This window comes from Lagopus leucura, unplaced genomic scaffold (genome assembly GCF_019238085.1).
Source record: "Lagopus leucura isolate 7727_CA_CO unplaced genomic scaffold, USGS_WTPT01 Super-Scaffold_100051, whole genome shotgun sequence".
Taxonomy (NCBI): domain Eukaryota; kingdom Metazoa; phylum Chordata; class Aves; order Galliformes; family Phasianidae; genus Lagopus; species Lagopus leucura.
In genome coordinates, this window is record NW_024962297.1 from 1,359,114 (window position 1) to 1,498,253 (window position 139,140).

General features: G+C 45.8%; 9 protein-coding genes and 1 long non-coding RNA gene across 18 annotated transcripts in view; 6 read left to right on the plus strand and 4 right to left on the minus strand.

Annotated features, from left to right (window-relative positions):
* The first annotated feature begins 9,558 nt into the window (after positions 1 to 9,558).
* Positions 9,559 to 14,113, plus strand: THEMIS2 (thymocyte selection associated family member 2). 2 transcript variants are annotated; one of them, XM_042885591.1, is made up of 5 exons: positions 9,559 to 9,719; positions 10,990 to 11,130; positions 11,246 to 11,446; positions 11,607 to 12,818; positions 13,354 to 14,113. In XM_042885591.1, the coding sequence occupies exons 1-5, from the start codon at positions 9,626 to 9,628 to the stop codon at positions 13,446 to 13,448; spliced, it is 1,743 nt and encodes a 580-aa protein (XP_042741525.1). In that variant the 5' UTR covers positions 9,559 to 9,625; the 3' UTR covers positions 13,449 to 14,113. The 2 variants fall into 2 exon arrangements, with proteins under 2 accessions (XP_042741525.1, XP_042741526.1); XM_042885592.1 differs by lacking the exon at positions 13,354 to 14,113 and adding an exon at positions 12,986 to 13,344.
* Positions 14,114 to 15,575: 1,462 nt separating this feature from the next.
* On the minus strand, positions 15,576 to 19,391 carry RPA2 (replication protein A2). The gene is made up of 9 exons (XM_042885585.1): positions 19,307 to 19,391; positions 19,124 to 19,218; positions 18,896 to 18,997; positions 18,695 to 18,808; positions 17,783 to 17,857; positions 17,303 to 17,416; positions 16,880 to 16,987; positions 16,604 to 16,698; positions 15,576 to 16,180 (listed from the first exon to the last, which is right to left on the minus strand). Exons 1-9 carry the CDS (start codon positions 19,320 to 19,322, stop codon positions 16,096 to 16,098), a joined length of 804 nt encoding a protein of 267 aa, XP_042741519.1. The 5' UTR covers positions 19,323 to 19,391; the 3' UTR covers positions 15,576 to 16,095.
* Positions 19,392 to 19,647: 256 nt separating this feature from the next.
* Positions 19,648 to 24,628, plus strand: SMPDL3B (sphingomyelin phosphodiesterase acid like 3B). The gene is made up of 7 exons (XM_042885558.1): positions 19,648 to 19,934; positions 21,048 to 21,145; positions 21,700 to 21,843; positions 22,433 to 22,605; positions 22,748 to 22,928; positions 23,416 to 23,549; positions 24,115 to 24,628. The coding sequence occupies exons 1-7, from the start codon at positions 19,672 to 19,674 to the stop codon at positions 24,484 to 24,486; spliced, it is 1,365 nt and encodes a 454-aa protein (XP_042741492.1). The 5' UTR covers positions 19,648 to 19,671; the 3' UTR covers positions 24,487 to 24,628.
* A 1,023-nt stretch (positions 24,629 to 25,651) lies between these two features.
* Positions 25,652 to 27,739, plus strand: XKR8 (XK related 8). Its single transcript, XM_042885559.1, has 3 exons — positions 25,652 to 25,944; positions 26,081 to 26,274; positions 26,694 to 27,739. Exons 1-3 carry the CDS (start codon positions 25,652 to 25,654, stop codon positions 27,449 to 27,451), a joined length of 1,245 nt encoding a protein of 414 aa, XP_042741493.1. The 3' UTR covers positions 27,452 to 27,739.
* A 681-nt stretch (positions 27,740 to 28,420) lies between these two features.
* Positions 28,421 to 73,174, minus strand: EYA3 (EYA transcriptional coactivator and phosphatase 3). 5 transcript variants are annotated; one of them, XM_042885554.1, is made up of 19 exons: positions 73,092 to 73,174; positions 64,024 to 64,115; positions 57,990 to 58,084; positions 55,851 to 55,894; positions 53,940 to 54,019; positions 52,475 to 52,541; positions 51,688 to 51,830; positions 46,903 to 47,040; positions 41,365 to 41,447; positions 39,777 to 39,960; positions 37,825 to 37,964; positions 36,494 to 36,577; positions 36,220 to 36,309; positions 35,045 to 35,103; positions 34,078 to 34,238; positions 32,863 to 32,977; positions 32,361 to 32,482; positions 31,988 to 32,088; positions 28,421 to 31,166 (listed from the first exon to the last, which is right to left on the minus strand). In XM_042885554.1, exons 3-19 carry the CDS (start codon positions 58,020 to 58,022, stop codon positions 31,086 to 31,088), a joined length of 1,725 nt encoding a protein of 574 aa, XP_042741488.1. In that variant the 5' UTR covers positions 58,023 to 58,084; positions 64,024 to 64,115; positions 73,092 to 73,174; the 3' UTR covers positions 28,421 to 31,085. The 5 variants fall into 5 exon arrangements, with proteins under 5 accessions (XP_042741488.1, XP_042741487.1, XP_042741491.1 ...); XM_042885553.1 differs by having other exon boundaries at positions 53,940 to 54,022; XM_042885557.1 differs by lacking the exon at positions 46,903 to 47,040.
* A 506-nt stretch (positions 73,175 to 73,680) lies between these two features.
* Positions 73,681 to 82,438, minus strand: PTAFR (platelet activating factor receptor). The gene is made up of 3 exons (XM_042885567.1): positions 82,066 to 82,438; positions 79,586 to 79,762; positions 73,681 to 77,258 (listed from the first exon to the last, which is right to left on the minus strand). The coding sequence occupies exon 3, from the start codon at positions 77,198 to 77,200 to the stop codon at positions 76,154 to 76,156; it is 1,047 nt and encodes a 348-aa protein (XP_042741501.1). The 5' UTR covers positions 77,201 to 77,258; positions 79,586 to 79,762; positions 82,066 to 82,438; the 3' UTR covers positions 73,681 to 76,153.
* Positions 82,439 to 87,313: 4,875 nt separating this feature from the next.
* Positions 87,314 to 102,212, minus strand: DNAJC8 (DnaJ heat shock protein family (Hsp40) member C8). Its single transcript, XM_042885612.1, has 9 exons — positions 102,113 to 102,212; positions 100,779 to 100,880; positions 97,675 to 97,731; positions 95,888 to 95,954; positions 95,188 to 95,282; positions 94,302 to 94,373; positions 93,195 to 93,286; positions 92,260 to 92,335; positions 87,314 to 88,094 (listed from the first exon to the last, which is right to left on the minus strand). Exons 1-9 carry the CDS (start codon positions 102,179 to 102,181, stop codon positions 87,972 to 87,974), a joined length of 753 nt encoding a protein of 250 aa, XP_042741546.1. The 5' UTR covers positions 102,182 to 102,212; the 3' UTR covers positions 87,314 to 87,971.
* Positions 102,213 to 102,277: 65 nt separating this feature from the next.
* Positions 102,278 to 103,005, plus strand: ATP5IF1 (ATP synthase inhibitory factor subunit 1; the record flags this gene model as incomplete). Its single annotated transcript, XM_042885562.1, is given in 4 exon segments — positions 102,278 to 102,347; positions 102,350 to 102,465; positions 102,536 to 102,648; positions 102,728 to 103,005. Coding segments are annotated over 4 exon segments (441 nt in total), but the record flags the coding sequence as incomplete, so codon positions are not given.
* Positions 103,006 to 107,293: 4,288 nt separating this feature from the next.
* Positions 107,294 to 130,694, plus strand: HNRNPR (heterogeneous nuclear ribonucleoprotein R). 4 transcript variants are annotated; one of them, XM_042885526.1, is made up of 11 exons: positions 107,294 to 107,411; positions 113,365 to 113,533; positions 115,762 to 115,880; positions 116,270 to 116,377; positions 116,918 to 117,031; positions 122,713 to 122,889; positions 124,646 to 124,781; positions 126,478 to 126,683; positions 127,423 to 127,572; positions 129,089 to 129,210; positions 129,399 to 130,694. In XM_042885526.1, exons 1-11 carry the CDS (start codon positions 107,337 to 107,339, stop codon positions 130,009 to 130,011), a joined length of 1,989 nt encoding a protein of 662 aa, XP_042741460.1. In that variant the 5' UTR covers positions 107,294 to 107,336; the 3' UTR covers positions 130,012 to 130,694. The 4 variants fall into 4 exon arrangements, with proteins under 4 accessions (XP_042741460.1, XP_042741461.1, XP_042741463.1 ...); XM_042885527.1 differs by having other exon boundaries at positions 113,368 to 113,533; XM_042885529.1 differs by lacking the exon at positions 113,365 to 113,533 and having other exon boundaries at positions 107,295 to 107,411.
* A 3,671-nt stretch (positions 130,695 to 134,365) lies between these two features.
* LOC122187747 overlaps positions 134,366 to 139,140 on the plus strand; it is a 12,323-nt gene continuing 7,548 nt past the window's right edge. The window contains exons 1-2 of the long non-coding RNA XR_006181408.1: positions 134,366 to 135,203; positions 135,548 to 135,631. This is a non-coding gene — a long non-coding RNA (uncharacterized LOC122187747). The remainder of the gene's footprint in view (positions 135,204 to 135,547; positions 135,632 to 139,140) is intronic.

Below are 139,140 nucleotides of genomic sequence, written 5' to 3' on the forward strand. Positions count from 1 at the left end.
GTGGCTACCCCACCCATAGGAGTGATGCCTTTAGAGACTGGTTTGTTCCCCTCCATGCCTTCATGTCCAGCTCAGACTATTCCTCTGATGAACACGGTAACTTCTCCATGATATAGTTGTGCCACTCTGTGCTTAGTTGCTATTGAACATGAGACATTCTTCTTTCAGACACTTCCTACCCTTCCTAAAAATCTCACACTTCATTTTTGCTTATTTCCAGGATGTAGAGTTTTCTGTTTCCAGCCAGTCTGTTTTACGAAGGCAACTCTTTACAGTAAGACTAGTTAGAGCAAGTAAGCATTGAACAGGTCATCTTTTATTTTATTTTATTTTTTCTTTTTAATTTTTCATTGTTTGGTTTTGCCAGTGGCTCTTTGCAAGATCTTTCTTGAAAAGGGAAGCTTTACTGCTTATTGGTTTTTAAAGCTCTTCTCCTCCCTGGGTTTGTACAAGCTCTCATTATTTCAGAGCTTAGCGGCCATAGCTGGCCAGTACAGGAGGGGACAGTGTAACATCCAGGGGCTTTGTACAGAAGTTTGTACACTTGTGTAATATGTAATAGGCCTTTTCACACTTTCTGTTGAGCTTTTTACCTGTAACCTTTACTATGTTGTAAATTAAATGCAGATTTTGCCAGTATGGAGAGTGTAGTGTGTTCGTTCCCAGTCTACGCTTCTTCTGCAGTTGAGATTGTACATTTTTTGTGGCCTATTAAAGGAGTTGTGCCACTGCAGCCATCACTGCAGGCTTGTTCTTAGTGGCTGGCTCAGGCTGCAGCTTTTAAAGGAAGCTAGGGAAGTAGGATTGTGCCCAGCTGAGAGCAGCCAGACGTGGTTTGGGTCCTTTTCTTTGAAATTAGCCTTCCTGGAAGTCCTGTAGCCCACAGGTGATACCTGACTCACATCAGGCCAGTGCATATGACTGGAACTCCCACTGTCTCTGTTTTCTTTTTGCTGCCTTTCTCAAAACACCCTGCACCTTCCACTGAGTTCTGATGGTTGCCTTGGTGTTGTGTTTTGCTTCCAAGAAATGCCTTCTTTTTCAGGGAATCTTTAAGAAGAGGAGAAGCTGCTGAAGAGCCCACATCCACACGACCACCTTCTTGTGTATAACTGTCTGCCATCTGGTATCATCTGGCACATCCTGGCAAATTCAGACACATTTGCAGAAGGTGGTTGAGAAGGAGGTCTTCAATAGCAAATGTCCTCCTAGTACCACTTAGCTTATTCTGATTCATGGTCCAAGTTATTGCCATCTTGCAAAGACACCCAGATGGAAAGCTGCTAGTCTTTGTGCTGACTTTTGAGGAACTGGCCAGTAGAACTGAGTTAACACTGTATGTGTTAATTCTGGTCATGGCCACATACAGAGGTTTCCCGATTAATTTCTGGACTTTGCTGTGTGAGTTCCTGCCTGAGGTTCCTCATCTACTTCTAGATATGTCTAAGACGAGTGAGAGTTGAAAACAGCAGCATTCCTTCTGGTGGGTAAGTGATCGCTGTGTCATGGCAGGGCGAGTCCTTTCCGAAGGGAGGCACAACCAGCAGTTCATCCTTTTATGATTTTTGCTTTTATGATTCCAAAAGCTTGCAGAACCTTGTTCCCAGTTAACCTTTCTTCTGTAGGCACAGCAGAGTATCGAGTTACTTTGATAGCAATTCCACTGTTCAGCAAAGATGAGGAAAAAAGCCTGGAAATGGCCTTTTGAAACAGTAATCCCCATGTCTGCTTCAGTAGTGCTGCTGGTTCAGTTCCGATTTTGCAAGTTATTCTGATACTGCTTGCTTGTTAACAGGTCAGAAGCATTATCAGCTGTGAGGATGCTTCATGCTGAGCCCACTGTTGCTTGGATCCTAGCAGCTGACTTCACCTTTCACCTGGGCTGGTCTGGCTGGGATCCTGCTTGTTGATTTCTGCTTCTTGTCTGAGGAGCTCTGGCCTCTTGTAACATCAGCTACAACATCAGTAGTCAAAGCTTAGGACTTTGAACGACAAGCAGGTCATGATGACTCAAGGAGTGCCTAAAATCTGTTGTGCCTAAAATCAGTTGTGTGTCTACCCTGAAAGGTAATTCTTCAGGCAATTTTTATGTTTCCCCAGTTAGAGTGGACACCAGAGGAGCAGGTGGACAGCTGTGCTACCTGGAGGTGTTTATGACAAGGTGTGACTTCCTCCCATTGCCTGAAGCTGAACAGTTCAAGCCTTGCTCCTGACTTCTTACAGCACAGACATCATGTGCCCCTGTGACTGCCACTGCTTCTGTGTCTGCTTCACTTTGCTTTCTTCCAGCCAAGCCACATGAAGATAAAAGGAGAAGAAATCCTGAGGGCAGGAGCCCTGGCACAATGAAAAGTGCTGGTACCTAAATGTCTTCTCTGCCTGAGCCTGTAAATGCTGTTTGAAGGCAAGGTAATGGCTGAGATGGGCAAAGGAAGAAAATGAGATCCACAAGCCCAGGTGGGCAGAAAATAACTGGTAATACCTGATGTGGCTTGAATGGTGCTCTGCAGATAAGAAAACCAGCACTGTTTTCCAAGTAGCTCTATCTACCAACTGTCACCTGAGCAGAAAGGACACAACAGAATGACATTTTAATGTCTCTGTGAATTACTGCAGGGACACAGAAAGCAGCTGGCAGCCCTACGTGCAGGGGTGGAGGGTGTCCTGAGCCTGCAGGGCCTGACCGTGAGCATGGATATGGCCTTTTGGTTCAACGTAGATCTCAAGTGTTGTTTAGGATGTGGCACAGCTGAGGGGTTTGCCAAGGGCCCAGTGAGGTACCAGTCCATCTGAGGGATGGCAGAGAGCAATTCACAGACTCACAGAATCATAGGGCCTGGAAGGGACCTCTGGAGGTTCCCAGACCAGCCCCTTCCCCAAAAACAGGTTCCCTAGAGCAGGTTGCACAGGAAAGCATATGGGCAGGATCACCTTCCTTGCCCTGCTGGCCTTGTTTTAAATGCAGCCCGAGGTGTGGTTGCCTTTCTGTGCTGTGAGGGCACATGGCTGGATCATGCCTAGCTGAGCAGCACCCCTAAGTTCTTTTTGGTGGGGCTGTGCTCAGTCCTTCTGTCCCCTAGCTTGGAATACCCAGCTGCAAGACTTCGCACTTGGCTTTGTTGTGGGCCGGAGCTGCTGGGCAGTGGTGCCTCTATGCTCACTGTCCTATTCTGACCTGGTCTTGCTACGCCCTGGTGATGGCCTGGGGATCCTCTTTGTCGCCCTGTCACCTCCATGTGATGCTGAGTACCACAGGGCAAGCAGCAGAGAAGCCATTTATTGAGTGCTCTGAATTTTTTCAAGATAAATGCAAGACTTTGCATACAAACAGCCCATCCTAACCAGGGAAGATGGAGCCAAAGTTCTGGTGGCTCTTATCAAGCCTGTTTATCTCTGCTAGCACCAAAAAAATCTCTTTACACTGCAGTGACTGGCTGGGAATGCTTCTATGAGATGCTACACATGACATCTACCAGCGAGTACAGTGGAAGTGGAAATGACACAGAGGAATGTGTCTTGAGCAGCCTTTTCTCTGCCAGGAGACAGCAAGCTTGAATCACAGAATCATAGGATGGCGTGGGTTGGAAGGGACCTCAAGGATCATCAAGTTCCAACCCTCCTGCCCATGAATGCTTCAGTTGAGCTGTGCTGTGGAAATTGCTCTCCTTTACATGCAGCACTGCAGCTGATAGACCTTGGCCAACTGGCTGGTGCCCACCAAGCTCCTCCTTCACTCCTCAGCAGGAGAGAATCCTGTGAGTTCAGGACAGTGAGTTCACTCACAAATAATTGTCATGAGGTAAATGGACTCAGCTTGGGGAAGGCACTTTCTCTCTTCTGGTTGCTTTCTGGCTTGGATTTGTGCCACTTTCTCAAGGTTGTCAGTTCTTTATGAAAGTCATGAAGAGGAACACCCAGTATGTTTATTACAGAGAAGTGGGATATCTGGAATTTAAAGCAGAACTTCAACCTTGAGCAAATATCTGAACCAGAAAGTCATTTTGAGACTTCACTTTTCCCCTTTGGAAGTTTCAAATCCCTTACCTGAGACTTCCATAACCTTTAGGTAGCATCAGGTAAAGCACATCTGCATTAGTGCAGCTTCCATACATCCCAATAATCATAACTGTTAACCACTGTTAGAACAGTGTTGGACAACCTGCAAAAGGTGAGCAAGCCATTCTGTCAATGACCAGCCTCCAATTTCCTTCAAAATCTCATTTATTCCACTGTTGTCCACTGGTTTTCTACTCCCTACTTCCATGAGCTGTGTTAGCCATATGATCAATACAGAAGTATTTCACTATTGGCCTGGACTTGAATGCAGTGGTTCTGTTGGGGGTTAAAATTCCACCCAGAATTGGCTCTTTGCTCGATTCTGGTATTGGTAGGCAAGTGGAGATACTGGTGAGGTGCTGCAACTTCCTGAATCCAAACTAAATTGTCTTCGGACCCACTGACCCTTAACATACAAAGCAACATGATGAAAATGTTGACCTCCCAAAATATTATTAAGGAGAAAAGCCTTGGGATCTCTCCAGTTCAGTTTCTCAGATTAGTTTAAACCTCCAAAACCCCCTTCTGCCCCAGTTTCTTCTATTTTCTACTTACCTTTATTATTATTATTTTTTAGTTACATATAATGAATCCAGGGTCCCATTCATTTGAACTTCACTGCGGTGCTTGTAGCAAGCAGAGGACACCTCTGCTGACCCCACAGCCCTGTCAGGACCTTGCCACATACAAGTGTGTGTTTCCTTTTGCTCGCTGTGCTCAGTCCCAACGTAGGGGCTCAGAAGTTCCACATGATTTATGAGAAATGCCGTCTGCTCACCGCTTCCTCTTTGGTTATGTGGTGTTTATGGTTGGTTGGGGTTGGGGGAAAGCCAATTCCACGAAAAAGCAACCCAAAAAAACAACTTTACGGAATGGTTGGAGTCAGAAGGGACTGCTGGAAATGAAGCAAGGTTCTGATAGAGCACGTAGCCCAGGGCAGCATCCATACAGCTTTGGGACCTGTCTGGGCAGCCTGCTGCAGTGCTCCTCATTGGCACAGCAACACCATGTTCAGATGGAGCTTCCTTCACCATTTCTTATAAAAGGGCTCCTTCTGTCCACCCTGTCTTTTGCAGCTGTGTGGGACTGATGGAAGCGCTCTGACTGCTGGCATTGTGAGCCAACAGCAATTCCTCGGCTGATATCACTGGGCCGTTCTATCTGATGATAGGCTCCACACCTTTCTCTTTTGACCATTTTGTTTTGGCTGCTCCACATGCAGAAGGCAACTCATGGTTGGTGGTGTTGGTGTTGTTGGTGCTGGTGTCAGCTGCTTCTTGCTGACTGAAATCCAAGTCGAGACCAACACAAACCCGGTTCAGCCTTTGAATTTATATAAACCATTTCCAGCATCTTTTTTCCTCCGTATGTCAGTGATGACAACAAAAGGTGCTTTTTTCCTCTGGAGGAAAAGAGCAATTGCATTCACCTTCCTGTCAGCAATCTGAGCCCAGCGGATTGTGGCAACTTCCTCTGATGCAAGTCCTCTGCTCTGCCCACTGCCATTTGCACCTTTGGAGCTTCAGGGGGATAAAAACTGCAACGTGGGCCCTGGTTGCCCACACTGTGCTGTTCCCCATACTGGCACAGTGGGATCTGCTGGTGAGGAGCTCCCATCTCCATGTCCTGTGGCTCCATAGCTGCCCTCCTGTCTGCACAGCAAGGCGCTGCTGGGCAGGACCCCTCCGTGCTGAGATCAGAGGGGACACCCAGTGAGGTCTGTGTGCCTCAGAGCCGCGGTGGTGTCATGTCCTTCACGGTGAAGTGAGGGCTGAGCACGGATGGGAATGAGGCAGTTTCGGTGTGTGCGGAAGCAGTGGTTCCCAGGGCTGTTGGCCTTGTCCTCCTACAGGCAGTGCTGGCAGGAGGAAGTGAAAACACTGGGTCATTCATTCCGCTCGTTTATTCAGTCCAGGGCTTTGGGGCTGACGAAGCCCTGACAGCTGTTTTTTTCCTCCTGCAGCTGCTCTGTGGCTTCCTACAGGCATCCCAGCCCTCCTGGGCCCACTGCATGTGCCAACCTCTTCCCCTCTCCTGAGCCCCATTGGATGAAATCAGGCTGAAGCTGCCAGGAGAGCGTAGCAGATGTCGCTGCCCCAAAGCAGAGCCGCTTACCCCACGGCCTATCATCAGCTGGCCTGGATGTGTCTTGCCCTCTCCTCGCTCCCCACACAGAGCTCAAGAGATGCTCCTGGCCCAGCTCCTTCCTCCTTGACTCCAATTTGCCATTGCAGTCAGGCCTGGCTCCTCACTGCAGCTCAGCAGCCTGCAGGCCGGCTCACAGAGGCTTCTTTCAGGCAAGATCCAGTGTGGTTTTGAGCTGAGCGTGGAGCCACCACTTCCACCACGCTTACTGTCTCCATGTCCAGGGCTGGACACCTCCATGACCATTTCTATTTTCTTAAACTTTCCAGAGAGACTGGGACACTGGATCCCAAACGTCCTGGGACAGACGCACTCACCAGCATCCCTCTGGAGCATGTTGCCATGTGTTGCTCAAATGCCGTGAGGATCAGGGGCAGCTGGACCAGCAACTCACAACAGCATCCCAAAAAGCACCCATGAGCAGAGCTATGCAAGTGCTGGGTTTCCTCTATGCTCTCTGCTTCATTGTTTTTCACACGTGAATGGCAGCCTCAACAAAGAGCAAGAACAGCCTTCAGTATCTTCTCCAACCGTGTTCACTGCTCCTGAGCTTGGAAGCAGCTCTGTGGCCTTGGTTTTGCTGGCTTTACTAATTATCACTGTTCCCTTTAGGCCACTGTACATTTTCCTGTATGACCTTATATATTTAAACATGTTTTTCTCCCTTCTGACCTTTGACCTAATTCTTTCTGTTTCCAGCCTCCCTTCCATTTTTCCCCAGGCTGGCAGCGCAGTACAGGTCTGCAGAGGATGAACAACATCTTCAGTGGCTCTAACCATCCCTGACTCTGACTATCTAAGTCTGACACAGAACCATACGATCCTGTGATGACCTGCTCTCACCAAAGCTCTGCAGATGCTTTGCACCTGTTACCTGGAGGCATTTTGGCCTCTGACTCACTTGCAAGCTCCTGATGTCCCACCTGCCTTTCTTTACCCAGGGGCTGTGAGGCGCTGCCTGCAGCACCCCATTCCTGGAGGTGCCCGAGCCCAATGATAGAGACCTGGGCATCCCAACCTGGTGCAGGGCCCCCAGCCCACAGCAGGGTTAGGGCTGGGTGGGCTTTGAGGTCCCCTCCAACTGAATCCATTCTGTGATTGCACGATTCTGTGAACACAGCATACTGAGTGCTGTTCTAACACCAGGTCACTGCTGGCTGATCAAGGGAGGCTGCTCCTGCTGCCTGGCTGCACTGCACTGCACTGAACGCAGTGTTGAACCCTGAGTTCAAGAGGAATATATAGAGAAGGTCCAACAAAGGGCGACTAATATGGACAGGAGGCTGGGCTTGCAACACAACAGGAGCATTTTTGGAATGGGCCAATGGCCACATTTGTAGCTTGGGATATGCAAGGCTGAGCATTAGGGAAGCATTTTGTATGGGAGAAGGAACGCAGAAGGACAGGAGGTCTTCACCTTCGTAGGCTGTCCTGGTCTTGACACAGCCGACCTGCTCTGGTGCCAAGGGCAGCCCAGCTCCAAGTGGAAGATCTCCGGATGCTGTGACATTTAAGGCATACTGAAGTTGCCCATGTACAGGACTCACAGTGCTGCAGCACGCTCTTTCCATCAGATTGCTTCTTCCTGTTCCAATAGAAAACACAAGTGCAGCTGATTTCTGTAGCTGGAATCGGAGCAGAGAGGGAGGCATGATTTTCACAGAATCACAGGATCACAGAATTGTAGGGGTTGGAAGGGAGCTCCTGAGATCATCGAGTCCAACCCCCCTGCCAAAGCAGGTTCCCTACAGTAGGTCGCACAGGTCGGCATCCAGGCAGGTCTTGAACATCTCCAGAGAAGGAGACTCCACCACCTCCCTGGGCAGCCTGTTCCAGTGCTCCGTCACCTCACTGTACAGAAGTTCCTTCGCACATTGGTGCAGAACTTCCTATGCTGCAGTTTCCGGCCGTTTCCCCTTGTCCTGTCTCCACTCACCACTGAAAAGAGTCCGGCCTCGCCATTCTGCCCCCCACACCTCAGATACTTATAGATCTGGATCAGGTCCCCTCTCAGTCTTCTTTTCTCAAGGCTGAACAGACCCAGTTCACTCAGCCTTTCCTCATAGCAGAGATGCTCCAGGCCCCTCACCATCTTTGTGGCCCTCCGTTGGACTCTTTCCAAGAGATCCCTGTCTTTTTTGTACTGGGGAGCCCAGAACTGGACGCAGTGCTCCAGATGAGGTCTTACCAGGGCAGAGTAGAGGGGGAGGATCACCTCCCTCGACCTGCTGGCCACGCTCTTTTTAATGCACCTCAGGATGCCATTGGCCCTCTTGGCCACAAGGGCACACTGCTGGCTCATGGCCAACCTGTCGTCCACCAGGACACCCAGGTCCCTTTCCGCAGAGCTCCCCTCCAGCAGCTCATCCCCCAACCTGTACTGGTGCATGGAATTATTCCTCCCCAGATGCAAGACTCTACACTTGCTTTTGTTAAACCTCATCCGGTTTTTTTCCATCATCTTGTCCATCATTGGATCCATTGTCCATCATCTCTTCACAAAACTTCTCTTCAAGTTTTATTTCCACATGCAGGCCCATCTTCCTGCTGTTCCTAGCTTGCAGTTTCAGTTTTATTCATCAGCCAAGTTGGAGGAAAACTGTAATAAAAAGCTGCAGATCTGGATCAGGTCTGGAGATCTGGAGTTGCAGATCTCCAAAATGCTGTTTCCATCTCAGCAGCCTACTGGGGTCGGTGTGTGGGGCCAGTGGCCCTGGGGACCAATGCTCAAAGGCTTTGGTGAAGGATGGGGTCTGTCTCAAGGGGAGAATGAGCCGGATGTTGCTGCCCATCCTGGAGGCGTGTGGCTCTGGCTCCTGCCTTGCCCATGGCTGAGGCTGCTGCACCCACACGTGGCGTGGTGCACCATCAGTGTAGTGGATCCCTTGCACAGTGCAGGGGACATTTGTGCTGGGGGCAAATGGGATCTAAACGCCTGGAGGTGAGCAGGCTAAAGGTGCCTGTGTGGGTTGAGGGCAGCCTGGGCACAGCCTTTTTTTTGGCTCAGAGGTGCTCTGTACAGACCCAACCTCTGCCCCACAGCACTGTCTGCCTGCCTGACCTCAGCCACAGAGCTGTGTATGGGACACATGAAGCGGGGACAGCCTGGGCAGGACAAGCTGGAGCATCAGCACATCCAGGGAAACACCATAGCAAAGCTGGGGGCTGGTGCCTTCAGCCACTGCCAGCACCGGCAGAGCAGGGCTGGGAAGCACCGGGTTGTGGTGGGTGCCAGGGTGTGGGTGTAAGGAGGATGTCAGCACAGAGCTGAGCGCTGCGGGAGGAGAGGGGTTGTGGCCAGAAAGGGAACTACTCCTGTGAGAAGCAGAAGTGAAAAGCACACAGAAGTCAAAGCAGAGCGCAGAGCTGTTTCCTACATCGTTCACTCCCCGCAGAGTGACCCACAGCACCCAGCAGTGCGGGCATGGAGCCCCTCTCCTTCCAGGAATACATCTGCTCCCTGGACCCCGCCACCCTTCCCCGCATCCTCAGGATATGCTCTGGTGTCTACTTCCAAGGTGAGTACCGAGTGCCCACATCCTCCCAGGCTCTGCCACCTCCCCACATCCACTCCCAATATCACCGCAGCCTGAGCTCTCCCCTCCTGCCTTGAAGATGCCTGATTCCTTGTCAGCAGGTGCTGGGGGATGGCACACATCTTCGTGCTGCTGCCAGCTGCTTGTGCCTGAGGCAAACCTTTCTCCTTTACAGCCAGCACCCATTCAGCTGAGTGCCCCAGTGCTGCCAGGAAGGCGGTGGGGCGACAGAGGCCATCTGAACTCTCACCCGGGCAGTGAATCCCCTGTGGGTGGTGGCTCTGGCAGGGTTGGTGGCTCGGTGGCTGGAGAGAGGTGGGATAGCATTGCTCCTGGCCCCAATGCAAGGAGTGGAGCAAGAGAGCAGCCTCACAGTCTGATCTGAGCTCTCTGCTTCCTCCTAGGCCGTGGCCATGGAGACATCTTAGGTAAAGGTGAAGTCCTGATGCTCCTTCAGCTGATAGCAATGTTGTGGGTGAAATGGAGTCAGAAATAAGCAAATGCTCTGGCTAGATTTCTGGGCCTCTCAAAAATGCTGGAAATGCACTCTGGGTTCTTGCCTGCTGTGCTATCAGCAATGTGGCATTTACCAGCTGGACTTGTGGAATTTGTAGCATTTCTTGATGTCACACTGACTTGTAAAGAGAAAGCAGTTGCTGTGGGATAACACTGCTCAGTTGGGGTGGATGTTTAACTTCCCCAAAGACTTCCCTCTTCAGGAGCTTTGCTTTTCCAATCTTCCTGATTTGCCCAGCACCTCTCTAATATAACTGAGAGCCTTCTCACCATGTCAACACTCGTGGGTGCAGCCCAAGTGATGCTGGCTGCCCACCCCACACAGCTGTGCTGAGCTCCATCATATTCAGCCCTCAAGGTGCCCTGTCCCAGCTCCACTCATCCAGATCTCCAGCAGCAGCAACAGATTGTGTGGTCTTGTGTGAACAATAACAATCTCTACCCACTGGTAATCAAAGCATCTGGGCCCAGAATGAGTCAGCCGGGCAGAAATAACCCCATTTCTGACCAGCTTACAGCTGGAGGTAGGTTTGGTGCTGGCAGCTTCCTGCACCACTCCTGGGGTTCCCACGCTGCTGGGTGAGAGCTCTGCATCCCCGTGCTCTGCTGGGAGGCAGTGGAGCAGTGGAGCTGGCACACCTCCACCCCCCAGCTCACAAACAGGAGGTGCAAGGGCCACACGGGCTGCAGATCCAGTTGCTGCCAAGTTTGTGATGGGTCCCTCCTCACCCCGCAGGGTCCGTATATGAGATCTCTGGCAACGAGTGCTGCCTGTCAACTGGGGATCTGCTGAAAGTCACAGCCATCACACTGCAGAAGGTTATCTGTGAGAACGTGCAGACGGGGCAGAAGACAGAGCTGCTACCGACGTTTAAGGGTGAGCAGGGCTGTTCTGATCTGGCCCACTACCCCCAAGCTCCACTTCTCCCCATGGGACCCTCCTCCCCAGGAGACCTTTATGGCCACAGGGGCTCAGATTTGCCATCCCACAGGTCTTTTCCAGCTCTCTTCATCTCCGTCGCCATGTCCTACACCACAGGGACCCTCCCGGCCAGGCAGCAGGCAGAAGGGCCTGACCCTGCACCAGGCTGTGGGGCAGAGTGGTGGGCAGACACAACCCCTGCTGTGCCCCAGCATCAGCCCACATGCCTTGCTGCTGAGCCCTGTGTACGAGGTGCAGGCCACCATGCACTGTGAGTCCAGTTGCAGAGTTGGGAAGGGTGCTGAGGGTGGAGGTGCCAGGTTTGGTGCTGGGATACAGGCAGCGTGTGAGGCTGCAGGGGGGGTGGTTGTGGGGAGGGCTTCTCTACGGTGTGGAGCGAGCACAAAACCAGGGCGGCTCTGCTTCTGCAGTGCGCAGGGACCAGGTGAAAATCCCCTCCACACTGGAGGTGGACGTGGAAGACGTGACAGAGGAGTCCCAAGACGTGCACTTCGCCCGGCCGCTGCTGCTCAGCGAGCTGCTGGGGATGGAGGAGGTGCTGCCGGCCCAGGCCGAGATCCTGGAGGGGCCCCACAGCGCCGCCATCTTCGAGAGCTCCTGGGCCTCCCGCCTGCAGAAGGGGCAGCGGCTGCAGATCCACAGCTTCTCCCACTCCTGGAGGGTGTTGGCCTCGGCCCGCAGCAGCGCCCGCCGCTTCCTCCTCTCCGGTGCCTACCAGGGCCAGTTCCGCCGGCGGCCTCGGCAATTTGCCGGGGTGCAGGAGCTGGCGGCCGGCCTGCAGCCAGGCCAGCAGCTGCACGTGGTGGTGACGCAGGACTGCGAGGGCTGCGGGGACGACGTGCCTCCGCTCAGCGTGGGCGACCGGCTGGAGGCCCGGCAGCTGCTGCAGAACGCTGGCAGCACCAGGCTCTTGTGCCGGCGCCACAGCGAGGAGGAGGACGGAGAGGATGAGGAGGGCGAGGAGCTCCTGCTGCCACTGGACCTGGGGGGCAGCTTCGTGGAGGAGGTGTGCGACAGCAAGAAGTACGGGCTGGCCGAGCTGCTGGAACGGCTGACGCTGCCGTGCGATGTGCGGGTGGTGGCCACGGATCCGGTGCTGGAGCGGGACGTGTTGGGTTCCTTCTCCTCCCTGCGCTTGGAGGCCCGCATCTCCCAGACCTTCTTGCTCGGCAGCTTCTGCGAGGAGCCGGATGAGGGCTTTGAGATCCCACCCCAGTGGTTGGACCTCTCCCTCGTCCTCACCGGGGAGCCCATCAGCACTCAGACGCCGTCTGTGCACCGCTCCCACGTGGAGGAGCTGAGCGAGGCCTTCTACTACCAACTGCTGGCACAGCTGCCGGGCGGTTCGGCCCCACCGCCCCCACGGCCCCCCAAGCCGAAGGCGGCCGGTGGGAAGGCACAGCCACGCACAGGCCGTGCCCAGGGCCAGAAGAACCAGGCACACCCCAGAGGAAGCTGCCCCCCGGCCCCTCAGCACCCCACCAGCCCCCAGGCCCACCCGGCTCCTTTGTCACCCCTGAAGGCGAAAAGCCTCCCCGTCCAGCAGAGCACCCCCAACAAGTACAGCCCGTGCCCCTACAGGCTGGCAGCCCCACAGCTCCACGATGCTCCTGGAGACACAGGTGAGGGGATGCAAACCTCACTGGGGGGTGGGGGATGTTTTCCACTGGGGGCACTGATGTACGCGCAGCTGTTCCCGGTTGGATGTGGGGTAGGGATGAACTGCTGGGGGACTTGCAACCGGGCACCAGGTTACCCCCAGGGTGATTTCTCCATTGCCTTGTCCCAGACATGGACCACAGCGTGAGGGGAAACAAGGCCTGGCCTCCTCCCACGAGGAGATGAACATGGAAAACAGTTCACCTTGATCTGCCATCAAATGGGAAACATTCCTGCCCCACAGACTGCAGGGACCCATGGCACTGGAAACTGGTGTCTGCTGGGGCAGAGCAGCTGCCACCCCACTGCAAGAAGCCCTCTTCCTTCCAGGCCTTTGGCCGCAGCTCACTGGGACTATTGCTGTGTCCTGGTGTGAGCACTCCTGTGGGCACATCACCAAGCCAGGGAGGAGGGGGGAGCAGTCTGGGCACCCACTTGTAGGATTTCTGCCATAGTCCAGCTCCAATTACACACACTGACCGTGCTGTTCTCCTCCAGATGTGAAGAGAAACAGTGATGAACACGATTATGAAATCATTGAAGGCGGCATTCAGAAGACGATTCGCAAAGTGCAGGCTATTCTTCCTTTTTAATCCTGTTTTCTGAAGCTTTCCAGACTCCAACTATTCTTAAACCTTATGTTAAATTAATGCTATTAAACAAAGGCTGAAACAACCTCAGGGATCCTCAGATCCACAGCACAGCCTCTATTTGCCTCAATATGTGCCCACTTTGCTCAAATGCAAGCAGCTCACACACCTGAGGAACAGCCAGAGGTGCAGAATAAATCCTCCCTGCTCTGCTATGGGGGACTGTCATGCTGTGGATCATGTCCTCAGATGTTGCCTATGGGACTCTCCAATTGCACCAGAGCAGCATGCAGTGGGGCAACCATCCTGGGAGCTGAGCAACCACCAACATGGCACTGAGACGCCAGCCAAGGCTTGGGGACATTTATCTCACCCAGCTCCTTCTGCATTAACATCACCCACACGCTGGTAGAATAGCATGGCTGGATCCCACGGCTGCGCTGTGCTCATCAGCGTTTCAGACTGAGAAGTTCTAAGACAAATTCCTTTCTTGTGGTCACTTTGTTGGAATCTACCAGAGGCCACTGATGGCTTCCCCTACACATCCCATCCCTATCAGAGAAGGCACCACCAGTCACCAGGAGCACCAGTACAGGGAAATTTCCAGTCCCAGCTGCTTTAAACTAGAAGCAGGTACAAATCAGAGCTGGAAAATAAACTTTGAATTTCATTTATTAGCAAACTGCTGTTTGGGCTTTTTTCCTCTCCCTTTGTGTAGCTTTGGGTTCAGATTTGTTGCATTGTTCCTCATCTGGGAATCTAAGGCAGATTTACAAGGCTGCAGAAATGATCTCAAGCCCTTACTAGGACATGGGCTGGTTTCCTGCTTGCTTTCTTGCTCTGTTTCTACTCCTGGGATTTACACTCACTGTCAGTGCTTTCACAGCATGGTCAGATGCTCTTGAATGATTTAAAGAAACAGCAAAGGGTAGAGTAGTGAAAGAATTGAACTCCTTCCCAAGTTGAAGGCATTATGATTCATTCTATGACACCTCTCTTGTCAGATCACATTTCTGGAGTCCTACAGCTCCTCTCTATACTGCAAGCAATTCCGTGCATCTGCACCTCCAAAAATCATCAGGGATTTGTTTCCTAACCTACACGCCTTCTACAAGAAAAACTACACTACTGTTGGCTTCTAGGTCTGCTAGACCCCCTGTCATAGAAGCTGACCTGTTACACATCCATGCCACAATTTAGCTCCACAAGTACCAAGGGCTACAGCTGTGCCACTGCCTAAAATTCAGCAGGATCCACAGAGCTTGTTAGAGCATTATTAACAGAAACGGAGGCACTTGGTAGGGAAGCCAGTCTCACAAGGTGCTTTGTGGAAAGAGCTACTTTTCCAAAGCTATCTTATCTGAGAGAGGTAAAGTAAGCTAAAAATCTGCACTGAAACCCACAGTTTGCAGCTCCTGCAGAAAGCCAGACTCACACAGCTGATGAGCAGGGAGCACCAGCTTCTCTGGCAGATCCTGTGCTAGGGAGAAAATAGAAAGCAGCTCTCAAAGAGCAGCAAACAAAGCTCTCATCAGACGGGCAGCAAACGCCTTCAGCAGTCAGCTTGAACAATCCCAGGCCCTGCCTGTTAGCAGTGCTAAGCATGCTTCCCACAGGAAGCACTCTCACTATGGGAGAACTGCTGTGTTCCTTACAGGGTCATTAAGTGGTTCTAAACATTTATGAACTGCACTCCACTCCTACCAACCGATGGGAGGCAGCTTTCAGTTCTGCATTTTCTGCTACAGGAAATTAAGAGAACAGATATGGAGCAGGAGCTCCTACCTGAGCAAAGCAGTGCCACACACAGAAAGAGATGTGAACTCATCATCTCCTCACTGCTGCACCCCCAATGTCCATAATGCTCTTTCCTAACTTCGCCTTTGTCCTGTTAGCAGCAATGATCCTGGCTCCAGATGGGTCACTGCTACAACCTGCAGCTTCTTTCATGTTTTCACACCCAGGTGTTTGTTCATAAAGCAATTCGCTTCAAAAGCTTCAGAAAATAATAAGCACAGAAAACCAAACCCTAGGAAAGCAGGGGCTGTGTTTGTACCCACATGTCTGAGTTCCAGTGACAAATGTTTTTCTTCTTTAGGGAAGAACAAAAACCTCCAGAGCCACAGAAGCTCAGGACCCAAGTTTAAATTTTATTGAAAATAATTTCAAAAGCCATAGTAACAAGATTACTTCATAGTACAAATATAGATTTAAGTGCACAAACTAATTACAAATCTAGTCATGATTACTGTACATTAGTAGAATGTTTCTCTTGGCTACCCCTCTTGTGAATGAAATGGAATGAAAGCATTAGGAAGAAACAACAAAAGAATCTGCACACAAGATGTGAAAGGGGCTCTTTGTAACATAGTTGTTCTAACAGGCAAAAACAAACGGCAGGACTAGAAGCTTTGAGAAGTTTGGTTCTCCCATATCTGCTTACACTTCCATCATGTGGTCGTGGCATATTAACCAAGCCCAGATACCAGAACCCTCCCAAATGTTCTGCTTGTCCTTAAATTCCGAGGTGCAGGGACTCACAGAATAGCTGGTTAGAAAGCAAAGATCACTTCCAGGTTGCAAAGCCCAGCGGGTTGACTTGAGACATCAACAAGCACTTGGATAGAAGCAAATCCAGGTGGAAAGAACCTCAATCAGCATCCGTGGACTTATAGTGATCATCATCCACAGTAGAGTAGATGTGTCCCTCACTGCTAAGGAATTCAACTGCTTGCCTTTGAAGAAAAAAAGGCAATTAGTACCAATTAGTACCTAGTTCACATTGATGCCCTTCTCTCAACCATTTCCCACCCACAGCCTGATGTCCCCACCGTTCCTTTCTGGCATCTGCCAAAAGATGCACCCAGAGATGCATCCCATCAGCATTTAAACAAGTGCTGCTCCATTGTCAACACAAACATAAAAGTGTTTCCAAGGCTTTATCATTTCAACAAACTCATTCTAAGCTGTTTCACTAAAGAATTCAAGAACTCAGGTTGACCATTGCATCCTGTGGGGACACATTGAATCACCAAACACTGTTAAAAAAATAAGCCAGCATCCGGCCTTGCCCACTTCTTTCCTCTTTGTCTACTTTCAGCAGATTCCAGAAAGGACTGTGTAGACTGGAAGCAAATCCTTCATTTCTACACACTTACTTGATTGTTGGTATGCTGACATTGTGGAGCTGAAGTTTCAGCTCTTGAAGACTCATACCTTCTGGAGAATGGCAGTTTTTAATCAGGTTCAGCACCTGGAAGAACATCAACCAGCATCAGCAACAGCAAGGCTCTATCAACACTGAACAGGCCAAAAAAAAAAACAATTACCAGCCTTCTGAGAATAACCAAGCTTTTATTTCTTTGTCCCAACTCACACTGCAGCAGCACCCACTGGGACACCCGTGCTCCTGGCTTGAAGATGCTGGCACCCACCTGACTCTGATGTGCTGTGAGTCCATTCACAGGCAGGCTGCCTCCACCGTAGCTCCCCACGTCACTCATTCCAGCAGAGGTAAATGACTGAGGTGCTCTTGATGCTGACTGCAATTGCAAGGGTAAAAGAACTGCAGCTGCACAGGCTGCTGCAAACCCAAGGCATGAAAGGCTCTGCCTAATTACTCCCATACAGTAATTAAAGACAGATTTCCAAGAGAAATCAAGTAGAACTGGCTACAACAGAATGTCTCTCGAAGGAATTCAAGACTCACAGCACGCCCCCACTGCAGCCCTTCAAACTCCAGGCTTTGCAGACCCACAACTTACACACAATTTCCCACTGAACCCAGAGATCTCCTTGGGAGATGACCAGTAACACCCAGCAACAGCTGTGATGGAACCACACCCCCAGCTACATACCAGCAGGTTTTTTCTGAGGATCATATGTGCATTGACAGTCTCAAGTATGTGCGTGGTGAACTCGTTCATGTTTTCCAAAGGCATGATCTTAAATGCCACCAAACTTTTCTTATTCTTCCAGAGAAAAGAAAAAAATACAGTTAACAGGGTAGCAACACCAATATGCTTGACATACAACTTAAATGCTCCAGCTAGGAACAGGAGCAGTAGCAGGTGGGGAGTTTGTCTGCCTTTAATTAGCAAAGTTTTTGAACTCAAAAGCTTTTCTGTGGAATCATGCAGGACAGCATCTGGGCAACTTGTTTCTATCCAGCTGGTAACTGCACTTTGCTTTACCACATGCAGCATGATGGATGAGTGCTACGAGGCAACTCTTACCATACAATACGCTGTGGGTTTTCTTACAACACTTTGCCAGATCACCAACCCTTCGTGCCACTGCTCCAGCCTCACTTCTTGAGGAGTCACAGATGATCTTACCTGAAAGGAGCGAAGATGACCAGCGACTTTTACGTAAGTTCCTGGGGGTACCACGATATTCTCACTACCTGCCTCCTTACAGAGAAGGAAAGGAGAAAGTGAGGTTTTGCTGATTCATCCCTCCATTTCTCAATTATCACAATGACCAACTTAAGGACTCTAATCTCAAGCAAACACAAACGACACACGTTCAGACAATCAGTAAGAGCAGTTAGGTAAATGTAACTGCAGATGAAAGATGTTTATTTGAATGCACTGTATGCTTGGCAGCAGTCAATGCCAGTTGTACGTTCTGCTGCTGCTCTGTTCACTGCTGAGGGATTCTCACAGAAGGAGAAGAACCCAAAGCATTTTAAAAACAAACCACACCCACGTCAAGCATTCAAACACTGAACACAGTTGGAGGGGTTCAAGCAGTCACAGAATCTTATGGCAAACCTGTAGATAAGCCAACTGAGAATCTCTTTAATTACTCCTAGAGTTGTTCAGCTGAATGCAGCTGTTCACCTCCAGACACATTTACCAGCAACACAGGCTGTGTGTAACCAGTAGCTCTGTCAACAGGAGAGCACAGTGGAGACCAGCAGCACCACAGGAGCCAGGCACCAGGCAACAAGACAACACACAAACCTCTTCCACTCTCTGGTTTTACATTTCTCACACAAAAGAACAGAGTGCACACCTCTAAGTAACAACTGAGATTAGGCAGCTAGACTGTAAGAAATTGTTTGTTATTTGATGTATGAACTACAGAGTAGAAGATCACAAAAGCACAGAACCACTGATCTTTGCTACTGCAGCATCCAGCCTGGCTCTCACAGGCACAGCACTGCCCCAGCTCTCAGACTGACTGTTTTACATCTCGCAGTGCCTCTCCTCGTAGAAGCACCTCGGAATGGTTTCATTGCTTACATCGGTGTCAACCCACTGCCGCACATCCATGGGCGCTGCTGTCATGTCGTCCACCTTGTACAAGATGTTGGTGGGCGCCTTCTCTGCGTGCCTTACGATGCCAACCACGGTGACCTGCGGCAGGAAGGGCCGTCAGGGGGCGGGGAGAAGCACCCGCAGCCCCTCAGAGCCGCCCCAGTAGGGATGGCAGCGGGTGCCCACCTGTGAGATCTCCACATCGTGGATGCGGAATGCCTCATCCACCTGCTCGGCCGCCAGCAGCTGTGACACGGTGCAGGGCACGATGCTCTGCGAGCGGCTGCGCTGCAGGGGGGCGGGGTGAAGGAGACGCGCTGCGGTCAGCGACAGGCTCGGCTCGGCTCAGCACAGCCCAGCTCGGCTCAGCCCAACACCGCAGCCGCCCGCTCCCCCGGCCCCTTCTGGCCCTACCTGCTTTTTCTCTGCCTGCGCGCCTGTTGGAGAGCTGAAACCTCCCGGGGACTGCGTGTAGCCGCCCGCGGGGCCGTAGCCACCGTCGAAGTTACCTGGGAAAGGAAAGGAAGAGCCGTGAGGGGGGGAGGCGCGCCCGGCGCGCCCAACCCGCCCACCTCCCCGTGCCGCTCCGGCCCGCACCGTGCCCGCCCCACATGGCGGCAGAGCCCAGCTGCGGCAGGACTCGTTCCTCGAGCACGGCGTCCCGCGCCCCGGCAACGTGAGCCAATCACAACCCTCCTTCTTCCAACTGCTTCCGGCGGCGAGAGCCAATCACCGCTCTCTTTCTTCCGACGTCTTCCTGCAGCGAGAGCCAATCACCATCCCCTTTTTTTTCCCCACAGCTTCCGGCGCTGAGAGCCGATTACGGCCCTCCTTGTTCCGACAGCTTCCGGCGGCGGGGATGCCGGCGCCGCCACGCTGGGTGCTGGCGCTGCCCGGCCGCGCTGACGCGATGGGGCGGGGCGGGGCGGGCAGGTGAAGGCGCTGAGACGCGGGAGGCCGGGATGCGGGCGATCGCGCTGCTTCTGCTGCTGTGCCCGCCGGGCCTGGCGGGGCGCTTCTGGCACCTCACAGACCTGCACTGGGACCCCGGCTACGAGGCGGCGATGGCGGCCGGGGAGCGCTGTCCGTCGGGCGGCTCCGAGGCTTCGCCGGGCGGGGGGCTGTGGGGCAGCTACCTGTGCGATGCGCCGTGGGGTTTGCTGAGCTCCGCCGTGTTCGCCATGCGCCGCCTGCTGCCGCAGCCCGACTTCGTGCTCTGGACCGGGTGAGGACCTGGCGACTCTCGTTTTCTCTCTCTTTTTCGTTCGTTTCTCCTAATGCTAAGTCGCTCCAAGAGTAATGCCTCCTATTTATTCCCGTGGAATCGTCTGCAGCTATGAAGAGCGCGACAGCGCTGCATTAAATGAGCAAATTCTCAGCTGTAAAGCGTTATTTTTCAGCATGTTTCTGCCAGCGACGAGCAGGAGATGCGTGCTGTGCTCATAAACATCTGCACCAGTGGAGGTAACCCACTGTTGCTGAAACGTGGAGGAGAAGGACCTGGGGCTGTTGGTGACACTTGGCTGGACGTGAGCCAGCAGGGTGCCCAGGTGGCCAAGGAGCCCAATGGCATCCTGGCTGTGTCCGCAGCAATGCAGCCAGCAGGAGGTGATCATCCCTCTGTGCTGCCACTGCTGGGGCTGCACCTCAGTGCTGTGCTCAGCGCTCGGCCCCTTGCTGCAATAAAGACTTTGAGGCCCTCCAGTGTGCAGAGAGGGGAACGGAGCTGTGAGGGATCTGGAGCACAGGTCTTTGGAAAAGCTTGTCTGGAAGAGGGGTGATGCACTGGCACAGGCTGCCCGAGGGGGTGCTGCTGTCGCTGACCCTGGCTGCTGAAAACATAGAAGTGTCCATACACCAGATTTTGGGGCAGATCTCAGTGATCACTGCCTTGCTGGAGGCATTCATTTGGTTCCTTTTCCGGGGAATAGTTATCCTGCTGTTTTCTTGGATGCAAATGACTTCTGCTTCCCTGCTGTTATCCACTTTTAACCCGAGGTTGCAATATGTTCTCTCTTGCATGATGCCCACTCAGCTGTAGCATGTATTAAACGTGCTGAAATCGGACAAGCCTGCTTCTTGTTCTCTGTTCTCAAAACTGTATAGTTTTGTCAAAGTAGAATAAAACGGAGCAGCTTTTCACTTGGAGCCATTTCCTGATGCTCCTGCAGTGCCTGAGCCAGAGAGCACAGTGCCAGTTCCTACCCCTAAAGCCTTTGACTTTATCTTCTATGAGGGGAAAAAGAAAACAGGGGGCTCAGGCACGTGTTCTGTGCCTTGCTTTGAGCACGTGCCCTGCTGGCCACATATAACAGCTGTGCTGTTTCTGCTTCTCCAGGGATGATACTCCTCATGTTCCCGATGAGCAGCTTGGAGAAGAAAAGGTTCTGCACATCATTGAAAACCTGACCTCTCTGATAAAACAGGTATTTCCAGGTAGGATGTGAGGGAATGAGAAGGGGAGAGAAGTACAGATTTTCATGGAAGATTTTATCTGTATGGAACAATGATAGAATGGGGAAGGGGAAAAGCCCAGAAAGGCTGTGGACAATATGACTTATTTGTCCTCTTCTTAGCTGCTGTATGGTGTGAGGTGTGTCTGAATTGAGGAGTCTGACACACTGTTATTATTTCTGGTTAATGCACTCAGAAGAGAGGAAAATAAACATTTATCTGATTACTCATTTAGGCAGAAAAGCCTGCAAAAATTCTTTCTATTCTATCAATCACAGCAGTGAGGGAAGGAGCGTTATAGGCAGTGAGAGCTCATTAACTGGTCTGTAAAGCCAGTCTCTGGGGTGTCTTGCCCTGAGGAGTCCCATGGCATCTCTGCAGTGCTGTACCTGCACTCAGTGTGGCTGCATGTGGGTGAAACACCTTCACCAAGCTGTTGAGTCACGCTGTTCTTTCTGAGTCATTGGAGAGCTCTGATGATGAGGAACCCTGAAACAAGAACGGACTTCTCCCTTCTGCCTTTCCTCTGTCCTTAGATACTAAAGTCTATGCAGCAGTGGGTAATCATGACTTCCACCCCAAGAATCAGCTTCCAGGGAAGGAGAACAGGATCTACAACCAAACAGCAGAACTGTGGCATTCCTGGTTGAATGAAACTTCCATTCCTCTGTTCAGAGCAGGTATGGCACTGCTGGTGCATGTTAGCAGCACTCTGGAGAGCTGGGGGTGGTTAAGAGAGTACCACAAATAGTTTTCCATGCTTTTATGCTCAGAGCAGCAGTACTTATAGAGGAAAGGTTCAATTAATGCTAATTTACTGTGTTTTTCTGCGTGTGAGAAAAGAAATTTCCTTATGCTTTGGTCTCTCCTGCTTTGTTCAAGTTACAGGTAAGTGTCCCTGCAGAGAATGCAGGGCGATAAGCTTCAGTGGGGAAAAAAAAAACCAACAAAAAAACAGTCTTTTAAGAAGGCTGGAAGGCTGCAGTTGTAGCCCAGCACTGTGACTCTCTACAACTGCCCAGCTCCTGATCTGCATGCTGTGCCTGTCAGCATTCCCTTCACCCTGGGATACCTAAGAAGGACAGGAGACACACAGTGAAGGGTCACACCAGTTCCCCAACCAAGTCTGTTCAGAGCACTGCTGTCACCCTGTGCAGTGACTCTGCTATGGTGATTGCCATGGATAGAGCTGGGAATGCAGAGATCCTGGGTTCCAGCGCTCAGCTGCACCACACCTCCAGCTCTTTCCCTGCTGCTTGCCTTTTGCAGGAGCTTTCTACAGTGAGAAGCTGCCCAGCTCAGATAGCAGGGGGCGAATGATTGTTCTCAATACCAATCTGTACTATGACCAGAACAACCAGACTGCTGGTGAGGAAGATCCCGGAGGGCAATTCCAGTGGCTGGAGGAAACACTGACCAATGCCTCTAAAGCAGAAGAAATGGTATTAAAATAAGATTTTTAAAAACTCAATAACAGTTTGGAAGCTCTTCTTGCTCCTCAGCTCCCCTCTGTGCTGTCACTGCCAGCCGGTGCTTTACAGGAAGTCTGGGCAGCGCATTCAGTGCAGCTCCTCTTTCTTGCAGGTCTATATTGTGGGTCACATCCCTCCGGGCTTCTTTGAGAAGAAACGAGGCAAGCCGTGGTTCCGCAGGGATTTCAATGAGCGATACTTGAAAATTGTGCAGAAGCACCACAGAGTGATTGCTGCCCAGTTCTTTGGACACCATCACACAGACAGCTTCCGCATGTTTTACAGCGATTCAGGTAGCAGTTCTGGCTGCCTTCGTGTTTTCCTGGTATCTCTGCCAACCACCATCACATCACTGTCAATGAGAATTTTCAGTGTCTGCTGGCTGGATGCTGCTGAGAAAGCCTCCCTCCAATTTCCCCTCACATTTCATCTTTTTCAGCCATGCTGCTGGTGCTGCTCTGTGCTGGTGAGCTTTGGACACGAGCTGAGGCAAAAGGGAATGATTACAAATCTTTGCAGTGGGGTTATGTGTGGTGCTCTGGGTGTCCTTCAAGCATGGCTCTCTTGCACACACACTCACCACAAGAGTGTGGCTCCACTGCAGCTTTAGTAAACCTGTTTTTCACTGCAGCAGTCCAACATTCAATCCTTTGTGCTGGTCAGGGATGATTGTTATGTGTGTACTGTTGGAATTAGAGCTGGCTGCTGGCAGTGATGTGTTTATGAGATGAAGCTGAAGCTGAAGTCTGCCATTCATGGTTGCTTTGCCTTTCTGTTAAGGTTCCCCAATCAACGTCATGTTCCTGGCCCCCGGAGTGACCCCCTGGAAAACAACATTACCTGGAGTGAACAATGGAGCCAACAACCCTGGGATCCGAGTGATCGATTACGATGCAGACACCCTTCAGGTGCAGGTAGAGGATCCCCTCCTGCTTTGCACTGCAGTTCTAGAGGAGTATTTTATTCCTTCACAGGCAGAACTATGGGACCCAAGAGGATTTACAGGGAGCGACCTCTAACAGTCTTGTAGTTGGCACAGGGATGCAGTAAGAGCATCAGTGAGTGAAGAAGGCAGGGTGACCAAATGCAGCAGGCGCAGGCCTCTGCTGGGGTGAGTCCCAATGCAGGGCAGCTTGGTTTGACACTTTGACACCTCAACATGCAGGCAGAGTGGATCGCAGGATTTCCTTTTGGGGACTGATGAACTTGTTGAACCCCGTCTAAAAAATCTGAACTCTCTAGAAATTTATTTGGGTTCCCTTTAATTGCTGAATGATTTAATTAGATACTGCTGCTTTGTGGAGGCTCTCACCTAAATCATCTATCCACGGCTTTACGTCTTGCCAGAAGGAAAGCTACACTCCTTCCTGGGCAGGGAGGTGCATTATTTGGTGCAGATCCCATATTCTAAACAAACATTCCACTCCAGGGCCGATCCTTTCTTGGTTTGACTTTGGTTCCATCTCTCTCACCCTGCAGGATGTGGTGACTTACTACCTGAACTTAACTCACGCCAATCTGATGGCCCCAGCATGGGAGGAGGAATACCGGCTGACGAGCGCCTTTCAGGTGCCTGATGGCTCCACACAGTCCATGCAGACCGTGTTGGAAAAGATATCCAAGGATGCAAAGTATCTGCAGCAATATTATGAGTTCAACTCTGTCAAATACGACCTTACCCTGTGTGGGGAGACCTGCCGAGTCGACCACGTTTGTGCCATCAGGGAAATTGATTTTACCAGATACGAGGAGTGCCTTAAAGCCAGCAGCTCTGCTTCTGCCATCGTCAGTGTTTGCCTTTTATTGCTCTCTTTGCTCTTAGGGATCTTTGATCCCCTGCAAACACTGTAACGACTGAGAGCACGAGTGAAGAGAGGACAGCTTCACAGTGCACGGGAATTGGCAGTCATGAATGCTTTTGGAATTGGGGACTTATTTGAAAACCAAGAAATAATCAGTGCTTTGTAGTAAAAGCTCTATGATGTTGATTTGAGCACTTCTAGAAAAGCTTGATGCATCAGAGATGGTTACAAAGCCTTTCTGTACCAGTCTGACCCACATCAGGGAGTTCATCTTCCTTCTGCTGCAACTTCTGAGGCAGCTGCACAAATGAGATGAAGGCCTCCCTGTGAGTTACCCACCCTTAGTGTGAGAGCTGTGAGCTGCCACACGTTCCTGAGGAATCAGAGCGTGCTTCTCTTCTGGAAAATAAAACACAACAGCTGGCCTACAGGGTCTCGTTTTGGTGGCCTTGTACAGCAGCAGCTTTGCCTCTGGTGTGTGAGCAAAGCCAGGCAGTGTCAGAACTTCCTTGGACAGTTTGGGCTGTGACTTTCACGTGTCAGCATCCACAGTGAGGCAGCAGGGTGAGAAGCTTCATGGTTTTTTTTCAGATGCTGAACACAGACGGCTTTCCCCCCAAGCACCTTTGGTGTTCTTTTAACTCACATCTGCTTTTCTTTAGCTGTGCAAACTGCAAAGAAACCCTCCATGCCTCGCCAGCCTTCTGTCTGCTCATGCAAAAACTACACGTGAACCAAAGAAAAGTGACACTGTAGGGCCCTTGGGGATGAGTGGATGAGACAGTGCAGAAATCCTTGTGCTGTCTGTAAGCAGTTGTTTGGAGGCAGCTCCAGAGAAGCAGTAGTGGAACTGTGTTGTGTCAGAGGAGAAGCACGGCCAGGGGAGGCGCAGCCTTGTGCAGAGCTGCAGCTTTGCGGGGGTTGGTGGCACAGCTCGGGGGGATCACAGGAGCAGCGCCTGCGCTCCTCGGCTGTGCTCGGAGTGAGCACTGCTTGCACGGGAAAGGGTGCCGGGGTCTGGAAATGAGCCACTGCATACGGAATGATCTAAAAATCATGGAGAAAAAAAAACAAAACCGCTGGGAAGCACCGCCGGCTGTGCAGCGGATGGGCTTTTTTCTTTCAATGGGGAACCGGGAACCCAAAGGCGGGGCGGGGAGCGGAGCTGCGGGGCGTGGCGGCTCTCGACGCCGGGCGGGGCGGCGCGCCCCGGGATGGCGGTGCGGGGCCCGGCGCGTTTCGGGCCTTGGCAGTGGCTGCTGGCGGCGGGGGGCACGGCGGCGGCGGTGTGGGACGCGGGAGCGGACGTGTGGGTGGCGGTGGGATACGCGCGCGCGGGGCAGCCGGGCTGCGCGGCGCTGGGTTTGGGGCTGTGGGCCGCGGGCTGCGCCGCCCGGCAGGCCTGCAGCTGGCTGTGGTTCCGCTCCGATCCGCCGGCGCTGCGCCCCGAGCCGTCCCGCCGCCTCCTCGCCGCTCTGCACCTCCTGCAGCTCGGCTTCTTGTACAGGTACGGCTCTCCCGAAGCACGGCGTTCCTCCCTCGGGCTGCGGCCCCGCTCTTCCGCCGCGTCCCCGGCTGCGGCGGAGCGGAGCCGCGGTCCCGGAGCGCTGCGTTCGCCGCTGAGCGCGCCGTGCTCCGGCCAGGTGCGTCCGAGCGCTGCGGCTGGGCTGGAGGCTGTGCCGGACGGAGGCGACGGAGGAGGAGAGGAATCACATGGCGTTCCTGACCCACGACATCAGCATGTTGCGTCTCTTCGAGACCTTCCTGGAGAACGCCCCGCAGCTCGCGCTGCTCCTCTACAGCGTCCTGCGCAGCTACAAGGCTGAGCCTTCCCAGGGTGCGGGGCCGGGATGGGGGGTCGGGTTGGGAGGTCGGGGCTCTGCTGCTCTGCTCTGCTGCTCTGCTCTGCTGCTGCTGCGCTCCCACCGCCGTCCCTTTGGCGCTGTGCTGTCCCAGCCCCGTGGGCCCCTGCGGGCTATGCTGGGCCTGCAGGGAACCGAAGCGGGGGGGGGGGGGGGGGACGGGACGTTCTGTCCTTGGGCAAAGTGTGGGCTCCCCTGAGAGCGGCACCAGCTGCTGCTCGGGAAAGGCAGGAAGTGGGAAGTGAGGGGAGGAGAAATGGAGGTGCTGATGCTCAGAGCTCCCGAAGCTGCTGCTTTGCTGATGGGGGGCTCCTTTCAGAGGTGTTCGGGGCTGTTTGGAGCAGGACCAGCCCCAGCTTGGTCTACATTCTCCATGGCTGCTGCTCTGTTGCAGGAATGGGAATCTGCACGGCATTCCTGTGTGTGACCTGGTCCCTGCTGGACTACCACCAGTCCCTGCGCTCCTTCCTGCAGGACAAGTACGAGATGGGCTGGGGCTCCTCCGTCATCTACTTCCTATGGAACCTCTTACTCCTCTGCCCCCGCATCCTGGCGCTCGCCCTCTTTGCCCTGCTGTGGCCCTACGGTGTGGCCGTGCACTTCCCACTGGTGTGGCTGGCGATGTTTCTGTGGGTCAGCCTGCAGGGCACCGATTTCATGGAGTCTCCGGGCCCCGAGCAGCTCTACCGCGCCGTGGTGGCCGTCATCCTCTACTTCAGCTGGTTCAACGTGGCCCCAGGGAGGACCCTGCACCGCAGCATCATCTATCACAGCTTCATCCTGGTGGACAGCACGCTGCTGACCCTGGCCTGGCTCTGGGGCCGTCCCCCTGAGGAGCAGCACCCATTGCTCATCCCGGCGCTGTGGGCTGCGCTGCCCTGCTACCTCCTGGGGCTGCTGCTGCGCGTCACCTACTATGGGTGGCTGCACCCCAACGTGCGAGCACAGCCACGGAGCGGCGGTGATGAGGTGGATGCCAATGGAAGGGCTGATGGGGCCGTGGAGTTCCGCAGCATTTCAGAGCCTTGTGAGCTCCACAGTGTTTCAGAGCCGGTCCTGGTGAACTCCCGGCTGCGGTGCCTCGCACGGAGCCACTTCCCGCTGTCTGTGCTGGCAGAGCCGCACCTGCTGAATGGGACAGCTGCTGTCTGAGCCCTGCACTCCTTGAGATGGAATTGTGCCTTATCTGAGTGGTTTGACTTGTTGGGGACGTTCTGTTTGGTTCTTTCTATTGTGTGCGCCAAGCTGCAGTTTTGGCAGTTCATTGCCACAGCAGGGATGCGGGCAGGAAGGCTCGGAGCTTGGTGCTAGGCCTGCATGGCGCTGTGGCACTGTTGATTCTTGTTATTTATTATTCACCTTTTCCAAAAAAAAGAAAAAAGAAAAAAAAAAAACAACACTTGGTTGTCCATTCATCTTCTGGTGCCCACTGCCAAGGTCATTCCTCCTTGGTCACTCCCTGTTTGGCAGTGGCTGTCAGATGTCTGTTTGCAGTTCTGTTGTTTGACTGTTAAGGCTGAAGGCTGCACAGTACTGAGATGTGGCCCAGAGAGGGGCAGGGAGGGGTGGGACAGTGGGGGTCCTGGCATGGCGGCAGCACTGAGCTGAGCGCCATCAGCAGCCCAGGCTCTGCAGGGGGCTCCCTCAGTGGGGTCCCTCATTGCTGTGAGCAGGGCCTGAGCCCATAACGCTGCACCTCAGCTGCTCTGGGGCTGAAGGGGCAGCAGCTGTGGCACGGGCACCCAGTGCTGGCACTGCAGCTCCTGCCACATTTTGCTGCAGCACCACCCACTGCCACAGCACGGCGGGGGTTGGTGGAGGACTGCCCAGACTGCACGTCTCCAGGGTCACCAGCACAGGGTGAGCGCAGTGCAAAGGGACAGCAGCACTGCAGCACGCAGCTGTGCTGGAAGGAGGGATGCGTGCAAAAGGGAAGAAAAAAAGGAAATATGAAAAGGTGCTGTGTGCCTCAGTACCCAAAAAGCGCCTTGTCCCCGGCCACCACAGCAGGCTCAGAGCCCAGGCAATGACAGCACAGAGAGCGCTGCCCAAGCCAGCACAGCCACAGTGGAGGCTGGGGAGGGACCACAGGGCTGGTGGACAACAGGCAGAAACGGTGACTATAGAAAATAAAAGACTTTATTTTTTTTTCCAGTTCATAGGACAGTTCCCATTACACAGAACGCACGCAGAAGCGGCTGCACCGCAGGCAGCCCTGGGCTTCCCATGTGAGCACAGAAGGGGCTCTGTGAGCTTCCCCGGGACGAGGGCAGTCCCAGGGTCTGTGCAGTCAGTGGTGTGGGATCCTGGTGGGCAGCCAGAAGGAGGCCGCTTCCATTTGGCATTTGTCAGCAGTTCAGCTTACAGCCGGGTTGGGAACAGCAAAGGGACACGAAGCAAATCAGTGGTCGGGTAAAGGCGCTGCCTCTGCTGTGCGAGACAGGAAAACGCGTAAGAGCAGCCAGCAGAGGAAAATAATAAAATCGCCGGGTCAGCCTTTATTAAACAAACACAGAAATGTACCACCGACCTCCTGCTATAAAAGTACTTTACATACATTCAAGGAGACATCGTATAAATATCAGTATGAAATGCCACTGGCTGCAATAGGTCCGCGCTCAGCTACAATTCTGTTGCTGTCCTAAAATTCCCTTAAAACATTTTAAAGTAAACAACCAAAGCAGGGCCTGCTGGCTGCAGTGTGCTCTGTGCCAAGAGAATGGTCTGCCAACCCTGGACCCCCACCCTGGGCTGCAGGAGGCAGTGGCCACATGCTGTGCTGGGAGTAAAGCACAGGAGTGTGCCTGACAGTCAGCAGTCCTGCCAAGGATGGGAGGTGTCAGGGTCAGGCAGGGTGAGGCCCTGGGCAGCTGATGGGGGAGTGGCAGCCAGCCCACAGCAGGGGCTGGGGGCTCTGAGGTGCCTTCGGCCCCAACCATTCTATGGCTCCAGCAGCAAACCATTGCCCTGCACCATCTCCCCCCTCCAGCTCTGCACTCCCGAGGCAGAGGCTTCCTGTGGAGATACGCAGCCCTGGAATGTCCGCTTGTGATCAAAGCACTTGGTTGGCATCTGGCGCTGAGCTGGCGGATAAGCAGATGGCTCTGAGGCCATCTTGGAGAAAGGCAAACTCCTCTGATTTGTATTTATCTTTACAGCCAAAACCAGGGCTGAAACAGAGACCAGGATCCAAGCCACGTACCTTCAGCAGCCCCAGCAGCGGTGAGCAGAGCACAGGGACACACTTCACAGCAGTCCCTTACAGGACAAATCCACGCATGTGCTGAGCCACGCCAGCACCCCCCAGCACTGATGGTCACCTGAGCAGTCCGCATCCTTCCTAAGTCACACTCTGCACCTTTGAGACCGGTCCCCACGGGACACAGCTGGGTGATGCTGGGCTGGAAACAGTCTGGAAGGGTTCGGGTGCAGCTGCAGCGTTTGGCTCAGCAGCAAAGCATCCATCCATCCTCTGAAATCTCAGGCATCTGCTGGTTTGGTGCCATCAGGGGGCACGGGGGGGGGGGGGGCAGACCCCACTGCCTGCAGCCTGACTTGGCACAAAAGCAGCCCCCAGCCTCCAGTTGCCCCTTCTGGTCAGCAGTACTGCAGCTCACTGACTCCAGACTTATTTTCTGAGATGGTAGCAAAAGAATAAAATAAAATAAAATAAATCAGTGTATCCATCACTTCCAAGGCCAGTGTGCTCCAGGCTGGCAAGTCACAGTGTGTTACAGAATTCAGTACCTCCTGCCAAGGACTTTATTTTGGTGCTCACTATGTAGTTAGGCTAATGCAAAGAATACAAGAAAACTGAATCTGATTCTACCAAAGGAAACACATTCTCACAAATGGAGTCAGAAAAGCAGAGGCAGAGATCAGTTCTTTGTAACATCTGTGAGAATTTAGTTCTCTCTCAAATTACTTCCAGTCCAAATGAGGACTCTGTTCAGGTCTCACCACTCTCTTCAATAGTGTTGCACTCTCTGTAAGGTTTGTGGGCAGTTTCATTTTCCCATCCAGGAAAAACCTGTGGGACCTATGGGACACGGACAGCTGGAATCCAATGATCCTCTGCTCATTAACAGGGCTCAGCCATGTGCATCCTACACACACTGCCTAGAAGCCAATGGGAGAAACCAACAGCAACACCTCCCTCTACTAGGAACCACTTATCCCAGAATGGGAAAAATCCTATGTTATAGAAATAATGTAAGGATATCATAATAAATTAACTGCTTTTGAACACCCAGAGAAGGAGAGAGGACACATTTTCACAGCAGCGGAGGTATTTTTGACATTTTCATTAATATTTCCCATGGAAAAAAAAAACAAACAAACAAAAAACAACCAATATCTCTTTTTGGCTTTGCAAAACAAGGGAGGTTCAGCTCTGCCATCAGTTTTTTTCTATAAAAATAAGGTTTTATGTTTACTTGGGTTTCTATAACTAAGCAGAATAGAAAAGCAGAAGTATCAGTAAGAGCCTTCTCAGCTGTGTTACCCCCTCCCTCTGGAGACTACCTGCCAGAAGAATTCAGCTGGATTCCATGAGTCTCTTCACCAGTCAAGCTCTAGCTCTGCTGAGTCTAGTGCTTCTCATAGGACACCTCTGGACTTGGCCAGGTCTGTGCTCCTGAGGAAATGACCTGAAGTCTACTGTACAATTTGCATTAGGTATGTTTTCTTCATCAAGCTGAAAATGTCCCCAGTTGTTTATGAGATCTTTGCCTCCCCAGTGATGGAGAGATTGCAGGAGCCACAGCCACACCTTTGCTCTGGCTTCTTACAGGAAGTCTAACTCAAGGGCTTGGTGAAGGGACACAAGGTCTGCATGGTTTGTGATCCTCCAGAAAGGCATGTTGTGCTGTAACAAGAAGATAAGGTCAGTTTTATTGGGGTGACTTTACAGCTGGGTGGAAGCAGTCAAGGTACACCTGCAGAGCTGGGCAATATAGCATTTGTGACAGCACTGACAGGGCAGCATGTTCAGAAAGGATCTCAGCCACAGAGCACGGCAGTATCTGAAGGTTATCTTATCTGCACAGCTCTCTGTGACAGGCACTGACTGTCAGCTACTTCACACAGTCCCAATGGAAACCTCCACACTGGGCTGCAAGGCGCTGCTCCGCAGAGCAAAGCCTTTCCAGGCCTGCGAGGGAATCCATGCGGACAACAGCTCTGACACGTGGCACAGTGTGAAGCCTGAGAGACGCTGTCCTGACAGCAATCTGTGCTCTTCAGCACCCTTAATTTCTAGTGGATAGCCTGTCCGAATCAGTCAAACTGGCAGTTCCTTCTTATCTGTGGTTCAGACTTAATGGTCAATGCTGTGTATTGAGCTGACTGCTGGCAACACGTCCTGACTCCCTCAGTGCTTCTGAGAAATTGCTTTATCCATGCTATGATCAAGGCATGCCACACCACAATACTGTGTTACAGGGTCAGTTACACAGACTGCAAATATACCAGAACTGCAACCCCAAACAAGAGAAAAACAGAAAATTTAAAGCAGAGAGCCAAATAACTCCTGTGTTAAAATACTGACAGATCCTGCATTAAAGGCAAAGTGTTCCACTCACTGACCCTGGCCTGAAGAAGTAAGCCCTGTAAAGTGTCCTTGAAATAGAGACTGCTACTGTAGCTTCCCTCTGATCAACCCACTGCCCCACATCCACAGAAACCCACCTGCTTAGCTGCAACCTCTTCATCACGCCCATCTCCAATTACCACATAGGTGACTTTCTTTCCAAATCGTGACACAATCCTCTCAAAACAGCTCTCTTTGCCTGCCAAAACACAATCCCACTGTAATGAGCTTTAGGCAGAAACAGCCTGAACAAGCCCTGCTGTCCCAAAAATACATTCTTGTCTTACTGGGATGGGCAGAATGCCCAGTTTAGTTTCTAAGACATGAAGCCATCACTATTAGCAATCATCAGCATCTCCTCAGTCACAAGTGCTGCTCCGCTGTAGAAAGTGTGTTTCCTGTGTTAAAATCCCAGCTAATCCACAGAAAAAATCAGCACCTGAGTGCCAGCTATCCAGCACAGCCCCTTACCTATTTTGGTTGCACTATAAATATTTTCAATGGGAAACACCTCTCCCAATCCATACAGGAGAACTTTGGCAAGAGCTGGCACCAGTTGGGTGGTTGTGATCAGGATGTTCACACAGTTTTTTCTGAAAGTAAAAACAACAAAGAAAGCACTTTTAAAGTCCTGTCAGCAGCCAGTAGTGCTGAAGGCCACTATGGGCAGCTTGCTCAGCTTTCCAAAGGTGCCATCAACTTTGCTGCCCAGCCTCTCTGAGGCTCAGATTTTAATTTTGTTTGCTTATCTACTTCAAACAGATATTCTTCCACAGCAATGCAACTCTCTGAGCACAGTCTTACTCAAAGGACCTTCCTAACACAGGATGTTGTCACAGGAAGGTCTCAAAGGGTGCTCAGCAGTGAAGTTTCTGTGACAAGCAGCACTACAATTACACGTTGGCACTACTGTAACTGGACTAAGTGAGAAGAATTGCTGAGAAAGGAACAGACACGTTTCCACTTTCCATACCTGGACTGTATGAGTAGCAGGGACTTTAATGCAGTTTCCAGCCAAGAATCTGTTAACACTTCTATATCAGTTCTTAGTCGCTGCAGAGCTTCCCTCTTCTGTGGGCTGAGAAGGCCTGGAAAGCAACACGAGTTCTCTCAGCTGAGTTGTTAAGTTTAAGAGAGCCACAGCTCAGTTAACACCTGCCTGTTCTGCCATAGCCAATATCATACTGAAGTCATCTCAAAGTTGTTGTTACAAAGCTGTAACAAGACAACAGGGGAAATCAGCTTCCAGTGACACAAGGGAGCCCTGTGCAGCTCTCAGGACACACGCAATAAAGTGCATTTCTCAAAACACAGAAGTAGGTGTTGTGTGATGCCACTGTGTATCTTTACATACATGAAAAAACTCCACATCTGGGTTTCCCACACATAAAATATGCACAAAGTCTGCTCCCTGCCAGAAATCAGGTAACTGTGGAGCACCGGAATGCAGGCTTATAACCTTCACGGCTGCAAGTAATAGCTGTGATCACCCACTTTTCAGAATGTCCAAGAAAAAGTTGTATCAAGTTTCTTTTACATAGGTTAACGGTACCCAAACCTGAAACCACCAGGCCAAGTCGCCTGGTTCTGCTCCATTTCTCAGGATGTCAGTGCCAAGATTCAAACTAAACAACTTTACTGACATTTGCTATGAAATACAGCCGTGGTTTGCATCTTTATTACTGCTTTGGCATCGGAAGGGAAGCACAAATAGAAATTTTTAGAGTGATTTTGTGAACAGACTTCACAACAGGAGACGTCATGTCAGACCGTAAGCACAGCAGCCAAAAGGGTGAACGTGTAACTTGTTGACAATGGCACAGTAAATGATTTTATGAGACATGTGAAAAGGCCTCCTAAGTGGAGTGATATAGAAGTCATTTAGGCCCATTCTGTGCAGAAATAGGCAGCCTTTCATTCAAAAGTAGCAGAGGGACACTGAGCCAGACCTTTCTATTAGACACAGGATTGACTGACTTCTATCTACTATACGGTAACTCGGTCACTGCACTGCAATGCTGCTCAGTTTTGAAAGATGCATCTTCTTAGATTCCACAGAGACCTGATCTCAGAATGGTTACTTTTCATATTCAAACACTTAGGAAAAGCTACTGTATGGAACTGCTACCAAGAAAGACCAAGTGTGGTGTCACTAACTCTGCACACCCTGGTGCAGGGCAGCACTCACCTCCAACGTTTGTTTTGTATTTATCGTAGATCTCTCGTACCCTGCGGTAACGGAAGGCCAATTTCCTCATCCAGTCCACTCCACCTTGGACACCAACTGATGAACTGTGATTGGCATTGCTTCCTGAGCCACTGAAGCCATCCGTGGAGAAATTGTAGTTGCTGTTAAAGAAAAACTGATTTGTTACGTGTGCTACAGCGTCAGAATCCCTACAAACTTTCTGGCTGGGTTGGAAAAGCACCATGAAGAACTTTGCACAACCACCACTGCACCTCTGACAGAGACCAGCTGCTGTGGGCAGTGTGCACCAACACCCAGCTACACCTGCTGCCAGTCCTGAGCTGCTGTACTGAAATGTATTGATGTATTGAACCCCTCTTGTTCACCCTCCAACACAAAACCTTCCTTTGGTCTTCGCTCTCTTTGATATCAACATTCATCCCACTAGACCTCTTGTTTTGCAGTGATAAATCTCAGCACAGTTTCTTTCTTCCTGACATACAGGCACTTCTCAGACCTTTCCATAAGTCAGTTCTGCTAATGCAACAGAGCACTGATCCACTCTGCCTGAGTGTGTATATGATCAGCTCACACAGGGGTGCAAAACATAGGCAGACTCAAAGGCCAAAATCATCAAGTTTGGAGTGCTAGTTCCACTCATTTCACATGACTAAAAACATAGGTAATATTCAAGTTAGACAATATAATTCACATTGCAATTCCATAAGTCTTAACCTTTCATAGGTCTTAACCTGCCCCCCTCTTATCCTCCCCCCAAAAAACAACCAAGAGGAAAAACAACCACAGAAAACCACCCAGCCAATAAACACCATTTGCCAAATTTCAGCTCCTGCACAATGCTGACCTCCATTCCTTAACCCCATCACAGTTTGGTCCCTTTCTGAAGCCCCACAAAATAAACCAGACTGCATCAGTTCTACATTTCATGCATTCCTCAATACACCACCTTAAATCCTGGCCGTTATCATCAGATGCCACATCTTCTATGTGTACCTGGTCACACTCCTGTTTGAGAGAGGAAAAAAAAAACAAAAGCTGCTGTTGTAATCCAGAAAGATACCAAAATGTGCAGACTGGAAAAGAGAAAGAGATACAACAATCTCCTCACATTTGCCAACAGCAATAAACCAAGCCATACTGCCTCCATGAGCCCAGATACGGCTTCCATTAGCTTTGCCCTCCAGTACTCCCATTAGCTTTGTTTCACTTCCCACTGCCTACAGGCCCTTGTCAAGACTGGGATTTGATGGACCAGAAATGTCCAAAAAAAGGAATTTTCACAACATTTTGTGTTGTCAGCAAAGAAGAAAACTCAATGTTCACTAAACAAGTTGTACTGGAAGTTCACTGCCAGTCTGGAAATCTATTTCTAACCACTCAATTCCAGACTACAGTATAATTTCACACCTCCCCATATAGCTCACAGTACTCTCTTCACCACTATCTAATAATACATCATAGCATAGGATACAGCCATGATTAAAGCAAAGATTTATATTCAACTTCTGTGAAAGTGGTGCAGAACAGAGAGATGTATTTTATTTGGTAAAGACTGGTGTGTGTGAAAGCGAATGGAAGCAGAACAGAAGTCCCTTGAGAAGAAGAGGAATGGGAGAGCAGCAGAGAAAGGCTGTGGGAATAGAGGGGAAGACATCAGTGTGGACAGCCACCTATTGCATGGAAGCACACCTTCACAGCTGTTACACAACCAGCGTGACCTACTGGTATGCTGGCTGAGACTGCAAGTTGTATTCTGCCTCTGGGTTAGACAAAGCCCCAAGTACTGCCATATGGGTCACTCCTTTCTCCACATCTCCATTTCAAAGCAGGAACAGTGAAAGCAAAATGCTTCCTGGTTCAGAATGAAACTGTAACACAAAGCAGGCATCGCTCTTGGTGCTTTAGGCACAAGTAGAACCCATGAGAGCTAGCAAAGCCCACGACACAAAAGTATTCAGGATGCCCCTGTCTCAGACAAAAAGAATACCCCTTTGATTTGGCCATGCTTAGAACCTGTTCAGTTTTGGCAGATTATTACATTTCAGTACTGACTTGATGAGAAGCACATCTGCCCTCACAAACTCTGCAGTGTTTTGTGTCACAAAAACATTTGCTATGTACCTCCAAGTCATTGAAAAACAGGTGAGTATCAGCTACTTCAAAAATCATCTCCTCCATTGAGAGACCTGAGCCAATTACCAGAGTTGGATCCTGGCAAAACAAAAGGAAAGAATGTCAATTCTTTTTCGCCCCCCCAAATTGGCAACAAGTCAGAAGTATCACTTTATGCTCTTAAAACAGAATAACATTTTTCTATTAATTTTACAGAAATTGACATTTAATTCTGCTTTACTAATAACAGATTATTTTTCTTCCACATAAGAGACAGTATTACCTTGCCATATTTTTGAGCATAAGACCCTGTGAGAAGTGAATGGAAAATTATGATGGTCTCATCCAGGTCCCAGAGAAACACTCGCTGCGTAGAGAGTAAAAGCAAGTTAGAGCTGAGATATTCTAAGTATGGTCCTACAATAAAGCAAGCTTTAGGGTTCCTTTTGTGGTTAGTTGAAGATATGAACAACAGTGCTCATCCCACAGGCTAAATGAGTTATTAAACTTTTTCAGTTTAGTATGATGGAGTTTACACACTGAAACAGTGCAACCAAACACACAGGGTAAGACTCCTGATCAAACTTCTTTCTAAGCTTCTCTTGCTTCTATAGTTACAAAAGGAAAAAAAAAACAACAAACCCAAACTGATAATGAACTTTAAAGCATTGCTAGTGTAGAAATTTACTGCCTGTGATGTAGAGAGCACCAGGTAAATGACCTCTGTTAAGATAAATAATGAGGACTGGCTGTCACGATAAACAGTTTCAGCACAGATGGGCTCTGATAAACTTGAGAAGTTAAGCCAAGAGGAACTACAAGACATTCACTAATTGCAGATTCTTCATACGTGGTAGAGTAACCCCTCACAAAGGTCCAAGATGCAAAGTGCTGGATGGCACAGTGGACATCAGGTGCAACATGACTTGCAGCACACTCTACCTGCAGATAAGATGAACTGCAAGCTGATGGAGGAAAGGTAATTCCACTCTGCTTGTCCAGCTGAGCAGCCAGCCAAGGGCTGCTAACACAGTCACCAGCTTAGAGGAGTGCTGAGGGAGTTGTGATGGTTTAAAGACAAAGCAAGAGTGACTTGCTAACTGCCCACAGCTATGTGAAAGGGGAACTGCCAAGATGACGGAGACAAATTCTCCTCTGTAGTGCTGGATGGAAAATTACAATGGAAAAAAAAGGAGGAGGCAAATTGCAGCATGGGAGATTCTGGTTGGAGAAAGAAAATTTTCTGCAGGTGGGTGTGGTGGGACACATTATTAGGTAGGTGCACGATCTGCAACCTAAGAGATTCTCAACACTCGGCTGAACAGAGCCAGTCACCCTGCTCTGGTGATGGGGACAGCCTCACTCCAAGCAGCAGACTGCCTGAGAGACACCCAGATGTCTGCTCCATTGAAACCACTGTGATTCCAAGACATGCTTAAGTGAAACTTGTCAAGAGCCACTGAAAAATTAATCTAGCGCAATTCTCCAATAGCAAGAGTTACAAGGATTTCCTAGATTATCCCCTTTCATTTCCAAACATACAGAAGAAAGAGAGGAGAATATTTAACACCACACCATTCTACAACTCTGCCTGTAGAAAACATCCCCACTTACCTCCAGTTCACTGTCTTGTGAAGAAGAGGTGTCTGCTTTCCTTTTCCCTCTGTTCTTCCCAGGGATATTTTTTCTTGCCTGCTCATCTAACTCTTTACTTGCTGTTGCTCTTGACAATGAGGGACTTGTGGATGCATCTCCTGCAGAAAAAAAAATCAAATAGCACTCATCCTCTGTTTTGTTATTCAATAGCTTATTTTAATACTTTTTGATACCGTATCAGAAACTCTTAGTCTGGAATGAAACTACAAAGGAAAGTATTGAGTAATGTCTGTCCATCCTAGATTTCCCAGGTTTGTCAAATGCCTTTTCTGTGTGGAGCAATCCTATATCAGACATGCTGTTCTCACCTCTGCTGACACTACTCCCTCCTGTTCCACCATAATACAGTGAAACAGCCCAGGTACAGTTATCTACACTATGTTCATCACACACAAACCCACAGAATGGCAACTATAAATCAAAATGCTTACACTACAGCTACACTGCCATGCCCCCACAGATCAATCAATCACAGGAATGCTCTTGGTGCTGGAGACAAAGACTTGGCCAAGCAGCACGGCCACTACTGAAGTATGAATAAACTACAGAGCCTATTCTGCAACTGGTAAGAACTCCTGCCACAGAGAAAGGACTCTAAAATAAATAACTAAGTGTTTTAATGTGCAGAGTACTATGATCACAATGGGAGGTACCCTCTGAATCCTTTACTAACAGTTCAATGAGAAGATTTACTATCCCAGGTGTCTGACTAGTTCAGAAATAGGACTTAGAACTCTATCAGGAATGCAGACAGGCACAGGGTCATCCATGTCTTCACCCAGAGTCACCAGACCAGTTTCTGACCACTGACAAGACAATCTGAAAGAGTTTGAAATCAGCCTGGGTCTCGAGCATGAAGTAATTCATGAAAATTGAGCAATTCTTATGGAAATTCATGTGGAATGGTCAACTCAAAAGTGCTCCTGAACCTAGAAAATGTCACTGAGAATGTTAATGACCATTCCCTGGTCAGTGCCTTGAAATAAGAGGTCACAATCAAATAAAAATAAATTCAGGAGAGTAGGTCTCCTGTTGTTCACCCCAAATAGAGGACAAATACCTCTTGAAAGAGGCAAAACACTTGTAGAACAATGCCTCTTGATTTCCAACATCACAGCGTGCTGTTTGCCACCACCTTCTAGAGCATTCCATAAACAAAAGAGCAGTTTTAAACACTGGCAAGTTCAAGACCATTGATGTGTATGCTTTGCTCACTGGCAGCCAATTATCCTTAATTTCCATCATGCCATGAATTTGAGGACTTGGGAGTGATCAGGTACTACTGATGGACTCTGGGAGGATGGAGAAGGCACCTCTGAATAGTCAGGATCTACCACTAGAAAGGAGAGAGAATTAAGAAAGGCATGCTCACAGTGTGCAAAGGGACACATCACCAAGGAGTGCACAGGATGTAATTGTGTTTGTAGAAACTGAAAGCCAAGTGTGAAACCCACACAATAAGTCTGGTAAAATTCCTTGAGTTCCGTGGCGTGGGCAGTTACATTGGAAGGAGCACTTCTTGGCAGCAGCTGTCTTTCTGGCATCCACTGACAGAGCATATCTAGACACTGAGCTCTGACACATGACAGGAGGCAACACACCCATGGAGCTGCTGTCAGCCCTTCTGCCAGTCACCCTTGGAATGCCCTCTCTCTACAGCACTCTGAGCACCTGGTTTGTGTCTCCTGAATCACAGCAGTGTCAGACTTCCAATATACAAGCCTGGCCGTTCCACCATACAGACTGCCCACGAGTGAGGCAAGCGTGACAATGGAAAACAAGCATCCTGTCCAGGTCAGAACACAAAGGTGCTGCATTTACATTCCGGAATCAAGTTTTCTCCACGTCTGTATACTGCATTGTTTATAACAGATATCTTACAGCCACCCCATTAAAGATGCAACCATTACCAGAGGAATGTCTCTGCACTGTCCGTGTAGGCACCATGGCGTTTGCTTTGTCAGATGGATACGTAGCTGTTGCTAATGCAGAACTCTCCGCGTTGCTGTCTGCTGGTGTTATGACTCCAAAGCCAGAACTTGGGTAACACGTCTGGTACTGACTCTGGCCAAGGATTGTGTACGTAGGATATTCCTATGAGAGGAAAGGATCAGTTACTATAGGGTACTCCTTTCAGACAGCATTATCTATGATGACTTTTATACTAAGTGATGTTTGTCAAAGAGAAACCTCAGCAAGAGCATAGGCTGACTTCATGTTATTTCCTTCTGAACACGTAGGAAATCCCCCAAAAGGACTGAGATACAACTTCCCAATGGCTACACAGCAGGAAGGTTCTGCTCACAGAAGGCCAGAGAACACAGGGCCCTTCCTCTGCCTCCAGTTTCTTCAAAAATAGATTTATGTGAATGATGTGACAGTTACAGGGGAGCACCAAGTCCACTCTGTCTGTCTTCTAGAATTGGTTGCTTTGTCTTGTGATTTACTTGCTGATACGAGATGTAATGACAGTGACAGGGATCAGCCTTGGCACTGGGTCAGCATACAACTCGATCCAAAAGAGGTTAAGTGCCTTTACTCATGTCCTTACATCAGGAAGCAATGTGGTCAATGAAATCAGTCAGGGCACCTGAACTCAAGCAATACCTGAGGATTTTCATTTCTGCTACTGATGTTAACAAAACAGCTACCTCCAAAAGCCATGCCACTCTCCTCTGGCACACTGTGCATTCCCAGTTCCCTGAAGGCACATTCTGGATTTGTGAACTTACATCGGTCTGCATCACCACCCAGGAAAGCCTTTTCCTTAAAGTTCCAAGCAAATTCCTGATAATGAAAGAACCCTGAAAAGTAGCACTGTAAGCATGCAAGTGTTTTGCTTCGGCCCTTGGATTTCCCACAGCTCTTATATCCTCAGTCTGCAAAGCTGAAGGGTTCATTCATCACACCCAAATATTCAGGATGCCAGTTAACTGCTGACTGGATGGAGAACACAGTGCTACCTCTTACAGCAGGTCATGGTGTAAGAGGGAAGGGCTCTGTGTCAGCTTCACAGCTTCTTAATTTTGTTTGACTTTAAGTATCAGAATGTTTATCCCGCTCACTTTTTTGCTTATTTGTGCACAATCTATTTTCCTTCTCTTGCTGTGGGAGAACAAAGGCATTCAAAAGATGTCCAGACATAATCCTCCCTTAGTTTGGTTCTAATAATCGTTATTTTGCTTCTTCTCCAGTGTCTCTCATGGAGGATCTCAGTGCTGTGCTTAAGGCTCCCACACAAACAGCACGTAAGGGAACAGCTACAACAGCTCAAGTAAATTAGCTGCAAAGGCCAGAGGGATCAACAGTGTGGTCAAAGATGCAGCAAAAGTAGTTTTGCTGACTTTGAGTTACAAACAGAAGCCTGCAACTTTAATACTCACTGCATTTCATTTAAAGCAATGCAAATATTTTGCCTTCTTACGTTCGTTTCGAATAACGTGTTAAACAGAAGTGAACAAGATGCTGCACATAAACATAACAAGGAGGAAATTTTACCTGTGAGATGCTGGCTACTGCTGACGTGGAAATATTGACAACAGTTGAGGATGTAGAGACTGGACTGGCATTGGTAGTTGATGCTGTAAAATTAAGAATTACTGCATATATACATGTTTCTGATGGTGTGAGAGACAAGACCGATTCCAGGTGTAAAAATAAGTTCTTACAAGGCCTATATGCATGTAATTGTGCTTCTAGCAGACAAAAAAGTGTTGGGGTGTATCTAGAGACCAGCCGTATTTCCATTGGGCTTAGAGAGGAGGAGAGCTGACACAGTGATCTTCAAAAATGTATGCAGCATTTCAGAAATTTTATCCAAAGCTTCAAAAAAGAAAACATTTTCTTTCCATGCCTGCTATGCAACTGGAGTTCAATTCAGCTTCATACCTTTCTTACAAGTTTTAAGACAACGAAAATCGCATCCTGATATTTAACTATTAGCAATTAGAAATGAATCAGAGTAGACCATGGATATGGATGTATTTAAATCAGTCCTGGTAACAGTGACGTTTCTGCTTCCTCTGGAATTAGTTGGCTTAATTAGATCAAAACAACAGGGAATTCAAATTCAAATTCTAATTCAAATACTATAAAAAGAATGCTTCCTACTAGAAATAAAAACCCCACACCCTATGACACTACATCTAGTTTTTGGAAGAGAGTTCCTGAAAGAATTTGTTACGTAAGACAAATTGTTAGAGACATTAGTTGTTAGCTGAATAGTCTTCGTGTCAATGCAGTCAGCCCTTCTAAAACACAGAGAGGCAGCCAGAGCACCTTCTGGGAACAAGAGTCACTTAGCACATTTTATGGTTTTACAGCTATAGGGCCACACCATTAAACACTACTCCACACAGGGCTTCAGTAACCTCAAGATCAGTGGAAAGAAATCCTGAAATCAGCACGAACAAAGCCAGCATGTACTAAATCAAGGGTCACCAAGGAATATCTTGTGCTAAACCTTCTTTCTCTGCACACAAACAAAACCAGCAACAGTCAGACATTTAGGAAAAGGCTTGCAGAAATCCAAAGTATCACCTACTGTATTACCACTAAAAGAAAAGCTTTTCTGCAAATCACATCCATGCAGAATTCAACCCAAGACTGAAGTATTTGAGGTCCTGAAGGCTTCAGTCTTTCCATCCTAAGGAAGCTGCAAAGGGATAAAGACCCCACCACAAACTCTTTATCAAGAGTTTCATACATTGCAAACCCAGGTGAACAGCTGGTGAACAGCTCCAGGAAAGAGGAACAGACCCACAGCTCAAAAAAGATGAAAAACAAAAGCAATGTATCTTAAAAGAGGTGCAGCAATAAAAAGTATGAGAGGTGGGAAATGTGGACAGGTCTTTCTGCAGAAGCATAAATGAAGGCAAGTAATGAAGGCCTTGGGAATCCCATCAAAGATAGGAGCAACAGTGTTCAAAAAAACAAGAGGAAGGAAGTTTTGGAGGGTGAACATTTAGAAAAAGGGAGAAAGGCTGCACTGAACAGCAATAATGGCAATGAAAACACTCAAGTGCAAACATGAGTTTGCACTCATATGCAGCAATGTTTGCAAACATATGCAGCTACCAGAAGCAGCAGTGGATACCCCTCATAAGCAGCTGCTGAAGAGCAGGGGACAGTTTCCAAACTGTATGTGATACCGAAACAGTGAGAACCTGAAAAAAACCGAGGGCGCTGTGAAGAGCAGCCTTCCAGAAAAGCTCCTCCCCAACACAGAGTGAAGCTCCCAGGAAGCCGGAGGAGATGAACTGCTGAGAAGCCAGAATCATTCTACAGCTTCTCATCCGTAGTGCTCTCAAGAGGCTGCTTAGCCACTGGGATGGATAGTGCAAGGTATCACAGAAAAGAGCTTCCAAGAGCTGTGACTGCTAAAACACAGCCTCCCCACAATCAACTTTGTTGTTTACCTTATAAACTCTGGTCTCATTCCAAGATTCCTTCTTGAATTATCCCTTATCTATACAAAACAACAGATCAGTTCTTTACAAACAGCTCTCACTGCCCTGATCACACCCTTTATTCTGCACTGTGGGTCTGCCCCTTTACCTGCACATGGGCCAAAACCACACAAAGATGTTTGACACGGCTGTGCCACAAGAACTATTCATGACCATTTCACAACCTCAGTTTTCACAGACCTGCGAGCACCTGTGCCTTGAAGCTGCCACGTCTCTTTCTCTTCTCTCTTCTCTTTTTCTCCCCCACTTGCTGGGAAGGGAAATGGTGATTAATGCATTTTACATTTCACTTGGCTGCTTTGCTCACATGGGAAGAAGAGGCTGGGCAAGCAGGAGCCGCGTCACTTCCAGCACTTCATGGAGCCTCTGCCACTGCCACCACTACCACAGCTTGCACAGTTGCTACCAAAAGCAACATTCTTAGCCACTAAATGCACCTGACACATCACCAGGGTTTAAATATCATGTAAACCCAATTAAGAGTTAGTCTGCAGGCTACACCATACTGGTCACGCACCGCAAAACGTTTCTGCTGGGCCAGCAGCACCATACAGCAGTGTATCACCCTACTGCCTTGTTTGGAGAGAAACAATTAAAAGCCTACCAGCAAATCAACTTCAGCTCCTGCTCTCCAGCACAGATCGGGTGTTTTTACATAATTCTAAAGAGCCGACTGAAGAGAAATTCTCCATGTTACATAACATGAGGCTGCTATGTCACATCCTTACAGGAGAACAGCTCAAGTATTTCAACACCCTGACCAGGGCTCCCTGCTGCTTCATTTATTCCCTACCTGTTTTCTGTGGTACATCAGCTGGCAAACTTATTCAGGGTCACCTCATGCAGAACTGTTTTTGACAAACTCCTCTTTGTGATTAAGACCAATGCTATAAAACATTACAATTTATTCTGCCCAAAGGAGAGCTGTATTTAAAGGATGGTCGTATTTCATAGAATCAGACTGGCTTGGGTCAGAAGGGACATCAAAGATGATGCAGCCCCAAATCCTGCTGTGGGCTGGCTGCCAACAGCCAGATCAAGCTCTAGATCAGGCTCCCCAGGACCCATCCATGGCCCTGAGCACCTCCAGGGATGAAGCACCCATCTGGGCAACAGTGTCAGCATCTCACAGCCCTGATATTTAACCTAAATCCCCCCTCTTTTAGTTGAAAACCATTCCGGCTTGTCCTATCACTATTAGACCATGTAAAAAGTCACTCCCCTCCTATTCAGAAGCTCTTTTCAAGAGCCCCCTCTTCTCCAGGCTGAACATCCCCAGCTTCCTCAGCCTTTCTCCATAGCAGAGTAGCTCCTGCCCTCTGAGTGTCCTTATGCTCTCCTCCAGACCCTCTCCAACAGATCCACATCTTTCTTGTGCAGGAGGCTCCAGACCTGGATGCAGCATTCCAGCCAGATGGGGCCTCATGAGGGCAGAGCAGAGGGTAAATCCTCCCTGCCTGCTGCCACCCCTCTGCTGACTCAGCTCAGGGTACTGTTGACCTTCCAGGCTGCAAGCACACACTGCTGGCTCATGTCCAGCTGTTTCCCACCAGAACCCTCAAGTCCTTCTCCTAAGGGCTGCTCTCAATGAGCTCTTCTACCAGTCAGTACTTACATCTGGGATTGCCCAGACCCAAGTGCAGCACCTTGCACTTGACCTTGTTGAACCTCATTAGGTTTACAAAGATCCACCTTTCAAGCTTGGTCAGGTCCCTCTGGATGACATCCTTTCTTTTTTCTTATCAACTGCACCACTCAACTTGGTGTCATCTTGTATTTCTAATCTTAAACCACAAATTTGAAGTCTGTTAAGAATAAGCATTACACTGGGCTATCTACTGTTGCAATGAGTCAAGATTGAGCAAGTACCACAACATTCCATATGTCTTTTCTATTTGCAAAATCCATGCTAAAACCTCTTTATTACTTAACTACTCTCCTCTACTCATTACACCACATCTGGATGCGACATTCAGTTTGGGGCCTCAAACAGATGACAAATGTTGATAAACTTGAGCAGGTCTGGCACAGAGTCACCAAAATGGTGAGGGAGCTGAAGCACACACCCTGCAAGAGAAGGCTGTACAGCAGAGTCAAGCTTGAAGCCCCATAAAGTCAGATAAACGGAACCAAATTCATACTGTATTCATTAAGATCTATGTTAGGGGAACCTTTAAGCCTAGCAGAGCTTGTTAGCTGCATCTGTAAGCTACAATATTATTCTTTGCATTATATGGCTTCTCCTATACCCACTCTTTAGTTTCTTGATGTTACCGTGCTGTTTTGCTTCACTGTTGACCCAAACTTTGCAGAACTGATCATTTCATTCTCTGTTGGTAGCCCACAGTCTGCACGTTCATTAAGCTCCTCCAGAGCCAGAACAGTGTTATATGGAAAAGGAATAACATCACCTTCACTGGGGGGATAAACTGAAGGAACAAATCTCTCTACTTCTGGGAAATCATCCTCAGGCAAGGCTGTTGGTGCTGCAGAGATGGTTTCAGTGGGGTCTGATATCAGCCTGCCACATAGAAAATAAGTTACCAAGAGGAAAGTCAGGTTCTTTATGCAGGTGTACAGCAGGAGAAGAGAAATGGTCACAACATAAAGGGAGAGATGCCCTGACCTGCCAGAGGTAATAATTTCACCATCAAGATAGTCACTCGAGGAGATTTCATCACCATATTTTGGAAATCTGTGAAATCCAAATGGAGAAACCCAAAAGCCCTGAGCAACCTGCTCTGAATTCCGTGCCAGCTGTTCCTCAAGCAGGAGGATGAACCAAAGATCCCTGAAGTCTCAGAATTACACACCTGACGTCACAAAGATTAAGAATCCTTGAACTGCTTTCTAAACATCACAGAGAGGAATTTTCATAATTCATCATCCATGCACAAGTGGCAAAAATTCAAGTCTAAAACAAATAGCTATTTGCATGTATTTGCCACAAGCAACAGAATATCATTACTCAGCTATATAGCCTATCTACATCTAAAAACTGCTTTGGAAGCTGGTGAAATTCAGCACGTGGTTTCTTAGATATGACACTTCTGGCACTGGGAGTTATCTGTAGGCCAGTTCTGTAATTACAAATTCACTTCCTAGCAGATCTACCAAGCTGGAGGCCTGACACAGCAACACAAGCAATGTATCTGTGGGGGGGGTGTAAGCTGTGTGTGTGTGTATCGTACATGAGCCCTCTACTTCCAGACATAACAACAACAAAATCCAGTCTCCGCCAGTATATTTAGTGACTTCAAGCTAAAATCTACCAACAAAGAGCTGCAAGAACATTCCCAGTAAACACATGCAAAAGAACACAACATTTAGACTCCTTTCCCCATTCCATTTGCTCTTCACCCTGTGAAGTCCATCAGCATGGCACCAACAAGCCAGCCTGGTGCATACAGAGGTACACAGCAAATACAAAACCAAACAAGCACACACAAATAGAAAAGAGACAAAGCATAAAGAAGCATGCACAAACCAAGAACAAACGTGCAAGCCTCTCTATTTGTGGTACTCAATCAGGTGGAGAGAGATGCAGATAAAAACCATGCCAAGTTACCTTCAACGGAATAAGAATAACGTGCTGGGCTGGGCTGGCTTGTGGTTAACCCTGTAGTGCAGGTAAGAACACTGTGCTGACTTGTAGATGGAGTCTGAATTAAACCACTTTCAGGTTTCATACCTGGCCACAGTGCACCTAAATCAGATAAATTGGACCAGTTATAAATAAACATGCTGGGACCAAACAGCACGCTGCTACCTCAGAGTAAGACTTTTGCTTGTGACAAAAGCAAGGAACAAATCACACATGAAAATGTTTACTTTCTGCAATAAAAAGTCCTGATTGTCAAGCAGCACATGGATTAGGGCTGCTGACAAAACTTGCTGAAAAAAGAAAATTAAAAACACCAACAAGACCAACCTCCAAAGCTATCAAATAAAAATCCATTAGTGTAACAGTAAGGCTCACTGCCACGTAGGTAGGAAGGAACTGCTGATCCCGGAGCAGCCAGCATGGAGCAAAGCTGGGGTTGGAATTTACTGATGTCAACATCTGTACTCCTTTACTAAGTTTGGGGTCAAATACTTAAAAACAAGCTAAAAGTCAGTCCTTTTCATAGGCTGAACATGAGGAAAAATAGAGCTCAAAGGAAAAAAAGACCACAGAGTTTCCTCTTTCTGTCATTCTAGAATCACTCATGCCCATTCATGGCAATACTGACCAAAGGACATGCAGCAGTGTCATTTTTAATTCCTATGCATGAGGCACACACAGGCACTGTGGTTTCAGTTCAGGTGCTACATTAAGGTCCATTCTGCTATGCTGGCAGCAATGACAACAGTGCCTGACCTCAGGAACTCACCAAGGTCTGATTCTTCTGGGCTCCCCAGGTTTGTTTTCGTAAAAGCTGTTTCTGAACTCAAATTTCATTTATTTCCTTTGTTTCTTGCAATTGTAAGTATTGGAGTCTAAAAGCTGACTGCTAAAGATTGAAGAGGCTACAGCTCTTCCACCCTCCTGGACAAAGATCTGCTTATGGGAAGCAGGAAAAACTCCCTTTGAAATGAGATACTCCATTTTCAAGAAGGGGTAGAAGAGAATTACATTCAGTCTTTTAACAGCATGACTGACAGAAGGGTGCTGAGAACCATCATTTAATCACATTTATGACTCAAATTATCAACTCAGAGTACATAATACAGCCAGCAGTTAAAGTTGCTGCAATCCCCAGTGCAAGAAATCTAACCAGCTGGGGTTAATCAATACCTAGTTAAAGGCACTTCTTTCTGACCTGCAGTAAAAAAGCAGGAATTAGTTGGGAAGATCTACTTAGAAAGAAGAAGGAATGCACAAAGCTGAGGGACAAAGGCCACCTGGAGCTAGAAACAATGTTCAGGGCCAGCAGAAAGATGACCTTCCATCTCAAAACCTATTCAACCTTGGGAGGGGTGTAAAAAAAATTAAACAGGCACCTGTGAGTCATATGAAGTCACTCATCTGTATGGTCTTTCAGGGTTTTGATTCCTGTTCATTATGGTTTTAAATCTTGAAAGCCATGATAATTAGCAAATAATAGTGAAAGAATTATTTAAGGAAGATTGCAGACATACTGCAGAAACTGCAGGGCAAATATATGGGAAACAGATCTAAGGAGAGCAAAAGGTGTGGTATTTTTAAGTAGCTTTTGGAGAAGACAGTAACCAACAGTTCCTTACAGTGCAAGATCAGTGGAAAGCAGCAGAGAACACCAAAATCAGACAGTCACAGAGCATACCAACGTGCCCACCCACTGTGATAGTGAAACACAAACAACACTGGAACGCTGCAGGACAATTATCACACAAGGAGTGTAAAGCCAGATCAGATAAAAGTGTCAGAGGTGCCCACAGGGTTGGCTGTAGGTGCAGCAGCTAGCTCAGGCATCTTCCAACCCCAGCCTTCCACGGCTGCCTTGCTCAGCGAGGCACACCTGGCCCTGGTGATGCACGTCCTTCCCTGCTGTTCTGCAGCAGCACAGCTTCCAGGATGACACGGAGCATAAGGGAGCACAAAACCCCCCCACATCAGATGGCAGCACTGCAGCCGAGGCAGAGGAATGTCACAGAACACGTGTATGGAGACAGAAAGGCCCCACAGGACAGATCACCACCTGTATGTTCTGCTCGAGTCCATGTAAACCATCACATCTACAGTGCTTCTAACCCAACTAAAAGCCACAAGGCTTGTATGTCATCACTCCTGTTTTAATATTGGTTTTCACAACTATGTTCTATACATAACAGTGCACTAAGTGTCAGAAAAAATATTACAGCACAAGGAAAAGAGTCAAATAGGCATCCTATATTTTATATATGTTCATATTTATATACATAGGCCATCTCTTCTCTGAAAGCAGCACCCTGAACCGAGTGTTTGACAGCTGGCTTGAATTTCATACATAAAACACTTCTGCTTTGCTCCTAATCCATGATGTCTTCTTTTTGGCATAGAATAAAACCCACAATAAGAAGAGATGCAAACCTTGGGTTTGCTGGTAAAATATCTAATCAATCTAGTCAATCCAGTCAAGTTCTCACATTGTCAAATACTGGGAGTAGAAACATAATTAGACTTTCCTTAGCACTGCACATGGTTAGTCCTGCACCATCCACACGGTCCGTCCATCTTCCCAGTATGATGACACAGGTACTATTCCAGTATGATTCCATTACTGGAAATGTGCCTTCTAGCACTTCTGTAAGACTTGAATTTAGACTAAAAATTCAGGTACTTAATAATAGTCCACAAAATCCTTACCAAAACATTTCAGTAAGTGAATTGATTGCATTTCAGAAGAAGTTTAATGGACGAAAGTTGCTATGAAGTCAACAGAAAATGCTTATCTCTTGCCTAGGTCTCCAGAAGATACTCTGAATGCAACAGTAGAAATTAACAGTTAAACACCTAATTACAGAAAAAAAAAAGGTAACAAAAAAAGTCACAGTAACCAACATCCACCACCAACAAAACATCACAGAACCCAAATGAAAAACCCTAAAATACAAAATACAAAACTCTAAAAACTCAGAGTCTAAAAATATAATAACTCTAATAACTCAGAGTCTAAAATACCCTTATAAAACATCTTGACCTAAAACTTCAAATGAGCGTTTCCAGTATTTCCCACTGGAAACCAACAACCACTGCCAAATGCCTTCAAACGAACCTTCAAAGCAGCCACAGTGCACTGCCCAAAGCAAACCACCAATAAACACCAACCTGGGGAAGGAAATGAAACTACCAGCCACTGTTTAGATGCACTAAAGAGACTGAAAGTGGGGTGCAGGCAGCAGGAATGAAACGTGCTTTCCAATGCCTGCTATGGGCTGGGTCAGGCACGCTGTCAGCAGCAGAGCATCTGGCACCACCCAACACTACCATGGCACAAACAAGACAAGGAGGGTTTAGAAACATAGCAGACCACCTGCCCTAGCTACCCTGCAGGTTACACCCTGCAAAGTTTCTTTCTGATGGCATTCAAGCAGTTAGAATAATGTATTAATACAGCACAAATTTGATTTGGGAGATATTGTGCAAGTAAACCCTTGCGGTCCCATCATTCTATTCCTAAGGATGCCCTCAAGCACAAACAGAAAAAACACCTTTCTGATAATAAAATGAGAAAGAAAAGGAGGAAAAAAGGTGCATGCATCAGTTTTACATGTTGACCACACTTGAAAAGGTAACAATTTGTGCTAAATCACATAGTAATGTAACTTATGTCTAATAAGAATGAGACCAGTTGCATCTGTTTTTCCACATCATCTTCCAAAAATAACACAACAAATTAATTGCTTTGTAATATATATATATATATATATATATATATATATGGTTCTGTTATATGTAAAATTAATTGCTCTGTCAGTGCCTAACCAGCCATACCTGCTTAGGACACAAAGGCATTTAGTTCTCCAACGAAGGAAAACTCATCCTTTTACAGTCTGATACCCTAAGATTTTAGCACTGAAGACAATTTGGCACGAGGCTCTGTTAATTTAGCTAGGAAACATGACTACAAATCCCCAAGACAAACATTTCATGGCTATCTCATACCTGACAATCCACTGTGTTACCTGCATAGAAGGTGATGTGCTGTCCTCTCTCACAATAAAGCAGGCACTGAGGGGCAAAACCGCCTGTGCTACCATACGTACCAAGGAAGCACATGGTGAACAGCTCAAACCTTGTCATCAAGCTTTGGATTTTCAGTTACAACAGGACTCTTCCCCTGCAAGCTTTTACAAAAGCTGCCATGGCTAATAGAGAGCTCAACTATCAGAGCAGCTTAAGCAAACTCACAGGCTGAGAAAACTCGGTGACATTTTTGCATGAAATCTGCATTTGGTGAAACGTGAGGTAACAGAAGTCTTAATCTTAGCCAACAAAAAGGAAAAGAAAAATATATTCAAGAAAAGATGCTCTAGTATGGGGCCTTCTGTGATCTGCACAAACAGAGCCATACCGTAACTGGAGAAAATGATGGCCCTAAACTAAGAAGCATTCAGCAAGCTGCATGGCTACATTCAAATTACTGTCCAGAAAAGCAATTTTGTTAAATAAAAAACAAAAAAGGTCTTACAAGATGAAGTTTCATCTAGAGATGGCTCATACTAAACCACAGTTATTGCCACTGACATACACCTTTCCATCGCTTCACACAGATCTACAATTTAAGCTGGGTTGTGCTCTCCTCTATGTGCTTCTCTCCAACACACCTGGTTTATCTTCCTATTTGCTTTTTAAAGAGACGTAAGAAAGTAACTGCAGGCACTGAGAAATCTTTGCAAATGTATTTCTTACCAAAAGGAGGTAGTCCATAGGTTTGGGTGGTCTGGGGGTAGATGGTGTAGGGCTGAGATTGCTGTAGTGCTTGGTACTGAGTCTGACCAGGGTAAGGGCTCATTGTTTCGGATACAGGTACAGAAAGGATATGTGCATATGGCCTGATTAAAAGAGGGAAGAAAAATTACACACAAACAAACCAACATAACTTTTCACATATGCAGTTTTCAGCCTCCCAAGCCAGAAGACGCATTATTAAATTGCTTTAGAAAGAAGAAACAATCCTCAATTACTGGAACTGCGAGGGCAGGGGGAGCGGGGCCAAAGGAACTCCATGTTCCAACAGGCATGAGCAGTTAGTTTCACCTATGGTGCCTTACAGCAGCAAATCCTAAAGCTAGCAGAATACAGTGGTGTCAGAACTAATGGAACAGACTATACAAAAACAAACACAGGAGATTTAGGCCTCCTGTACCATGCAATGAGAAAACATTTTATGATGCTCAAATACAGTGATTGGTAACATCTTACACTCCTTTTATACGCTTGTTTATCTCTCAAATGCTATTCAACAAGATCACTCCATTGTTAATTAATTGAAGAGGTCTATTTATCCTTGGAATCATTAGATAATGGCCACTGAAGCTGAAGGATGACTTCCATTAAGCTCAGTGTGCACAGCAGTGAGTGCCTGCTGCATAGCAGATAGGGGAGTGTGGTCAGAGTAATTAAAGAAATACATAATGATATGGAAAGATTACTTCAGAAAGGAGCTACTGAATTTTGTAACAGTTGTTCAACTTACTTTGCAGAATACATCTGTGAGGTATAATCATTTGATGACCTTGGGATATAGTCAGTGCATGTCATAACTGGAAAAAGAAAGTTTATATGATTACACAGATTTCCCAAACCAACAACTAACGTCAGTTAATTACCTGCACACTCACATGATTTTCACCAACACAAGAAGGTTTTTTAGTGCCTTGGATATCTGTCTTAAAGTAAATTCTCAAAACCCACAGCATTAAACCACATCAAAAACGTTCTTGCCAATTCACTGCATATAATGCAATGCTTCCATTTTTCTGTTTGAATAAATCCACAGCAATCACACCCTAGAACGGATAAGAGAGAGTCACTCAGGCTGCACAACCTGAGTTCAAACTCATCTCAGATACCTCATGAGATAGGTAACAATACAGCACTGGGGTGCTTGAGTTGGTACGACTTAACCCAGCAGCCACTGCAGCATCCAGAATTCAGATGAGCAGACCTGATAAACACTGAGCTGTCCATCAGACCAGGAAAGTGAGAATATGTAGGGCCTCCAGCACAGAACCTGGCACCATACAGGCCCTTGTGGCACGTCAGCTCATAAAATACTATGGTGCAGTGATCTCCAAGCTAAACAATAAGTCTGACAGTAAGTCTGCAGAGTACATGAGTTTAACAGTTCTGACCCACAAGCACCATAGACAAATTCTTAGCAAACACAGCTGTGCTGCTTATGGATCCACGTAACTTATATAATTTGCAATTTGCTTAGCCAGATAGGCAGCAGATTTGCAGGCTAAAATTCCTGGTAACTTCTTCAACTGCATTGCAGCACACTGATTAAAATAGCAGATATGCAATCAGTTAGCAATGGGAAGTTGTATGGTATATATTTTTAATCAGGTTGAACTGATTTACAGTTATAAGTAACTGTAGACAGTCAGAAATATTCTGCACAGGACTCTTACTTCCATAATAACCTCCAGCCCTGCTTTTCCAGTGAGAACAGATTCCACCTCTCTCTTACTATGCAATATTTTTAATTTTCTGCCTCAGTTCCCTCCCAAAGTACTTTGTAAGTAATTTCTGCAAACATTATATATAGTTCAGTCTAAAATTAAACATACAGTGTATTATTAGAAAAGACCCAACCAGCTGTGTAGAGATGATGATAAAACTGAAATCTTTCTAACTGGCATCATTATTAATTCAACCCTTCCCCAAAGGAAAATAACAGACATGTAAGACACAGCAGTAACCAACTGCAAGTTTGGGGACAGTAATGGAAAAGTAGATAGGAAATGGTGTTTGCTTACCATCACACATGCAGGCATTAATGCTTTGTAAGCACCACAGCAAACCTTCGCCTTACAAATGATAGCATGGACAAATTTTAAAGAGGGGATGAAGTCTGCACTTCAATGATGAAACACAAAAGTGATGAGATCAGCAGCAGAAATGAGGAGAGCAGACGGATTCCGAAAGATACTTACTCTCAGTTGACATGGAAAGGTTTGAACCAAGGCTTGAAGATTCAGGTTTCTGATCGCTGACTTCGGTGTTGCTCACATGACTGCTAGAACAAACAAACCTAAATATCAGCACTGTGAACCTCTGCATTAACATCCTTTGTTATCTTAACCCCCACTTCAGCCTTCTGCACTGAGAGAAACTGACTTTTAACAAAAACTAGCTCTGCACACTTTAATATGTCACACAGAGAACCTAAGAGAGAGATCTGCAGCTCTGATCATACATGAAACAGCCATTCAGCATGTTAACTCACCAGCTCATCTCTTCATATGAAGCTGCAGCCCAGCAGCAGACCTAGCAGCTTGGCACTGCCATCTGCAGTGTGAAGCACAAATTTCTTTCCTCCCACCTGGACATGGCCTCCTGCTTCTCTGCAGTACCTCAGACACCCACCAGGCTCTTCCATGGAGGTTTAATTTGCTGAATGAGCAGAAAAAATTGTGGGGGTGCTTTTGCTTCATTCACCCACCCCAGGGATGTGACCTCCACCTGCCCTGCTCCTTGCAGGTGGCTTTCAGGTGAAACCCTGGGGCCAGCAAGGCAGTGCTGGGCAGAGTGTGGGGATGGAAGAGCTGAGCAGTGAGTGCTGTTGATTTAGTCTCATGCATGTCGTTTTCCTTCCTATGGCTGGGGAAAAGGAATGAAGTTTGCTCAAAATGCATGAACTGGTTTTTCTCCCCTCTGAAAACATTCATAACCAGACTCTGTGAAAACCTTTTTTCAGTGCTAGTAGGTGAACAGACTTCATTAGAACATTTTGAGTTTTGCAATTAAAAAACCTCACATTTCAGTAAAGACTCAGAGCATTCATCTACTGCACTTCTTGTGGGATAAAAGTCCTGTGATTCCGTGACACAGTTAACCTGTGGCTGTCAAATTCCGTACAGCTTGCAAATAGGCTGAGAGCTGTACAGCTACTTCTACTTACCACTTGTTGTGGAAAATGTGACAGCAGATAAAATTCCTGGTTATACTCTATCAGCCCTTGTTTCTTCTAGCTTTCTCAGTGTTACTCCTCAACGCACACAACTGTGCTTTGGTACAAATTCATCCCAAGCACTCTTGTTCTCCATCACTTACCACCTACGAGAGCAGAGGCACCCCTAGGCTGGGCTCCTCTCACCTTACGCTGGCTGGAAATGCAGCTTCCAGCAGTTTCTAACATTCAGGTGGTGAGTTTCACACTGCTCACTGCTTCTTGTCAAAGCATTCCCTTCATTATTCTTTGTTTAATAATCATGTAACTACTAATGTAATTCAGGGCTTCCATTACATGAATGCATGAATGGCACACTGTGCTTACTCCTCACCCACACTGAGATGTCAGAGGATCCAAAAAGAAATCTTTATTTAGTTTTTGCTGTTACTCACAAGACAAGAATAAATCCAAATACAGACATCCTCTCTACATGAAATCGCAGTGATTAGCTCCTAAACCAAACACACATCAGACAGCCTCTACTGAGCACAACTAGTACAACACAGCAGCTTTAAACAAAAGCAGCTATCAGACTGAGAGCTCTCTACTTCTCAAAACAGTCACCTGCACAGTTTATCTGAGAATCATAGCAGAGAGATTACTAAAATATTCTGAGTCTCATCAGAATGCACGTTACGTGCAGAACGTGACAGCCTCATAAGATTCTGAGGAAAAAGATGATGCTTGATGATGTAATCAAAACTCTACTTTTTATAATGGCTTAATACCAAAGGGTTGCTTAATTTATTTTTTTTATAGCCAACACAAATCTGGGTTCTATTTGCCCCATCTCTCTGACAAATACAGCAATACACAGGCTGCTAAAACGGGAGCTTATAATGACATGAGAGCAGCAGTAATTGCTCCTAAGATAAAATTCAAAGTGACATACCTTAAGCTTTGCTCTCGGGATTCCTGCATCTTGGCTTTTTTCACCTGCAAAGACAGAAATGTTCAGAGGCACAACTAAAAGAGCTGTCCTTGGCAGAATCCACACACACCTCCAGCAGCACATCACCAGTGGTTACTATAGAGTTTGCACGAGTGCTGAAAAGAAAGCCTGGCATTGAACTGCACAGCTAACCAGTGTAACCATGGGCTCTTCAACTCAAAACAAGTCTCAATTAGAAAAAATGTTTGAAAGGGGAAAGGAAAGAAAGGGGAAAGGGTGGAAAACAGCTTCTGAGCCTCAGGTCAGAAGCGCAGTTGTACTTTTATAGTCAGGATCAAAGCAGAAGCACCATTTTCTTCATGCTGTCATGGCAGCAGTTGCTCTGTGACAGAATTCCACACTCAGACTCATTCACAGACAAATTTCTGAGTGAAAAGCACACCCAGCAACCAAGCAGATGATGAGCTGCTGAAGCAAACACGACCAAAGCAATGGCAGCATTGTTGCCTGCAGCAATGCTGTGAAGAGAGGACTGTACACCAGTCAGGAATGTGGAGTTTAACTGCCATCCCTGTGGTAATTTGAGTTGGGAAAAACCTACAGTCCAAACACCTGACAGCCATTTGTCCTCTGTCCTTTTGGCAATGCTGGGTCTCCCTGGGGCCCTTCCCACCTCTGGGTTCTCCCCATCATTTGCCCCATATGAGAACTCATTCCAAACAGAAATCAACTCTGTGGGTGTCTGCAATGCATGTAATACAAGCTCACCAGCCCTTACAAAAAGACTTCTGTCATTTTCTGGCAATTAGGATTAAATTAAGTATTGCATCAAATGAGAGATTACTACAAGAGATCACTTCTAAAAGCTAAATAATAGCACTTTTAAAACTTTTTTGTCATACAAAAGGTCACTTTTTGGTCACTTTTCTCCAAACTTTCCTTTGCTCTCGTAATTCCCATGTCTGTGTCAACACACTGAGTCTTACACATACTTTTCCATTTTAAACTGAGATCTGGAAGGGGAAAAAACATCCAAAAGCAAGGACAAAAGGCTCGCCTGTTTAGCATCCCTGCAGCAGTATGTGCACTAAATGGAGGGAGTAAATTGCATTTAACTCCAAGTCTGATGACTTCCCTACAGGCTCCCTTCCAGACTCAGGACCATTATTGGGAAAAGAAAAATCATTTGAGAAAGAAAGCAAGTTTGTGCAGTATCAACTCTGGGTTTCAAAGCTGAAAAGATGATACCACATCATACAGCTGTGATCAGTACAGTCTTAAATTCTGTCTCAGAATGCCTGAGCAGCAAAAGGTACCTACCTGAAATTAGCAAGAAAACCTTCAGCAGACAAAGTGTCTGCTTAAGGGTAATGCTCTCACGTGCCAAAAGCAAGCTGTGCTCCATCTCTTATACTCCAAATAATAAAGGTTTATAAAGACAATTTTGGTTATGTAAAGACGTAATAACAGATATTTCCTTTTTTAATTTAAGTTTAAATCCTGCAGACATTTAGACTTCAAATTGTAAGTTGCTGCTGATTAGCCTCACGTTTTGTGCACAGACACTCAGAATAATTTGCATGCTGTGTCAAGCAGTGTAACTTTAATAATTTACCTTCACATCATACCACAGTAATCACCATCCCAAACACAACTTATCAGATGTTATAAAATCAGCATTTTTTAATGTGGACAGCGTTGCAAATATCTAATAACTCCAGATAGCAATTCCTATCTTAAGATATACCTCCCTCTGTCAATGCCCTGTTCAATTAAGGACTTTAAATACTGTTCTCCAGCAGTAGATACAATGGCACGCTGAGGGTCGTGGAACCTTTCCAAGACCTTAAGCACAAGAAGTATTACAGACTATTTACGTGGTAACAGCCAGCACGTGGATTCTGTCATTAAAACAGTGATTTTGAATTTCTTCTAGGATTATAAATGGTCTGGCTTTTCAGCAAAACAGATAATTTTACATAGAAACACTACAGAGTTTAGGCACACATTCCTTTTATTACTGTTTTACTAACAGACAGCCTTACTGTCCATTATTAAATAAAATAACTGCATACTGAATTTGTGAGATCACTGATTGTTTTTACATGCTCATCTTCAGTATGATTTAAATGTACTTACTGGTTGCTCGGGTAAATCTTGTGGCTCTTCCATGGGTATTATTATTTTAATGCTTGAATGATTCAAATCGTGTCCTCCTCGGCAGTCTTCAAAGCCTGTCAAGAAAAGGTGTCCATAGCTTTATGTACTTTTGGGGGGACTTATCATTTAGGCTATCAGAGAATGATAATTGTTATATATTCCACCCACAAGCCTTCTAAACTCGTGTTGCCATCTCCCAACTAAGAGACAAAATTCATATACGGAAAGATTTCATAAACAAGGGATTTAGCTTTAAGCTTCAACTTACAGACATTTTTCATCACGTGGCACATTTCTACATCACTTGCTTGTACCATACTGACCACAGAAGCTAACGTGTCAATGAGACACGTGCTTAAAGACACTTTAAATGATCGAGACTGGTCTACTAGGTCAGTAAACAGAGTGATTCAATCTAACCTGTTTTAATTTAGAACATTTATATAACGAACACACACACACCAAAAAAAAAAAAGAAAATCAGGACAAGAGCGTACACCTAAATGTATTTACACACAGCACTGCTTATTGTCAGCTTCACAAAGAAAGCTCATTATTCCAACTGCATCCCTCAAAAAAGATGCGTTTGATGAGCATGTGGTTCCAAAAAGTAACAGACAGTAACCCAGTCACATTTAGCACAGAGTTCCTATGTACTGCACCAAAAAGTTGCTGTAAGCAAGGTTTTATATCCAAGAAAATACAATTTTGCAGGTTGCTGTCATCATTTTATCAACTTTTTGCTACTTGCTGGACAACAGATGGAGGCATGCATCCTCCCCAGCTCTGCCAGACCAGCTCACTGACCAGCTGACCACATTTTGTCTTCTGGGATCCCATCTCCCCAGAGCCCACCCAGCACAGCTGTCCCTCCATGGGCATTATGTGTGTTATGGCACACACAGCAAGTCCTGCATGGGTTACAGCAGTTAGAGGAAAAGCAGAAAAACCCTCAGTGGTTCGGAAGAAATAATCAAATACAGCAACAGCACCTGCAATTCCTCTGCTGAGTTACAATCTATTCCTGCCTCCAGAGCCACAGAAACGTTGCCATGTACCTCGGTGGGAACACGGAAGGCTGTTAATAAATCCCTATTATCCATGGAAACACAATGCATTTCTTTTCCCTTACAAAAGGAAAGGTAAAAGATCTTAAATGCCAGGTAAAACTGCACTGAGGGTTTGAGTATTTTCCAAGGCCATCTCCCATAATTAAGGGTTACTTATAATTATCTTCACTGCCTTAAGTGGGAAATGACTGAATTTGCACCAAAGCATTTCAGTAACTCCATATCTTCTCCAACAACACCTTACAACACCTTACTTACAAGAAAGTATGCAAAACAAAGGGATACTGTCACCATTCCAATTTTCACCCTCAGTGAAAATCAGTTTTAACCATTAACTACTTGAAATACAAAAACCCATTTCCTTCTACTTTATTTCTTTTTAATAGAGATAATACAGGAAACTCAAGATACAAGAGAGGCTGTGGCATTCAAAAGTTATAACTCCAAGTGTGGAATACAAATGCCAACAGCAATGATGTTTGAATTTGGTATCACATGAGTCTGGTCCTGTCCCCTGTCCTTTGATTTTACAGTTTCATTGCATACTTTCTTATAAAACCCCAAAACTGAACTCTACAGTATGGAAAAAGAATCACTGCCACACTGTCTTCTAGAGAATCTATAGCTCCAGAAACAGCAGGTGGGGCAGAGGATCTCCCAGTGTTTTCGCAGAGAAGCAGGCAGAACAACCAGAAGAAGCAGAGTGCACTTCTGGATGACAGAGATGTGCTTAAGCAGCACACCTGGACTTGCTAGGAGCGACAGGGCTGTACTTCAGTAAAGGTTTCCTACGCCACAGTTTCAGCTGGAGCTGCTGAGGAAGGAAAAGCTCCTGCTCCTCCCTTATCTCCAGCAACCCACTCTTGCTCGCATGATGCCCTTCCTTTGTGCCTGGCTGCCACAGGCTGGATTTGATCTTGTACTATAGAAAAAAAAACAACAAAACACAAAAAAACAGGCAAGTGAACAGAAGTGGGAACACAGGATGTCCTTTCCCATTAACAGTCACTGTAACATTATGGCTTCGTTTACTGTTTTACTTATTTTTCACATTGCCAAAACCAGGGACGCACACTCAGCCATGGCACTTGTGTGACTCAGTGGCCTTTCAGCCCGGATCACCTACCTCACATGGGTGCAGAGAGCTGCTGTGCCCTCAGCTCATCCACCACCGCCTCCACGAGCACCTAGGGACACGGGGGGGGGGGGCAGGAAGGAAAAAGCCCCACTCCATGCTTGGCTCACACTGCAGGGAGGCAGAGCAGAACAGCTGCCAGCTACAGCTGCACCTGGCAGCCGGCAGGGCTGAATCCTTCTCATCCCCAGCAGCCTGCTATGGACACAGCAACACTGAGCACTGCCAGCCTCCAACCTGGGTGCAGTACTTGGCTTTCCAAAAAAGCAACCCCACCATCTTGCACCTGCTCAGCTTAAACCTGGTGGATTATCTGCCTTGGCAAACAGCTGATTATTAAAAGTTCAAGGCCAACAGCTGTTTTTTGGTAGTTGTTTTTTGTATTTTTTTTTCCATTATCCCAAACTTCAGCATTAGATTTTTAACTTACATAAAACTCAAGGCAGCCTGTGCTTTAGATAAGCTTACCACACGGTTTCTATTATCAAACATTTTTAAACCATAGGCAACCACAACAGAAGAGATACCAAAGCAGATCCGCAATAGCTTTGGTACCCATCTTGTGGCAGTTGTGCCATGACCAGAGGTGACCACATCATCACCATGCAAGAAACACCAACTGCCATCAGTCCTCCTCTCCTTCCCACTGCAAAACCACAGCTTCCCAACTGCTTGCTATCTTCAGAAAAGAAACTGGAGATCAACAGTTTTGGGAGCAGCGGGGTTTGGTCACTTTTCCTGTCTATATTTTGATTATACTTTTTGGGAGAGGGAGGTCTGGGAAGTTCATTGACTTATAAAATGGTCTGGGTTGAAAAGGACCACAACGTTCATCTAATTTCAACCCCCTGCTATGTGCACAGTCGTCAACCAGCAGCCCAGGCTGCCCACAGCCACATCCAGCCTGGCCTTGAATGCCTGCAGGGATGGGGATCCACAGACTCCTTGGGCAGCCTGTTCCAGTGTATCACCACCCTCTGGGGGAAAAACTTCCTCCTAATATCCAACCTAAACCTCCCCTGTCTCGGTTTAAAACCTTTCCCCCTTGTCCTATCACTGTCCACCCTCGTAAATAGCTGTTCCCCCTCCTGTTTATACGCTCCTTTCAAATATTGGAAGGTCACAAGGTCTCCCCACAGCCTTCTCTTCTCCAAGCTAAACAAGCCCAGTTCCCTCAACCTTTCCTCACAGCAGAGCAGCTCCAGCCCTCTGCTCATCTCAGTGCCTCTTCTGGACCCACTCAAAGAGCTCCATGTCCTTCCTGTGCAGGAGACCCCAGGCCTGGACACAGCACTGCAGATGGGGCCTCACAAGAGCCGAGCAGAGGGGGACGATCACCTCCCTCTCCCTGCTGGCCGCCCCTTTTTCATGCAGCCCAGCACACAGCTGTCCTTCCATGCTGCAAGCACACTGCTGCTCGTGTCCAGCTGCTGGTTCTGATGGTCAGAATCCTTCCATGGGGCACTGGGGTTATGAATGAAAAGGCTTCGACAAAACTCAACCAGGTGTGCCATGAGTTAACACATCAGCACAGTGAAAGAAACATCCTGAAAAATGAAGAAGTCAAGACTGCCAAAAAGCTGGAAACATACACTTCCTTCCTATGTAGGATGCTTTTCATTATTTACCTGTAATATGTGAATTAAACAACAGTTTTCAATTTAAATTGGATTTGCTGAATAGCCAAGCCAGCTAAATCCCCACTTGCCCAGCACACCAGCGATGTGCAATAGCTAGGAGAGGCATTTTGCACATCAGGTCATTTTGCATGCTCAATTTATTGAAACACATTACATAAATTTCAAAACAAGGCATTAAAGCATGGGTATGGATTAGAGAATTACACAAATTAGTCATTGCTTTCTGTTCTACATAACGTCACAGTGCTAATCCCTACTGAAAGTCCAGGTAGTTTCTTGTAATAAATCCTATTTTTAAAATCCCCAAATGCAAAGTCTATATTGATCAAATTCTTTCAACCTGACATTATGGATGTAATTTCCAAAAGCTATCAGCTATTAGCTGGACTGCTATTTACTTTAATTTTGTTCATTTCAAGGCCATCTGCTTTGGCTTCATATAAAGGAACAGTTCTCCTCTCAAGCTGCAGATAATTAAAGTCAAGGATAATGTGGTAAAACCAACAAGCTGTAATTATACTGATTAAAAAGAAAAAAAAGCTGCTTGAACATGGTTTTGTTTTACTTCAAAATAGCCACTACTTCCTTTAGAAAAAGAAATCTAAGTTGACCTAATGAAATTAAAACTATTACATAGAAATTGAAACAGAATGCTTTGTTGTGATATGTTTAACAATGAGACCTATGCTGTTATTTCCATTCCTCATTTACTCAAAGGCCAGAAGCTTACAATGAAGAGAAGTGAATCTATGAATTAAGCAACAGAAGAGTCTGAGCTTCTTATTTTTTCCAGTGGAGCACGACCCTGCACAGAACTTCCCTGTTCCACAGGAATGTTTCTTCACTATTTTCTCCTTCCTCATATTCCAGCATCCCCAAACCCAACTGTGACACTATTTCATCAGTCAAGCTGTCAAAACACTTTTAACTTGATGTCCCAAATAGCCAAACTTGCATTCACCCTGCACCAGGACAGCAAACCCAGCTCTTTTCCTATGAGCTCCCATAAGAATGGGAAGAACAGGCACTCATCACAGCTTGTGCAGAATCTCCTGTTTTGTTCTTGATTAAAGATCACAGGAATGACAGCACCAGGCTGGCTGCTGGGTTGGGTGGTACAATGAGATGGCTCCTTTGGGAACAGTCAGGAACTGAACTATTTAGAATCCTGTGCTTTGTTTGTCCTTCCTTTAGAAAAGAAGAAGATAAAAATGCTTTATAACACTGTACCATCACAACAACACAAACCAAGAGAATGAGGAAACAGACGCCTTGACCCGTAAAACAGTCTGTCTGCTGAGTCTGAGTACAAATTCAAAACACTTCAAAGAGGCTGAGAAGGAAAGGTGTGTAACACAACAGTGCAGCTGCAGCGCCATGCAAGGACAGACAGCGAGGAGCAGGAGCCCAGCTTTCCTCCCCCACTAAGAAACAAAGCATTTGCTTTCACAAGTACGCCTACCAATAATACCATGAATGATCTACTTCACACGATGTTCTCAAGTTAATTCACAAATCACAGAATTGCTCAGGTTGGAAAAGACCTTCAAGATCATCAAGTCCAAACTCAACCTAACCATACTACCCTAACAACCCACCGCTAAATCACATCCCTGAGCACCACAACCAGAGGGTAACACCACAGCCAGATGTGACACACTAAGGCTGAGCATTTGGTGTTGGACAGTCTGGAAAACACAGATGCAGTAAGAGGGAAAAGGAAGTGAGATTTCTAACTCCAAAACGTGAGAGCTCCAACTCCTTCTGACTGACACTGCCGGCATCCATCTCCTCAGGCTGCAGACTTTGCTCTCCAGAACTAAAACTCTCCCCAGAATCCACCTGCAAGGCAGTTCACAATACATCAAGCTTTGGTCTGTTAAGTTTTAAGTACAGTTCTCCAGTACATCCTTTTTTTTTATTATTTTTTTATTTTTGCCACAGCAGGGAGCAGCCTTTTGAAAAAATGGAGCAGAGCTGATGAATGAAAATGGTGCCACACAGCAGCCTGCAGATCTCTTATCTCTAACAGCTCAGCAAATCTCATGGCAGAGATTTCTGCTTGACTGTTCTTTGCTTTTCCTCCATCTCCACCCCCCCCCCCCCCCCCCCACACACACACACAACACGGGCTGCCCAAATATTGTGACAAACACCAGAGAACAAACCTTTGCTGTGAGATCTGCTGGATTGCTTGCTGCTCTCTACGCTCAATCTCTCTCTCCGTCTTTATTAACTGGGGAAGACTCGGAATAAAAACCTGCAAAAGTTATAGGGAAGGCAGATTACGTGTCTCATCTGTGAGAGTGGCCACGACAAGCATGTAAACACAGTCCTGGAGGACTTCAGGTTCACATTTGATCAAAATTTCATAATCTAAAAGTGAGGGGTGGGGGAGGACAGCGTGGTATATAAAGATGGAGGAATTCAATGCTGTAATACATATTTAGCCTAAGCACTGCTCACTTCACTAGCAGGAACTTTCATGTCCTTTATCTCAAATCCCCATAGCATTACTGATGTTAAGGCTGTCTGCAGTGCCATGCACACAGCCTGCCTGCCCTGCTCTTACACAACTCTCTTCAATTCGATTTTGAAACCCAACAGGGAAATTTTTAAATGGAGAAATGCACTGTGTTGGTTTGTTCTTTTTTTCCCCACAAAAAGAAAATCTGGAAATAACAGCTTCATCTTTGAGCAAAACAGCTCCCAATGAGCCCAGAAACCCAGACACAGGGCAATGATTACTTCTAGATGGATGTAACACACAGCTCACCCAGCTGAAGTGTTGTGCACCAGCTTTTCCTTACAAAGCACAGCACAATGCCTTAAACACACAAAAGGAAAGTAACAAAGCCAATTCACTCCTCTTTTCATAAGAATTCACCACGACTGAACAGGCTGCTCTTCTAAAACAGCTCGCACATAATTTTGTGGTTTAGGAAACTGATCACTAGGTTGCAAACTTCAGGAGCTGCAGCTCTGAAGAAAAAAAAAAAAAAAGGCATCAAAAATGATGTTTGACTGAAGAGCTTGTTTTAAAAACAAACTTTCAAACAATAGAGCGTATTGTCTCCCATTTCCAGACACTACTTTCAACTCATTAAAATAGGTTTGGAAATTTCCTGAACATTTACCCACAAGAGATTGAAGTTTTAAATCACTCAGAAAAAGAACCCAGCATTGTATCAACTGTGGAAAAAAAGGAATTATTGATGTTATGCAGCTGTAAACCTTATTTTCACTGAGAAATTTCACTAACACAGCCACCATCACACTGCCAGGAAACCAAGCTACAGTTCTGACAGAGAGAAACTCAGCTGTCACCATAACTGTACTTAAAAGGTGGCACTGCAGTGAATTTACATATTTCTCATTATTTTGCAATCACAGAATCACACAGAATCACAGAATCACCCGGGTTGGAAGGGACCCCAAGGATCATGTAGTTCCAACCCCCCTGCCTAGCAGGGCCACCAAACATACACATTCAGATCAGGTTGCCCAGGACCCCGTCCAACCTGGCCTTAAACACGTCCAAGGACGGGGCATCCACAACCTCCCTGGGCAGCCCGTTCCAGGGCCTAACCACTCTCCTAGTAAAGAACTTCCCCCTAACATCCAACCTAAATCTTCCCTCCTTCAACTTGGATCCATTTCCCCTAGTCCTGCTGTTATCAGCCCTTTTGAAGAGTTTACTCCCCTCCTGGGTGTAGGTTCCCTTCAGGTATTGATAGGCTGCAATGAGGTCACCCCGCAGCCTTCTCTTCTCCAGGCTGAACAAGCCCAACTCCCTCAGCCTGTCCTCATAGGGGAGGTGCTCCAGCCCCCTGATCATCTTAGTCGCCCTCCTCTGGACCCTTTCCAAAATCTCAATGTCTTTCTTGTACTGAGGGCTCCACACCTGGACACAGTACTCCAGATGGGGCCTCACAAGAGCCGAGTAGAGAGGGACAATCACCTCCCTGTCCCTGCTGGCCACCCCTCTCCTGATGGAGCCCAGGATCCCATTTGCCTTTCGAGCTGCCAGAGTGCACTGCTGGCTCATATTCAGTCTCTCATCCATCAGGACCCCCAGGTCCTTCTCTGCCGAGCTGCTCTCAAGAGAAGCCCATGGCATTTATCACCATGCAATCAGTCCTGAGGACATCTGTAGCTATTTGTCTCTTAGCAACAACAGTTGCTGGAGTAACCTGCTCAAAAAAAAAAAATCATTAAGGAAAGAATGAAGTACTGGATATTTGAGATTTTTTACTCAGGAAAAAGTTTAAACGACTGTGTTCAATGCTCAGCAACTGACACTGTTTCTAATTCAGCACACTCATTATACCATTCCCTCCCATGGTATCCGTGCTGCTGGCAGAGGCACAGCTCAAAGGACCATGGAGGAGACAGCCCTGCCTTGTCCTCTATCTCCAACACTGATGTGTTTCCTGTTTCCCATGAAGCACAGAATGTTTGGGTTGGAGGTGAACTCAGAGCCCACCCAGCCCTAACCCCTGCTGTGGGCCGGGTGCCCCCCACTAGGTTGGGCTGCCCAGGGCCCATCCATGGCTCCAGGCACCTCCAGGGATGGGGCACCCACAGCTCTGTGTTAGCTGCTGAGCAGGGCTGGTGATGGAGCAGTGAAGGCCACAGGTAAAGCTGAGACACTCAATGTCTTTCTTACTTCAGGCTTTACTGTCAAGGCCTGCTCTCAGGTCTTCCAAGTCCTTGTGCTCAGTGGCAGGGCTGGAGGAGGAGAGCATCTGTACAGACAGCACAGCTGGTGACCCTGGAGCCAGTTCTCTCAGGAAGCTCTGCTGGAGGCTGCAGTGAAGGTCGTTGCTTCCCACTTAGGGAGTGAATGTGAGCCAAGGCTCGTACCTTGGGTGCCCATCTGAGCACCAGTGCAGCTGAGCTGTGGGCTGTGCCTAGACAGGCACCTGTCACCAACCCACAACCCGATGTCCCAGGCAGCCACAAAGCAGAGCTGTCAGCACAGGGCCACCTGGCACAGGCTGCTGCTTGGCCGTGGCTGCTGTTTCCAAACCTGAGCCTGAGACTGATGTGATTTCTCAGCCTGACCTCAATTCTGCCCTTCTGTGGACCGCTCTGCAGACCTCTCGCCTTCATCCAGCTTGTCCCACTCACCACTTGGGTGTTGAGGGAGGTACCCTTGCTGTCTGCCTTGCTGTCACACTCAGCACTCCTTTCCCAGGGGTTAACATGTCCCTGCTGCTCCCTGACAAGATCAATGGTACAAAAATATTAGGTTAGAGCATGCCATAAAAAAGCCTGCATCTATACGTGTCCATAAGACCAAACAAATGGAAGGAGGAGGTGGCCAATGTCATGGCAGGGGTTAAGGGTGCTCTCAACTTTTGAAAGGTCACATCAATACAAGGGGATCACTGATGACTGAGAAAGAGCAAACGTTGCCTTCAAAACAAGCAATAAGGGAAATACAGGCCACTCAGAGTTGCCTTAATGGGTCAGAGGACTGCAGAGCAAATCTAGATGGAGACCATTCCCACAACGTGAAGTGCAAGAAAGTGGCTGGGAATAGACAGAACGGGTTCACCAAAAGCAAATGCTTCCTGACCAACCTGAGTGCCATTCCTGATGAGAGGCAGATTGACTCTGTGGAAGAAGAAAGCTGTAAATATTCTGTAACTTGATTTTAGTAATGCAAAGTCACCCTGCAAACAAACAGGGAGGTAAAACTATGAACAGATGGATAAAAAACTCTCTGGACTGTCAAGTTCACAGTACAGCAATTAGGGTCTACAATCTAACTGCTGGTTAAAGCAACCTACAAGAGCAGTTACATGAAGCAACGTGAGCATTTTGATCATGAGCAAGGTTATGGGACAGAATGCTATTTCACCCTGTCTGTGGATGACAACAAGCTGAAGCTCAAATGCCTGAAAAGCCCAAACTGCAAGAACTGTGACATGCTGCCAAGTGTGGGCTGGCAGAAACCCTGCAACATTCAGCACAGACAAGTACAGTGTGCTGAACCAGGGATGCAGTAACCCCAAGCAGCAGGGCTGGGATCCAACTGGAAGGTCACAGATAAGCAGAAAAGGAACTGGAGATCCTGGTGGACAAAAAGTTGAACAAGAGTCAGCTGCAAGCCCTAGCATAAATGAAAGCTACCTTCACTGCTTCAGGCATCATGTGAAACAGGTCCTTTAACCTTTTGGTATGTTGCTTGACTCCATGAAGAAACAAACAAGATCATGAAGACGTCTTCATTACTGTGAATACACTTTCCTTCAGATCTTATTGTTGAGAATTAATTCCTATCCAGACAACAAATAAATCCTAGCAAAAACAGTGCTGCGTGTTCTGAAGTTTCTGACTATTGTAGGCTTATATCTGGACTGCAAAATGAACATGGACAAATTAAGCACTAGGTTTTTGTTTTACTGATACACTTACAACTAGCTGAGTCACAGCAAGTGGCAGCACATATTTGATATCTAACTCACACCAGTAGCAAAGTGAACCACATTACACAAACTACCACAGAGGTTATAAAAAACTGTTCAGCCTTACACTCTGTTAAGCTGCAATCAGATTTCCTTAACAGCTGGGCTGGGCACAACGCCTTGCTGCAGCTCAGCGTGCTGTTAGCTGCGTCACTCCCAGCTGTGACTAACAGCACTGGAGTTCTGGCAGAACCACCAACACCCTCAGCCTGCTCACCTGCTCCTTCTCTTCTGCAAGCAATAGAATCACAGAACGGTTGGGAACCTTCAAGTCCTCCAACCTCTGCCATAGGCTTGTTGACCCTCCAGGTCAGATATCTTCTTACTCACCTAATGCAACAGATAGCCTTTGAGAAACAACAGCCCACACTATTTTCTGCTGCCTTTAACTCCAAAAGCTGTATCATTGACTTATCTGGGCTTCTTGGCTTCCTTCGGGCCAGATAAGTGTAAGCACTTTTCATTTCCTGGCTTAAAAAGTATCTTTTTTTCTTCATATCTAAAAATGCCAACCTAGCAGCAGGCTTGGCATGGCAGAGAGAAAGAATGGGTTCAATGGAAAAAGAAAATGTTTGTGTCTGCATAGCTCTCCAGAGCACTGGGAAGGTAACAAAGAAAAGAAGTATTTCTTATTACCTTTGAGCCCCTTTATCATCCCAAAGGTGAACTTCTCTCCCTGAGCCCCAGAAGTTTTGGGTAGATTGAAAACAAAGGTTTAACACAGAGAAAAACCAAGGCAATGGCGTCTGAAGTTTCAAGAACTCTTACAGTGGCACTGAACGAAATTATTGCAAATGAGACCAGACTTCTGTGCAAAATTCTAAAACCTTGAATTCAACACAAATGTTTTCTCTGACAGTGTTTTCCCTAATTCATATACGAGAAAAATCATGTTTTTACCAGGAAAGAAGTGTGGGGAAATCTAGTCAACCTATGGCTAAACCTATTTCAGAATACTGCCACGCAGCTCTGAAAAGAGCTGACACTCATTTTCCTCTGTTCTGAAAAGTAATTAATCATCTGCTTTTCCAAATGACACTCATAATAATATGCAGTATTCTTTGTTCATCTCAAATCACTTGTAATTAAGGAAGAATTTCTTATGCTTTCCCAAATACAGAGGGGCAACTAAAACCATCATGGAAAAAAAATCAGCAAAAGGCTATTCTGTAAAGTCTCCAAAAGGAAGCTCTTGGGATGGGAGAACAGCCTTCTAAATCGGCCTAAACTTCAGGACAGACCATCTGCTGCAGAACTGAGCTAACATTTAATTGCCTCTGAAATTGGATGACCCACATTCTTAATTCCAAAGTTTATCTAAGAGATTAAAAAAGATCCCAGAATGATTCCACGCACTGAAGAACCAGCAAAGACAGGCTGTGCTTTCTTCCCACAGCACTATTCTCAACGCCAGGTTTGGTAACATGTTAGGAAGGAATGTGACTCCACGCAGCACCACCTGAACTGAAGCTCCAGATGCAGCTGTAAGATGGAAGAAATAATTGAAGTTACTCCCTCGGGTACCAGGGAACCTTCAGCCACAACACCCACCTGAACTGTGCCTTGATCACTGCTACAGAGGAGCCACCAGGGAGGACAATGCTGAGGAGCAGCTTGTTTTGCTGCTCTTTAAGAAATTAAAAACCCCTGGACAAATTAGGACGAAAAAAAAAAAAAAGGAATAAATTAAAGACAAGAGAAAGCAAGGAAAAGCTGAAAAATGCCTCCTTCAACTTAGAACTAACCAGTGTGCACTGCTTCACTTTCTTCCACTTTCAGTGGAAGAAAACCAGCTGCTGCTAGAGACAGCAGTGCCTGGAGGCGGGTTGCTTGTAAGCACTGCTGGCTGTGGGATCATACAGAAAATATAATCCTCAGTTCCCTTCTGGCCCTCAGAAATTTCCCCTGTGCCTCCATCCTGACAGGCCATTTGCAGGGCAGAAATTTTAAATATTCCTATTTCTGACAAATAAGGATAGTGGCACTGTGTTACTCGTGTCCATCCTCAAGTAACAACTGCTGTAAATCCAGAACCTGATGCATAATGTGGCTCACACAAAAACAGACTACATTCAGGTTCTTCATTCACTTAAAAACCACAGCAGTATGTGTACCATTTATAGCTGTCCTTCAGTACATGGAAGCCAGGACACAGTACACTTAATTTGCTGGAGAGATACTCCAACTCCTTAACACATGGAAGCCCTTTTAATAAAGCAGAGACATAATCAATTCAAAACCTACCCCAACATCTCAACTTCTACCAGGCAGAATTTTGAGAAGCTGTAAGTCCTTCAGAAGTCAGTAATTACTTGGGAATTATTACAAAGTTGCACACATCTGTGATAGGGAAGTGACAGTTTTGCAATTGTCTGTCCCATAAACCAACAACACAGTTACCAAGGTGCCACAACTGCCACTGACGTTGCATGGGAGAGCTGAGATACAGGCAAAAGGCACAGAAGGACACCGTGCACTACTTCCAGTGGCCTGTGCACTGCTAGACCTTCACCTCAGCTCCCTTTTGAAGGTTACAAGTGAGAATGCAGCTGCCTAACGTTGGTTGCGTGGTAAAAACCGGACTGCAGAACTGCATAAGCACAAATAACACCTGGAGATTATTTAAAAAATCACAAAGGTTAATAGGTACACAGTTAGGTATGTGGGCCCGTAGCTTTGCAAACTGAGCAAATTAAATAATCTTTATGCATTTTTTAAGCTGTCAATTATGAAAACAGTGACTGGAGGCATGCAAATTGCTGTGATTCTAAACAAAAGCCTATCCCATTCGGTACAATGAATTCAGGATAATCTGCAAAAAGTCATGGAACCAAATAACCAAGGCAGATGACAACTGTACAAATCTTATCCTAATAGCAAATATGATTGAGTTTTAATTGCGGGCTGGAAGTTACCAGGCTACAGACTAAGTGCATCACAAAACCAGAAGTAGAGCTAGCTCCATACAGAAAAAGAGGCCTGGTATGACGATCCATCTGACTTGCTATAGATACTCCACATCAAGGACTAACTTCAGTTGGAAGCAATTTAGCCTCACCATGCAGTAGAAGCCAAATAAGGCACTCTACTGCAGAGCTGGCTCCACATAAAGCTTCAGCAATTCTGCACAGCAAGCATTAGAACACATTGCCCAGAGAAGTGGTGGATGTCCCATCCCCAGAAGTATTCAAGGTTAGACTGGATGGGGCTCTGAGCAACCTGATCAAGCTGTAAATGTCCCTGTGCACCACAGGGGAGTTGAAGTAGGTGATGACCTTTAAAGAGCCCATCCAACTCAAACTATTCTATGATTCTACAAACCAGGAACATCAAGAAGCACGGATCTGAGTCCAACGCAGCTATGAAGCCTAGCTGATCACGGCACTGCCAAACCCAAACACATCTTCTTGGATGCATCTACACAAGCTCTGGTGCGAGCCCATACCAAACCCATCCAGACAAAAACGTGCAGGTATGTTTACAGATAATAAGAATGCACCCAGACAGTGCCAACATAGCTGGTAGCAGGGCTGAAGAGGTGACCTACGAGAGGCTGAGAACACTTGGGTTGTGCAGTGCGGAGGAGACGAGGCCAAGAGATGGCCTCAATGGTCCCTGCAGCTTCCTGGGGAGAGGAGGTACAGAGGAAGGTGTTGGTCTCTTCTCTCTACAACCAGTGGCAAGACATGTGGGAAGAGCACAAAGCTGCACAAGGGAGGCTCCGACTGGACATTAGGAGAAATTTCTTCTCCAGGAGGCTGGTCAAACACTGGGACAGGCTTCCTAGCAGGGTGGTTGATGTCCCATGCCAGCTGGTGTTCAATAGCATTTGAATAATACCCTCAATGGTATGCTTTAACTTTTGGTTAGCCCGCAAGTGGTTGGGCAGTTGGATGAGATGATCTCTGGGGTGACCTCACTGCTGCCTTCCAGTACGTATTAGTATTATTATAAGTACTGATAAACAAGATGGAAATTGACTTTCTATATGACATGACAGTGATAGGTCAAGGGGGAGCCATTTTACATCAAAAGAAAGGAGATTTAGGTTAGATATGTGGAGAAATTCTTTGCTCAGAGGGTGGTGAGGCACTGATACTGCTGCCCAGAGCTGTGGATGCCCCATTCCTGGAGATGTCCCAGGCCACGGATGGGCCCTGGGCAGCCCAATGTAGTGGGTGCACTCAGCCCATAGAAGGGATTTCCATTGGGAGGTTTTGAGATCCCTTCTAACCCAACTATTCTGTGATTCTGTTATCAATATGGTCTTGTCCAAAGGAACTATTCTATTAATTGACTCCCTGCAAAGCCACCACAGGCTGAGCAAGGCTGCCTTGAGCTGGAGCTCCACACGGCTGATGGCCTGGCAGACGATCCACGAGGCCCAGGCGCACCGCAGGCCGTGCTCCCCGGTTACCTCACAAACCGTTCCTCACTCCCGAGCTCAGGGAGCCGGACAGCCTCTTCCCACGGCTCTCGGATGCTCCCCAGCGCCCTCAGGAGGCACCGGGACTCCCAGGAGTACCACTCCGGGCCGGGCCAGCGGTACCCCGCGGCTGAGTGCTGGGCTCTAACCCGACGCTATCGCCCGAGCGGCCCCAGGCATCCCCTCAGGCCCGCGGGAAAGGCGATAACGGAGCCACGCGCTCCTCGCGCTCCCCCGAGCCGCGGCCCGTTGGGCCTGAAGGGCCGGAGAGGCGACGGGGATGAACGGCAGAGGTCCCGCGTAGCGCAGCCGGGCGCGCTCGACGATCTCTTACCGAGAAGCGGCCCCACAGCCGCACCCGGGAACGCGTCCCGCATCCGACATGGCAGCGGCAGCCCCACGGCTCCACTGCCGCAGCACGACCCGGAAGCAGAACGCGGCTGCGCCGGAAGTGACGTCACCGCCACCCCGAGGGCTGAGGCTGTGCGCGCCAGGGGCGGCTGAGGGGAGGCGGGGACGGTGTTCCTTGGCGCTGTGCCGCGCTTCTGTCATTATTTTCTCTTGGTACAGGCGTTGCGATAGCAGTTATGTGAAATAACTTGTCGCTTTTCGGCCTGAGTGTTAAAGCCACACGGTAGGCTGCGTGTGGAAAACTTCCCGTGTGTGTAGGTCACCGGTTGGGGGTTTCCTCAGGTTTGCTTCTTGGCAGCTTAAACGGGCTTCAGAAGTTGTGGGGTTTTTTAACAGGTCAAAACTTGCTGCGTTTGCTTCAGTGTCACCTTTTGTGATGATTCATGTGGTGATAGAAAACAAAAACACCAAAAGGAACGTGAATATGCCATCACATCAACTTTGTGTGGTATCAAAGCATTTAAGTGTAAATACAGAAAGATGAGAAGAAAAGAGACCTTAAAGGCAACACGTTTGGGAAGCACGCTTTATTTAGAAGAACATTTGAGGATTCCTTTCATTGCAAATCAAAACTGTGTCCTGCAACACTGCTGTAGAACAAGTAATTCCAGGAACAGAAGTAGAAGGTCAAACTTCTTTTAAAATGCCTTTTTGCTGACTTAGTTATTGCAACATAATCTCGTGAAGAGTGCTCAGAATTCTTTCACTGTTTAACCTTTCCCTTAGAAGCAAGTTTACATTTGTTCTGTTGATCTCCCACTTGCCTTACAGTTGGTTTCTGTGGACTATTTGCCTTCTGTGTGTATTTGCAAATAGTAAGTAACCCAAACTGTACGCTCCACTGCAAGTTTCCCAGCAGTCTATAGAAGACCATAAACTTACACATTTCTACACAAAACAATCCCTTTCCATTTCCTCCAAGAGTTGCCAAACTCGATCTGTCCAGTGCTTTAGCAGCTGTGAAGCAAGTGAGATCTACTGATACGTGGGTGGTGAGAAGTTTTTCCAACCAGAATGTGCCGTCTCTCGAGGGCAAAATACAGAAGCACATTCCTCCAGCTCCCAGGATTTAGGCTTTTAGATGAAGTATTGTGATCCTTGCTATGCACTGTGTGACTGCGGATACGGAGCAAAGCTTTGAACATGGCTGAGGGACCAGGGAAAAGTCTCTGTGAAATGATGCCAGCAGGTATTCTTTGTGAGTGACCATATTGGAGCAGAGCACAGAACCAAGAGAGAACGCATTTGGCTTATGATCACATTCTGCCCACTGCCTGGTACAGGAGTGCACAGCTCACCATCAGGCGTGGCATTAAAAAGAAAAAAGCATTTTAGTTCCTTTGCTCATTTACACAAGTACAAAAGCTGCTCGAGGAGCTGCAGGAGATACAGCTGAAGGACACCCATCTTCACTGAAACATAGACAGGTCTGATAGGTCTGTTGGTCCTATATTTGGAAAGGTCATCTTTCACCTTCTCCTCATAACTGGTGGGCATACAAAGGCTGCTGACAACGCATACAAATCAATAATATTGCCATGTCAGATAGACTTTTCTTGTATTACCACCCAGACTCTCCCATGCAGTTTGAGGAACCAAAAAATGATTGTTAAAAACAAGTAGCTTCCCCTCCTTGCCCTGCCCAATTTCCTGTGCTGGATTGAGTAATTACAGTCAGAAAAAGAAACCTCAACTGTCTCATGACTTGTAACAGAAATGGGCACCCCTGGAAAACTACCCTAGGGCCCTACTGGCTGCTGCCAGCCCTGAGTGAGGAGTCTCAAGTCTTTCACAATTGCATTAGTTACATCTCTGCAAAGTGCACTGCATCACTATGCATCACCGATTTACTCAGAAATACTTCATTTGTGGTAGATTATCAAGAGCCAGTCAGCTTCTTTTCTTCACAGCAGAAATAAAAAGGCTAGAGGAAGGACAGCGCACAGTTGCTTTTTACAATCCTCATTTAAATAAATAAGAACAAAGATAGAGAAGCATTTAAAGTTTTTTGTCTTCTCCTAATAATGCCCCTGCTGACAGCAGTCTTCTATTACCCAGAGCATCCAAAATGAGGTGGGATTTCCACAGGCACAAAAATACCAGCCGGCCAAAATCTGAGTGCAAGAGGCCACTTACTTTCCAGTTTTGCAATCATACAAGAAACCAGGGGGCAGGCAGCAGCCCCCTCTGGGGAGCTGATTTGGGATGGGGGCTGAGGCACTGCCAATTTCTCTTCCTTGTGTTGTCTTTGTCGAGTGACTTGTCTGATACAAAAGCTGTGAGCAAAGACAGTTCAGGACAGCTGCTCAGAAATGTTACTTGATTATGGTAGCAGCTCAGCACGTTCCACCAGGCTGTTTAGAAGTCTTACAGCTCTGATACTGGACTTCTCCTGGAAGCTGAGCAGGCAAAGGACCAGGCATGGTACTACCAGAGCTGACATCATGTATAATTTCAGTGTACTTTGCTCACTGCGGACACTCGCTGCATTTCTCTCAGTAAAAGCAGATTGCCTGAGCTGCTCTCAGTGCCCACAGCACAGACAGAAGGTGGTTTTCTCACAGATTTTTACAAGTTTCAGTGCTGCCAGTTGAGAGTGATAGAAGAAATCATAGAATGACAGAGGTTGGAAGAGACATCTGAGTCCATCTGGTCCAACCCCTGTTTCAGAAGGGACACCTCTTGCCCGGCACCACATCCATGTGGCTTATGAAGATCTCCAAGGAGGAGATTCCCTGGGCAACCTGTGCCAGTGCTCCGTCAGCCTCACATTAAAAAGTTCTCCCTAATGTTCAGGGCAAATCTCCTGTGTTCCAGTTTATGCACACTGCCTCTTGTCCTGTCACAAACAGGTGTTCATTCTTCTGTCTTACAGGAAAAATGGAAAGTAATATTCTGGCCCTGTCGTGTCCCTCTGTGCCTTCGTTTGAGAAAAGATGAGGGACTCATTCAGCACCTCAGCCTCTGCAATCAAAACCGACTGACCTAGAACCCAATGGCGTCCTCCTGGTGAATGGTGCCCTCAATCACCGTATCTGTGGTTTGCCTGGAGCACTTGCGGCTCCCTTTCATGCTTTTCAGATTTTGTGATACGTGCTTTTGGAACTTCTTGGTGAGGAAGCAGTAGATGACTGGGTCCAGCACGCAGTTCATACTCAGGAGGCACAAAGTCACCTGGTGAGCATCGTTGAGCTGCTGGCGCAAGCGACAGTTTTCCTTCTTCCATTGCTCCAGAACAGTCAGTGTCCAGGGCAGGTCCACAATGTGATGAGGCACAAAGCTGATGATGAACACAACCAGCACAGTGCAAACCATCCAGAGCGCCCTTTGCTTTACATGAGCGTTCTTCCGCTGCTGCCCTGATTTGGAGAACAGGGTCCTGATAATGATGATGTTCCAAGCTAGGATAAATAGGAAAATGATGTAGAAAAGGGTGCAGATGATGACATGAATGGCAAGAACCGGTGTAACATTGCCAGTAGAGTCATAGCGCTCAAAGCAACGTGTATAATTATTTGAGCCAATTTTCTCCACATTCGTATTATCATCAAAAAGATAATACAAAGCACTGCCCACTGTTATGATCCAGATGGCTGCTGAGAGAAAGATACCCCTTCTCTGGGTGGTAAACTGAGCTGCTCTAATGGGATTCGTCACAGCTTGGTAACGGTTGTATGTAATGACCATCAGGAAGGCAACAGAAGCGTAGGTGTTCACGAAAAAGAAACAGCCAGCCACATTACAGAGGAACTTGGGCATGATCCAGTCCCCGTGGTGGTGATAGTAAACAATCCACAGTGGCATTGTAACCAGGAAGAGCAGGTCAGCTACTGTCAGGTTCAGCATAAATATCTTGATTTCATTGAGCTTCTTGGTGGAGTAAATACGGCTGAAAATCCAGAGCACGTAGCAGTTGGCGACAAAGCCCAGAATGAAAATGATGCTGTAGAAAACAGTGAAGAGGCTGTAGCGAAACTCAGAGTCTATTGGGCACACATTGCCTGCAGCATCATTTTTGCCCTCTCCAGACATCGTGTTGTTGAGTGGATACGTGTGAACCACGATTTCCTGCTGTAGCTTTTCTTCTTGCCTGAAAATAAGAAGCATAAAATGAGCTGATTGGTGTTGTGCCACTGCTAAGCCAAAGCCCAGCTTTCAACTTCGGCTGTCTGGAACCACAGGTGTTTTGCCTTTGCCCTCGTTCAAGGCTCAGGCACCTGCTCTGCCCCCTTGGGTCCTGCCATCTATCCCATTTCCACACCATACTTTCCTCTGGGTCTTCATCCAGTGTTTTTTTCTACAATGCTGATCTCAGATCACCCATCTCAAAAGACTTCTGCATGAAGGTTCATATAACAGGTATAACCTCTCTTACTCTCCTCCCAGCTACACAGACTGAGCTTCTTCATCTTTTACTACGGGCATACAGGGTTTTCTTGATTCTTAACTGCAGTTCTCTTTCTTTAAAGCCTGCCTGTTTTTGGCTGTGCCCTCATTCTGAATTCAGGCTTTTCTCAAATCGGTTTGGCTCTTTTTTTTCCACCTATCATTCCTGCATCAAATGCAATTGGAGCAGCAGCAGTTCTGTGTTTTCTGCCACCAGTCACAATGCCTGAATTTCTTGTGCAAAGTACAAGGGCAAAGCCAAGTGCTGCGCATTGCAGTGTGCTTGCTGTGCTCTGCCAGCCCCATGGACACCAAGAGTTTCACAGCAAGCTTCCTCCTGGGCAAGCACCTTCTGCCTCAAAACTGCATCTTCCCTAGCAGCAGGGGCACGAAACCCTCTCTGAGACACTTTTGTGCCCACATGGTGTTGGTTCCTCATTTGTGGCACTGCAGTTTTCCTCTCCAAATAGAGAAGTCATGTTTACCTCAGGAAAACTGCCCCTTTCCTCAGAACACTCTGCAAACACCTTTGTATTTCTTTGTACTTCCCAGCTGGGAGAAGAGGAAGGCAGCAGTCACCTTCCCCAGCCTGTCCATCCTTACTCCTTACAGGTGCCTTATGGACATGACAACTCTGGATGCCCATGACCTGCCCTGGGTCCTTCCCATTGCTGCTGGCTGCTCTGCTCCCTGTTCTGATTTATGCAAGGCTCAAGGCAAGTCCTGTGTTGTCTCATGGCTCCATTTCTGCACCCTTATTTATAGATGAAAATTGCTCTCTCGCTCAATGGGAACCCACCCCAGGTAAAGACATGAGACAACTGGGAGGGCTGGCATCCCTGGTCAGGGGGCAGCAGGCACAGACACTTCAGGCAAGGGGTGAAGAGAGACTCATGGGGACCTCTGTGCTCGATATGCACTCTTCTAATGGCAGAATAAGAAGTAAAATGAAGTCTTAATTACCGAAGATCATTAGAGACCTCATGGTTGCTTCAAATCTGTATCTTAAACTCACTGTTCTGACTGGCTGCCACCTTCAGCAAATAGTTCTGCTATTTGGGGCTGGGATCTTTGACGTAACCCACAAAGTCAATTTGGGCTCTGCCGCAGTGAAATCCCTCCACCCCTGCATGTCTGCTGCTGCACACTGGGGCTCTATGAACTTCCCTGCTGTCTTTTTCCAGACCTGCCCCCAGCTGCTGGATTGAGCAGACAGGTGCTAAGGAAGTTAAAGCTGTGCATCCCCCACCTGCAAAGCCCTGCACCCAAGACAGGTTTGGGCTGAAGGGGCTGCACTCTGACTGGAGAGACGAATGCAAGGATGTGCTCTTTGTTATCTGTGCTCTGGCAAAGGAGCAGGATGGGCAGCAGGAGAGGACAATGCCTTCTACAGCTCTGGCAGGGCTTGGTCAAACTCATCTACCTTGGCAGTAGTTGGCTGTGCAGAGCCAATGCTGAGGTCCTCCAGGGAATCTCAAGAGAGTTTTTGCCTTCTTGTTTGCCAACTCAGATGTTCCACATCATGTAACTAGTTGAGAGCATGGCACCACTCCCCTCCAAACTTATTCAACACCAATTTTACTCTTCAGCCACAGCAACCATATGGTCATCCCACTCAGTCTCTCCTCTAGAGGCAGTTCCCCTTTATATAAAACACAAACGTTCTCTGTGCCAGCACAAGGGAAAAGTGGTGGTCGAGTCCAGGCTGGCAACTGTGGGTCCCATTCCCAGTTGCACCAGGCTGCACTGTGTTACCACATCCCTGGTAGCTGTAGCCCAAAGCCACTGCCCAGTGCACTTGTGCACCAGCTGTTAATCCCCAGAACTTCCTATCCTCAGGTCTACCGTGTGCAGAACTAGAGGTGAAGTCACCAGCTGCACAGAAGTGCGGCTGGGATAAACACAGACCCTGGTCCCAGTCTCTCCAATGGGCCATGCTCTCCCAGTAAGGATTCGCTGGCTGATGGCTACGACATCAGAAAAACATCTTTCAGCAGGAATAGCATCAAGAAAATCGCTTTTGTGCCTTACCACAAAGGGATTCAGTGCAATATGTCCATCTTCAGCTCTAATGGAGATCTTACTGAGGGTGCTCAATCCTCTTCTCAGTGTTACATTCTCCGACCACGGTCTGAAAGGTCTCCCCGAGGGCAGCTCTCAAGGAGAGGACACCAGAATGGGAGCAACTGCAGCATGAGTGCAGAGTCACTAGAGAAGAGGAAATGTGTGACATCAGCTCAAAGGAAATGAGAAATAAAATAGCCTTGTAGAGGAAAGCAATCAACCGCAGCAAAGATCTGGAAAGTCCTTAGAGCTGTTTCCTCAAAACATCTTCTGATTATCCCAAAAGAAGGCAGAGTTGGAATTTTCCTTTAAATGCAGAACAGGAATCCACTCTTTGTCCCTGGGATCAGATAGCATTTGAATATCTTTCTTCTAAATAGATGAATGGCAGAAGCCAGAAGAGTTTTGACCCAATAACTCAAAGAAAAGAAAGTGCCAGGAGACTCATATACCTCACAGACAGACTCATTCTCTAGCAGAGTCTCCTTCACATTTGTGTTCGGTGCAAACAGACCCAGGAATATTGCCATGCCACATCTCCTTTCATCTCAGGGGCCTTCAGCAGGCACTGGGACACAGCAGCATGTCAGATCTTCTCCTAGATCACTGGCCATCACGTTCTGACCGCCGCGACTGGGGCAGCCTGAGGAGCACTCATCACAGGGATGCAAATTGATGCGGTGCTCAGGAGGATGCCAGTGATAAGCAAAGCTGCAGGTACTGCCCCAGCTAGGCCAGCATGTTCCAAATGCAGCTCCCATGCTGGGGGCTACTCTGCCCTCCATGCGTGAGGCACCAGCAGTGCTGTGAAGGCAAACCAAAGACCCCGATCCTCTTCAGAACGGCCAGAGCCCCATTTGTGCCCTGCCTGTGACAGCGATTCTGGGAACTTAAATTAAAAACAAATTAAAAGCACTCCAGGGAGGCTGGCTGGCAACTGGGCTGTGGCTTTGGACAGAGCAGGCGGTGAGGATATCTTGTCACAGGGGGAAGGGGACCATTAGCACAGGCTGCAAAGCTGCAAAACAAAGTGTGCCGTCCTGCGCAGCCAAGTTCTTAGAGGAAATGAAAGCCCAAGAGGTCTGGGGCTGGGGAGGAGTTCTGGTCAGAAATCACACCCTGCTCTTCTGGGACTGCGCCGCTGCTGTTTCTGAGTGTGTGACATGGAATCCAGCCTTTGAATGCATGGTGCTTTCAGGAGCCCAACTTACAGAGCAGCCCGGCTCTTCCAGCCCTGGGGAAGCACACAGAGTCTGCCTGCACTGAATGCCATCTTGAACATGCCTTTAGTTTTATTAAAAAAAAAAAAAAGCAATCTAATTATTTATTTTTTTTTACTATAATTGATTCCCATGTGGTGCTGATAGCATTACTGATACTTTTGCTTGCTGTATCCAGGACACTGGATGCTGGAGTAGCTCTTCCAATTGATGCTTTTCGGGGCCAACATCTGGCTGGAATGCAGTGGGACGCTCCCCTGGTTCCTGGCACCACATCAGTACTTTCAGTACTTGCTCCTACCATGCACAGAGGTGGGTGCTGCCTCCTTGTATGCACTGGCAGTTTTTCTTAAGCTCATCCCCTTGAGACACAGCCTGTTAGCAGAATACCCATTTTTTATGACCACAGCTTAGTTTTGCAGGCACGATGGTTTAGAAAATATGATCTCATTAGCAAATCCCTGGAGATCATTTCATTAGTGGAGAAAAACTCAGCATGGACTGCAAGCAGAGCAGCAGCAGTTAGCAGGTGGGCTCTGCACACATTCTCAACTGCTCTGTTCAGTGACAAAGGCAGCAAATAGAAACAACATGAAGTGCCAGTGCTGAAGCTGCCAGCAGGACAAGAGCAGTGCGGTGCTGTGTGCAGGGCAGGAATACAGGTGAGCGTGAGCCCTGCTGCTCCCAGGCAATGGGTGAGCTCTACAGATGTGCACAAGCCAGGCAGACTCTAGATGGCTTTGTTACCCAGACCCATCAGCATCAGGGTTTGAACATTGCAGCTCAGGGCTGCTCTGAATGGAAGCTTTGCCTCTGCACCCCTTTGGGCAGGAAATCCCCATCACTGATACTGAGTGCAGGGCTCTCCAGCACGACGGCTGCAGTGAGAGCTGTGCTCTGCCCAGAAGCCGTGTTGGTGCCCCCTTACAGCGATGGCATTAAAACAGCCCCCAGACAAACAGCAATGGACTGCACTGCCACCGCCGCATCACCACGATTCCACTTCTGTTCTGTGGTTGTGAGCTCTCAGCAGGGCACAGGGCAGTGAACTCGGGGCACAAACACACACGTCTGCTGGGGGCAGCCAGGCAGAGAGGGACAGGGCAGCCTCAGGCCAGAGACCTCCTGGGGATGCGCAGCCAGCCTGCATCCCACCGCCACAACACAGAGCAGAAAGAGCTGATGAGTTCGGGAGGGAGGTGAGCAGAAGGGATGGGATGCCCTTACCTTGGGGCTATCCAGCCCAGCAGACGCTGGTCCTCCGTGAGCAGCAGCAGCGTGCCAGGCCTGGAGGAGCTCTGTCAGGAGGAGCAGGGACGGGAAAGAAGGCGCTGGTCCACAGGTGGGTGACTCACTTCCCTCTTGGCACTTGCAACACGGCTCCGACGTGCCCCAGCCACACCCTGGTGCAAACCACGGATCTCACAGGGAAATGGCTGTGCAGGACAGAGGCTCGCTACTCTCTGGCATCATCCTGTGCCCTGGGATGGGGCAGCCCCACCTGCAGCAGCTCCACACCAGGGGTCCGGGCTCAGCATCCTCTGGGCTTCTCATTCCCTTCCAAGCATTGGTGGCAGCCAGCACAGCACTCCGTGCTTGTTCCAACATCTCAGCAGCAGCTGACTTCAGTGAGGCACTGTGTCAGTATGAGGCTGCTCAGTGTAGGAGTCCCAGAGGGCGATGGGGAAACACCGGCCAGAAAAACACCCCAGGCTGTGGCTGCAAGTTCCCTTGCCCCCATGGCAGCTCCTTTCCCACCGCTTAGGGAAGAAAGGATGGATGGAGCTCCCTTTCTTTGGAGCCCGCTCACTCTCTGGTTTGCTGCCATAGCCCCAGGGCAATGGCCAGGTTCCACCTAGGGTTTCCCCAATTGTGCATCCATATTGCACAGACTACAGGCATAACACCAGTTTGAGTCACTCATGCTGTAATGAGATTCCACATTTCCTTCTGCTGCCGGCATTCACCGCAGGCTGTTTAACACGGAAATGCTGCTGGGTTTTCTCTCTCTTAACAAGAGCCAGCACTGGTTTCTGCAAGGAAGGAGGCATGAGGATTCTGAGAGCTGGGACAGCCCCAAAGGGCTGAACAACCACTGCAGGTAGGTGCACAGAAGTATGTTGAAAGTGCATCATATCCAACCTGGGCTGTTACCAAATGGAACAGACACAGCCTGTAGTCACACAGGTCCCCATCTAAGTCTGCTGGACACCCAGCTGCTCTGCTCGAATTGTGCTGGGCCATGTGCCAGCATGATTTTCCCTTACCGCTCCTCGTCATCAAAATACCCTCACATAAACTCCATTCCACCCAGGTCAACGTGGCAAAGCGCCCAGACGGGGTGTGCCTGCAGCTGAAAAGGATGCACCAGATAAGATGGGTGATAGATAAATCCCATCCGTTATTTTCAATTTACATCCTTGCTTGCTTTGGTGAGAACAAAAGGCAAAAGCAAGTGACTCTGCACCTTAGTTTCATGTTAATATTAATGCTATTTGACAGGTCACCCTTCCGTTCTGGCTTGGAGGAGGGGCCGTGTGGTTTTTTAATACAGATGATTGAAACAAAAATGAATTTTTTGTTAACTGCGAGAAGGATACAAAAGAGAACATGAGGACTTTAGGATGAGAGGTAATGGCCTCAAGTTGCAGCATAAAGGGAACTTCAGGTTGGATATTAGGAACAGCTTTTCCAAGAGAGCAGTGATGCAGTGACACAGGCTGCACAGGGGGTGGTGGGTCACCAGGTGCTCCAGAGCCACAGGGATGTGGCACTGAGGGATGGGGCAGCAGTAGGGGTGGGGATGGACTTTGGGATCTCAGAGGTCTTTTCCAACTTGACTGATTCTGAGTTCTCTGCAGCTGTAGGACATGCAGGTATCTCAGCTGGGGAATCTCAATGAAGCAGGCTGTCAGAGAGGCTGGCAATGTGAAGAGTCCAGTGCAGAGATATGGAAGAGGTCAAGCTACACATCTGCTAGAAATTAAAGACTCAGTTCTCGCAAAGGACGTAGCCATTCTTGCCCAAGGACTCTGGAGCCTTTTTGTGCCCGTTTTGTGCACAAAACCAAGTCCAAGCAGCAAAAGGCATTGCTAAAACCGCAGGAGCTGCCAGCTGCCAGAGGAGCACAGCATGCAGCTCAGCCCCCAGCACAGCCACGCATGCTGTCAGGCCCTGGGCAGCACGTTGGTACACGAGATAAGAGGCAATGCCTGCATCCCATGGCCGTGTGAATCGCAGCTGCCCGAGCAGAGGAGTCCTTGTTTGCTTCTATCTCCATTTGTAAGAAGAAAAGGAAGCCAAGACAGCCTATGTGTTCTAGATAACAGCACTGCAACAGCCAAATTCTTTGTGAAGGAAACTTGCTACGCTAAAGCCCAACCTCTCACAGTTTAAGATGTTTTGAGAGAGCACAGTCCAGCACAAAAACCTCCTATTTGGAGGAAGAGGACCTGCCCTCGATCTCTGCTACCTGGGTCCTTCTATCCAGCATTGCCATACCTATAGGCAATACCCCAGAGCTACAGTTATGCTCCTGAAATAGGCAGGGTAGGAAAAAGAGGGGTTCTCCATGCATTTGCAAGGATAGGCATCTCTTAGGGAACAGGAAGGCCAGAAGATACAGCAGCATACACAGCATAGGCAAGGTGGTGCTGGACCCAAGCCACCTGACTGCACACCATGTCTAGCAGGAGCTAGGATGATAAGCAGAAGAAAGCATCTCCACCAGCATCTGCCAATCTGTGGCAGAGACCTTTTCAGCTAGCAAGAAACATATTTTTGTCTTTTCAACCAATTTCTTGTTCATTTCCCTCCATAACCTCTTGTTCATGGGTTTGGGAAGAGAACAGCTTGATGACTTGATTTCCCCCTGTACTCTTTTTGAAGGCTATACGTAAAGCACGTATAAAAAATAGGCATCTGTGTAATCTGTACGGCAGCTCCACAACATGGCTTCACAGCAAGGAGGATTGTTTTACTTCATTCTGTCTCTGCTAATAGAACTCTATTCACTAAGAGGGCTCCTGAGCAGGAGAAGTAAATGAGAGAACACCACTATGTACAACAACCTAAGATAAACGTTGAGTAACACAACGGTTCGTGCCTCTTCAAGAACAGATTTCATCTCTGTCTTATCACTCAGTTTTCTACAGCTGTCATAACTTGATTTGCAAAGGGAAAGGCAGAATTTTTGCCTCAGATGAGAACCAAAACCTTTAGGAACAACATTGGGATTCCTAGAGATCTCCTTACTCCCACTGATGTGTTTTCTGGTTTTAAGTATCAAGGACAAATACTTCAGCCTCCACACAGCACTGACCCAAAAACAGCTCCAAAGATGATGATCTGAGGGTTTTAGGATTTGCATCATCTCTACCTCTTGAAATTGAAGTGTTTCATTCAGTCTGCCCCACAGCCTTGGTGCACACTGCAGAGGCTGAGCAACAGCTCAGGCTGCATCTGTTGTGCACTCACATGGTGCATTATTATCCATCCAAGCAATTCAAACAAGTTTGATTTTACAAAGCCTGAATAAAAGGATCAAGATTCACCTCCCTTCAATACAGCAGGGAAATAGTCAGCAAAGGGCCAGGTATTTTGTTGCTGTTAAAGATCACCAAGCTGATGAGAAGCTTCAAAGGACTTGGCTGAGTAGATAAGGTAGGAGACGAACTGCATATTTGGACATATAAGCATACAGGTGGAACAGGAAGAAAGGAAACCGGAGCAGCTAAATTGAAAGTGAACAACCTTATTTCTAAGACATTTCTATTTCTAAGACACGTTTTGCTGCACAGCAAGGCACACTCAGTGGAACAAATGACTCAAAGGAGCTCAAGGCTGCACTCCTCAGTGTCAGTGCTACATCGCTCCATCGGTCACACTCATAAACAGATGCATTTCTGAGAAAGAGAATCAGGAACTTCACATAAGAAAAATCTCAAGCTCTAATGGGACTCATCCTGTGCTACTTGAAAAAAAACACGAAAAGATCTGAAAGGTCAACACCGTGTGTCAGCAAAGATCTTAAACCATGTGAAAGGAAACGCTACCAGCAAGACCAAGACTTCAAAATCAAAAACAGTGACTGGGAGAAAAGTCACTGGGGGAGATCTCTAAGTGAGAAATACTTTAACAGGGGAACCAGAGCCAGCTGAGTGAAAGGAACAGCATCTTCTGGGTGAGAGATTCCAGATGGACCGTCTGCACAATAGAGCTCAAGCCCTCTGAGCTACTGCCCAGCACTGCTCATTTCTTACAGCCTTTGTCTGTGAAGCACAGGAGATGCATCTCAGAAATACCACAAAAGTTAACTAACATTTTCCCCACAACTGAGTCTAATTGCTGCCTCAACAAAGAAGTTGTGTCCCACCAAAGCATTCCCAGTTGATGAAGGAATGAGCAACGCCAATAAAAAGGAATTTCACTGTCTGAACACAGCAACGCTGTACAGTTCAGTCTACCTTAGTTTTATCAGGCAGGTATGTTTCACTACATCTGGTCACACAGACCAGTGTATTACAGGAAAAGAAGAAACAGAAGCAAGTGGAAAACACAAGCCACCTTTCAGCAAATTCATCTAAGCCCCAGGCTGTGTCAGAAAGCACTGCTCGTCTGGGAGCTGCTTCTCCTGCAGAGAACTGAGTGGTAACACTGCTTGATCACATCACCCTTCTGCAGTGTGCAGAAAGAGTTCAATCATCAAAACTTATTGGTTGAGACACTGGAAGATAAAACACCTCTTCAGGGGCAGCGAAAACCATCCTTCTGACTTGACCATGTTCTAGGCACAAAAATCAGCACAGTGGACTGAACTAATGTGAAGATAAGGGTATAAAAGATGAATAGGAGTGAACAGGCTAAAGGCGGCGAGGAGGACGAAGAGCAGTATCTTCATGGGAGCATCTACACACAAGTCCCAGATGTGAGGATTGCCATCAGGACAGAACGGAGGAGTCTCCAAGCTCGGACAACAGAGGAGTCCACCAGGAACACGTGAATCAGTAGAAGAATCCAGGTGGTATGCCTCTGAATAGCTGAGAATCTCTTTGAAACTTAAATGGACACCTGAAGCACAATTTTGAAAAACAAAACTCATGACTTTAATGTGATCCCACAGTTCTGAGAAGTTACACTCCCCCTGCCAGATTCATAAGTCCTCCCACCCCATCTGTGCTCACCACCCAAAGGCATGGCAACAAGACCAGGAATCAGCATGGACCCTGGAACATTCAGAGCCCACTCAGGCAGCATCCAAAGGAAGAGATGTCTTCTTCCAGTCTTCCTTATTGCCACAATGGAGGACTACTAACTCAAAATTCAAGTCACATCAGACTTTGGAATAATTGCAAAACCTTACCAGGGCAAGTGTTACTGAGCAGTAGTAACATCTCAGTGGCCAGCACTCAATTTGCAATTGTATCTTTGAATAATTCCTTGCAAAAAAAAAAAAAGAAAAAAGAAAAAAAAAAGGTAACTTGGGTAAAAATTTATTTTACATACAGACCATTGCAACATAACTATTATTTGAGACGTTATTTTATCTTTACAGAAAGTGACCAGCTGGTCTGAGATTAACAGAAGTGTAAGCTTGAGAGCTGGGATTTCAGAATGGAAATCAGATCTTGGGAGAGGAGTCCTTCCAAGCACCATGCAGTGCAGGGAGGAGCTGCAGGTCTCTTAACTGCAACAGCTGCACTGAACAGTAATGGAAGCAGATCTCCACCGTCAGCTCAGACCTTTCTGAAGCTGAACTTGCTGAGAAAGACGATGCCTGCACAGGTACAGATGCATTTCTGACATCTTGTTCAGCTCTCAAACTAGAAATGAATAGAGTGAAACAGCACAATCTCTGTAAAGTACAAAACATCAAGTTACAGGGCAGCAGACAGACAGGACAGCAATAATGGGGGACCCTCCTAAGCCACGAATTCTACATTTAGCGGGTTCCTGGCTGGGTTCATATGATGGCCCTAGTTCAAATGGACTGAGTACAAAAAAATACTTTGACCAATAATTAATTGAACTGGAAACAAACAGTCTACTAAAAAGCAATTCTTACTCTAGGTGCCAATGAGTCCTTAAAAGCAGGGAGGGGGCTGGGGAGCTGCTCTTTGGCAGTGCTGCCAAGATCATTCGCGCTGCTCCATTTTTACTTTAGGAGGTCTCAGGAAGGTCCTGTTCTTCTTTTCTTTCTTGCCCTTTGTATTTGCCTGGAAATTTCTCCAGCTGTCCACACGACCATCCCGACTTTCCTGGAAACAAAGGAGAGGAAGAGGAAGGTTAACAACTGCAAGAGCCAGAGAGCAGATTTTGCAAACTAGCTTTGAGAGGTTGGTACCAATTTGCCCCTTATGCTGCACCCTGGCAGCCAGGACATAGAGACACTGAAAAGCCACAGCAACAGATGCAGCACAATGGAGCCACAGGTGAGTTCACAAACACCAGTGTAAGCAATATGTTGCCTTCTTGTTTCAAAAGAAATGAGCTTGGGGTATGCAGGCCTGATTATAGCATACTGAATCCTCCTGAAAAGGAAAAAAAAAAAGACTCCTCACAAACCCAACCTATGATCCCTAAAGGCTGAAGGTTTCAGGACTGATCAAGTGCAGGGATGACTCGGTTCACTGTGTGATCCACAAGCTCAAGTCCCTTCTGAATAAATACCTGTGCCTGCACCACTGGAGCTGCACATAGGCTCAGCTACAACAGCTGTTCTCCTCCCTCCCATCTCTCCTCTATGGCTGCATGGCAGAAGGCAGGGATCTGGATGATGGGACACAGTGCACGCTCAGTAAGTTTGCAGATGACACAAAAATCTAATGCTCCACTGAGACACCATGGGGTCATGCTGCCATCCAGAGGGACCTTAACAAGCTGGAGAAAGCATCCAGTAAAGTCCTGCCCTTGGGGAAACAACTCCCCGCATCAACATGTGCTGGAGGTCACCCAGCTGGACAGGAGTTCTGCAGTGAAGGTCCTGAGGGTCCTGATGGATGCCACGTTGACCACAAGCAACACATCCTTGCCACGTAGGTGACTGAGGGTACCCTGGACTGCACTAGGAGCATTGCCAGCAGGCTAAGAGAGGTGATCAGCTCAGCACTGATGAGGTCACATCTGAAGTGCTGCATTAAGTCCCAGGCTTCCCAACAGAAGACAGAAATCAAGTTATTACAGAGAGTCCAGCAAAGGGCCACAGAGATGCTATGAATGGAACATCTCTCCTATGAAAGAAGGCTGAGACAGCTGGCTGGGACTGTTAAGCCTAGAGAAGAGAAAGCTCAGTTGGGATTCCTCATCAACACGTCAAGGATCTGAAGGGAAGGTGCAGTGAAAGCAGAGCAAGACTTTGCAGTGGTACCCAAGTGAAAGGATAGGAGGCAATGGGCACAGGCTGACACACAGGAGGTTCTGAGTACTAGGAAACACGTGGTCCTGGACAAATGGCTCGAGGTGGACCTGCTTGAGTAGGAAAGTTCACCTCCAGAGATCCCTTCCAACCTCGATTACTGCATAACACTTTTTTGAGGGATATGGCAACTTCTGTTCTAAGCCTCTTGTTCCTTACAATTTGTTGGTAGAAGCCACCTTAGCTTGAAATGCCGTGCTTAGTTTGAAATGCCGTGCTCAACGGGTGGTGGTCAATGGAGTGAAGTCCAGCTGGAGACCTGTTACAAGTGGTGTCCCCCAGGGGTCAGTACTGGGGCCCATCCTGTTTAATATCTTCATTGATGACTTAGATGAAGGGATTGAGTGTACCCTGAGTAAGTTTGCAGATGACACCAAGTTGGGAGGTTGTGTCAATCTGCCTGAGGGCAGGGAGGCCCTGCAGAGGGATCTAGGTAAGCTGGATCGCTGGGCTGAGATGAATGGGATGAGGTTTAACAAGGTCAAGTGTCAGGTTCTGCACTTTGGCCACAACAACCCCAGGCAGCATTACAGGCTTGGGGATGAGTGGTTGGATGATTGTGAAGAGGAAAGGGACCTGGGGGTGTTGGTTGATGCTCGGCTGAACATGAGCCGACAGTGTGCCCAGGTGGCCAAAGGGTCAATGGCATCCTGGCCTGCATTAGAAATAGTGTGGACAGCAGGAGCAGGGAGGTGATCATCCCCCTGTACTCAGCACTGGTGAGGCCGCACCTCAAGTACTGTGTTCAGTTTTGGGTCCCTCACTACAAGAAAGACATTGAGGCCCTGGAGCGTGTGCAGAGAAGGGCAACGAAACTGGTGAGGGGTCTGGAGCACAAGTCTTACGAGGAGAGGCTGAAGGAGCTGGGATTGTTGAGTGTGGAGAAGAGGAGGCTCAGGGGAGACCTCATTGCACTCTACAACTTCCTGAAGGGAGGCTGTGGTGTAAAAGGGTCTGGCCTCTTCTCCCAGGCAAATAGTAGGACCCGAGGAAATGGCAAGAAGTTGTACCAGAGGAGGTTTAGGTTGGATATTAGGAGAAACTTTTTCTCTCAGAGGGTGGTCAGGCACTGGAATGGCTGCCCAGAGAGGTGGTGGAGTCGCCATCCCTGGCAGTGTTCAAGAGGCGCCTGGATGAGGAGCTACGAGAGATGGTTTAGTAGCTTGTGGCACTGATAGGAATGGGAGGGTGGTTGGACTAGATGATCTTGCAGGTCGTTTCCAACCTTGTGATTCTGTGATTCTGTGTGAAATTTCTGGGAAAGCAAATATTGGGTAGGGGGAAGGAGGAGAAAGCAGACATTAAAACTTACTCCTTTTGGATACACCAAAACATGATTGAGCTCTCAAGGCTGATCCTATGAGGATCCAGCAATATTGCAGAACACATATAAGGATCAAAAGTACAAGTCCTCAGGGTAAAGAGACAGGAGAGCTGACCAGAGAACATGCAGTGCTCAAGCAGGGATTACAATCACCAGGAGCTGGTAACCATAGAAGAGTGATGCAGAGGCAGCACAGGCACCTTTGCAGGCCTTTCTTTTTTGGACATCACGCTCATTCCTTTCAGATACTCTGCAAAGGCAGCTACAAGCCTGGAATAAGGCAGCTACAGTCGGTATACTTTCTCCCATCTATGGCCACAAGCAGGAATAAACTTCTTATGCCTGCAGATTAGATGATCTATTTTGAACATTAGCACGTAATTCTGATACTCTCTCTTCATATTTATGGAGTTGTCACCAGCAAGGTTGGAGAAGACACTTGCAAGTGCAGAGGTTCAGCTGTTTAGGAGCAGTATCAATAGCTCAGGAGTTCTCCTTTTTGGTACATCATTATTTGCTTGTAATATGAGTTCACATTTCCTCAGGTTCCATCCTTTACTGCATCTGCAGAGCAGCAACACCCAACTTCTCCAACCACAATGACCACAGAAGTTCTGCCAGCAACACTACCAGAGGCACAACATTTCTCTACCTGGCAATACATGACAAAACTCCACTGTGCACTCAAGGCAGCAGTATTACACAAATGCAGTCAGTTCAGTGTTTTCCAGAACACCCAACTTCCTGTATCCATACAGTTCAGCATATGAATAGAGAAACTCTGCCCATTTAAGTCCCTGGAAAAATCCCAGCTGTCTGCTTTCCAAAGGATGCCAGCCCAGCACACACAACTCTCTCCCAGACACCTTGTTCTATAAAGGACTCTAGAACATAGCCTGGAACTGAGTTTGAAGGTAGCTGAACAATCCAGCACATCCTTTCAGAAGGTCCTGCATATGGTTATTATATTCTTCCCTGTCCACCCAGCCCTCCATGCCACAGAACTTCCCCTCTGGTCTGTAATAAAGGAAGAATTACAGGCTAGATCAGATACTTTGGCAGACTGTAGGTCTGTCACCTAGAATGGCAGCACAACAACCACAGAGCCACTTATGATATCTGGACCTTCAATACAGACTAGAAGGAGCAAAGGGAAGTAGCAATTATTTAGATCTTTGGTATGTGTAAGAAATACAGATTCCCTAAGTGTTAGCAATCTGTTTGATGAGAACCAACCCAGCTCAAACCAGTGGTTGAACAGCTATGATTACCACCAGTGACTCGGGCTAAGGAGTAATTCCCATTTCCAACTTGGGCTAAGAATAAGATGCGGACAGAGCTGAAAAAATACTGCAACTTCATTTACAATACACCTGTTTTAGAGAAGTGATATCAAAGCTCTATCAGATTTATGCCAAACCATTTCTATGATGTGGCTCTGGGCAGCCTGGTCTGGTGGTTGGAGACCCTGCACACAGCAGGGGTTGAAACTCAATGACCACTGTGGTCCTTTTCAACCCAGGCCATTCTGTGATGATGCTATGATTTCACTAAGCATTTATCTAAATTAGCTCAAACACCTGCCAACAAAAAGTCTCTCTTTTTGCAGAGGCATTTCCAGCAGCACAGCCCAGAATTGCTGAGGCCCATCCCATACGTGGCATTCAGTTCAGCTGCTGATTACCTCAAAGTTCTTCTGCCATTCTCGTTCTCGTTTTGCCTTCTCCTGTGCTTCGATTTCTTCTTCTCTTTGTCGTTTCCTGGAAAGGAAGTCACAAAGAAGCTGTGAACCACAAGTACCTTAATTAAAGAAACACGGTGACACTTTCAACACATCTCTGAAAGCTCTTCCAATTTCTGGCAAATTACAGTTCTTGTCAGTAAATATGGACAACTGTGGCTGCACAGCAAAGAAACTGGTTTCAAAACCAAAGAGAGAAGAGATGGTAACACGGCACCACTGAGCGCAGACACACATTTAATCAAACCAGCGAGTCATCTTCTCTTGTAAAGCAAGTTGGAATCCTTAATAACTCCAGTGGTAGCTATCTAAAACTGCTCAGGGTACACATTTTGAGAAGTTAGCAAACACATGAGCATGCAAATAAGAATGAGAAGGTTTTTTCCTTAATTCTCATCTACAGAAGCCCAGCTCTGTGAAGTGCATCTACAGCAACTGCTCAGGCAACAGGTGATTGATGACAATCGTGCCACGAGGTATTTCTGGCAATTAGTTAAAAATAAAAATCAACTGCTTGCATGCTAACAACACATAAAACCATTTCATTGTTTTTGCTGGCCTCTACAGATCATATAAGCGTAGTAAATGTATCTTAAGAACAGGAGGGAACGTTTCCTATTCGCTTTCTTCAAGCACAGCAGACATCTACACTCAACAAAGAACACGTGGAATCTACATCATTAGAATTCAGGCTTCATTCTGACAGGATCCTTGTTAACTTAATCCAAGGCTGTGCTTCCAGCAGCAGGTTGGAGCAGATGACTCCCAAAGGTCAGTTCAAAAACACTTTCCTCAGATTCTCCAATTTCTGATCTTTTCCTAGGAAGTGTGAGGGGCAAAGCAGAGCCCGAGCTGCACAAGCAGAATGCTATCTGTACCTTTCATGCATTTCTTTAGCTTCTCTTTCTTTCCTCTTAATTTCCAGTTCAGCAAAGAGCTTCATTGTCTGTTTGTACACGGCCTGTTTGAACTGCAAAACACAAATCTGGTTTTGAAACAATGCATGTTAACACAGTTAGAGAAATCTGTTTTACAGAAGAATGTAAGAAGCACAAAAAGAAACACAGCCTGCTGGCCTGCACTGAGAGCAGCGCATAGCAGAGATGGAGAAGATGGTATAAAACACTGCTGATTAAATTCTGGTCTTAACGTAACCAGGAAACAACTACTTAATAGCCTAATAATATCTCATTTCATTTGTATTCATGAAGCTGTGCCCAAACTGAACTTCATTTCAAGCCCTCTTATTTTTTCCCCACAGAGTTCTGCAATGCCATAATATTTGACATATTAAAAAAGGCTGAATGGTCACTGTTTAGTTGGTGATATCCCAGCAGACCTCCTTGATGTGTTGTAACAATCCAGCCCTGGCTTTCATGAGGAAAATATCACTATAATTAAAACTTCATTATTAAAGAACAGCAAAAGACCTTTGAAAATCAATGCAAAATAAGACTATTATTAGGATGATACCAAGAGGGAAAAAAACACTTCATAGGAAAAAAAAAAAAAAAAAAAAGAAGGATGAATTTGTAAGATTAAAAATCTATCCTATATGCCAGAAACAGCCCAAACAACCCTTCCTACAAAATGTCCCTAAAACACATTTTAGAAGCTGCAATGGGTTCTATATGAGCCTCTGCTGGCAGCAAGAATGCCACAGCTCCAGCATTCAGAACACAAAATGAACTTCAATTCCAAAAAGAGTGTATGATGGACCAGCAATGGGGCCTTGCTCCTAGGAAACTGGATATTTTGATCCACGTAATATCACAATGCATTTCCTATTTACACTGCAGTCAAACCACTTCCAGAATGGATGTAACTCAATGGATGGAACTTCTACACTCACTCACAACCTATTCTTCTGTAAGCAGAAAGATTTACAACACTCAAACAGCCAAAGAAATGTCTGCATGCTGGTTTTGATTCGCATTTCTCAAAACACATCCTGTGCTCCTCCGTCACCCTGAAGCACAACTTACAACTTCAGGATCATCTTCTTCTACATTGGGAGGTTTTCCATCCTTCTTCAATTGCTTCTTCTTTTCTTTCACCTAAAGATTAAGAATGAAAGTAAGAGCCTACAAAGTTTTACACAGCTCTCCTCGCTGTATCTAAGCAGCACTGTGTTCTGTGAAGAACTTTGGATAACGGTAAGTTCTTGATTTAGATCTATGTTTTATTTTACATCAAAATCTCCTGGCCTTCAGCCCAAATACACGCACGATCGCTGTCACATGAACTGCAGGCATGAGAAATAACACGTTAGATACTATTCATCCAACATAACCCCCTTCTTTCTTTCTGTTAGTTTGTTGTTAAGGTACATTTACATCCAGCACGTACAATTCAGACTAGCAGGAAGTTCATTTTGCATTGCAATATTGAGACATTAACAATAACAAGCAGAACATAAAGCGTGCCTTGATTTACAGCACCTGAGTTCTCCCATATCAGCTTGTTACGTATGGTCTGCTCATGTTACTCAACTCACTTCTTGACCACTGCAATCCAAGCTCCTTATCTTATAGGTCGTTTTTCCCCAAAACTTCCCAGTCTTCAGCTTTCACCACCTATTATCTTCCACCTACACAGATCTGAACTGCAGTGTTCATTCACAGACTTGAAAAAACTATTTAGGTCAGATCTTGCGGCTTGACCTAATTATTTCCAGTACTGAATTTCACTGAGTTATCCTGCACTGGGCTCAAATGCAGCCTTGGACAAAGCACAATTGTGGATGCCTTGAGAAGCTCAGTCCACCTGCACAGCTGCATCCTGAGTTTTGCTCAGTTCACCTTTTAATGACCTAAACACATGGAAGATATATAAAAAAATCAAATTAAGAATAGCTTATGGAATACTTACAGTATGTTCCACATATTCTTTTCCTGCCTGTATCACATCCAAGGCTCTCTTCTTTTGCTCCTGATCTAGCAGTAACTTGTACGCTTTATCTACAGCTAAAAAACAAGTGCCAATGTTAATAGCACCAGTAGTCACATTCAAAAGGCATCACAAGATTGCTACTTTGTAGGGCTTTGAGGTGTTTTTTGTGTTTTGGTTTTTTTTCCCCATTACACCCTGGTGATTTCATGATCAGTCAAATGAGATTTGGGTTGTGGCAGTGTCACAGTGTCAGACACCTCTGGACTATGCAGGTTAAAGCACCAATCCTACCAAGTGATTTAGTTACAAGGTATGAGGTTAAGCTTGAGGTTGGCAATGCCTCTGAAATCACTGTGTTACTGTTGTACAGTCTTTGAATAAAATCTAATGCACACAATAAACAGTTTTTTTTTTAAACTATCCTGAAGCCCAATGGATGAGTTTGTCCCACTGCAAACTAACAACAATACCACTACTGCCACCTAGTGCAATGCTGCTGCTGAAATGCCAACCAAATGCCATCAACTGCTTCTCTCATCTAAGGCACCTCTGCAACAATTCTGTCCTTTGGTGGGGGCCCAGACCTTACAAGCATTTAAAACAGCTACAGAAAAACAGCAGCCCAACTACTACCACACTGCAGCTCAGAAAAGGGTGAGAGTCAGCAGCACAGGCTTACCTTCAAATGCCTTCTGAGCTCTATCTGCATCATCCTGATTTTTGTCTGGATGTACCAATATTGACAGCTGCAAAACAAAGAATCTTGCCCTCAAGATCTTTGTAAAAAAGAAAAGACTGCTTCAGTGCTTTCTGTGAGAGGAGAGAGCAGCTCACAGGAGGAATCAGAAGGGACAACATCCCTTTGTATGTACAGGCAAATGAGCTGACAACACAGCAGACTAAACATCAGTAAAAGTTTATAATGGCTTCTCACTGAAAACCAGGTCCAACTTCTGTAATGGGAAGGCTGCAGAAGCTGCAGTTTGGGCCATGCAGCCATACAAACACCTTCCAGCCACAGCAGCATAGGGCTGATATGAACCATTTGTTCACACGAGTTTCAAACCCTTGGTCTTAAAAAGAAACAAATCCACAAAGACCATCCTCAGCCATGGTTTACCTCTTGTTCTACACCTGCTGAGAAGTCCTCCAGGATCTCTAAAGTTATTCAAATACTAAACCACTTCAAACGATGAGTACATTTTTTCCTTAGACTCCTTCACAGAAAGTCAAGCAGTCTCTGCAGAGCAGTCAGGACACTGATCACTAGCATCTTTAGGACAGCCTTAAAGCAACAAGAAGCACGTGTTCCTTATTTTCCCCTTTTAAAGGATGAGAACACTCTAAAAGTTTCTCTACACAGCATTCTTTTCCCATACCTTTTATTTTTGTCACTGTTAGTCAGACTCTCTAGTTTATCTACATCTTTCCTACTATGATGCTGAAAACAGTGCACTGGTGAACATAAAATATTCACTTCCTGACCCATGACACTTGCTGGTTCATAGAAAAAAGGTTTTCCTCCTGTCCCCAAGAACAGCACAGTGCTCATTTACTCTGTGACTTGCAATAGCCAGTATCTTCTTCCTTCTATTGGCTGTTCCAGTTAGGCATTCGATTTCTTCAGTTAATAATTCCACACACTGGTTTCATTCCATCACTTTGACTTCAAAACACTTTTCTGCAGTATTCTATCAGCACAAAGCTAAGACAGCTGTGTTCACCAATAAGCAAAATTGAGAACTCAGCAACAGACTGAAAGGTTATCCTTCCATTCCCCATGAAAAAGCACAGAGCACCTGCCACCACCTCACACTCCTTCATCAGGACAAGAGAGCTGCTGGCTGTCTCAAGCCAGATCTCCATGCCTACAGCACAAATTCAGATGGCAAGATGCAGCCCTCTGAGAACTGCATCTTTCTGCTGCATGCACTGACCATGCATTTCTCCTGCAGATTTGCAGCAGAATAAGTCTGGAATAATGTTTCCTGTGTTGCAAGGAGCAATGAAGAAGAGCCACTGAGAAGAGCTGCTGCTCTGTCAGGCAGCCCAACCACAAAAACAATAACTGGTGAAATTCTTAAGGAGATCTCAAAAATAAATACTTCTGGATCAAAGGTAATGTATTTAAGAGAAATACATTTTGACAGACCTTAAATTTCTGTCAAATGTTGACCTCCTCTTCGGACTAAGCTCCAATACACAGCTGATATGTGGGCTTTTCAGTTCATAGCAGCTCAGTCACACGCTTTACAAATCAGCATACCATGCACAGACCAGGCACCCTTCTGCAGCTTTCCCCTCGTGGATACAAAGATTGTTCTACATGTTTCTTCACAAAACAGCTTCTTGTCTCTACCCAGACACAACTTTTCTACTGCTTTCCCCATTCCCAAGCACAGCTGCACAATCTCTGCAGAGCTTCTAGTGTTCATTTCAGAAGCTTCAAATGCAAAAGTCAAATACCTGTCGAAACCTTTTCTTTATTTCTTCATCTGTGGCTTCAGGGTCCATCTGCAGAACCTAAAAAAGATCACAACAACAGAGCAAATTCAATGCTATGCCCCACATTTCAGGTTCCTGGCAGCAAGTTCTGAATACTTGGTTCATCAGCATACAGGCTGAATGTCAGAAAGCTCACCCCAATGGGAAGCTGCCTCAGCATGAGTTTTCATCTAGTAAAATGGAGACATTTTAAGGGACAGCGTGTTTGGGACATTCTACCTCACGCAATGCTATATTTCTTTGAGTATGCCAGAGCCCTTTCCACACTCTAATCTTGTACAGACAGCTGCCATCCCTAAATAGCCACCTTTGGTCCAAACCTTCAACCAAATCCATTACTTAGTTCAGTAGAAACAGAAGCACATCATGGCTTTGGGACACTGTCAGACAATTTGTAACTGAGAGCAGTTACAAGAAACACATTATTTCATAAGAATTTATTGATTTTGTCTGTTAGCTTTTGAAAGATGGAAGAGTTTTACTGTTTGGCTTCCATGAACAAGCTTACAACTCGTTTTTCTTTAGGGATGCAACAAACTCAGAAAAAATGTTTAGGAACTGTTCTGTGAATCAATTGACTAACAGAAGCACTAAGCAACAACTGAACTTGCTCAGCGTGGACACACACTGGTCTGACACTAAGAATCTGGAAATATAAAACACTTCTTTTGCAGAAAAGCTACAGCTCACTTTTAAACGGCTTCTGTCATTTGCTCTCCAAGTCCAGTATTGAGATGTACACAGATCCAAACACTGCAAAGTGAATCTCCTGAATGATCAGCCTTAAATTTGGGCTATGAAAAGCATCTGAGTCTATTAGAAAAAAAGACAGGGATGACATCAGGAAAGAACTCTTGTTCAGTGGATGAGAAACAGAGCACACCAGCAATGTGCACTCACAGCCCTGACAGCCAATCCTATCTTGAGCTGCACCAAAAGGACTGCAGCTAACAGGACAGGGCAAAGGAAGCAATTATCCCCCACTACAGTGCTGCATTCAGCTCTGAGGCCCCAGCATAAGGACATGGACCTGCTGGGGCAGATCCAGACCATGCCATGAGGATGCTCAGAGGGCTGAAGCACCTCTCCTGTAAAGAGAGGCTGAGGGAGGTGGGGCTGTTCAGCCTTGAGAAGCAAAGGCTCTAGAAGACCTCATTTTGACCTTTCCATTACCTACAAGAAATGTGGGGAGGAACTTTGTCAGGAAGTACAGCTATATGACAAGGGGTAATAGCTTTAAATTGAAAGAGGAAAAGATTTAGATTAGATATTTGGAAGAAATTCTTCATCACGGGGCACATGAGACCCTGGCACAGGATGCCTCAACCCTGGAGGTGCTCAAGGCCGGGCAGCACAGGGCCCAGGCAGTCTCATCTGGCAGAGGGCAGCCAGCCCATGTGTTGCACCAAAGGGCAATGTAATTTGGCAGAAAATAAACTCCATTGTGTTTCAGCTTGTCCTCAGCTATCAGAGGGGCTGGGGACAGCTGAGCGTAGATTCTGAGCAATGCCCAACCCAGAGCTTTAAGTTTGGTCACAGAACTTCCATGACTATGGATTCACAGACAGCACACTGCCCAATTCACCTGGCAGCATCCAAATGGGTTCCACGGCCACTCAAAGAATTCGAGCCATGCCCAGACTAGGAACTCTCACAGCTTGATCAGTGAATTGTGCAGTTCATTAAAGCAACAGATTACAGGTTCTTTTGGATTGCTGGTGATAAACACACTTGTCTGCAAAGCATGAGAGGTTAACCAAGAACATGAACAGAAATTACTTTGTCTTCCAGGGAAGCACTCAGCATTACTGACCGTGCAAGTGTTACCCAAGAAGCATCCCTATGGAGGGGAATGGTGGCTCAGCCTGTTGACTGAACCTAGAAGTAAAAGATGGTCCATGTCTGACATCTGATGGCATTTTCCCTGACATTCTCCCTCTTTTAAGCCATTTTTATGCTATTTTTTATTTTACAGGTAGAGCTTGAGGGACTTCAGTCACATATACTTCTGTTTATTCTTGGTGTAAAATTATCTCACCTTGCTTTTAAAGACATATGATGGAAAAAAAAATAATCAGAATGCAAGCTCAGTAAGGGGCAGTTGTACCTCAGGGAGAAGTATATTGGGATGTTTTGGTATTACAATGAGCAAAGTTCATCAAAGGACAGCATTTTGTCAAAAGAAAACAACAGCAGACCTTTGGCCTGGGGGCTGCAGGTAAGCAGTTTGGCACTACCAAGTCCCCATCCCAGCACTGCTCTTCTTAGGAGTCAGTATACCAGGTTCTCCTGATGCTGCCAACCTCTAAAGTTGCCCAGGGAGCCACTATGGATCACAGAACTTGGCTGCAGTGTCTGTACTCTGCTCCACACTCTGTGCCATTTAATGGACTCCTTCAATACCAGCTACACTCTGCTTCTGGACCCCTGTGACCAATTCTGTACCTTAGTTTGCAAATCACTTATAGCAATTGCTCCACACCAGGGCAGAGGGCTGGAACTGAGTGGGCTTTAAGATTCCTTCCAACCCAAGCCAGTCTGTGATTGCATGAATAGCCAGAACACCACCACAATACGTTCCCTTCACTGTTTTCCTTTTAAGATTTTAACCGATTGCAACTGGAACAGCACAATACAACATGGAATCCAATTCCCACTGACTCCTCCAGGATTGCTCTCTGCTATGATAAGTGGGAGTCTCTCTATCCTTCTATGCACAGAAGTTCAGTGGGATGAACACCCAAAATAAAGGATGATCAGAAATGCTGAGTCAACTGTGGTCAGAAGAGAACCTGACAGCATGCCACCTGTTATGATACCATACACAAAGTATTTAGTATTACTCTGCCAAATCTCCCAGTGCTGTTAAACAAGAGAAGCATGCCAACAGAACACAATTTCTTCCTGCCATTAAGCACTTACATACCATCCTTCTGTCTCCTACACTATAATCCATGTTCAGAAATTTGTATCTTTCTGACAATTGGCCTCTTTTCAGAAAGAAACACTCAGTAAAACTAGAATTGGGCGTGCTAAGTCAGACAGGAGAATATGCTCAGACTAACCTCAAAAGGATTCAAGTTGAAATAGGAAGATCCAGGTCGGGTCAGCCTGTCAATCTGGTTTTTTGATGTTAAAACAGAGTCTCGCTTTTCAATTTGTTTTACCTGCAGAACAAAAAACACTCATTAACCAATTATAACAACATGCTTACCTGCCTTCCTATGTTACAGCCACACCAACTGTTATCATTCCGCACTGTAATTCACAACACCTTTTGCTCATCCCAAGCCTGTAGTTACTTAAGCATCAGCAGGGAACATTTTTCAGTGTTTTCAGTGTTTTCAACCCTTTGAAAGAGGAGATAACAGCAGGACAAGGGGAAATGGTTTGAAGTTGAGGGAGGGAAGATTGAGGTTGGATGTCAGGGGGAAGTTCTTTGCTGTGAGAGTGGTGAGGTGCTGGAACAGCTGCCCAGAGAGGCTGCGATGCCCCATCCATCCCTGGAGGTGTTCAAGGCCAGGTTGGATGGGGCCCTGGGCAGCCTGGGCTGCTATGAAATGTGGAGGTTGGTGGCCCTGTGTGCAGCAGGGAGTTGGAGCTCCGTGATCTTCAAGGTTCCTTCCAACCCGGGCCATTCTGTGATTTCTACAGCATGGCAGTACTTTCAGCATCATTTTTCAGCTGTGAAAGAAATCTAGAAAGCACTTCTGCTTTTGTCTTCCACGGCTTGCTCAGCAGCTGTGCCTTTTTGCCCTCGCTTCACTCCTACACTTTGCCAGAACCGTCATCCCGATACCTTGGATACCAACTGCACGGCTGCTTTTAACCCAGCACTGCCGGGAGAGACAACAAACGCCATCACATCGTTGTAAGCAAGCAAAAACCTCTCACTTAGGCCATTTTTTTTCAGCAACGCAGTTTTCTTTTCGATCCTCTCCCTGTAACCCAACCCAAACCCGTTATCGGCACTCATTATTCACCTTTAGGAGAAGGAACACGCAGGCAGGGCTCAGTTAACCACCCGAGGGACGCACTAAGAACTGCGCTGGGTTCCCCTCCAGCTCCCCCGGCTGCAGGGCAACAACAGCTGGGCTCGGAGCTGACAGCAGAGCCGGCGGTCTGCGGGGATTCATCGAAGCGGGCGAGAGGAGCTGAGAGCAGAGCTGAGGGCAGCGCTCAGAGCCCCACGAGGCCGCAGGGCTCACACGCCCGCAGCGCTCACCCGGCCGGGCCCCTCCGCGCCACCCCCGCCCGCCCCCACGCAGGCTCCGCTCCGCCCGCCAGGCCCCGACGCCGCCGGTTAGGCCGCGGCGAGCCGTCAGCGCGCAGACAGAGCTCTGGAGAGCGCGGCCAGGTTCGCGCGCCCCCGCCGCCGCCTACGGCCGGCCGCCGGTACCTCGCTGTAGAAGGTGAGGAACGCCTCCTCGGCGGCGCCCCCCGCCCCGCGCTCCTCCGGAGCCGCCATCGCCAGCACCACGTGATGCCACACGCACGCGCGAAACCGACCGAGAAGGCGGCGCCCCCGGCACGTGACCGCGGCGGCGCGTCGCGGTAACGGGGAGGGGCGGAGAGGCGGGAGCGGCGCGTGCGCAGTCGGGCTCTTCCCGCTCTGCGGGGTTGGGCGCGGTGCCGGCGCTCCAAGGGCAGGCGGACATGGCGGCCGTGTCGGCGCTGAGGGGCGGCCTGCGCGGGGCCCTCCTGGCGCAGCAGCAGCAGCGCGCCTGGAGCTCGGGCTCGGGCGCAGACCAGGTGCGTGCGGGGCGGCGCGGTACGGGGCGAGCCTGCGGGGCGCGGCGCTCAACGCCTCGTTTCCCCGCAGCTGGGCGAGCTGGGCAAAGGCGCCGGGAAGGGCGGCGGTGGCGGCGGCTCCATTCGCGAGGCCGGAGGGGCTTTCGGTAAGAAGCAGGCGGCCGAGGAGGAGCGTTACTTCAGGTGAGCCTCCGGAATCCCGGCGGGACGCCGTACGCGGTCACATCGTGCCGGGCCCACCTCGCGCTGTGCTCTGTTACAGGGAGAAGGAACGGGAGCAGCTGACGGCCTTAAGGAGGCACCACGAAGAGGAGATCGATCACCACAAGAAGGAGATCGAGCGGCTGCAGAAGGAGATCGAGCGGCACAAGCATAAGATCAAGACGCTGAAGGATGATGACTAAGCTGCTGCTGCTGGGTGTTGTTTGCCTCTGGTGTAAAACAGCCGTGCGGGCTGCGTGCTTTGGCCAAAGTTATCCACGTGTGTTGTGTTATACTGTGGTTGGCAACAATGTCAAATAAACTGCTCAGTGGCTCTTCTGTTCAGTACCTGGTTAATGAGGGGGCAAAAAAAATCTGCTGTTTGGTTGTAAGTATCATAGACTTATAGAATGGCCTGGGTTGAAAAGGAGCACAATGCTCATCTGGTTCTAACCCCCTGCTGTGTGCAGGTCACCAACCAGCAGACCAGACTGTCCAGAGCCACATCCAGCCTGGCCTTGAATGCCTCCAGGGATGGGGCATTGCTCAACACCACTGCAGAAGGTGGGTAACAAGGATGAAAGTGACAAGGTATAAAAGCCTGAAACCATGAGTTCAAACTGGTAGGACCTCCTCCCTTCACTTTTGGTTGAACAAAAGCAGTAAACGGAGTTGTTTGCCCTTGCTTTTTTTTTTTTTTTTTTTCCAATTTTTTTTTTTTGTGAACACCCGGGGTGTTTTGTATGGTTTTTTTTTTTTTTTTTTTTTTAATGTGAATTACCCACGTTGTCCAGTTTGGTCACTTTGTGCCTTTTTGTCACACTAGTCCTCCAGAGCAGAGAAGGTAAATGAGATATGACAAAGACAAAGCAAACACTTTTTTTTTATGATCAGAGGGACTGGCTCAATGCAAGATAAAATGAGCTTATATGCTACAAAATAACACCGTAATAACAGCAACATTGTCCCTCAGTCAGCGTATGAGAAGTTTCCTGGAGACAGGCAGGTGCACAGCACATTACCCTTAATAGGTACACTAATAATCCATCATAATAAAATATCTAAAGCAGTGGAAAACGTCCTATTTGGTGTGTGTGTGTTAACATGTCATATGCTACAGCAGAAGCAACTGTTACCTTGATACCAACATGGAAATAGAACATTTCACTGCAATCCTGGAAGAGAAGTGGTAGAGTGATAGGAACAGGCTGAATTTCAGCAAAACTCAACCCTTGGCTATTAAGAAAACAGGAAAATCTCAGCAGGTGGCAGAATAAATACATACAGCTGCTGGAAAGCCCGTTCCTTTGCAGGGGGAGAATAATGGTTGTGCTCACCTCACTCCTTTGCCAGTATCCCCAGCACTCCCAGTTGCTCAAAGAATCAGAAATAAAAGGGCAGCCTCACTGCCAGGAGCTGTGCTGTCAGCACTTCATGCTCAGCTACTGGCTGCAGGGACACCACAACTGCATGAGCATCCACAAGGCAGCAGAACTTCTTGCTGCCTTCCCAGGCCTGTGCAAGTTCACTCTCTGCAGCAGAACTTAACACTTTCCTTGATTCAAAGATGCTGTTTGTCCTGACTAAACCAGGTTCTTGTAAACTGGTAGTTCCCGTAGCACTTGTACAGACAGACCTGAAACATCATTCCAGGAGTTTCTAGCAATAAATAAATAACTAAAAGTTTAAAATTACTCTTTGTTCCAGAACACCTGGAGCTTCCCTACAGTCTCAGCTTTTTGTTTTGCACTGGACCAATCTACAGCCTTCAGGTCACACCTTGCTCCTGGCTGAAGGTATTCCATGTACAGAAGACAGGAAAAAAATGGTATCCGCTGAGCATTAACAAAGACCAGCGAGTGTGAGCATACTGAAGTGGTAGGTGGTGCATTTTAGCAGTAATGTCATCACAGCAGCTGTGAAACTGTGGGTCACCTCCACTGGTGCAGATTTTTATGAGTGGCACACAGGCTTTTATTCATCTCTGTTGAAAATGTGCAGTTAATGGTGGTGGCTATGCTGAAAAATGGTGCTTCGTGGCTGAGAATTTGCTCTATCAAATGGTGTTAATTTGCTCTGTGTTAAAGTTCCCATGGAAATAAATAGGAGGCATTACTTTCAGAGCAACCTATGTACAAGGAGAACACATCTGATTTCACATCAGGATTTGGTCAAGCCTGTTAACAGCCAATGTATGTGCAGTCTGCAGCACACAGTAGATGACTTCCATACTGTTTTTCTCAGAATAACAATGGTCCTGTTGTGGTGTGAAGCAAAGCTCACAGACCTCGACATAGGAAAAAATAATCGAAACAACCAGACTGCTTGATGGAAGCATTGTTGGAACAGAAATGGTTTATGTTCCATATTACAGTGAAGAAGTCATAGTGCCAGGTCCTGTTAAGGAATGTGTGGTGGTCATCTGGTGGCTTAAAAGTTAATCCATGTTTAATTCCAAATTCTGCCTTACGAACACCAGGTTGCTAATGGTGTACATTATTAAACTCTTGGCAGAAAAAAAATAGCATGCAGAAAAAAACAAAAACAAAAAAACCACATAAGTTCTGTGCCAGCAAGGACCTGTTAAGTTTAACCTCAAATCAATATGGATTTGGGAGATTAAATGAGAAACAAAAAAAAAAAACAACCATACTACCTAAAACCATAGCCTGCTACTGCTTACAGCTGTCTGTGCAGAATTAATTGCCAAAGAGGGACTTAGGAAATGCCAGTGCAGAACAGAAGAGAAAGTGTTAGCAATGCCTTCAAGGCTTTTATTTTGACAGTTGGTACAATAGGAATGTTCCTGCTGCAAGATATGGTAGTGCTCAATAGCTGACATTACTGCCTTGTCAAAAAGCACCCTTCCTCAACTCAATGTATATTTTGCTGTAATCTCATTATGCTCAGTCTTGTAGTGTAAAGGGTTTATGTCAATGGAAGAGTTTTGCAGGATGTTTCTGAAGCACCAGAGGAGAGTCAGATGTTCAGATCCCTCAATTCCTCTTTATTTTTGTGCTGTGACAATTCCTTGAGCATACTACTGACTCCCAGCCAGATGAACTGCTGATCAACTTAAAGGATGAGGTGGTAACTGTACTCCTTGCAGCTCTATGCCATGAGAGACCCCGCAGTCAAGATTGGAAGTGGGAGATACAAAGCAGCACAGAGTTCACATGCAAAGTCGCAGCTCCACCGATGAGCACCAAGCAGGCTCTGCAAGGCACAGAATTGTAGGGGTTGAAAATGACATCCAGAGATCATTAAGTCCAACGTCGTCGCTAAAGCAGGGTCCTTAAAGTAGGTCACAGATAGGCATCCTGATGGGTCTCGAATATCTCCAGTGAAGGAGACTGCTCCACTCCACCTCTTCGGGCAGCCTCTTCTAGCTCTGACAGTAAAGTTCTTTGAGTTAGCACTTGTGTTCCAGTTTCTGCCCATTGCCCCTTGTTCTGTTGCTTCATGACACTGGGAAGAGTCTGTCCCCAGTGACTTGACTCCTGCACTTCAGATATTTACAGACAGCAATAAGTCCCCTCTCAGCCTTCTCTTCTCAGACTGAGTATTCCAAGGGCTCTCAGCCTTTCCTCATACTACAGAAGCTCCAGGTTATTAATCATCTTTTATCACCCTCCACCGGACTGCATCCAGGAGATTCTCATCTTTTTGGAACTAGACACAGCATTCCACCTGGGGCAGACAGAGCACCTCCAGCACCTGAGATGGATTTCAACTTCTAGATCCCAAAGCTGCTTTTACATCCATCAGCCAATGCACACAACTTCATCCACACTCACGATAGGAGCGCAAACAAACACTTAACATGCATGCAGCTTTCAGGAGAGGCGTTTTGTTGTTAGGAGGAGCTGCTCAGAGCTGCTCTTCTTACAGCTCTGGATGAGAGAAGGCCCAATGGGAGAAACACCACCACTAACAATGAGCTGCTCTCCTACAGACCTCTGCATCAAACATGCACCTGGAGAAGCTGCTCTCCTACAGACCAAACAAACGAGGCACAGCAGATAAATTCTATTTAATCACAAGTTAATTAGCTAATAACAGCACACCTGGGCAACAGGACCCCCTGCTAACATCTTTCAGACGTCCCACACGGAGCCCTTCCGGCCGTGCCTCAGAGCTACCAGCCCCGCTCGGGGCCGGTTCCTTTACGAGGTAAAAGCCGCCCTGAGCGCTTTCCCTCCGCGGTGCCGCTGCTGGGCAGAACCGGAAAGGCTCCACACAGCCACCAGGCTGCGCTCCGGTGAAAGAGACATCGGTTCAACCCCCGGGAGCGCCGGCTGGGGCACCACCAGGCCGCAGCTCCAGGGCGGAGCCCAGCCGCCACCGCCCGCCCTCGCGCTGCACGTTCAGGGCGGAGCAGCGCCGCGCGCGCTCCCCGCGCTCTCTTTGTTCCGAAGCTGCGGGCGGCGCTGCCCCTTTAAAAGCCCCAAGCTCCGGCCCTGCCGGCGCGCCGGGTTGAAGGCGCCGCGCGATTGGTTACGGATCCCTCCTCCGATTGGTCACCGGGAATTCCGGCTGGTTCCGCCTCCCACCTTCTATAGGTGGAGCCGACAGCTCGTCTAGAGCGGGAGGTTCTGAGTGGGTGAAGCGGCGGTCCCTGGAAACAGTTCCGGGAAACCCCGCGTGTTGCCGGGGTCGCACCGCCGTCCATGAGGAGAAGGAGGAGCGCGCGCCATTTGCCGTCGCTGCTTGGGCCCGAGCTGCGCCGCGCAGGCCCTGCTCCGGTGAGTCCCCGGGAGGCGTCAGGGGCGCCGGGACGTCCCCTCGCGCGGTGAGGGCGCTCCGCGGCCGGGGGCGAGCGCTCCCGGGTAGGCCCCGCGGCGGGGAGGCCCGCCGCGAGCTTGGGATAGGCCCGGCGCGGGCGGAGGCGGGCCCGAGGCGCTGGCGCCGCGTCGGAACGCGGGGTGGGGGCGTCGCAGGGCGCGGCGCGGCCGCTCGGAAGGCGGCGGGGGGCGGGAGGGCCGCGCGCCGGAGCTGGGCCGGGAGCGGCCTGGGGGCGGGACCTGCGGCCCGGCGGGGGCGGGCGGCCGGCCGGCCTGGAGTGGGCCCTGCGCGGGGAGGGCGGCGCAGGCGGGGGATGCCCCGCTGCTGCTGCTCCCGGGATGCTCCGCTCTTCTCGGGCCGAGCGGGAACCGCGCGGGGCCGCGGATGTGGTGGTTCCTTCCCGGCCGTGGAGGGCTGTTGTGGGGGGGCTGCCGAGGGCTTACGCGGAACGCCCGTCGCTGTCGCAGCGCTCTGTAAAACTCGGCGCGGCTGCGGGGAGACGCTCTCCCGAACGCTGTTGTTGGGACGTCGCTTCGCTGAACGGTCTTCTACGTGAAGTCTTCAGCAAAACTTGTCTAGTTCTTCTTAAATATGTGATTATTACCTTTATTTTGTAAACGAGGCTCGAGTTACTGGGCCTTGGTTGCCCGGCGCGTTCTGAACTCGCCCCATCGCGGTGCTGCAGCACTCTGTGAAGAAAGTTGCTCTCATCTCCCTCACCCCATTCGCGGCACAGAGGATCCTCCCAGCAGTGATGCTTTTCTGCTTGCCGGGGATGTTAATGTTCCTGGAACTGGGTTGTTTTGTTTTTAAATTTGAGATTATGTTTTGTGTGGCTCTGAATTTTTGACGTATTTTTCTAAAGTAAAGGTCGCCTGGAGTTCTGTATCTTAGTGTTGTTTTCAGTTGCAAACTGTTGCGTTTGAGATGTGGTGGAGCCTGCTTGGCAATTTCATATCCTAGAAGCTGTATTGTTGTCTCAGTGCGATTGCTGTTGGTGTCATGTTTGAGCTTCCTGCTCTTGCTGAACTTATGTCAGAAAACAAAACCCGCAAAAAGCAAGACAAAACCCACATTCCTGTAGAATAAACTCATCAGTGCAGTGCTTGTTTTGATCGTAACTCTGCTTTGAGTCGGAGTGCTGTGAGTGTTCTGTACAACCCAGCCGAGCAGATGAGCTACAAATGGCCAACTGCAGATAGAAAGGAGGATGCTCAGACTTTGTACTGAGGTTAGCAAAGCACAGGAGTTACTGATGAAGTTGTATTCTGTTGAAACAAAGGTGCACCTTGCTAACCTATGTGGGAGTCTCTTGGTGGGGAGGCTGTGCTAGGCTTTTGGTTAGCATCACGATGGGGATTCTGAGGTATCACCATTCTGTTAGGTGATGGTTTGGGAAAGGCTGAGAGTTCAGTGCTGGCAGGGTGAGGATGCTGGTTCCTCAAAGTTACAGCCTGCTGTACTGGTCTGGAAACTGGGATGATACATGTAGGTTTTTCAGGGTGTGATAACTTCAAATCAAGTCTTCCCACAATTCATGCTAATAAATAATGTATCATAATTAAGCTATTAAAAAGTTATTTCTGTGATGGAGTAATCTGTGGTACAAGGGGAATAGCAGTAATGCTTTCACATAAAAATTGAAAGGGTGTAGCAGTATATCTTATGAGCAGGTGAGGTTTTAATAAACTCCCCTTTCAGTCTTTTAGTGTGAGTTCTTATCTCCTCCTTGTGCATGTGCTTCTTTCTGCTTAGATAAGAATCTTCTTGCAGTGTAACTCATAACTTCATAGGGACTACGTTTGTTTTCTTGTGGTTCATTTGGAAAAAGTTTCTTAAAGTAATAAGGTAATAAGCTAATGCTATTCTTAATCTGATTTAACTCCTATAATAAGGACCCTACAGATAACTCAATAGGAGGAATAGCAACATAAGCAATCAGAAATTACTTGGGTGCTATTGTAATGCATGAGTTTAGTAATGCTTCCAGTGCACCTGAGCTAAATTAATAGTTCACTTCGTGATATTAAAAGTTACATAGCAGCAAAGCTGAAAACAGTGTTGATGGATGATCAATGTAAGTTGGTTATTGGAGTTCACGGTATTGTTTTCCCTCTACCAGAAGTTGCCATTTCTTCTCCTTGATGCTGTTATTAAGCATGTTGTCAGTTAACTAGGCTGTGAATTTATAATTAGTGATTAGTTATACTTAGTTTGTGGGTGGCAACCTCTGTTGGAGTGTGGGTATAAAATAGAGGGAATGGTCACCTCGTGGCTGTTTCAGTGACTGTCAGAATAAGGCTGACATTAGGTTTCAGTATTCATGATGCCATGCACTGTCAGGCTCTGACGTGTTGCAGTTTTTTGTTTTTTTTTTTCCTCTGGGAAAAGTACTGAGAGCCATTTGAGTTATTAAGAATGGAAATGAAGCTCATATCTGACTAATTTAAAAGCATCCATAAGTTTTTAACCTCCTACTTGTCAAAAAAAAGGGACAAGTCACCTGGCAAACCCAGCTTTTGAGATGCAGAATGTGGAAATTCCAAGTGAAAGATAGTGCATGGCTTTCAAGTGTGTCTGCTATGCCCGAGTATTCCTGGCCTTCAGAACAAGCACTGTTAACAACCGTGTGAATTTCAAAACAAAACCACCCCCCACAGCCTCCCCTTGCATGCAGCCCTGCAGCTGGGAGGTGCTGAAGGTAGGCAGCGTTTCAGGTACCAATGGAACCCTCCCCGCCTGTGTAAAGTTGCCCCCACTGTCTATTTACTGCTGCTCGCTCGGTAAGCACGTTTTTCTATATGCTGTTTTAAATTCATCCATTTCTGCATGTAATAAAAACAAACGCACATCCCAGCACATACTAATATATTCATAATCCTTTGCTTCTAATCGACACCAAAAATCTTTGCTATTCAACCAGTCTCCCTCTTTCTAGGTAGTTAATGCATAGGAGACTCTGGGGCACAGTACTTGAGGGCTTTACCCACAAGCTTGTGCTTTTCCTTGTGGCCTGTGACGGGCTGAGCCACACACACACGTGGTGTGCAAGCACAGGTATCACTCCTCTTTAACACGCTTTTAAAGTTTTTTAGAGGAGCATAAAAAACATCAATGAAATCATTTTTTCCTTGCTAATGATGTGTGTAGGAGATATGTTGTCTTGATGGCTGCATCTGGCAGATGTCTAGAGGGAGATCTAAATGAGTTTTTTCAGCAATGACTTTCACTCATGCAGCTGTGCTGAATGCAGAGTGAGGATTTCAGTGCTGTAAGAGATGCAGTTTCTCTTGTTGGTGATCATTCAGGAAAGTAAAGTCCATCTGATCTCAGACTTCAGGGCAAGCTTGCAAAACCAGAATAGCATCTGTTACTATAATGGGGGAAGAGAAATACATTTCTTGTGGATGCTGTTGGGACTGGGATGTTCTGACAGCTGTATTGTTTTAAAAACTTCCCGGAGTATCTTTTTAGTTAAGATTGTGGGACAGGAAATAGCTGACATTTCAGCAGCCAAACACAACTTCCATGATTGGTGGGCATAGACAGCATTTGACTTTAGTTTTTTTTTTTTGAGGTCAGTAGTTATTAAAGAATAATGAATTGTACAGCTAATGAATTAAAATGCAGAGACTTAATTTGCATTGTCTGAAAGCCTACTTAGGAAAGCTTTTGCTCAGCTGTGGAGCTGTGTAGCAGTGTGATAGCTGGCTGTTAGGTTTAGCTCCAAGCACTGCTGTGTGCTTGTGGTGAAGGTGGATCATCATTTGCTAGGCTGCAAATCTTGCGTGGTCTGAGTTATTGGAGCTGAGGTGTTTCTGCCTGACACACAACAGTGCTCAGCTTTTTGTCAGTTACACCCGAGTCCAAGAATGCTCTCAGCAGTGCTAAATATATTAGAATCTGATACTTGGAAACCAATTTGGTTTCACAGAAGAAAAAAGAGAAGTAAATGCTCAGGGAGCATCACTATAAACCTTGTGAACCTCAGTGGCACTTGTAATTGGCTTAATAGTTTTTTGTATTAATGACTTGGTTTAGCCTCCTAGGTTTTTGTTTCTATATGGAGAAGATGTGTGTAAGTAATGGAGTCTATAAAGCAGTAAGGAGGTGAAAAGAAGCAAAAAACGCACTGATCTTTTGTATATCTTTTTTTCTGTATAACATCTTATGCATTTTTGGTATATACACTCAAAGCATTCTCACTGTAAGTAAACCCTTTGTCCTGCACTGTTTCAAGTTAGACATGTTGCAGATGTAGTCTAGCTAGCAGCCATGGGTCTGACTTTCATTTTCCATTATTTTTGTATCCATTCCTATGGAATCCTGACATTCAGTTAGTGGTTTGAGTGCTCAGTTAATTCTGTAGTGAGAGGTGAGCCTTACTGTAATCCCCAGGTAACAATTTTTTCTTCTGCATTTGGGCTAACGTCACATTTGCTTTTAAGTAATTAAGTTTCTGTTTTGGAGTAAACTGATAGTGAGTTCTGAGTCAAGAAACAGAAGGTGTGCTGTATAAATGCCAGTTACGGAAGACTTCACCTCATTTCCTTGCTGATCGCATAAAGAAGTGGCAGCTGATAGAGAAGTAACACGAGGCTGTGTTCCATCTCTAAGACTGCCCTTCAAGTCAAGCCGTAGTAAAAGAAGAAAAACTTTTTTGGCTCAAGATTGTAAATTATAGGCTACCTTCCAAAAAGTTGTTGTCCGGAAGGAATGGGTATAAATGGGATTGATTTAGGTGTGGTTATCTTTGGAGGCTTGTTTTTTTTTCAGCACGGTGAATAGTTTGAGGCTTCAGTCTTAAAAACGAAAGCAAAACTTGTTCTGAGTCTTCTTCATATCTGTTTGCCAGTACTGAATTGCATTGCTCTTGCCATGCTGCGTGTGTATCTGGTTATCATTTCACTGCTGATCATTGACTTCTTCGCTCTCTTTTAAAGCCTGAGGCTCACTTTGTTTCTGAACTCAAAAGCCGATCATCCTGATGTTCTCTGCTGGGTAGTTGATTTGTCCTTTGTCAGCCTTTGTATCTGAGAGTACCAGGTATCAGCTGGCTGGCTAACTGAGAAATGGAAACGGTTTTTAATGAATTGGGCAAAGCCCACTGAAATTGTCTGAGAAGACAGTTGTGCATTTCTCAGCGCACGTGTTTGCAATCAGTTAATCCTGAAAGCAAGTCTTTAACTGAAGACGCTGCAGTCATGGCTTCCTTTTAAACCAGTAAGTTCTTAAAAAAGCAGTTTGATTTGTAGAGCTCCTATTTGAGTAAAACTGAGCCTGGAAATGGCTCAGTTGCAGCTGGAAATTCTGATGTGCTCGCGAGTGCAATTTTTCTCTTCCTGTCCTTAACGAGTTCTGTTAGTGTGATGAGAAAGTGTTTGGCTAGTCTTGTGCAGAGCGTTGGGTTTGAAGGAAGGCATGGCAACAAGCCAAGAAAGTGCAAATTAGCAAACAAGTATTGACATTTTGGTGCGTTAAGCTACCCTGCAGGGTTTTGTGTTCGCTGAATTTTAACCAATTGTTTTAAAAGTAGAGGAATGGGAAATGAAAATAGCAACTAGCTCTTCTGATTCTTCTTTGAAGGATGTTATTATCGTGTCCCAGTGCATTGTAGCTGCTATGGTAACCAGTTAACTTGCTGACAATCTAAAGTTTAGACATCATGATGTACATGAAGTACAGTCAAGGAGGAGAAAAAAAAAAGTAAATTCTTCCATGTACATTTTTTGCAGTATTAAGGGTTGTACTTTCTTTTGAAACTTAGATCAGCTGCATCCAAAAGATATTAAATAAAACTTCTGATAGAGGTCATTTGCAGCATGTATACAAATTAGTTTAGATAAATCATGCATTGTCCTACAAACTAGTTTTTTCTGGCTTATTGTAATGTAGCTCCTGAATTTTTTCCAGCAGCATAATAAAATGGCTAATCAGGTGAATGGTAATGCGGTACAGTTAAAAGAAGAGGAAGAACCAATGGATACTTCCAGTGTAACTCACACAGAACACTACAAGACACTGATAGAGGCAGGCCTCCCACAGAAGGTGGCAGAGAGACTTGATGAAATATTTCAGACAGGTATAATATGCATTTCTTGTTTCTGATTGGTTATGAAAGTGAGGGCATACCATTTTCAAATTTTTATAGATTAAGGTTTAAAATACGTTGTTTTTGATCTGTGTAGCTCTAAATGTTTTGCTACTTTGACTTCCCTAAAGGCAAATTGGGTTTGACATTGACTGATTATTTGACACGTCCTTAGTGTTGTATGTGTTATCCTAGTTGCTTTAGGGCACAGAGCACTAGTTTCTTAGTAGTCAAATAAAGATGTGTTTGAGCATACTAAACTGTACATTTTTTTTTCCTTCAATCCAAATCATCATTTTGCTTTTACTTTTCTACTGTCAACTCCTCACGGTGGTTCTTAAACACTCAAGGGCTGGACAGGTGACTAGTGAGGGAAACAACTAGCTTGTCTTGCCTGGGACTACATTGGAATTGAGTCTGCCTGTGGATTTTGTGTTCTCTCTAGTTCTGAGCGGACAGTTTAATCCATGTTTGTTACTCCACTGAAAAGTTCAGTTTGATACTAACTGCTTTTTTAGCAAATGAGGACTAAGCTATCTAGCAAATCGAGTAATATTTTGCTGGTAGCAAGTGGTCTCTGCAACTGCTAGAGGAAAGGTTTCTTTACATACCAAGGTTTCTCTATTTTATTTTTGTAACATCCCATCCTCAAGTATTATTTTGTCCTTAGACAGAAGCTTCTTTTTTTTCCTCTTTAGAGTGTGTTCCGTGAACAAATGTATAAGAAGCAGTAGAACTGCTTTATGTGCTTATGGCAAGATGACAGTTTTTGTTGAAGAGAGTCAAAATTCCACTGATTAAACGAAGGCAGTTCAAAACCAATACTTTATCCCTTCATCACTATGACATTCTGGGTCATGTGAATGATGTCCTTTGAAAGTCATTCACAGTGAGCTTTCATCAAGCCTTTACAAGCTTTTATTGGCATAGAGACACACTTCCTAACTGTGGGTCATGATGATGTACACTTGATGGTTTGAGAGAAGGAGTAAATGCCTGGGCAGAGGAACTTGTGGGGTCTCACCTGTGTGGTAGTTAGGTTGTGTTGTGAGGAGTTCTCAAGGGAGCTAAAAGCTTTTCAGCCCAGAACCCAACTACCTGCTATAACTCCATTGCATGAGTAACCTGAGAACAGTTATTTGCATTTCCTTAAAGCCACCGCAGATGCTCACATTGTGCAGGGGTTTGTCAGTGAAACATTCTGCTTCTGAGACCAGAGCTAAATTTGGAGTTGAAGTTTGGGATTTTTAATCTGCTGAGGTCTCATTTGAAAGATACAGGTGCCTTCCAAAATGCAGGATCACTTCTGAAATGTAGTCCTTGGGCTCGGCACTACTTTGCATTTTTGAAAGCAAGTAGCAGTTAAATAATCTGTATTCTGGAAATCAAGCTGTTGCAAAGCATGTGGAGTTATTGGTCCTGATTTTCCCTGTGTGGTTTAAAAAGTGCAGATGTTAATAACCCAAAGCTCTCATACTCCACAGCTTATGCAAGTGCATTGCAAAAGGGGAAACCAAAAAAAGACCCGCAAACCTGTAAAGATACTGAAACAGAAAAAGTGCTTCAGAACTGGTCCAATGTTTCTTGGGGGAGTCTGTACCTGTAAAATTAACGTTAGCCTTTTCGGGTACATGGTAGGGCTCAAAACAATACCTTTTTGAATTCTGGCTCTTGAACTGCATGGAGCAACAAAACAAGCGAAATTAAATAAATTTTTAGACATGAGCAGCTTACTGCTTTTTGCTTTTTGAAGTTAGGTGGAAAGAGTGAGCAAACCATTCTTCTGAATAATATTTTGTAGTGCTTTGGGAGTGTTTGATCTTCAGTTAGGAAGTTCCTTTTTCACGTACAGCAGGGTACACGTAATGTTCACGTCAGCTTACCTTAGAGCAGCTCCATTCAGGAGAATGAAGCGTGAAAATTAAGAGTCAAACAAAACCCAAATTGTTAGAAGTGAGCCAGACTTCTCTGTTGGATTTCCGAATGTTAGAAAGCTGTTACACGTGAGGTGTAATCTTGCACTTCAGTTAATGCTTAGGTATATACATTTTAATTTAACTTTTTTCATTGTTGTACTCATATTTTTCATATACTTGTGTAGGAATATGTAATTATATTAAATATATAATTCTGTTATGGACTTTAAAAGCAAACTGCATAGTTCTTAGCTTGTATGACATCTAATAGAAATCTGTAACTTCTTTATCTTTAACTTTTAGGGTTGGTAGCTTATGTCGATCTTGATGAAAGAGCAATTGATGCTCTTAGGGAATTTAATGAAGAAGGAGCCCTCTCTGTATTACAGCAGTTTAAAGAAAGTGACCTGTCGCATGTACAGGTAAGGTGAGAGCTCCAGAAGCGTGAGCACATAAGTGTAAATAGTGGTCTGGCACTATTGGCAGGAGAGCCAAAACATAGAAGCTCTTTTCATGTCCTGTATGTTTCATGATCATGGGCCTGTTTAAGAATTGCCCTAAATGTTGTGGGTATTTGAGTGCAAAATTAAAGCTCCCAGATAATAAAAACGAGTGCTATTGAGAACGTAAGGTAAAAAATATGGCTTGAAATTCCATGCTTAGAAGTTTGATCAGTTAATTGTTGTATTTTTCAAGAGGATTCTTTTGATACTTGACATTGTCTTATCTAGTGACTTCACAGTTTGGATTTGGTGTATTCCCAGAGCTTTTCATACCCCAAGTTTAATTATTTTATAAATTGTATCTACAGAACAAAAGTGCATTTTTATGTGGAGTTATGAAGACCTACAGGCAAAGAGAGAAACAAGGCAGCAAAGTACAGGAATCGACAAAGGGACCAGATGAAGCAAAGATCAAGGTAACATGTCGAAAACACTGACTGTTCTGTACTACCTGCATGCAGACTGAAGTAGTTTTAATGCTTGCTGCTTGGGAGGCATCAGTATTGCTTGGAAAAGAACATCCACACATGGCATTAAAGGAATGTATGCAAGATAAAAGATTGAAAAGAGAGAATGCTTGTTTGAGATGTAGATGTCCCTGATTGCACGATTACCAAAATGCATGAACTTAAAAAATATTATATATTTGTTTCAGAATTATCTTGTCTTCCTACACTAGTTTTTACAAGCTGATAAAGTTGAGACTGATTGGACATTCCAACAGGATTGAGTCTTGGAGTTGGTGAATATGTTAAGAGATGGTTTTTGTGTTGTGCAGAACCGACTTAGAAAGCTAGTGAGAAGTTCTGGAGTTCCTTGGTTACTACATAAGATATTGCAAACAGAAAATAAGGGAAAATAAGTTTTTTGCAGTGACCTCAGAACCAAATTCTGTTGTTTGTGGCCCCTACCTTCCTCCACATAACTATTGTCAATTCTTTTTCATTTTTTTTCAGGCTTTGCTAGAGAGGACTGGTTACACTTTGGATGTAACTACAGGACAGAGAAAATATGGGGGCCCTCCTCCAGATACTGTGTATTCTGGTGTCCAGCCTGGTATTGGAACAGAGGTTAGTATGCACAGACCGGTACCATTATTTTGTGTGCTTATGCAAAGTCACTTGTTAAAAGACTGGCAAATAAATTATACTGAGGGAAAGTGTAAAGCTTGGAGGAAAGCTTGCTTCTGCGTTTGTCTTCTTCAGTCTTAGCCTTCAGTATTCTGCAGAAAAAGCATAATTGAGTAGAAGAAAGCAGTGGATATAATGGGAAGATTATGTAAAAATTACTGAAAACAAAGGTAGATACTGAAATTGTTAGGCTTTATCATCCAAATTGAAGATTGCAGTCTGCAACTTTAAAAGTGACAGCTGTGCAGCTCGGGTTAAAAAAAAAAAAAAAAAAAAAAAAAAAAAAACCAGCAACAAGAAAAAGCACGACTGAAAAGTGTTTGGCTCTTTGTTTTTTTTTTTCACAACTTGAATGGAATTTGAGAAACAGTGACAAAGATTTCCTTGCAGTGTATTGGAAGCAGGTGAAGAGTTGAGTGTGGTGTGTGTTTTCTGGGGAGAGGCTGTGGATCCCCATCCCTGCAGGCATTCAAGGCCAGGCTGGATGTGGCTCTGGGCAGCCTGGGCTGCTGGTTGGTGACCTGCACACAGCAGGGGGTTGGAGCTGGATGAGCACTGTGGGCCTTTGCAGCCCAGGCCATTCTCTGACCTATGATTCTATGATGTATTGCATTAGGATACCTTATGCAAAGCTTTGAAGAGGTCAGATTAGCTAGCAGTAACAGTGAATAATATGTATGTTAATAGTCACCAGTCTTTACAAAAGACATCTTCAGTGCTTTCATGATCTGATGGTGAAACAACTACACTGAGAGGATCATGTCTTGTTTATTTTGGAAATATTTTTCATTTCTTATTCAGGAAGGTGGCTTAAGAAGTCTGTTTTGTCAGTGTATGGTGATATGATACACGATGTGAAGTGTTACTTTGCACTGTGCCTGCAGACTGAATGCTTGATTGAAAACTCAAGTATTTTGTGCTGTTGGTGATAATTAGTCTTTATAGGAGGTCAGAGGAAAGCTGTAAAGTTGGCTTTGGCTGTGTTTAATTGTACTGAGGGTGTGTTTTTGTACTAGTAAGGTTCTTGAAGCTTTTAGAATGGGTGACTTCTGGAAACACCCTTAAGGACATGAATACCTCTCCCATGAATCAGGCTTAGCAAAGTCCAGCTAACTAGTTACAGAAATCCTACCTCAGCTGAACCAGTGCTGGCACTTAGTAGCAGATCAAGCCTGATTACTGCAGAGTTTGGTTTGTTAAGATGCTGATTATCTTACTTTAGTAAAGCATCCAGAAGTTTGATTGAGCCTTCAGCAGTAGCTGTTAAGCTCAGAGAAATAGTAATCAAGATTTAAAACGTGATCTTATGTTTTGATGGATGTTACAGATCATGTTTTAACCCAGGAGACTCAGTACGTTGTCGTGGTGTTTTTTTCCCATAGCAAAGTGTGGGGTGTTGTATATTTGTTCTTCCTTGATGTTTTTTTTCCTAAGTTCTGCTTGTATGGTAGTGCAAAAAAACCTCTCTTCTAATATTATATTTAAGAGTATGTGAAGATGTAAGATGTATCCTTTTGGATTGTGAGGATGAATCTTTCATGTTGGAGAGTTATTTTAAATAAAATAAATGAAGTTCTGTGGCTTGTGCCAGCTGAGATGTTGATGCCAGAGTTGTCACTGATGTCAGCAGTGGCAAACTCCTTTTTAAGGATATGCAAGTACTGCTACTGATTTCAAGAAAATGCATGAACTTTTTCCCCAGGTGTATCAGATCTTTCTGCTGTAAGTATTTGTACACCAGGTTGGTTTTTCTAAAGTGGAATGGATTCTTACACTGAAAGATAATCATTGATAACTTGCATCAATCATCATGTGCTTCTTAGGTGCATTTTCTCCACTCTAGTTACAGTTTATTATTTTAGGAAAGTGTTTGTACAAGCACTGCTGAAAAACAAGATTTTTCAGTCATCTTAGAGTAGTTTTGTATAAATACTAAGAATTTTACTTGCTGGCAACTCAGAGTACTTAAAAAGCAGTGGTTAAAAAGCAAAATAAGAGGACGTGAAGACAGCACTCATCTGTACAGAGTAATTTCAAAATTATGTGCAGTCAAGAAAAGCAAATGTTTTAAATATTTCATTAATTTCCATCACAGCAAGGAAAACTATTTAAGTGGATGAGGGATGAAAACAATTGGGTTGTAAACCCATTACTGGTCAGGTGATGATAAAACTTTTATGCAACTGAGACAAGCATTCAGCATTTCTGTTGGATGTGCTAAACTGTAAATCAGCATATCTGTATTTGGGAGTAGTAGTGATGGTGGAGTTTGAACCTTTTAAGCTACGTAACTTTCACTCCTGATCTTCTGACTGATGGAGGATGCTTGCAGCTATTAAACTTGAGAATATGGAAGTCTTTGTAATCTATGCTTTAAGAGATTAAAGAAAAAAAAGCCCTGTGTGAATATGACCTGTCCCCACTGTTGTATATAGGAAAAAAAAAAAGAGGAAGCAGCTGATGAATACTTGATTTCCTTCTCTCAATTATTGATGTAAATGAACAAATCCTTTTTTTAAGGCATGACTTGAACAGAATTCCCTGCTATCTGTAAAATGCCAGCTGCAGTAGGCACAGTTTGTTGCTGTGTTTCTGGTGGTTTTTTTTCCAGCAAAGAAAAAAAAAAGACACTTTTATACTTGAAGAACTGTGGGGTTTCAAAGGCTTTTATGTTGCTCTAAGTTTTTTTTGTTCATTTTAGTATTTTTTTTTTTTCTCAAGAAGGTTGTAGCTACTGCTGAATTGTAGTCATGCAGCCCACATCAGTTCACACTTAAATCTGGCATTTAGAAGATTGACTGAAGTGCAGCAAGAGTGCTGTGACATGGAGATGATGTTTTGAAGAAATGCTGCTGTTAACCCTAATGCTTCTTTGTTAGTGGAAACAGAAGAACTCAATTGTGGAAATAACTGGATGTATCATGTAGAGTGTAGAAGTGAATTGCAGCCCTGAATAATGCTCTGTTACCTCATGACACTGACATTTTTCTTAGTTGAAGGACTCTCTTTATGATTGATCTTTTGGAAAAACAGTAAGAGAAGTAGAATTGAGCACTTGGTACAGGTCCCTCTGGAAGCAAAACTGGAAGAAGTAATCTCAGCAGAGGTGCAGCAACAGTGCAGCTGAATCCTACTTAGAAGAGTTCTCCCCTGTTATTGCACTCATAAGGCCAGTTTCTGAGTTTCTGCAGTAACAGTAGTCTCGTGGAGCTGAAATATGAAGCAACAAGTATTTATATTCTGTAGTATTTCACAGAATGGCCCAGATTGGAAGGGACCTCAAGGATCACGAACCTCCAACCCCCTGCCACACGCAGGGCCACCAACCTCCACATTTCATAGCAGCCCAGGCTGCCCAGGGCCCCATCCAACCTGGCCTTGAACACCTCCAGGGATGGACGGGGCATCACAGCCTCTCTGGGCAGCTGTTCCAGCACCTCACCACTCTCTCTGTAAAGAACTTATTTCAGAATCTTTTTCAAGCTTGTTGATCTACCCAAAATAATAATAGGAAAGGTTACTGTAGATGTTTCATCTAAGTCTTTCAAGATGTTCATCTGGTGTTTCTCATGTCTGCTGTTGATCTTATCATTTGTTATTCAAGTGTGCAGGCTCAAAGCAAATTCATTTAGATGTGTCATTATTCCCATGGAGACATTTAGTCTTCCTGGTATGCAAGTGAAGTCACTCTATAATGTAGGTCAGGGGTGAATGTGTTAGAATGAAATCCTTAATTCTGTTGCTCATTTCAGCCTCTGGAGTATATTACCTGTTGTAGCAATCTTGTGGAATTGATGGTAGTCTAAAGTTTGTAGAAAGGAATTAAGAGACTCAGTCAAAGATGCTGGAAGAAAAGCAGGAAAGGGAAGCCTTCAGCACAGAAAAATCAGGTAGTTCTTTAAATGGTTTCCCTGTCTTAATAGCAAGCTGGAGTTCCTTCTTGTGCACTTCCATTATGCTGTTCTTTTTTGTCTTTGAAAACTGTGTGTTTTGAAGTGAAATGCTCTGGGCAGCACAAATGGATGCAGCTACTGCAGGGATGTCTGAGCTGTTCTGAAAAGTAGGTCCATTGGCTCTGGCATTAAATTTATGATCAGTGATAATAAATCTGTTCCTTTTTTTGTTTGTTTGTTTTGCTGAGTGGCAAATAAACCACGGCCGGTTTGCACTCACACTGAATAAAAGAGCCTGAGCTACTTCAAGGAAACGTTCTGGAAACTGTATTTCAGGAGTATTTGTATAATGTAAAGAAATGTGTAAAAGGTCTGACTTCCCTTTGGGCTAAAATGATTTGTGTTCCACATTTCTTCAATCAATCATCAGGCCTCCCGCCTTGGGTTTGTTCCCATCAGTGCTTGGGTGGGTATGCTGCATATCTTTAAGTATTGGCATTATCTGCTAAGCAGATGTGCAGGGTTTACAGGAGAGGCTCTTTTAATTTGAAAGGTGAAGAGCTGGCTAATGCTTAATTGGAGTTAAACCAAAATATGCCAGTATGACATTAAAGTGTGCCTTGCATTGGTGAACTGGACTGAGTTTAATAGTCACTGCTGCGTGTGAGAAAGAAAAATGAGATTTCCAGGTTCTATTAGACATATTGAGTTGGTGTAATCAGAAACAAAAACAGAAATGAAGTAAGATGTGTTGATATGTTAATTAGCGCAACTTATTAAGGATCTGTAGTGTTTTGTGTTGTTATTTTTTTATGTCTGCATCTTTCTAATCAAGATTGGACTAAGGAATGATATGAAGGTACTGCAAGAGTAAGGAAGTGTTTGGTCTGTAATACTGCAGGGTTCCTGCCTAGGTAGCCTGTAAGGTCTTGTGACCAGGTAAGAATCACAGAATTGTAGGGGTTGGAAGGGAGCTCCAGAGCTCATCGAGTCCAACCCCCCTGCCAAAGCAGTTCCCTACAGCAGGTCGCACAGGTCGGCATCCAGGCAGGTCTCGAACATCTCCAGAGAAGGAGACTCCACCACCTCCCTGGGCAGCCTGTTCCAGTGCTCCGTCACCTCACTGTACAGAAGTTCCTTCGCACATTGATGCGGAACTTCCTATGCTGCAGTTTCCGGCCGTTTCCCCTTGTCCTGTCTCCACTCACCACTGAAAAGAGTCCGGCCTCGCCATTCTGCCCCCCACACCTCAGATACTTATAGATCTGGATCAGGTCCCCTCTCAGTCTTCTTTTCTCAAGGCTGAACAGACCCAGTTCACTCAGCCTTTCCTCATAGAGGAGATGCTCCAGGCCCTTCACCATCTTTGTGGCCCTCCGCTGGACTCTTTCCAAGAGATCCCTGTCTTTTTTGTACTGGGGAGTCCAGAACTGGATGCAGTGCTCCAGATGAGGCCTTACCAGGGCAGAGTAGAGGGGGTGGATCAGTGGTGGAAAGGTACAGCCTCTTAGATATAAATTACAGCCCAGGTTTTGTATATGCAGAGTGTAGTACTAATGCTGGGGTTTTAGAAGGCTGTGGTAGCAGATAAAATTGCTAGCGAAGGCTACAGTGTTTGTGTTGTGATTGTTTCTGATGCAGATTGCTTCCCTTCCTGGAACTTTGGAGTACTGAAAGTAAGTTTAGACTTTTGAAAAAGCTTTGGTTAAGTGTCCTCTTCCTTTACAGGTTTTTGTTGGTAAGATTCCCCGAGACTTGTATGAAGATGAATTGGTACCACTCTTTGAGAAAGCTGGTCCAATTTGGGATCTTCGCCTCATGATGGATCCTCTTTCCGGTCAAAACAGAGGTTATGCTTTCATTACCTTTTGTAGCAAAGATGCAGCTCAGGAAGCAGTCAAACTGGTGAGTAACTGTTTTCAAATTGAATGATGTGATGTAAACAGTGAGCATGTTGGGAGTGCATTAGGAAATGTTTGAAGTGTTTCACTAAACAATCATCAACAGACTCAAAATGTTATTTTCTTTAAAAACAAACAAACAAACATGTCTCCTGACTTGCTTTACTTTGTACAAATAACAGTTTACTCCTACAGCTACTGTTTCTTGTAATCTACTTGATTACTCGTGAGTTTCAGTGTTTGAAGATGGTAGACTTTAGTTTTTGCACTTGGAAAAAGTGGCAAAGGAAAAAAGGTGTTTTCAATCTTGTAACTCATAAGTTGAAGCTGCTCAGCCTTCTTTAAATTTTTAGTGATTGGGGGAAGTGAAAGAGAAGGATGCTGAAGTAACAGGAAATGTATCAAGTGATAGAGCCCTGGTGGAAGTCTGGCCTCTTCCCTGGGTGTTGTACCAACTAAGTGAATTTGTGTGGATGTACTCCATGTGTCCTGCATCTGGATTCTCTTCTCTCTCTCATGCTCTACTTTGGCATTATCTGGGGGAATGAGATTTGTATCTAGGTGAAATATTTTCCACTGGCTACTGGAGGAAAGGAAAATGAGGCATGCTAAATTTTTAGGTGATAACTCTTAATAGAAAAGCGTGGTTCTTTTAGTACTGATGATAAATGTGGAATTTTGAAGTTTAGATTCTTCTGCATGAGGGGGTTCTGCTGCTTCTGGTGTGCAGGTGCCAGTGGGAATGATGTTGATGTTTAGCCTTATAAGATAAACTTCTTGCTCAAGTGCTCTGGCCTTAATCTGAATCTGTTTTTCAAAGTTCTGTTGTGTGTGAATCACTGTTTTATTTGAAGCAAAAATTGGCAAAGTTTTGTATAATTCTTGAATATGAACAAGGTTACTGAAGTTGTTGCACCACCAGCTACATGCCTCAGTCTCAGTGAGATGGCTGAAAGCTTTTACAGAAACAGCATTTTTGCTGTTTTTACATGAGAGTTTTTCAGAAGCTGTCCAGTATTCAAACTTCAGTCTCACTACATCCTGTTTGAAAATACTCCTTAAAAACAAAGATGCCTCCTGTAAGATTGAATCTCCTGCCTTTAAAGATGTGTTAGGGTTGTTGTTCACAGTAATTCAACTGTGGGTATAAGTGTGGTAAGGAAGTAGAAGAAACTTTTGTGGGAAGCTTTTTTTTTTTTTTAAAAAAAGAATTAAATAAAAAAAAAAAAACATAAAGGAATACAGTGCCCTAGCATTTAGAGGGCCCAAAAAATCCATGCCATTAGAGTGGGAAAGCTTAAAAACCAGATACATGTTAGGATCTTGCAGCCAATGTGCTTGACGTTAAAAAGTAACTGAAGCAGATCTCATGGTGCCTATAATCCTTTGCATGTGTGTAATAATAACAGCAGATGTTGAGACCAAGAGCAGGAGGCAGTCACTCATTGTCTGGAAATAGGTTTTAAGTTTGAGATAAACTGGGGGTGAATGAACTTACCCCATGCAGCTTGTATGTTATGTGTTGTTTCTTGTGCGTCAGTTTCTCAGTAGATTAAGATTTTTTTGTGGAAAACAAACTCAGCAGTGTCCAAGCAGACACTGACCCTAACATTGCAATTCCAGAAATACTGTTGCATTGCAAGTTCAGTATACTCTGTATGAGGATAGTAGAACTTGAAGCAGCTGATATTGTCATTCTGGGGATCTTCTCAACCATTTTGTTCTGAATAATGCAAGTGAATGGCTTCTTATTTTCTTAGTGTGACAACTATGAAATCCGTCCTGGGAAGCACCTTGGAGTATGCATCTCTGTGGCAAACAACAGGTTATTTGTTGGGTCAATTCCAAAGAACAAGACGAAGGAAAACATATTGGAAGAGTTTAATAAAGTCACAGGTAAAGACTTTCTTAATGTTTTTTGTCACACTGATTTTGAAATACCATCTTTCCTCTTTTGTAGCTGTAGTTATGTAAGTGATGCTTTCAGATATTATTTAAATTATTTTCAAATTGGATTCCAAGATTTCATTTATGAAATACTCCATAATGGACCGTATAATCATGGTCTGGGTTGAAAAGGACCACAGTGATCATCTGGTTCTAACCCCGTGCTATGTGCAGGGTTGCCAACCAGCAGACCAGGCTGCCCTGAGCCACATCCAGCCTGGCCTTGAATGCCTGCAGGGATGGGGATCCACAGCCTCCTTGGGCAGCCTGTTCCAGTGCCTCACCACCCTCTGGGTGAAAAACTTCCTCCCAATATCCAACCTAAACCTCCCCTGTCTCAGTTTAAAACCTTTCCCCCTTGTCCTATCACTGTCCACCCTTGTAAATAGCTGTTCCCCCTCCTGTTTATACGCTCCTTTCAAATATTGCAAGGTCGCAAGGTCTCCCCGGATCCTTGTCTTCTCCAAGCTAAACAAGCCCAGTTCCCTCAACCTTTCCTCACAGCAGAGCTGCTCCAGCCCTCTGCTCATCTCAGTGCCTCCTCTGGACCCACTCAAAGAGCTCCACGTCCTTCCTGTGCTGGGGGCCCAGGCCTGGACGCAGCGCTGCAGATGGGGACGATCACCTCCCTCTCCCTCTTGGCTACTCCCGTTTTAATACAGCCCAGAACACAGTTTGGCCTTCCAGGCTGCAAGCACACTGCTGGCTTGACCACCAGGAAAAAAGGACTAATATCTGCTTTAATGCTTGTTAAATGATTGATGTTGTAAGATGATTTGTGATGGAAATAGCACAAATGAGCTCAGAAAAACAGTGGAGGTCCCAGTTCTGTCATCCATTGTAGGTTAGTGTTGAAGGCTCTGTATTTGTAACAGGAGCTACAGCAAGTTCAATTTTCACACCTGGAAAGCTTTTGTGAGAGTCTCAAACAAATATGTTGTTGAGGAGTGACAGGAAGAAGGGAACAGTGAATTACTTTAGAGGCAGTGCTGCTGTAGAAATAGTTGTGAGAGGTTTTCTGTCCTAGTTCTTTATTGTTGTTCACCAGAATGTACAGCAAGCAGGAAGAAAAGAAATTGGCACGTTGCTGAAAGGGCACTTCTGCTTTATGAGAATTTGAAGTCTTGACTTGCTTTTGTCCTGTAGGAGAGTTTTAACCTACAGCTTCTTTTCTTAGGATTGCTATTTGTGAGTACCGCAGGAAAGTGGTGAAAAGAGAAAGTGAATACTTAGTTGCCTCTCCTCTGCTATTTAGTTTTTTTGGAGAGATGTTGACAGAATTCTGCCCAGCTTCCCCTGGAGGCAGGAGGGGTATTAATATTGCATATTAATTCTGATTGCTTTTCACTAATGTAAAAATGGTAAAACCATACAGCAAACTGGCATTGTGCTGTTCACATTGATGTTTTGCAGGGCCTAGTTTTGAGGTAAGTTTGTTCTGGAGAACTTCACCAACTCGGTAACCTGTTTCTGGATAAATTAGGTGGATGTCTTTGTTTTGTTTTATTGTGCCTATGCCCCCCCCCCCCTTTCAGATGTAATACATGGCCTCTAAGCTTAACAAAAGCAAAGGAAAGCATTTTAGAGTAGACTTCAGATTATTTATTTCTCTTTTAAAGCTCAGTACTAAAGACATGTTTTTCAGAGGGTTTGGTGGATGTAATCTTATATCATCAACCTGATGATAAGAAGAAGAACCGAGGATTCTGTTTCTTGGAATATGAAGATCACAAGTCAGCAGCACAAGCTCGACGTCGCTTGATGAGTGGAAAAGTAAAAGTCTGGGGAAATGTTGTGACAGTGGAATGGGCTGATCCAGTAGAGGAACCTGATCCAGAAGTCATGGCAAAGGTAAATAAAAACAGAACGTGGATGTTCTTGTGTTTTGGGAGGAATTTCTGTATGCAGTAGTTAACTTGGTCTAGCTGAGTGATGCTGCTAGTTTGAGGGAGTGGAGAGAAGTCACAGGACACTTTCATAATAAGCCATCCAAAATGGTATGGTTGAGCATTGTAAACTAAATGCCTGTGTAACACGTGAGGAACTTGTTCAGTTTGTTCACATTTAAATTAATGATGTACAGCTTTATCCTCCTGGATTGGCACACCAGTCTGTCTTGTTACCGTTCTGCTTGTGTTGGTGCACACTGGGTAGATAACTTGTAAAACTGTTTTCCAGAGTGAGATGAAGGTGAAATGCAGCATAGAGAATGATATTGTGATTTTTATCCCTGTGTTTTGTGATTTTTTTTTTTTTTTTTTTTTTTTTTTTTAATCCCTGTGTTATTATCCCTAATAAATCTTCGCTACCCTTGAGATCCGTTACTAAAGTTTTACTGGGACTTGTAGCATCCCAGAAGCAGAAAATCAATGTTGGATATTCTTCTTTTCTTCCGTACTTCCCCCTCCAAGACAAGAAGTTGTAGGAATTTTATACAGGTAACTCTAAGGCAATCTTTTTTGGTAATGGATGTGGAATTTATGAACTTAGCAAAAAATTCTTAATGCACAGAAGAGTGGAATAGCATAAGTTAGTGTTAGTTTTCTTTCACGATTGACTTCTAAAAACTTCTGTTTTCACTAATCATCAGGTGAAAGTTTTATTTGTAAGAAACTTGGCCACTACCGTGACGGAAGAAATTCTTGAGAAATCCTTCTCTGAATTTGGAAAGCTGGAGAGAGTAAAGAAACTAAAGGATTATGCTTTTGTTCATTTTGAGGACAGAGGTGCAGCGGTGAAGGTGGGTTGTTTATTCTTGCCTGTCTGAATCAGATTGAGGAGTTCTCTGTGAAGATGCTTTTAGAAATTTCTTAACAGTAAATATCTTAAGACAATTCTAGAGCACAGGGTTCCTTTTGTGAAAATTTTATTACTAATAATTTTGTTCCTATGATTTCAGTAGCTAGGAGGATGTGAAACTTGCAAGGAACAAAACTGTTCCAAGTTAACAAGTAGACTGGAAAAGAGGTATAGACCAATGCAGGAGAGTCTAGAGAAGAGGAGGAAAAAAAAATCAACCTAGACAGTTTTTCTGAGGAAACGACAGAAGGTATCAGTTGTCTCTCAAAGACCCTTATTTAAAGTCTGTGTGTAGTTTTTGGAATGGCAAAAATGCTGCGTAGAAATTGCAGGGTAGTTCATGGAAGTTACTCCCTATTTATAAAAAGTTTTTGGATGCAGTTGGGAGATGTGGGGACAGGAAGGTGGTGGAGGAGGTGTTTGGAGTCTGTTAAGCAGTGCAGTGCATGGGGTTGCGCAGTTCAAAGGCTTTTTCATTTTCAAGCCTAGGGTTGCATTCTGCCATATCTGCCCTCACTCCTCATTGTGGCCACTGAATTGGTTTGTGAGTTCTGTGGGCTATCTCTGTGTATGGTTGTGCTGTTTGCTTTTAATGAAAGTGGTATTTTGGTACGGATTGCATGGAATTCACTAATTCATTCCAAGGTCTGTTGTACTTTCAGAGCTTCTTCCAAATAAACCATGATAGTTAATGTTTTTGAAGATATGTCTGTACAGACATATGGAGCCTGTTATTAATGCATCTATCTGTACCCAGAAAGGTTCAATGCAAGGCAGTAATTCCAGGTAGAGAACAGGGAGATGTAGTCCTAATTGTACTTTGTGTATGTACATCCAGTTCTATTTGTGCATGCATTTGGTAATTACAGATTACACACTGCCTGTTACTTGAAGATTCCTGTATTACTTCATGAAGTTGCCAAGATTCAGCATTTTTTCTTGTTCTTTTTTGCCCCCTTAAGCATGCATCCTTCCTTGTTCACAGTCAGCTGAGTGTAAAAATACTTGCTGTCCTCTGAGATACTCTTTCATTGCATTCAGAGAGCTGGGAAGTCCAAATATAAAAATGCCTTCTCTCGTGTGTGCGCTCTGGCTTGCTTGCAAGTACACGGAGTGTTCATGTCAGTGTGTAGTGAGAACTCTTTGAACTATTTTTAGGGAGTATAGGAACATAAAAATCAGATGTAGCACTGTAACTTTTTAAAATATAACGCTCCATATGGTTTGAGATTCTTTTACCTTATGATACAAAGAGAATTTTTTTTTAAAATGTGACCTCATTGTAACTGTTGAACAAAGAGGGGCTTGAACAAATAACCTGAAAGAATTCTCTTTAAGAAGCATGGGGCTGTAATTCACTCAGCAGCAGCCCAACCAACTTTTTTTCCCCCTGAAAGTTCTAGTTTCCTCTTGGCTGGAAATGAGTTTTCCTTGTTTCTCTTCTAATTTTTGTACAGGCTATGAATGAAATGAATGGAAAAGAGATAGAAGGGGAAGAAATTGAAATAGTGTTAGCAAAGCCACCGGATAAGAAAAGGAAAGAACGTCAGGCTGCCAGGCAGGCCTCCAGAAGTACTGCGTGAGTGTTCATCCTTGAAATACTACAATGCTGCAAAATTAAATTCTGCTGTAAAATACAGGATAGTTTAGAAGAAACTGCCTCACTTTTTTTCTCTGTGATATATATTGGTAATTAACAAGGGGAAGTTTATGCTTTCTTTTGAGAGACTTCAAGATAAATTAATGGGCTTTTCTTTTTCTTAATAGGTATGAAGACTATTATTACTACCCTCCGCCTCGCATGCCACCTCCTATTAGAGGCAGAGGCCGTGGAGGGAGAGGTGGATATGGCTATCCCCCAGATTACTATGGCTATGAAGATTATTATGATGATTATTACGGTTATGACTATCATGACTACCGTGGTGGCTATGAAGATCCCTATTACGGCTATGATGATGGCTATGCTATAAGAGGAAGAGGAGGAGGAGGAAGGGGTGGGAGAGGTGCACCTCCACCACCTAGGGGGCGGGGAGCACCACCACCAAGAGGTAGAGCTGGCTATTCACAGAGGGGGGCACCCATGGGACCGCCGAGAGGAGCCAGGGGTGGGAGAGGGGGTCCTGCACAGCAGCAGAGAGGACGCGGTGCTCGTGGAGCCAGGGGCAACCGTGGGGGCAACGTAGGAGGCAAGAGAAAGGCAGATGGGTACAACCAGCCTGATTCCAAGCGTCGTCAGACCAACAACCAGCAGAACTGGGGCTCCCAACCCATCGCTCAGCAGCCGCTCCAGCAAGGTGGTGACTATGCCGGTAACTATGGTTACAATAATGACAACCAGGAATTTTATCAGGATACTTATGGGCAACAGTGGAAGTAGACAAGTGAGGAGGGATCGAGAATTTTGGAAACATAGAATTGGCTATAGCTCTACATACTTCAAAACAAAATTGGCTTAATGTTTCATCCTTCAGTAGCGATTGGCTGCCATTTGTATTGGGCTGAAGAATCACTCTATTGTGTATATACTCGAGTCTCTTAGTTTTCTTTTTTTTTTTTTTTTTTTTTTTTTTTCATAAATGCACTTGGACATTACTGGGCTTGCAGAATTCCTGAACTCCATATGGGGTTTCAATGCTTTTATCATTTTAGGCTTCATTTTAGCAGTTTAAAAGCAGGAATGGCACACTGTTCAATCATGATTTTGCAGAACCTCTGGTTTTTGGACAGTTTTTTTTTTTTTGGATTTGGGATAGACTACATAGGAGTATGCTGTACATAAAAGTAAAAGCTAGTGCTTTGTCTTAGTAGTTTTAAGAAATTACGACAAATTAAGTTTTCTTGTATTGAAAATAACATGATTGTATGTTTTGCATTCCTAGAAGTAGGTTAACTGTGTTTTTAAATTGTTATAACTTCACACCTTTTTGAAAATCTGCCCTACAAAATTTGTTTGGCTTAAAACGTCAAAGCCGTGGCAATTTGTTCCTTGATGTGATTGTATTTCCAATTTCTTGTTCATGTAAGATTTCAATAAAACTCAAAAATCTATTCAAAACATTACCTATTTCAAATTCAATTGTGTCCTAAAACATTATTTCATTGGTAATTCTTGCGAAAAACATTGTTTTCAAAGTATAACTGCCTATGTGAGTGATCAAATTCATGCAAAATTTCTTGTGCTTTCCAACATGTAGCACTGTGGACATCAGACTGAAAACTAGGAGAAATTACAAATAGCCTGAAGGGCACTCTTTGTTTAATTGCTGCTCAGTAACTTACCAGCATCTAATTTGGGAACTTTATTTTTTTTGTTTTAAGTGTTGAAATGTACCCAAACATTCATGGAAATCTGATTCAAACATAATTCTCTAATGTGGAGAAGGAAGCAGAGCCTACAATGGTGTTAATTTTGTTCCTTTTTGTTATGTACTGTGAAGTCCCTCTAGAGACTATTCTGTTAGGATCCAACCATATTGTATTCCGTGTACAAATACACAGAAGTGGTTTTGATCTCGAGCATCTCAATTTAATTAAAGATAATATTTGAGTAGGGATGAGAATTGATAAGCTAGGTGCTGTGGCACAACAAACTTTTTGCTACAGATAACACAAACATACTCTCCATGTTCTCCGTAATTCTACCTTGATGTTTTAATTTGATGTTCTGCCATGATGAACAATTTGCCTTAGAATTCTCATGCCTTGTAATAAAGGCTGTTTAAAAATTACATCTTATCTTTTGGGGAGATTCCTAGCTATGTTATTTTGGGGTATTATGTGTTGCTTTTATTGACCTTTGTCTTGGACATTCCCAGATGTCAATTTTAACTGGCGAGTCATGACATTCTTCTGTTGCATCCGAGCCATTCTGTACCCCAATGAAGAACATTTGCTTCTCAAGAAAGAGAAACAAAAGGATTTAATCTTTCTCTAAAGAAAACTATTGCTGGACCTCTAAATATCCAAATCAAATACGTTGCTCATACTCGATTACAGCATTATAAACAGACTATTGGGCAAGTTAAGCTTCAGTGGTCATACTCCTCCCTTTGTCTTCTATTCCTGTCTGGTGTCTTTGAATTGTATTTTGTCAGAAATGTTAACAAAAAGATGAGCCTTCCCACCTTTACTTGTTGTGGGACTGGTATATAATTGCATGGTTTGAGTTTAATTGAAGCGAGGATGGTTCGCAAAAACGGGTTTGCCCCTTTCTCAGGCTCTCCCTTTCAAATTAATGTAACTGGTTGTTAATTTAAAAAATGCTTTCCAAAGTTAGTATTTTAGTGTGTTAAAGCCTTTTTTTCTTTTTGTTCTTGTTTTTTATTTCATAAAGTTAATGGGGCCAAATCCTGTCCTCTCTGTTCCTTACTTGAGCAGTGAAGTCAGAGGGGTATTGCCTGGGTATGCGTTTCAGGCTTTTGCTTGTGGTAAGGATATGGCTTGTAATTTTGTTTTGATACAAGGAATTGCTGTTCTATTAGTATGACTTTATAGTAATTACATAGACTTCGCAGTATTGATCAGAACCCTGTAGTCTATTAAGATATGCATTAGTCATTGGGAAGGGGATCTGGCTTAGGGCACTTTAATTGGATTCAAATTTTAAGCACTGTCCATCCTGGAAGAGAGGCAGTGGCTTGCAGAGTGGATTTCCAGTGATAGCCCAGGAGAGATGAAGCCCCAGTGCATGCTTATGGGGGGAGGGAGGCATGGGGAAGTGAAACACTTCAGTTCTAATGTTTACAAGGCACCTAAGTAACAAAAATTGTGTTCCTCAAGAACTGTAAAGCTGCATCTTGTATTTGTTTCTGCCAAAATCGCTAATTATCCAAATATTTCTATTGAATATGACAATTCTCTACATTTTTATATCTGAAAATGAAAATCCGTAAGAGTTTATATTTATAGCATTACCAAGTTCTGCAATTTATGTGATTGATGGATACTTAAGTTCACCTCTTAAATTTGCGACAGCACCCCACTGAGTCCATAAAGATCACGTGTACTCCAGCTTAGTCCAGTAGTGATGTACCATGAACTCAGCTTATCCAATGAAATTATCGGGATAAAAAAAGGGGCAAAATGCTGTAGCACAGTGGGAAAATCTACTGTACGTGATGAGAGACACTCGAGGGAAGAATCTTCTCAGCACAATTCTGATACATAGTCAAAGGAAAAAATAAATTTACTCTCATGCATCTGTTTTGATCTTTTCTTCAGTATAACTTAGCAAAATTCCTCTTATTAAGTATGTTGAAAGTGGATTTCAATTTGTAAGCCAATATTAAACTTCTATCAGTGTCCTGCTGGCATTGGAGGAGGAGGAGCCATGAAATGGGATTGTAGTAATCATTTGATCACTCATTTATAGCAGTTGCTTAATGTCTGTATTGATGTTTGATTTATAAGTAATAAAAAAGTAGGTTGCTAGATTTATAGCAATTCCAAAACTGAGCAAAACATTTTACAGCTATTATGTTGTTGTAGGCTTACTTGCGCATTATTAACATCATCAATTTACTAAATTCAGCTCTTAATTTTACTAATTCGTTAAGTATAATCTGCATTTTCCAAAGTATTAAAAGGTTTGTTTATTTTTTTGTAGCAACTGTTTACTTTCAGGACTCATCATCTATAGTATAATGATCAGAAAGAATGACAACTGCATTGCTTAAAGCTTTTTCTAAATAAACTCTCAAGTCTCAGTAGAAGTTCACCATTAAATATTGGTGACTGTAAAACCCTGACCATTTTTTGACCTCTCTGCATTTGGACTTGAAGCCCATTTCTGTATTTTGAACTACACAGTAAAAATACAGAAGACACTCTTATTATAAGGCTAGCAGGAAAATTAATTGGAGGTATTGAGCAAAATGTCTTCAGCCTCTTAGAGAAGAAGTGTTTGGCACCTGGGCCTGCAGACCCTGATGTAATGTATTAACTCTCAGCAAGGCTTAATAGTTGTCCACAAATTAAGAGCCTGGCCCTTGTGTTGAACAGCAAGGACCCAGTCCTGTGTATTTTTCCCAGGCAGTCTTTGGGTCATATGTGAGTGCTTAAGGGATGAAGGATTATTTGCATATTGAAAGTATGCCAGATTGGATTGTGGCTACTTGATAGCTCAGAGCCTTATAGAAAGAGTGTACTGAGTTGTGTTTCTTGTTTATTAAAAACAAACAAAGCAAACAAAACTCCCCGAGAACTCTGAGCTTCTGTTAACTTAGTATTGAAAGGAAGCTGTTTGGGTGCAGTATTTTGGCTTAAACCTTTTTGAAACCAAGTAGCTATGTTTTGTGTAATTTAGTTAATGAAAACTGTAGAGAAGGAATGAAAAATCATTGAAGGGGATCTTCATTTCTCACCCAAACAAAACAGTCAGGGTGTATCTGCAGCGTTTGGTTATTGATCAGGAGCTCTTGAAATTTGAGAATAGAATAATCCCACTGAAGAAGTTTTAAAACAATCTGGAGGTTACCAGAAGCTCTGAAAGACAGTTCAGAATATATTGCATCACATTTTCTGATGTCCAGAAATGTGCAAGTGTCAATTTTGTATTTTAACTCCTTCCTTTTACCTGACTATCAGGGAAGCGTGATTGAGGCTGACCTGACATGTCATGATGTCGACTTGCTAGGTGGGGTTCGCAAGGGACATTAACCTTGGAGTTATCGGTAAGACAACTTTCTTTCTAATTTACTTTGGTGAGATTAAAGGGCTTTGGGTGGGAGGGGTTGGCCTGGGGGGAGGAGGTAATCTCCACAGCCCTGATCACTGGAATATTGTTGAAAATCTACTTCTGCCATGGAGAGATTCCAAGCACTGAAAATAAAGTGACTGGTGCTTCAAGAGAAAAATGGGTGGTGCTATTTTAGAGATGCTGGAAGCATAAATGGTTTTGAACACTTTTTTTTTCTTCTGTAATCAAAGCCAGATGTATATATATATTTTTTTCCTATCATGAGAAAGCAAAGAACTTAGAGCACACTTCTTCAAAGTCTTAAGAATGCTGTAAAAATGTGTCCAAGTAGATCTTTGCAATAAAATTTTATCTTGAAAATGAGAACCAAAACTGGCATATCATGAGTTTGGATCATTTACCTTCTGAATATGACAATCCTATCATGTAACAGTTGTGAATGAATTTCTGATAAACTGAGGGGCACTTACAGCTGGTCCCAGTAGAAAACATCAGGAGAACAGGACTTAAATTGTCATAGTTGTTTGTTTCTTTCTGGGTAAGGTGTGTTATGTGTATTATAGGCAAATAGCAAAAGCTGAAGATGGATTTTGGAAGCGTTGCAGATGAAACTTAAAATACTTGGGCATCTTGATAGAAGGAGTCCCTCATGGCACCTGCTTACCTTGCACATTTCTTTCCTCCGCCAGCAGGGTTGAAACTTTCTTTTCCTGAGTCCACGATGCAGTGCTTGGAAAGGAGCAGAGAAGTTGAAAGAGCTTAGTGGGCTATAGAAGGATTTCCAGTTTAGTCACTCGTTAGCAAGAAGTTGAAGGGCATGCCAGTTCTAGGAACGACATCGATAGAGAAGAAATGTAACTGGTTGGGTGGAGGTATCTATAATAATTTCTGGTATGAAAATATATTTAGTTATTCCCAGGTGTACCTTGCTTGGAATACATTTCTTTGATAACACTCTACTGCACCCAACTTCGACTGCAGAGAAGTTATTCTTTACCCTTTTTAATTCCGAGTAACGAGTGTGAAATGCACCAGTACCTGCTTACATGACAGTATTCCAACATACCTTGAGACATTTCAGTGTGAGCATGCAGTGAATGCATACCTAACCTGCATTTTAACAGGATGTGGAAGTAACGTAGATTTTGTGACAGGAAAGAAAATTTAATGTGGGAGAACATTCAGCTGTCTTAACAACGAATGCTCTCTCTTTCAGTTCCTTGCTGTGCTTACGTTTCTGCAGGAGTTGAAGCAGTGAAACCGGCACAGACTGAAAGAGCTGTGTTTAAAAATAGTTCAGGTGTGTAATTAAGGCAGAATCGTAATGCGTGCACTCAGAAGAACTGGATAGAAGTTGTAAAAGCAGTAACTTTGATATTTTGATGTTTCCTGTCTTTGCTTTCTTTAACCAGTTCCTGGATGCGTTGTTGGTTTGCTTGTTGTTAGGTGTGATCTCAAACCCTACTTGAATTTAGTTTTCAAATACAGTGTGTTATGAGTGAGCAAAAAAGTGCAGCTCAATGCTGGCAGCAGCTGGAGAGCAAGCACCAACGTGTATAGGAATGCCATTTTATATTCCATATCTGTTTTATAAGACCACAGATTTTAAACTCATCCTTACACGTTTTCACTCAAAACCAGTTGTACTTACGTTGTTCTTTCTGTTGATGTGGATGTGCTTCATCCTCGTTTTTGTTTTGTTCAGTGCTTGTAGCACCTTATCTGCAAGCATTTAACATGCTATTTTGTGGAAATACTGTTGATTTCAACAGCCAAATCGTTTCAGTTAATACAGTTTTCCCAGGGAACTTTGATGAGGAGATTTGTTCAGTGTGGAGAATTCTGCTTTGCTCAGAGTTTATAAGCAGCCAAAAGGAGCCCTGTAAGTTATGTTTGACAGGATATATTTTCGTTGCCATCCACTTAGTTATCAGTCATTTTCACCTTCGCTTACCCAGTAAAACCAGGATAAATGATTCTTCCTGTGAGACAGCAGATGAAGACTGTTCGTATTCATCGCTTTATTTTCACTCTTGCCAATCATGGCATGAAATGCATCCTAATCCTCCTGTGATTCCTGTCTCATTGTTTCTGCTTGGATTGTTGCCTGTGACTGCATTTCAGGTATTTAGGTTGTTTGGAGGCGAAGGAGCAGCAAAATATTTTCTGCTTATCTTTTTGTTTTGAACATACTGGAAAGGGAAGAGGTCCAGGCCTTCTGGAAAAGTAGAGAAGCCACGGTGCTGAGGAAGTCTGAGCCTGCAGCTCTTTGCCAGAAGCTGTGAGAGCTCTTAGTTTTGAAGACTATCCTCTTGTCTGCCTTCAATATAAACCTTACCAGAAGAGAAGTGCTTGAAGTGGGCTGTTCCTCCTCATCAGGTCTTTGTCCCAGAGCTTTTCTGTGGTCTTGCTCTGAGTGGGAATGTACTCAAAACCTGCTCTGAAGGTCAGGATGCACTCCCTGAGGTGGATCTTTTGAGTGCTAAGGAATAAAATACTCCTATTTACAGTCAGAACAATCTGTTCCTTTGGATGTCTCAGAGGGGCTCTGAACGTTGCACATCAGGTGAGGATAACTGTGTCTGTCATCCAGCTGTCAGGCCTCTTAGGCAATTCCACATTCCCTTCCAGAACTGAACTCAGTTGTTTGATCCAGGTGTTCCATGTTAGAGAACTATTTGTGCAGGAGAGGCTTTGACATCTCTTTATCTTTCTAATACGTAATAAACTTATGGATTAAATAAAATCACTGAGCAAGGATGTGTGCAGAGAAAGCTACACCTTCCAGACTTCACAAGGCTTTTCAGGTGTGAAAGGCAATTCTGAAGAATAGAGCTTCTCCTTCCACAATTTCATTGGAAATGGCGTCAAGTATTCTTTTAGCAGCTGGGCTCAAGCTTAAGAGAGAAGCAGCAAAAGAGCATCAAATGACTGGCTACGTAGATAGGTGTTGCTGAAAAGAGATGCAAACATGCTAGCACTTGAGTATAGTGGTTTTATAGTGGATGACAAGATCTTAGTGCAAAAACAGCAAGAGTGGGTTGATTCAGCAAGCAATGCTTGAACCCTAGTAGCAGTAAATGCTTTTCTCTTACTGTTCTGTCCCATTCCTCCCCCTACTCCATCAAACGGGAAACAGTAATAATGGATTTTTAATTAAATTTGAACTTGTTGAAGGAATACATTGAGAAGTGCTGTTGTGTTGCAGAAGTTTGAAGTCTAGTTGAAGGCTTAGAGTCCAACTCAAGCTGGAATCACCATCATTCTCAGAGGTGGTGTTTAGAATGTTTGTTCCTTTAATTTGCTAGTTTTCACTTAAATCTTTTACATCAATTCATAGTTTTCTGTTCTCTAATAATATAAAAGCCGTAAATTTGGGTGCTGTGGGATTGTATGATGACACTTACTGCAAGGTAGAGGGTTTTGACAGACTGAGAAAGATTGCTTGTTTGGTTTTCTGTTTTTTGGTAGGCTTGTCTGTTGTGAACTGACAGCCATGTATTTTCAGTTACAGCTGCAAATATGGCATTTTAAGCATAAAGGTTTTCTACTGATCTGGACTCTCCGTGTTGTTTGTATCAGGGTTAGCTATGAAAGGTTTCTACTGCAAGGTATATACAGGGTTTCCAGAGAGCCACAGCTTGGGGAACCCCTGCAGAGCTCCCAGAGGAGGATCATGACAGTGACTTTGGGAGTCCGCCACTCTCACTGTGACGCTTTCTTCCTCCTGTTGTACTTACGTCTGCCTGAACTCTCAAGAAGGAAACTTCAGTTTGTTAATAAACCCTTTCCTCACCAACCAGGGTATGAATACAGCTAATTTAATATATCCCAAGTCTGTTTGCTTTGCGTTTTTGTATCACTGGGAGGCAGCGATATGAAAGCAGTGCGTGTTGAACTGTGCAGCTTGTAGATTCTTTAAGAATCTGTCTTAAAAATACAGCTGCAACAGGAAGATGGGAAAGTAGTTTCCAGGAGTGAATAGAACTGTGAGTACTGCTGAAACACTACATTGTCTTCAACCACTCTGTTCCTTTCAAAGGAATTGTAGTGAGCATCATTTACTATTCCTGTATACTCAGCCATTATTCTACACTAACTTGCTTTTCTACTTCTGTGCCTCTGCATTTTGGTTTTTCAGTTGCACGTTATACGTGTATACTCTGTGGTTGATGCATGTTCTTCCCTTCTTAATGCCATATGTGTCTTTTGATTAACTACTGTTTAAGTGATACAGAGAGCTGCACATTTGCTGAATCCAGCATACTAGGAAAAGAAATTGTAGTTAACGTGCCTAAAAAGGTATACAAGAACAGCCTTACTGAAAATACTGAAAGAACCCAGTTCTTTTTGTTTAGTAGAATTATGGATAATACCATACCTTCCTTTATTTGGCCAAATTGGGGATGTTCCTTCAGATGTGAGTTCTTGGAGACGTTTATCTGGAGAAACTTCACCACCCAAATACTTGTAGTGCGAGTAGTTTTTACCAGTTTAGCACCTGGTCTTTTGGTTTTCACTTTTTCCTCTGTTCCCACTGCCAGAACTCTTCATCTGACAAACCATCTGGAGCAAGAAGCAAGTTCTTCCAAACAGTGATTTCTTTCATCTCGGGTAGATGAGTATCTGGTGGTTTTCAGTTGTACAGATGTTTCTCAGTGCAAGAAAGCAGTTCTTTCTAATGCAGGCACTTCTCTTGCTAGTGCTTAGTATGCACTGGGGAGCTGATCTAAGACAACGCTGATGTTTTAATTCTCTGGTTTGGGTTTGTGTACAATTGAGGATGATACATGTGGAAGAGCCAGAATA

What these genes read in the sequence shown, in the direction of transcription:
- RPA2 (XM_042885585.1), bottom strand. An exon ending in CGCAGGCAGAGAAAAAGCAG is followed by an intron (nt 18,998 to 19,123) that starts GTAGGGCCAGAA and finishes GCCCCCCTGCAG; the next exon opens with CGCAGCCGCTCGCAGAGCAT. An exon ending in TCCTCAGAAAAAACCTGCTG is followed by an intron (nt 16,988 to 17,302) that starts GTATGTAGCTGG and finishes TTGCAATTGCAG; the next exon opens with TCAGCATCAAGAGCACCTCA.
- PTAFR (XM_042885567.1), bottom strand. Translation starts at nt 77,200, where the DNA reads ATGTCTGGAGAGGGCAAAAATGATGCTGCAGGCAATGTGTGCCCAATA.
- DNAJC8 (XM_042885612.1), bottom strand. Translation starts at nt 102,181, where the DNA reads ATGGCGGCTCCGGAGGAGCGCGGGGCGGGGGGCGCCGCCGAGGAGGCG. An exon ending in TAAAGAAAAGGTTTCGACAG is followed by an intron (nt 95,955 to 97,674) that starts GTATTTGACTTT and finishes TTTGTTTTGCAG; the next exon opens with CTGTCAATATTGGTACATCC. An exon ending in GCTAAAGAAATGCATGAAAG is followed by an intron (nt 92,336 to 93,194) that starts GTACAGATAGCA and finishes CTTCCTTTCCAG; the next exon opens with GAAACGACAAAGAGAAGAAG.
- EYA3 (XM_042885553.1), bottom strand. Translation starts at nt 58,022, where the DNA reads ATGGAAGAGCCACAAGATTTACCCGAGCAACCA. An exon ending in CACAAGACAGTGAACTGGAG is followed by an intron (nt 36,578 to 37,824) that starts GTAAGTGGGGAT and finishes CTCTCTACGCAG; the next exon opens with CGAGTGTTTCTCTGGGACCT. An exon ending in ATACAAAACAAACGTTGGAG is followed by an intron (nt 32,978 to 34,077) that starts GTGAGTGCTGCC and finishes GTTGCTTTCCAG; the next exon opens with GCCTTCTCAGCCCACAGAAG.
- SMPDL3B (XM_042885558.1), top strand. Translation starts at nt 19,672, where the DNA reads ATGCGGGCGATCGCGCTGCTTCTGCTGCTGTGCCCGCCGGGCCTGGCG. An exon ending in GATAAAACAGGTATTTCCAG is followed by an intron (nt 21,146 to 21,699) that starts GTAGGATGTGAG and finishes CTCTGTCCTTAG; the next exon opens with ATACTAAAGTCTATGCAGCA. An exon ending in CATGTTTTACAGCGATTCAG is followed by an intron (nt 22,929 to 23,415) that starts GTAGCAGTTCTG and finishes CTTTCTGTTAAG; the next exon opens with GTTCCCCAATCAACGTCATG.
- THEMIS2 (XM_042885591.1), top strand. Translation starts at nt 9,626, where the DNA reads ATGGAGCCCCTCTCCTTCCAGGAATACATCTGCTCCCTGGACCCCGCC. An exon ending in CTCTGGTGTCTACTTCCAAG is followed by an intron (nt 9,720 to 10,989) that starts GTGAGTACCGAG and finishes CTCACCCCGCAG; the next exon opens with GGTCCGTATATGAGATCTCT. An exon ending in GGTGCAGGCCACCATGCACT is followed by an intron (nt 11,447 to 11,606) that starts GTGAGTCCAGTT and finishes CTGCTTCTGCAG; the next exon opens with TGCGCAGGGACCAGGTGAAA.
- HNRNPR (XM_042885526.1), top strand. Translation starts at nt 107,337, where the DNA reads ATGAGGAGAAGGAGGAGCGCGCGCCATTTGCCGTCGCTGCTTGGGCCC. An exon ending in GCCGCGCAGGCCCTGCTCCG is followed by an intron (nt 107,412 to 113,364) that starts GTGAGTCCCCGG and finishes AATTTTTTCCAG; the next exon opens with CAGCATAATAAAATGGCTAA. An exon ending in CAGATGAAGCAAAGATCAAG is followed by an intron (nt 116,378 to 116,917) that starts GTAACATGTCGA and finishes ATTTTTTTTCAG; the next exon opens with GCTTTGCTAGAGAGGACTGG.
- XKR8 (XM_042885559.1), top strand. Translation starts at nt 25,652, where the DNA reads ATGGCGGTGCGGGGCCCGGCGCGTTTCGGGCCTTGGCAGTGGCTGCTG. An exon ending in CAGCTCGGCTTCTTGTACAG is followed by an intron (nt 25,945 to 26,080) that starts GTACGGCTCTCC and finishes TGCTCCGGCCAG; the next exon opens with GTGCGTCCGAGCGCTGCGGC. An exon ending in CAAGGCTGAGCCTTCCCAGG is followed by an intron (nt 26,275 to 26,693) that starts GTGCGGGGCCGG and finishes GCTCTGTTGCAG; the next exon opens with GAATGGGAATCTGCACGGCA.